General features: G+C 55.8%; 1 protein-coding gene across 3 annotated transcripts; it reads left to right on the top strand.

Annotated features, from left to right (window-relative positions):
• The first annotated feature begins 55614 nt into the window (after positions 1 to 55614).
• CPLX2 (complexin 2) lies at positions 55615 to 125857 on the top strand. 3 transcript variants are annotated; one of them, XM_038414931.2, is made up of 6 exons: positions 55615 to 55696; positions 66034 to 66132; positions 80171 to 80208; positions 114852 to 114967; positions 119247 to 119422; positions 122516 to 125857. In XM_038414931.2, the coding sequence occupies exons 4-6, from the start codon at positions 114937 to 114939 to the stop codon at positions 122711 to 122713; spliced, it is 405 nt and encodes a 134-aa protein (XP_038270859.1). In that variant the 5' UTR covers positions 55615 to 55696; positions 66034 to 66132; positions 80171 to 80208; positions 114852 to 114936; the 3' UTR covers positions 122714 to 125857. The 3 variants fall into 3 exon arrangements, with proteins under 3 accessions (XP_038270859.1, XP_038270861.1, XP_038270860.1); XM_038414933.2 differs by lacking the exons at positions 55615 to 55696; positions 66034 to 66132 and adding an exon at positions 78133 to 78298; XM_038414932.2 differs by lacking the exons at positions 55615 to 55696; positions 66034 to 66132; positions 80171 to 80208 and adding an exon at positions 106146 to 106270.
• The last annotated feature ends 11260 nt before the right edge of the window (positions 125858 to 137117 follow it).

Genomic DNA, 137117 nt, shown 5'->3' with positions numbered 1-137117 from the left:
TATGTCAGTATATCACATAGGGCATATATGGTTGGCATGGCCTTATGGTATATACAGGCTGTATGGTTGGCATGGGCAGTATGGAAAGTAAGAACTATATGGCATGTATAGGAAACTGCTCCTCCTCTGGGCATTAGGCTCAAGGCCTTTTTGTTTCCTTTTGTTAAAATAAAAATAGCAACAGAAGAAAGCTCCATGGGGGGGGGGGGATTTTTGGTTTTCAGCCCATCATGTGCCAACAGGGCATACACCTGCAAATCAGGACTGGCAACACCCAGCGTTCAAGAATCATGAGCTGAGACTGAAAAATCATGATTGCCAGAAGCTGGGAGTGGACAACAGGGGTTGGTCAGTGGATAATTGCCCTGTCCGGTTCATTCCCACTGAAGCACCTGGCCCCAGCCGCTGCTGGACAATGGGATACTGAGCTAGATGGAACACTGGGCTGACCCGGTGGGGAGGGAGCTGGTGTGGTTACCAGTCTGCCTATTGCATTTTCCACTCCATGCATCTGATGAAGTGGGCTTTAGCCCACAAAAGCTTATGCCCAACTAAATTTGTTAGTCTCTAAGGTGCCACAAGTACTCCTCATTGTTTTTTCAAGGATGAGGAGTTATTTCTTTCTTCCTTAGAATGCTAGGCAGGAGCTAAGCCGAGGTCATCGCTCGGCTCCAGCTCCGGCCTGGGACCGAGCAAACCCAAGCTCCGCTGGCCAGGTGTTTGCCATGCAGTTTGCATTTCTGACACTTCAAGCTTCGTTCAAATAGACCTTTCCCTTCCAGCGCCGGTGCGAGGCAGAGCACAGTGTGAGCCACTAGGGGGCAGAAGCGTGCAAGAAACACAACCCTTGGAACAATGAACTTTGCCTCCCCAGGGCCAGCTGGGGAGAAACCCAAGGAGAAAAGCCCCTCGCCATGTTCCGATGTCTCGGCTTCTTGCCATAGGCCGGGCTTTGGAACTGCCCCGCCTGGGCAGTTCCTGGAGAGTCCATCCTGACTCAGCACGGGCTGGACAGGCAACTAGGTCACATCCAGGCTGCCCCTGGCAAAGCTGGCCTCAGCTAGTAAACCTGCCAGCCTGAGCGTATGGACCACAGAGCCCCGGTGCCCTCGGCTTTTGCACAGGGACAGGAGCATAGTGGCTAATAGTCCAAGGCAGTCTGTATATGAAGCCTGAGCAGAGGCAGATCTCAGCAGGGAGAGGCCCGGGAGTCGTCCAGAGGAACCACAGATGGTGTTTTGGAAAGTTTTGGCTCCAGACATGTGTAGTGGGCTCTGAGCATTGTAGCGTGGAGTACGGGCTGGAACCCTCACACTGATGTTCAGAGCAAAGCAGCTGCACCAGCCTCCCCCCTCCCCCCCCACACAGCACAGAGCCCAGAACTGCAGGTCTTGGCACCTGCCCCAGCTGCAAGTCTTGGCATCAGCAACACGGCTCCTGGCAGTGGCCCTGTCAGTGCAGCTCACAGTGCCAGGCCCATCGGAACGTTTCTGGGCCCTGGCCCTGTTGGTACGGATGCCTGTGACCCTGTCCTTTATACACAAGGCAATGCCGCCATCCCTGGCATGGACAAAAAGGGGAGGAGTAGGAGGTGGGAGGTGATTTTATCTCTGTGAACTAGATCCTGGAACGCTGCGTCCAGCTCTGGTGCCCTCATTTTTTAAAGGGTGCAGAAAAGAGCCACAGACATTGCTCAAGGACTAGAGACAATGCTGGACAGCGAGTGATTCACAGAGCCCAGGCTGGTTAGTTGATCAGCTAGAGAGGTGCCTTGGCTACAGTGTACCAGGACCCTCCTGGGGAGAAAGTAGCGGGCACTGAAGGGCTGCTTAACTGCATGGGAAAAGGCGGAACGAGAGCCAGTGGCTGGGAGCGGAAGCCAGACAAATTCTGCCAAGAAATGAGGCAGGCATTTTTCAGAGTGAGGGCAGTGCTTAATTTGTAACTCTCACAACGGATGTGCCAAGCCCAGACGTGCCGGGGCTATGAACTGCCAAACCTCAAGGTGCAGCCCCGGGGCTCAGCCCTGGCACAGATTAAGCACTGGGTGAGGGTGTTTCACCATTGAACAAACTCCCCAGGGAAATGGTAGGTTCTCCGTGTCTGATAGTGCCAGATCCAGACAGGGTGCCCTGCTGGAAGGTTAAGGTGACCAGAACTCCCAGGGACAGTCCCGATATTTGGCGCTTTTTCTTATATAGGCCCTTATTACCCCTCACACCCTGTCCCAGTTTTTCACACTTGCTGTTGGGTCACCCAATGGAAGGTGCTTCAGTCAAACACAAGTTACTGGGCTCAATATGTGAGGAATGGATGGCACACAAAGGCCTGACTAGCTGGCCTGAAATGCTGTGAATGAACGGATACCCTCCCAGATAACTGACTGGCTCTAAGTGGCCCAATCCTCCACTGCCAGGAAGCAGAGACCCAGCGTTTTTAGCTGTCCCTGAGCGGGGAGCGTGGTGGGGCTGGCAAGGGATGGGCGCAGATGCACTGGAAGTTTTCCAGAGCAATCAGGGCAGCAGGGAGGTTAGTGACATACTATGCAGCCAGGGCATGTCTGCAAATGAGGGTGAGGTGAGGAGCTCTGCTTAGGAGTGAGAGGCATGGGAGAACTTGGCTGTCTCTCCCACGAGGCAGCAGCTGCTCTCCATGGCCCCAGCCTGGAAGCCAGTCGGATACTTGGGGTTGGGGGCCAGGGCCCTTTGTGCAGACTAACAGGGACCATTCACAGGCATCATCTTCCTGACCTCCAAATCCTTTCGCATCCCCTTCCCTACCCCGAAACTCTGCTCCACTCCTCCGGCCCCACTGACTCCACCAGGACTCTACCAGGCTGGCTGCAGCCAGTGGTGAAAACGGTTTGATCCTCTGGACACTAAAGATCCAGCAGCTTGCATGCCTGCCCTGCCAGCCTGGGGCTCTTTTCCTCTCCCAGACCTGGGCCTTGGGAGAACCGTTTCCAAAAGTTAATTTTAAAAAGTTCTCCTCTCCAGCATGCCGCTGGAACTTTATTAAGATCATTTTTTACAAGCAGGTTCCACACATGGCACATTCTGCAATGTAGCCGAAGCCCCGGGGTCCCCTGGGGACCAGTACGTCTGGAGCTCACCTGGACAAGGGAGGGGAGTTAATCTGGTATGTTGAAGCCACCTTGAAAGTCAAGTGGAGGAAAGCCTGCCAGGGTCTGAGCCCCGTGGTGTTTCCATTCTGCCTCGCATTCACCTCTGGGCCGCTCCATGCAATCAGAGCTTTTTCTTAGCAACAGCAAGGCCTCGTGGCAGCTGGAAGTGAATGCTTTCTGCAGCCGAATGACAATAATTCCTGGGGTGACCAAGTGGAAGGGCTTCTCCAGTCAGGTATTCGCCGCTCCAGCACCTCACTGACCCAGTAATCCAGCACTCCCAGCTCCAGAGGCCTCTACACGCAGTAACCACCCACCGCTGCGAAACTGAGCAGGGAGCAGGCCCTGGGGGATCTCAGGAGAGTGTAAGTGAGCCAAGCAGCCACTGAACAGCAGGGAGACTCCATCCTGGAGAGAGGGTGACTTCTGGGAGTTTAGAAACGTGTCTGAAAGCAGCAAAAGATCTTGATCTGAAAGCTTCAGACACTTTGTAGCCAGTGCCTCCCGAGAGCCTGTCAGCCCTCACTCTCTGTCTGTGACTGGAGGCAGCAGGGGAGGGCTGAGATGAAGGGCATATGCCATGCAAGCGAGCCACTAACTGGAGAAGACAGGAGAACTGAAGAGTTCATCTCAGGCAGTCTCACACAGAGGATTTGCTGCATGCAGAAAAGACACCATCTGGCTTTGAGCATCCCCTCTCCCCAGTATCACTCGCTCTGGCAGCCCCCGGGGGGGCCTTGCACAGACAGGTGTGCCTTCACCCAAGGCCTGGGTCTCACACAAACGTTTTGTAACTTGTGGTCCTGGCGAGACCACGCTGCCAGCTCTCCAGGGGCAGCAGGGAAGAGAGCTAGGAGGTGCTGCCAGTCCGAGCTGCCAGCTGTTGCGAGGTGCTGTGTTTCATGGTGACTTAGGCACCTGGGCTAGGATTCCATTTAACAAAGGGCGCCGGGCACCGTCCCAGCGATGCGCTGAGAGAGCAGCCCCTGCGCCCACGACAAGTCCACCATTCCATGCCCTTTGCAGTGCTGTAGCCATGTTGGCCATGCAGTGACCCTCTCTAGCTGGATGCTTTCCCCCGAGCCACTGCCGGGCTCCTGTTCCCTTCCACAACACCTGATCCACACAGAGATGAGCTAGGCTGCCCACTCCAGAGGCTGTGGACTCCTGGGGCTCCCACCACAAAAGATGGCACTTCAGGAAGTACCGCCCCATGAATGACATCACTCTGCCAGCCAATCACTGCAGGCGACATCCTTCAGAAAGGCTGCCCCGGGTTGCTGGTCTGAGGCGAAGGGCTACACGTAATGTCCATGGGCTCCGAGCGCTGTGTCACTCATGTGGTGCATGTGGGAGACGTGTCCCACTGCCCGGTCAGCTGCTCGGGCTCTGAGTCCATTGGTGGGTGGTGATCGCTCACCCAGGCCCAGCCAGGGAGATTTATGGGTAAAGCCAGGCTGGCACCCAGCACCAGCAAAAATAGGCCCAAAGCACGTCATAAATGGCATAAGGAAATATACTGTCCCCCTGCAACGAAGAGGAAAGAAGGCAAATATCAGTGATGAATCTTCTGCCTTTCAATGTGACTGATGGTTGTAATCAGCGCCAGGCAGCTGACAGGAATGCCAGGAGGATGGGACATTTGTCATCTGAAGGGTGCTAACCAGAGACACACGCAGCAAAAGGCAGAGACAGCCGGGCTGGGCAATGTTTCGCATCCCCCCCATAGGGGCATTGGCTTGTTGAAGAACTTGGGCCAGGGGAGTGAGAGAGGCACAGAGGGAATGGAGGAGAGAGAGGACCTGCCCTTTTGGAGCAGGGCAAAGTGACTCGGATTTTGGAGTCTTGATTCAATTCATCTAAAATAAGCCAGTGAGGATGGGTCCCAACCAGGTTAGGGGGGTGTTTAAAATCCACGCGCCAGGTCAGGTGAGACCCCCGGGGCACTGGCCAGCCAAATACACTGGAATCAGGATTAGCTGAAGCCACGTGTGTGTCACGGAGTGTGGGGGAGTCCGGGGCCTGCACCCCTCTTCCTGGGATTCACTGTGACTCTCAGCCAGCCAGTAAAATGGAAGGTTTATTGGACAATAGGAACACAGTCTACAACAGAGCTTGGGGATACAACCAGGACCCCTCAGTCAAGTCCTTCGGGGGGAGCAGGGAGCTTAGACCCCAGCACTGGGGTTCCCTGCGTTCCACAACCCAGCACCAAACTGAAACTAACCCCCCCCCCCCCCCCCCAGCAGGCTCTCTCCTGCAGCCTTTTGTCCACATCCCCAGGGCAGAGGTGTTACCTCCCCCTCCCCCTCCTGGCTCAGGTGACAGGCTCTCAGGTCTCCCATCCCCAGTGAAACTCCCCTGCCACATTCCCAGGTCAACGCTCCCCCCTCGCTGCTGCATCACAGTGTGAAATGTGGCCCCTTCACCTGGATCGAAGTTTCCGCAGGTGGGCCAGGGAGACAGGCTGTGGGGATGAGAGAACCCCCAGACAGGCAGGAGAATGGAGAATGGGGAGAGAAGGAGACCCAGACAGAATCCAGAGTCCCTGGGAATCCGGGGGAGTGTCCATCACACCCTGGCCACAGTGGGTGACATTGTCCCATGTCCATAACTGCACCTATCTGTCTCCCGCAGCTGGGCCGAGCCGTCACTCACCACACCCTAGTGTATTACATGGGGGAAGCCCACGTGAGCAGCTGCTGAGCCCACATCACTGGCCCAAGCTCAGACTTCCCCTCTGAGATCCAGTCTCTGCATAGGGTAGGGCAAGTCTCCAAACCATTAGGACTTCTGGGGTGCCGGGGGGGGAGGGGGATCCTGCAGCTGGCACAAGACCCGATGGCAGGCTATGTGCTGGCACAGAAGAGAGGACTGTGCCCTGGCTGGATGCAGAGGTCACTTACTGTGGGGGGTTTGCTATCTGCCTGCAGTAGCTGCTGTCTGTGGGGTCTGCGGGCACTGTCAGTTCTCAGTGCCCGGCTCCATCCCGTGATGAGTATCTCACGCACTGTGGGAGTGTAACACCCTAGCCAATGCGTGTTCTGCCTCCCTCTCTCTGCGTGATCCATTGTTCCAGCCCCTGCCGCAGAGCCTGGCTCTGCAGCGATTTACACGTAGTGCTCTGCCGGGCACCAGGGCCTCAGACAGTTTGGGTCCCAATGTGCTGGGCTGGGATGCTCCTCCCCTGCACCTTTCCCCATGTTCTGGGCAATCTGATGCACCACATGCTCATCAAAACCTCCAGATGCAACTACATGGCCAAAGCCCATTGTCCCTGGGATGCACAGAGCTGGGCTGGGCTTTGCTCCAGGCACCAGCAGGGAGAGGGGGATTTGAATCCAAAATCTTACAAGTAGCTACCGGGGGGTCAGTTTATTTCCCTATCCTTTTCTTCAGTCAGCTCCCCTCCCTTCCCGCGGCTCTGCAGCAGACCCGGCTTTGATTAAAACTCTGCCACCAGCAGCCCTCTCCATCAGGGAGAAGGATGTGAGAGGCTGCACTTCCTAAGTGCAGGCTTGTGCTCCCTCTGCCCCCTCCCGACACACACGTTCACTAGCGCCACCATGCCTTGGCACACACACCTCCCACGCACCCTTCCCAGCTCATGCTGGCCTGTCCCCCCCACCTCACTCTCACACATACTCACAGAGCCAGCAGCCTCCATCCACACTCACTCACACACACTCACACGGTGTCTCGCACAGGCTTTTCTCTTGCACTTTCCATTGGCTCAGTTCATGAGCCTTTGAGAGCATGCTGAACGGTGCCAATGTGTGTAGAAAAGGACAGCCCGGGTCCCCTGACACGCACATCGGCTCCCTCGCCCACTGGGCATTCACACTCACGCTGTACCACGGCCGGGACCCCGCCCCCACCGGTCCACCTCACGCTGCACTGGGGCCTAGACCCTGGCACTGGCTGCTCTGGACTCACTCCGGCTACGGCCTGCACTGATGTGAGCTGCCATCACACCCAATGAGAGGCCTGGGCTCCCTCTCCCTGCCCTGGGGGAAGGATGTGCTCAGAGCCCCCCCTCTGCCATTAGTGCACCCATCCCCATCATAGGATACAACAGCTCTTCCCCAGAGCATCTGTCCAGCCACTGGCCCCCAGGGTAAGGACGGTCTCCAGGGTTGAGGGGGGGCAGAAGCTCCCACACACAGAAACTTCAGCTTTGGTTCCTGACGGGACTGGCACTGGCTTTCCCCACCCCCACTTCCTTCAGGGTACTTGGAAAGCGGGTCCCAAGCTCCCCCAGAGCCACCTGCTTCTCTCCTTCCTTTGTTTTACTGCTTTGGTTGGAGCAGCACCCTCGACACAGAGTGAGAAAGCCATCGACCCAGGGGATGGCCAGGTGGGGTCACAGCTCCTGCGGGAGTCCCTGCATCTCACGAGCGCAAGGTCCCAGCCCTGGAGAGGGTCCCACCAGCTGAGGGTCCCAGCCCTGAGTGAAACCTTACCTCCCTCTCCCACGCAGCACCTGACCTTACAGGGTCCTGGGCCCAAGGACGCACTTTGACACAGCACCAGGCAGGGGAACAGAGCTGTTACATGACACTTATGCCTCTTCTGTGCTAAAACACAGGCAGGGCTAATTCAGAGTGAAATGCTGATCGTCCCCCTTGGCCATAATGCAAGCCCCAGAAATCTCTGCACAAACCTGTCTTTCGGGCCTAGCGGGCGATCAGCGGGTCAGTGGGGTGGCAGATCCGTCAGGAGCATCACACAGGCAGGGACACAGCACGCTGGCCCTGGGGCACATGGCAGGTTTGGATTCAGTCTGCTGCCATGTCATTTTGTGTCATCTGTCAGAGACTTGCTCTCCCCCACCACCATGCTAAGCCACTGCACCAGGGAAGCAAATCCACTCCTGGGGCTTGGCAAGGAAAGCAGCTCCAGGATCGGTGGGGGTGGAGGGGAGGGGTATTTGCAGTGGGGATTTTATCTGCTCCTAAATCCTGCTTTGCAAAGCAGCCCCTTGACCATTTTATGTTCAGCTCATGGCCTGGCGCTTTTAACAAGGGGTCTGAGAGCTCTGTCCACCTGCTGAGTTCAGCAATGTCCCACTCCCCAAAATACACCACGGGTCTCACTGCAATCCTCATTGATGACTTTCTGCCATCACCACAATGACCCAAAGCATCTCTGGGCGTGTCCTGGGTGACCCTCGTTCTAAAGGCTGCTCGTTTACACAGCAGGGTAAAGTGTCTCACTAAACTAGTGTAGAATGCCTATTCGGTGCCATGGAGACGCTTTGTGAATTTGTGTGGGTTTTGCCAAATTGTTTCAGGCACAGAAGAACATAAATTGTTGTGCAAAAGTCAACACAGTTTCTGTAAAGGGAGATCATGTCTTACTAATCTATTAGAATTCTTTAAGGAGGTCAACAAACATGTGGACAAGGGGGATCCAGTGGACACAAAAAGAAAAGGAGTACTTGTGGCACATTAGAGACTAACAAATTTATTAGAGCATAAGCTTTCGTGAGCTACAGCTTGAGCTCACGAAAGCTTATGCTCTAATAAATTTGTTAGTCTCTAAGGTGCCACAAGTCCTCCTTTTCTTTTTGTGAATAAAGACTAACACGGCTGCTACTCTGAAACCAGTGGACACAGTGTACTTAGATTTCCAGAAAGCTTTTGACAAGGTCCCTCACCAAAGGCTCTTATGTAAATTAAGTTGTCATGGGATAAGAGGGAAGATCCTTCCATGGATTGAGAACTGGTTAAAAGACAGGGAACAAAGGGTAGGAGTAAATGGTAAATTTTCAGAATGGAGAGGGCTAACTAGTGGTGTTACCCAAGGGTCAGTCCTAGGGCCAATCTTATTCAACTTATTCATAAATGATCTGGAGAAAGGGGTAAACAGTGAGGTGGCAAAGTTTGCAGACGATACTAAACTGCTCAAGATAGTTAAGACCAGAGCAGACTGTGAAGAACTTCAAAAAGATCTCACAAAACTAAGTGATTGAGCAACAAAATGGCAAATGAAATTTAATGTGGATAAATGTAAAGTAATGCACATGGGAAAAAATAACCCCAACTATACATACAATATGATGGAGGCTAATTTAGCTACAACCAATCAGGAGAAAGATCTTGGAGTCATCGTGGATAGTTCTCTGAAGATGTCCACGCAGTGTGCAGCGGCAGTCAAAAAAGCAAATGGGAAGTTAAGAATCATTTAAAAAGGGATAGAGAATAAGATGGAGAATATCTTATTGCCCTCATATAAATCCATGGTACACCCACATCTTGAATTCTGCAAACAGATGTGGACCCCTCATCTCAAAAAAGATATACTGGCATTGGAAAAGATTCAGAAAAAGGCAACTAAAAAAATTAGGGGTGTGACGTTATGAGTGTAATATAATATCTCATTGAAAGGTGACACAGGGCCAGAAAGAGTTAATTACCTCCCAGACTGACCTGACCCAGGGCCAAACTTTAAAGACTGGTTAGGAAGATATGTAAATGAATAGAGCTTTGAAATGCATCCTGTATTGTTAGATATAGAAGGGTAGATGTTTGTTCAGGTCTTGTGATGTAAGCAAACAAGTCTCCGTCTATTGCTATAGCTTTGATTCAAAGATCAAAAGAGGAATACTAACATTTAGGAAGACACTTGAGTGAAATAATATTATTGTCAATATGTCTCTGTGAAGGTTGTGGTAACCTGTATCTGAACTGTTTAATGGATAAATCACCCTGTGCTAATTGCCATGATGTTTGGGAGAAGGAAGGTTGAGCCTATTGTTTTCTCCAGCCAAAAGGCTGCTGGAAATGTATAAAAACCCTGGGGACACGATCCTTCTTCATCTCAGATATGCTTTGGGTTTCAAGAGGGGGAAACCTTACGCCATAAGGATTGAGATCCCCAGTCACTGACTGGAGTCACCCTGAATATGGACATTGGACTGTAACCTATGGACTATTTCTAAAAGGACTTTTGGCGACTACAAGCTCATCTCTGCCTTGTATCTGGACCTCAAGAATTGAACTCAAGTCTATCTGTATATTGATCTTTTAACCAACACTCTCTCTCTTCTTTTTTAATAAATTTTACTTTAGTTAATAAGAATTGACTATAAGCGTGTATTTGGGGTAAGATCTAAGTTATTATTTGACCTGGGTCTGGGGCTTGGTCCTTTGGGGTCAGGAGAACCTTTTCTTTTATATGATGAAAATAAGATTTTCAGAATTGAACATCCTATGTTTGACATGTGTGTCTGGATGGAGACCTATGGCTGCACTTTAAGGGAACTGCATTATTTGGACATCTGAGTACCCAGGGAGGTGCTATAGCAGCTGTTTTGGGCTGGCTGGGCAAATCTCAATATTGGAGTATCCACCAGCCTTTGGGGTTTGTCTGCCCGGTTCTGTTTGCAGTTCACCCTGATTGAGTGACCTCAGCTGGCTCCCACAGGCAGCACCATTGCAAGGGGTTTGGAATGGGTCCCATATGAGGAGAGATTAAAGAGGCTAGGACCTTTCAGCTTGGAAAAGAGGAGACTAAGGGGGGATATGATAGAGGTCTATAAAATCATGAGTGGTGTGGAGAAAGTAAATAAGGAAAAGTTATTTACTTGTTCCCATAATATAAGAACTAGGGGCCAGCAAATGAAATTAACGGACAGCAGGTTTTAAACAAATAAAAGGACGTTCTTCTTCACACAGTGCATGGTCAACCTGTGGAACTCCTTGCTTGAGGAGATTGTGAAGGCTAGGACTATAACAGAGTTTAAAAGAGAACTGGATAAATTCATGGAGGTTAAGTCCATTAATGGCTATTAGCCAGGATGGGTAAGAAATGGTGTCCCTAGCCTCTGTTTGTCAGAGGGTGGAGATGGATGGCAGGAGAGAGATCACTGATCATTACCTGTTAGGTTCACTCCCTCTGGGGCACTTGGCATTGGCCACTGTCGGTAGACAGGATACTGGGCTGGATGGACCTTTGGTCTGACCCAGTATGGCCGTTCTTATGTTCTTAATTTTAAAAAAATCTGAAAAATTGAAACATTTTGAGTCTGGGGCTCAAAGGGACGTTTTGTTTCAAACATTTTACTGGGGAAAAATATATATGCGAATAAATGTTCAACACAAGACAAGGAGTTTACAGTCAAAAGAAATGGTTCATTTGATCCCAAATGGGCTTTTGGGGGAGGGCAGGGGGTTGAGTTTTTGATTCATCAAAAGTTTCAAAAAATGAGATTTTCAGTTAGACTGGAAATGATATTTTTCCGGATTAGTCAGATTTGCCAGCAAACTGGAAAACCTATTATCTGCCCAGTGTCAGGGTGCTTGTGTCTGTCTGCCCTGCTTGGTCAGATCCCAGGTGAGAGCCCCGGCTCCTCCCAGCAGCCAACTCTTATCCCCCCTCCCCCACTCACACCTCCCCCATCATTTGTTCTCCAGCTGGGATCTGTGCCCAGCTTCCCTGCTGGAGGAGGGAGACCCATCTCCCTCTGGGGCACGGGGCACGAGGGGTCAGTGTCCTGGCGATTGGGTTTGCCATTGTGGTCTTGGATGCTCCATTGATATGGGGCCGGCTTTTTCAACACCCCACCCTGGTTCAGACAGCAGGCAACATGCCCACCTCTGTCTCTTAGCCTCCCTGAGAGCAAACTGCCCTTTCCCCACACTGAGCAGCCTTCAGAAATACAGAGGAAACTAAAAAAGAAAAGGAGGACTTGTGGCACCTTAGAGACTAACAAATTTATTTGAGCATAAGCTTTCGTGAGCTACAGCTCACTTCATCAGATGCACACATAGGATTCATATAAATAGTATAGAAAATTCTTACTTCATCACACCCAGCTCTACTCATTTAACTGCCTTAAAAGAATTGCTTTGGCCACATTCACTGCCAGCTTGGCTCTTTGCGGAGTGACTCTGGAGTTATTGCAGTTCAAACACCAATGCTCCAAGTGAGGGGGCTCGGGAAGCTGCCCTGCCAACCAGCAAATCCAGTGGGTTTGCGTCCCCTCTCACTCGCGGCACTGCTGCAGTCCCGTTGCCGTCAGGGGAGCTATTTCTGGTTTACACCCCTGGGAGAGGAGACACAGTGACCATGCAGTGTCTTAGCAGTACAGGGTGGAGGAATTTGTCAGTCAAGCTGACACCTTTCGGCAGTCCCCAGGGCCCACTGTCGCTATGTCAGTTCAGCCAGACGTCAATACAGTGGGTTAGCTAGCCACAAACACTGAGTCCTGGAGCACTTGTGGCGTGACAGCTCATGGGGAGAGACCCACTCAGCAAGGGGGAAAGGTGGCCGGAGCTGACTGATGAGTCCAATGCTCCCAGGAAGTCTCTTGTGGTGTTTGCCCAGACGTAGGAGGTGACCCCAGAGAGCGGAGAGGGGGCAGGGGAGGGCTGCAGGAGTCGAGGTGGGGTATTGCCAGGGCTTAATCTGTGCCAGGGCTTGCCAGGGCTGAGCCTAAGCTTGGCAGTTCAAAGCCCCAGCATCTCTGGGCTTGCTGCATCCATTATGAACGTAAAACAATGGCTGGAGCCCTGGCCCCTCTTTCCTTACAAATTGAGTATTGCGAGCTCATGGAATAGTGCACAGGCTGTGCAGATGAAAATGGATGACGTGGTAGGAGAAAGAAGCTGCCTGATTTGATGAGGGTGCTGGGAGGAAGCTTTTCCACCCTCACAGCCTGCTGAAGTTAGGTATGGTCCCAAAGCCAGTCCATGCTAGAACGACGGGCCCATGAAATGACACTGATACCTGGGAGCAGGGCCACCAGCAGCTCGCTGCCTTCCTGAGAGAACCACGTTCTGAATGTCCCTGGGCTCTTGGAAGGGGAGAGGAGCCTTTGGAGGGAGGGGTTCTCCTGTCGGTGCAGCTAATCCACCGCCCCGAGACTGGCAGAAGAATTCCTCCATCCACCTAGCGTTCTCTACACCGGGGCTAGGTCGGCTCAAGTACGTTGCTCAGGACCTGGGGGTTCACTCCTCTGAGCGACATAGTTAGGTCGAGCTAACTGTCAGTGTAGACCAGGCCTGAGGAGAAGGGACCTGGGGTTGTGCTAACATGGGTACATATCTCCGGTGCTTTGAACCTAACAAGCCTCCCTCCCCCCCAAAGCCTCCCTCTGCGGAGCTGCTGTTTGCCTTCCAGTGCTCTGAACCCACCAGACACCTCTTCTGACAGATCAGTGCACAGATTAACAAGCAAACAGCAGCGGGCCCCAGAGCCAGAGCGGCTGCAGAAGGGAACAGTAATCCCGTGAAGCCCAAAGGAAGTGCGGCGACTTCTGCTGACAAAGCATAGCGCCAGCGTGGGGAATTCATTTCCCCACAGGGTGAATTTACCCTTGCGTTTCCCTCGCTCTGCAGAGCTCCAGAGCAGCCAACTTCGTTCTTCCTCCCCCTCCTCTCTCCAGGGTCTTAAAGGAGATGAGCAGCTGCCTCTACTAACACCTAGATTTCTCCTTGTTCTCCCTTCCCCCAGCTGCTTTGCTTTGCCACAACCCCGCCAGCCCAGCCACAGTGATCACTTATCTGTGACACCGATCCTGTTCTCCCTCCATGCGGAAGTGACCAGCCCTGTGCTTTGCCCAGTGCTAGGCTAGGATAAATCAGTGCCCTGCCAGCTCCTACAGCCTTCAGCAGACGGTGGCTGACATGGCATCCCCTCTGTGGAGCCAGGCCAGCAACCACCAGAAAACAGGCCACCGGCCCAGATCAAGGTTCCCATGGGACGAGAGAGGCTGTGGATTGTCACTTGCTGTAACTTGACACTTATGTGCCCTGTTAGGACTTATTCCCGGGGGGGAGTATAAAGGGAAAGGAGAGGACGGAACAAAAATACCCTAGAAAAACATTCATACCCATTGCAGTGGCCTCTAATTGGCCCCCTGGTTGGCAGGCTCATTGGAGGGGCCATGGACTGCCTGGGTCCTCGAGCCAGCCTGCAGGTCAGAGCGAAGAGTGGGAAGCTTTCCCTTCCTGCTGCCGTGCCTGCTCTGTGGATAAATAGACTTTAATTTCCAGAACTGAATTCACAGGTCATCCATCCACAGGAGCCAGGAATCAGAGCAGGCCGGAGATGATGGATTTGACTTGCCCTGCCATCCCTGGAACAGCCGGGCTGGGAGCTGCTCTCCTCCAGCCCAGTGGTGTACAGAAGCAGTTGGCGTATTTCGTTCTGCTCTGGCTCCCTTCAGGTTCTCGCTCAAGTCAGCGCCGGACAAACTCACATACAGAAAAGCTCTGCGGGCAGCCTGGCTCAGCAGCCCCAGTGATGCTTAATGGGAAGTATTTTTCTGTTTCATTTCCCTTTCCCTCGGAAACTAACCCGGCCTTTCTGCAGAGAGACAAAACAAGCCCAACCAATAATTCCCCGTTTGCAGCCCATGGCCTCTCTCTACCCTTCTGCCTCCTTGGAAAGAGAATGCCCAGCACTCCCGCCTCATTTTTCCATATCCGTGCCGCGTTTCCAGAAGGAGTGACTGTTTTCCAGGGTCCAGTCTCCTCTGCGGTTCACACCAATGGCTTGTGTTGGCTCCTTGCTGCTTTATGTTCCTTTTGGGTGAGATCCTATCCTGGGCAGACCCAGGCACTATTCCTGTCCCCCTTTAGGCTGAAGGGTTCAGGAATGGGCTCGATACGAGTCCCACGGCCCAAGGACAGCACACTTTGCACAGTGAGCAGCAGCCCTGGCTTGTCATCTGCCTAGCCACACTCTCCTGGTGTGTTGTGATCCCTGCTTCCCAGCCTTGGCCTGATACACTGACCTCTCTCTACCCCGCCCTGCCTGACGGCCAGGAAGAAGGAGGAGCCGGTGGCTCTAAAGCCCCCGCAGACAGCCGCAGTGAAAGGGTGGCCCAGTGCGAGGGGTTTGTCCCTGCACAAGGCAGCAGGGGAACTGTGCGGAGGATGGAGGGGGGTGACTCGCCTCGGAACAGCAGGCTGGAGAGGAAGTGGTTGATGGGCCGTGTGCCTCTGCGTGATTACAGGGGTAGACGGTGCGCACTGTGCATCATTCGCTTATAGCTAAAGTAAACACGTCGCTTCCACAGCCGCGTTCGGCTCTCCCTCCCTCCCCTCGCCCCCCGGGTCAGGAAGGATCCTTCTAGCTCTTGGCTAATGCAGCTCTTTTATAGTGGGCTGGTTTCCCCTCTCAGTCCCGCCAGCCGCCTGTACCGTGTCAATGTCACTCGCTTTCCCCGAGTGAACCTGAGATCCATTTCGTCAGCCAGCTCCCAGCCCACACAGCCCCTCGCAGGGGGGACAAGGCGCACATTTGCTCAGCTTTGCTAACCCGCTTGATGACTAACGCAGCAGGGCACGGGAAGAAGGAGCAACTCTCTTCCCAGGAGATCAGGCCAAGATGTTTGTTCCCTCTCCCAGGCTGGCTCACTCCCACAAACCGACACAGCAGCTAAGTTGCTCTGGCTGGGCGGGGAGGTGCCGGCATTTGGTTTCCTCTGTCCCACGTATAAAGCCCATCGCACACACACAAACAGCCTCCGGCTGCACAGACAATATTGAATTCCTAAACTTATATCTCATTGACCAAGGGAGCTACCCTGGCAGGGCAAAGCCAAGGTCCAGCTACCCCTGTGTCTGGGCTCTGAGACTGGCTACCACAAGGTGAAGGTCTGGAGCCCCATAGGAGCAGCCATTGGATAATCTGTCCCCTACATTGCACTCATCCTGGTCTCTAATGGCTGGAGACTAGCATAGCCCTGAAGCAGGAGGCTGAATATCCTCGATTCCCTGCCAATAGCCCATCCCCTGGGACAGCCAGGCCCTTCACTATGGGGCAATTTGTGCAGCAACTAGGGAAGAGCAAATCTGAGATCCCTGGAACCACGTCCCATCTTCTGCACTGACCCTAAAGCAGAGGGTTCGGCACCCCAAAAAGGGGCAGGGTCTCCGGCCTGAGCTATGCAGGAGGTGGGGCTAGATGCTCAAGCTGGTCCCTTCTGGCCTGGAGTCTATGAATCCGTGCAATGTTTGGGGGCAGGTTTCTTCCATTCACTGTGTGATTTCACACTCGTCTCCACTTCCAGGTGCGGGTGGGACCGGGTCTACAGTGCCCTTTGGGGGATTCACAGGACTTCTCCAGCAGGCTAGCACTGGGTGCAGCAGAGGAAGGTGTCCATGCGAGCAGGACATCAGCCTCTCCAAGGGAACAGTGCTGGCCCCGCCGAGAAGGATGCTGTTTCCCCAAGCCAGGCTCTGCAGCCAGATGTGCAAAGCCTTGCACGGCTGCAGATGGAGCTGAACAGCTCAGCCCGGATTCCCAGACTGGAAGGCCAGAGGGAGCACAGTGCTCATTCAGTCAGAGCTTTCCCCCTGGAACCTCCTGCCCAGCTCGGGATCCCGCGGCTGAACTAGAGACCTTCAGGTGCCAGTGGAGGGACACGTCACCACAGCCCTTGGTGAGCTGCTCCAATGGCTAGTTCCCTCCCTGAACCTTATTTCCAGTTTGTATTGATCAATCTTCACCTCCCAGCCGCGGGCTCTTGGTCTGCCTTTGTCAGTGATTGTTGTTATTGATTTGTATTCTTGTAGCTCCCTGCAAGCCCCAGCCTTGGCCCAGGCCCTGCGCTGTACAAACACAGAACAAAAAGACAGACCCTGTCCCAATGAGCTTCCAACAGAAGTATATGGTGAGAGAGAACAGATGGGTGCAGACGGACAGAGGACTGCAGGGAAACAGTGTGACGTCATGTGTTGGTTTTCTTCTCCCCTGGCAGATACTCGCTAAGGGAGAAGGTATCTAGCACTCGGGGTTGTTCAATCTGGCATGCACAGCAGTTGCCTGACCCTTGTCCATTACTAGGGGGATAGGAAGGATAGCTGGTGATTAGGGAACTAGCCTAGAAGCCAGGTAACCTGGCTTGGCATCCTGGCTCTGCCACAGACTTTCTTTGTGACTTTGGGTAAGTCACTTAGCCATTGTGTGGCGCAGGTCTGCACCATGGCAGGACCTCTGCCTCCCAGGGGTGCTGTCAGGACAAATGCATCAGAGACCGTGTGGGCTCAGATACCATGGTAACAGGGAGCCATGGCTAGGCCACCAGCTAGAACAAGGCTGTTGCTGGGAATGCAGAACAGACCAAGAGGGATCACGGTGATCTCAGCACTCCAGAAACTGTTTCATCAAAACTTCCGCAATGATCTCCCCTGGGAAGGGAAGGTTGGTACCGGGGGGAACATTGGTGAGATCCCCCACAAAGCTTCAGCTAAGGGAAGCCAGTGCCCTGCTCCCCCACCCCATGCCCTGTAGGGGAGGTGTTAATATTGTCCATCAGTAGCGGCCAGCTGAGGGACTAGTGCCCTCCTCCTGAGCTGGAAAAGCGGTGCTCCAACAGCCATGCACAGGATGGGCCGTTGTCCAGGGCAGGACAAATAGAGGGAGGCAGAATGCAACTACCTGAGCTGAAATTTGGCCAGGACACCACGGTTAATCCCCCGGTGCTGGTCTGTCTGCTGAGGCTCATCCTGAACTTACAACAAACATGAGAAGCCTGCTGTCCCTGGTGACTCTGTGGGTGCTGCCCTGAGCTCTCGGAATTCATCACACATCCGCTCCCATTAGCCAGGAAGGGAGCCTTATTTTCCCCCACAACGCTCATGTTCTTTCTGAGCAGCAAAGTTCTTGGGCTGGTTTTTTTCACCTGGCGTGGCCAACAGCTGCAGCGTGGGGCTGGGAAAAGGAAGGATAGAAGCAACTTTGGCCAATCCAAGTGGAAATGCATTGTGTTTCAACTGGCAGCTGCCTCCTCTCTGAGATGTAGTGTGGGGAGCTGTCTTGTCCCTGCCAAGAAGGCTGGTGTTCTGGAACATGGCTCTGAAAAAGCACATTATGTATCCAAGCTGAAATCCAAATCCCTGCCTCTCTCTCAGAACATATTTATGAGCCTTAAGACATTTCGTGCATCTTTGTTTATGGCAAAACCCCAGTCTGGCTGCGCCTTCCCTCTAACACTGCCGCACAGCTCAGGGAAGGCTCCCGAATTGGAGTGTTTTGCACAAAGAATTGACTCAACTATTTCGTCTTTATTATTCTCCTTGTTAGTCAAACTGTTTCCGTGTGAGCGAAGGACCTGGCCATGAGGGAGGCTGTTCAAACAGGCCAGGGAGCGAGCTCAGGAGAAGACGGGTCTTGGGGAGGGTTTAGTCTCCCACCTCTGCTCCACACAGCTGTCAGAACGCTGGGCACTGAGAGGGATGTTTTCCTCTCTGATAAAGCAGGTTGAGAAGCTGCTCTTCCACTGCTTCTGCTTCCGGTGGGGAACAGAGACGCCAGCTCCTCAGGGTCTTGGTCCCATCCTCTGCCCCCTCACCCTCCCAGCTCCAGTTTCCAGGAAGGAGTTTCCCTTGCTTTCCATTCCTGTGAAATGGAGTACTTGTGGCACCTTAGAGACTAACAAATTTATTAGAGCATAAGCTTTCGTGAGCTACAGCTCACTTCATCGGATGCATCCGATGAAGTGAGCTGTAGCTCACGAAAGCTTATGCTCTAATAAATTTGTTAGTCTCTAAGGTGCCACAAGTACTCCTTTTCTTTTTGCGAAAACAGACTAACACGGCTGCTACTCTGATTCCTGTGAAATGTAAGTGACTATTGTGCTGTGGGACAGACAGCCTGTGCCTTTGTCCACCCGGCCAGTGGAGCATGACCACCCCAGGCTTCCCTAGAGGGACCCCATCTCGGGCTAGAAAGGGAGCTCAGTCTCTGTGCCCCATGCAGTGTCTGGCTCTTTGCTGAGCAATCCAGCAGAGGGGCCAGTTATAGTGGCTATTGTCACACTAGAACTCTGTGGAGACCCCAGCTCACTCTACCAGGCTCCCACAGGCAACTGGCCAATGCTGACTTTCCTTTGCTACCAGCCAGGACTGGATTTAAACCAGCATCCTAGAGAAAAACACATCCGTGGCCCATTGTCAGTGCCCCGAGCCAGCCAGTGTGACCTTCCCACCATCTCCAGCCTGTCCCAGCCTGACAGCAAAGTGAGTTCTCCCTGGACACTCAACTCCTGCCAGTTGTTCAGCATAGACGGCCCAGGCATCTGCTCTGAAGGGTACGTCTGGATTCACGTTCTGCATGGCAAAGAGCTCTGGCAAGGTGGCTTTTGCCTGTCAGCGTCACAGCCAGGGTACGGCACTGGCAGCCAAGATTTCTCCTTGGCTGACAACAGCCTTGCTGCTGCCACTTCGAATGGCTTTGTGTTTCCTTGTGGGCCACTTTCTCCGCTGGCGCCAGTCAATGAAGCTCCATCTAGGTCATTGGCTTGCAGCGGAGGGAAGGAATCGGCTGCCAGTCCAGCCCTACGTAGCAGCCTCCACCCCAGTGATTGCAAAGTCCTGATTCTGAGCCCCAGCTCAGGCGTGCAGGGTCTATTGCACTGCATGGCGCAGACGGACTGCTGGATGGGAGGGAGGAAGGAAAGAAGGAGCACACATGCCCCCTTTAATTCTCATTTGACTGCAAATCTCAGTAAGTCAGGAGCAGCTGCAGTCCCAGGTGGCTGGGAGATCCTGGCCCTGTTCTCAAAGGGAAACCAAAGTCCCAGTCTCCCCCGCTCTTGCTCTGAAGTGGGATTGGTCCCCTGCAGCAGAGGGAAGCCTCGAGAGCTGTCGTTAATGTATAGAGCTACGACAACAGCCAGTAAAACACCTGGCAACCAGCTTGCCAAGAAAGAGAACCTTCATTTTTGTATTAAACAAACAACCATTGTGATTTCCCCTTTTCCATCCAGAACCCAGAAATAATGCGATTCCCCCACGCTCCTGCTGCAACTGCAGCCCTCGCGGTCTCGCTTTGCCGCCTGCAGATTAGCCAGAGCGTGATGCTACTTTCTTTTAGTATTAGTAGTAGTAGAAGTATTAGTATCTGTGGGACTCTTTGCAGAGAGGCACTGGATGCCTGGGGAAGGAGCATGGTTAGAATGTGAGTGCGGTGCCCCCCCCCCGTCCGGTGGATTTTGCATTCCAAACACGCTGTCCAAGCACTCCCTGGAGCTTTCCCAATGTGTGTGGGCGGGGGGAGGAGATTTGCATTTTAAATAACACAGCTCCAAATGTCACCCAGTTTGATCCCCTAAACTGGATAAATGGAATTGATCCGGATCACTGGAAAGGAAAAAATCACAGATAAACACCTGCCTGGGTGTGTTTAATCTGGGATCAGTCAGGATGTGAGTAAATATTCCAGTGACCTTCTGCCTGCTCCACCCTGAGCCATGTGGAGTGCAGGGAAATAGGTGTCTGAGGCTCAAACATAAGGGATTAGGGCTTTAATGAATTTCATGTTTGAAGATTTTGTTTACGCTCTGAGACTGGAAGCTGTTGCTGTCCAAAGTGTAGGTGGATTCCTGCAGTCTGCAAAGGGATTAGTGCCTTGACAGTAGCTAAAAGGAGCTAAAATTGAAGAGATCAAAGTGCACTCTGGAGGAATCCCATGTTATTAACAAGGCAAAGGGAGAGGAACTCCAAGGATCAAACACCCTAAAGGTCTCAACAGCTGGACCTGCCAGACCCCACAGGAGCATGTGCAAAAGGGCTATTCACACTTGCAATTTGCCCTGTGGCCGGGTTCCATACACACACCTGGAATGCACACGCGCATGCTGAAAACACCTTTACCAACCTGGGCCTTGCTGTGTGTGTCTGTGGAGTCCAGTGAAACGAGTATCTAGTCCCGTCGGGGCTGGGCGAAAATTACTCACCCTTGGCCAGAAATTCCCATCCTGGCAGCATATTTTTGTCTGTTCATCCGCTGTCGGGTTTTTTTGTTTCTTTGTTTTTTGTTGGGTTTTTTTTTTCACCCAAATTAACCCCGGGCTCTTCAGATGACAATAGCTTCCATTACACCAGGACAAACGCTGTTTTGTGAGCTGAGCAAAATTGTGCAGTTGAGGATTTTCCCCCCCAGAAAATTCCCCCTTCAGTAGAATTTTACCAGAAGAATGGATTGAATTCTCACGAGTGCTCCCAGAACCCGCACACAGAAGTGAGAGAGTCTAACCCCCTCTTTCCTCTTCCCCACCTGTTCACACTACAGCAGTGACATCTTGCCTGTCAGCTGCATGGCAAGGACTACACGGGGCAGCATGATGACTGGAAAGTTTGCTAAGGAAGAGTCCTTACTTGTTAATAACTCCCGATTCGCTCATTTTCTTCCAGGGAATTTGAGGGAGTTTCACTTGATGGTAGAGCAGTTTCCTCCAGGGAGTGACTGACCCCAATCCTATTTAATTGATGCCTTTTTGATATATCTGCAGTGCAAGTGAGCTCTCTGAATCACCCCCTTTGTTCTCACTGGAGGTGTGTGCCTTCAGGGAACTCATGCCCCCAGGCTGCCATCAGCCAAAGAGTTCCAGCTGTCACAGCGATGAAGCTTGCAGCCTCAGCTCATACCGAGTGGCAGATGACTTTGCTAGTCACCGGATGGGGAGACTGCAGAGTTCCTGGTCAGGGCCATACACACCCTGGGCTCTGCAGGGCCTGGGATAGGCCTGTCGCCTGCTCCAGTCAAACCTTCTTGTCTACAAATGGGTTTACTGTCGGTGAAAGCAAATCAGCATTTTCCTCTCGACCTTAATAGAGCCCCCGTCAGGCTGCCAGGTGCTGATTCGATTGAACAGGGGGGGCACCTTGAAGGCAAAAGGGAAGAGGAGTCTTTAAAGCATCGAGTCTGTAGCACGTTAACTGCGTCCCTGCCTTTCTGTACATGACAGAGCACCTCCCGCCGGGTTCCGTGCCCACACCCTGCACGGCCTCTTGGGGGTGCTCGCCCATCCTTCTTCTCTTTCCTTTGTACAGGCCACTCAACCAGCACAAAGAAAAGGAGGACTTGTGGCACCTTAGAGACTAACAAATTTATTTGAGCATAAGCTTTCGTGAGCTACAGCTCACTTCATCCGATGAAGTGAGCTGTAGCTCACGAAAGCTTATGCTCAAATAAATTTGTTAGCAGTGAGCTGTAGCTCACGAAAGCTTATGCTCAAATAAATTTGTTAGTCTCTAAGGTGCCACAAGTCCTCCTTTTCTTTTTGTGAATACAGACTAACACGGCTGCTACTCTGAAACCTGTCAACCAGCACAGTATGGCGAGGGAGGCAAAGGTACCGAATGCCTTTAACAAGGTTCCCACAACACCAGGCCAGGCTCAGCCAGACAGAGTTCACTGGGGCTAGCGCATTTAGAGGCACAGACTTGCTCTGTTTGCCGCGGATCACTTACAGGCCCATGCCAAGCACAGTAACGTTGCCGCACACAATTAATAATCATTTGCACCTGAGGAGCCAAATTTGCAAACTTGGCTTCCCCAGTCTGCAGGGGGGTCTGTTAAAGCAGGGAGTGCTTGCTGGCCCCTGTGGGCCGATCGGAGCTGAAGTGGGCGGTCTCAGCTTGGCATCCGAGATTGAAAGCTGGGCCCACTGTCGAAGGCAGGAGTTTTAAGAGCGTGAGAAACAATACTTGACAGTACAGCTGTACATCTGTGCAAGAGGAATGAGTTATAGTTGCCATGGAAATCTTAACTTTTGAGGCCCCAACTTCCAGAGTGTATAATTTGCAGGCACGATTACCGGGAGGGCATGAAAACATACTGGGACTGCACACGCACATAATGAGCTGGACACCCAATGGCCCATTTGCACATGCAGTTGCCATGACCGCGCACATGACCTTGGGCAGATTAGTCAGACATGTACATTTTTGCATGCACAGTTCTGAAGATCTGGCCCCGTTTTTTGTGGTGTTGCTTTCTGAGTCTTAATGCTGCATGAATAACACTAATGTGTGTGTGTGTTAACAGAGCTACAGCGAGAGAGAGCTATAGGGACACATGCAAAAGCACACAAGTGTTCATTGCACCATTAGGAGCCCACATTTGCATGCACAAAGAGGTGTCCTGATTTGCTCCAGCATTCATGTCTTCCTGCTCTAAGGTGGGATTTCTGGGAGCAAGATGCACACACGCACACATTTCACAGGTGCACCTGATCTCTGGCCAGGAGCATTGCTCCTCTCCAAGCACTGCATGGGCTGGAGCTGTCCCATGAGCAGAGAAACCCCCGCTTTGCAATCTGAGCACACTTCCTCCAATGCAAATGGGTTTGAAATCTTTTGGAGAGGGAATAATTCCCTCTTTTAACGCATGGAAGCCTCCAATACCAAATCTATACTGACACAATTAGCATTATTCATATTCCATATGCTCAGCTCTCTTGTTATGAATATTAATCTGTGTCTTGCTCCCAGACACTTTAGATAACAGTCTTGCTCAGCGAGGAGCGTTAATGGCAGGGATTGTCTGAACACAGCATTACCACAGGCTGCTGGAACATCTGCCCCTCCTACTGCTCCCTGAAGACTTTGCACCGCAGCCTAGTTTCTTACACTGTGGCCCTAGAGAGGCTGAATTGAGGCAATACAATGTCCTACACACATCTCAAAGGAGACTCCCGATGGCCCTCATCCCCACACTGTAGTGACAGCAGGTTTCAGAATTACAAAGAATGAGGCTGACCACACCTCCTGGAGCTATTGTTTCAGGCTGTCTGCAGACTCAGGCAGGCATCAGGTACTGTCCGTTCATGTTTTCGAGTGTTTCTTTGGGCTTGTCTTTACGTACAGCCCTGCCGCAGCCCAGCTGCACCACTGTAGTGAAGACATTACTACGCTGATGCGAGAGATTCTCCCACCTCCCCGAGAGGCAGTTGCCCTGTCAGCGGGAGAAGCTCTCCTGTCGGCACAGTATTGTCTACACCAGGGGTTAGGTCGGTTCAACTATGTCACTCATGGGGGGTGGATTTTTCACACCCCTGAACGGTGTAGTCAGAGGTTTGTAGTGTAGACCTGGTCTTTGCCTCCTGGAGGCCTCACAGCGGAATAATTTGTTGTTGTTTAATGAGAGCTGAGTTATGGATCCTGTCACGTGACTCCAGGATGCCCCTCTCCCTGGAGAGGGCAGTCAGAGAAGCCTCCCCTCTCAGCAGATGCACGCAGCAGCCTTCCTGCTCAAGCTGTCCCCAGATTAGCGGCTGAGCCAACCTACCCCGTCTCCTCTCTCGCAGGCCTGGCTAGGAAGCTGTGGTTTCATTGCACAATGGAGCGGGACGAGAACAATCGAGTGGCACCTGCTGATGCTGCAAAACGAGAACAAAGGGGGAAGAAGCCGGGGCAGTGTAATGCAGTGTGTTTGTCTGGCTGCCATTCGCTCACTGGAGCATGGTGCAGTTTATGGAGACAGGGGAGGTGTTACTGGGAGCTGTGGAGAGAGGAGGCAGCTAAAGGGGACCTGACCCGATTCTGGGCTTGATTCTCCCTGTGGACAGAGTGGAGAGGGCAGGTGGAGGGAGCTGGTTGTGGGTCCCTGAGTCAGACCCACCTGGGCACAGAGGCAGCCCTAGCTCGCACTCCGGAGCTTGGCTCCTCACAGGCATTGCACCATAGCAGGGGCGATCTAACAGGCCCCTCGCCATCCAGCCCACACCACCGCCTGGGACACACCCTTCCCTCCCCTGCCATCGGGGTGGGAGCATCCGGTGCAACCTCACCAGTTGTCCAGCACTGACTATCTTTGCTTACCCACGGCTGAGTGGCTGTAGCGGTCAGCAGAATCCATCCCACAATCCCTTTGTCCTGTGCCCTAAATGCATCCAGCGCCTCTCCAGCTGCCGCTGAAAAATAGCTCCAGGAATATCAAGGGCGGAACATGGTCAAGTATTTTAGGCAGGGGGCCGGGGCTCTGCCTGATCCCTGGTGAGCAAGGGGTTAACCACAGCATAGGGTCCTCCTGGCTTTCCACAGGGGAAGGGTATCAGAGTAGGGGTGAAGGGGGAAGTCTTCGGGAGGGCAGGGGTCTGTGTCCAGGCTCGTGGGCCGAGCCTTTCTCTGGCTTGTGTTAACGATTGGGATTTTGGGCTCACAGCGTGATCTGTTTAGGCACAGACCCTGCTAACGCTGCCCACTGAGCCGATCCGTCCCCTCATGGGCTCAGAGCTAGGCTTTCTTATTATTTAGTAGTGATGTTCGACTCCTGCCCCGTTGGGTTTGGGGCCCCATTGTTCTGGCTGCTGTACAAATTCAAATGAAGATGCAGTCCCTGCCCTGAAGAGCCTGCAACCTCAGCCCTCTGTCCTTCAAGCCGCTTTGCAAGGGCAAGGCCCCGCCCTTGCAATGACCAGTGCTTGGTGCAGGCCCAGAGGCTGCGTGCAAGGAGCAGCTTGCAGGTTTGGGGTCTAAGAAATAAAGTGACATACGAAGGATGGGGGTGGGAGGATCCAGTCCAAGAGATACAAGTTGTACATACATTTATTTGCATTTTTAATATATGACTTGTGAGTAAAGCGTCAACTCCCCCATCTGCTCCGCAGCCTAGCATCATTAGCTGGCTGGTTTCCTGTAAGCGTCTCAGCAGAGGTGGGTGTAGAGCGGAGGAAGAGAGGTGGGTGCCAACCCATGCGGGGACGCTGGTCTCTGCGGCGTGGAAGAAGATGCAGGCGCATTTTTAGTGGCATGGAGGTTTTTGGGGCGGATCACCACCTGGTGGACCGGGCAGGGATTGAACAGGAAGCGGGCTAGAGAGATACTGGGGGACTGCCAGAGTTTAGAGTCTCTCTGAGTCCAGTACGAAATGTGGTTTCATGCAGCATATCGTTGCTATCACTGTTCAATAAAAGCTTTTCATGGGACCCGAGATCCCCTGCTTCCTTGGGCAGGCTACCAGCTTAATACCAAAGCTACAAGAGGGAGATCACAGGAATGGGAGGTTTATAACTGCAGTGAAGACAGCAGGGTGCTTTCCTCAGAGTAACCTCTCTGCTGAAGTATTGGAAACCCCATTCTGCCAGCATCAGTGCAGGGGAAGAGAGCTGGGCATATGGCAAAGGGACTGGACTGGGACTCAGAAGAGCTGGGTTGGAGGCTGCCTCTGCCACAGATGCCCTGTGGTCTGGCCTTGGGCACTTCACTCCCACTCACTTTGCCTTCGTTCCCTGGCTGTACAATGAGCAGGAGGCTACTCCCTGGCTTCACACCGGCCCGGCAGTCACTGATGGGTGGGAGGATGGAGTTCAGCTCCGGCAGGTCCATAGGCCATGATGCTGGCTGGCCTAGCCTCTCTGCACACGGCACAGCTGGATTAGGTGCCCAGGTTCTTCCCCTAGCAGGCTCACAGGAAGGGGCGCCTCCCCCTCCGCAGGACTGGCTGGCACTGCCTCAGCAGCCCCCCTTTAACATCCCTGAGCACCCAAAACAGGCTCGGACTCAGAAAAGCAAACACCAAGAAAGTGTTTTCTTTCCTTCGAAATCTTGGCCGCCTGCCCTTTCTCGCAGTGCATTCCCAGAACTCCCACACAGCCCTGGCTTGCGAGGGCAGCCCTGGCAGAGGAGTGGGGGGAAAAAAGGAAGGCCCAAAGAGCCCCTAGGTCTCTCCTGCCCCAGACATTGATAATGTCCCTTATTGCAGTGGGTCTTGCTGGGCCCTGCTTAAAGGGCAGTTTCATTATTTTATTTATCTTAGTTTTATTTTTTAGCTATCAAGAGAAGAGTTTGTCGTGAAGGCTGAAAAATGCACCCACCCCAGCCAGCCTGGAGCGCTGGTTTTAATTTTAACTGCGCTGCACATTAAACACCCCCCGCCCCCGTTAGCAGCTGGTCACCCTGCTGGGAAGGGGTTAAGTGGGTGCTGTTGACTCACTGTGATGGGTGGCTCAGGACCCCGCACTCCCGGATTCAGAGGATCTGAGCATGTCTGTGGGGAGGAGGATCTAGGTCTGGGCTGTGAAATCCTTTGGGAGGAGCAGCCCTGCCAGGGAGGAAGAGCTTCAGGGCATTGCATGGTTTGTTGTTGTCCGGTTCTTTGCTAACAAAGCCAACCCCTTGGAAGAGGGAGTTTTGGTCCTGACATGAGGGATGGGGGGGCTTTGGTTTAGAGCAGATCGAGGAACCCGCCAGCTCCCACACTCACTGAGTCCCATCATCCCCCTTAGCACTGGCGACAAGCAGAGACTCCCCCTTCCTGCTTTCGCTCACTCACTCTCCGATCCCCAGAAGGACCCCACACACACTTCACACTCTGTGCACTTCGTTCCAGGGGGAGACAGAATGGCTTTATTGATCAGAATGATTTCCTGCCTGTGCTCTGATCTCCTTCATGGCTGGGGGGTGCTAGCCGTCTCCTCCCGGAGTGCTGCTCTGGACACTAGAGACAGAACTCAGGGCTGATCACACCCTGACAGTCCCCAGGCTAGCAGAGTAAATGCTGCGTGTCTCAGAGAAGAGCATGGCGTGTCTGCGCTGTGTATTCAGCCAGGAGCCCTGGACGTCGGGGGCACCTTCTCTGCCCCTGGCACAGAGTTTACTGTCCTGAGGGCTGAAAGACTTTAGTCTAAGTAAAGTCTTCAAGCTCAATCTAGGGGTATCTGGGTGAAATTAACAGCCTGTGATATCCATGGGATCAGACCAGGTGATCATTCTAACCTCCCTTCTGGCCTTTACCTCTAGTCAACTATGAACACAATGTACACAACTGTGCATGTGATCAGTGTGTGTGTGTTCACCCTGGTAGTTATATCCGGCTGCATGTCAAACAAACCAGACCTGAACATGAGCTCCCAACACAACACAGCACAATGGCCAAAAGGGCTAATGCGATCCCTGGATGTATGAAGAGGGGAAATCTCTAACAGGAGCGGAGCGGTTCTCTTACCTCTGTATGTGGTACTGGTGTGGCCGCTGCTGGAACACTGCAATGCCCACAATTCAAGAAGGATGGTGCTAAATTGGAGAGGCTTCAGAGAAGAGTCACGAGAATGATTAAAGGATTGGCCAACACGCCTTATAGTGAGAGACTCATGGAGCTCCATCTATTTAGCTTAACAAAGAAAAGGCTCAGGGGTGACTTGATCTCTCTCTTCGTGGGGAACAACTGTTTGATCGTGGGCTCTTCATTCTAGCAGACAAAGGTCTAACACCATCGAGTAGCTGGAAGTTGAAGTTAGATAACTTCAGACTGAAAATAAGGCTCAGAGTTTTAACACTGAGGGTGACTAACCACTGGAACTGCCCCAGGGTCACTGGTGGAGTCTCCAACACTGGCTGTTTTTGAATTAAGATTGGATATTGTTCTAGGACACCTGCTCTCAATCCACCAGGAATTCATTCAGGGCAGTCCTGTGGCCTGTGCTTTGCAGGAGGTCCCACCTAGAGGCTCACCAGGGCCTTCGGGCCTTAGAAGCTATAAATCTGGAGGTATGATTGTAAACCTTAAACAATAGTCCTCTGCGGATGTTTGTGTCCCAGATTTTCCTTCATTGGTCTAGTGTCTAGGGACGCGAGTCAGGAAATCTGGGTGTTCCCCTCCCATCCAGTGTTTGTCTTGTCTACACAGACAATAAGCGGTTTGGTGCCGGGACTGTCTCTCACTGTATTGGGACCGTGTCCGGCACAAAGCGCTCTTTGGCCACTACGGCTAAGACCAATGAACCAGGTATGGAATGGATCAAGCAGGGAGAGGCTGTTTTCGGCGTCTCCTAGAAACGGGACGCTAAGCTGCTCCAGGCAATGAGCGTTCCAGAACTGTGTGGAATTATAACCATCATCAGAATTAAAGCTGTGCAAATAGCAGGGGAATAATGTTCTGACTCAATTGTTGGATTATTTTTTTAAAGGACAAAATATTCCAGAGAATAATCCTCTAGCAGTGCTCAGTTCTGGAGCCCAGACTCCCTCTAACTCCCAAGGGATCAATGGGAATTGTGCCAGCTGACACCAGAACTGAGTCTGGCCCTGAGGGGACCTTCCTGGCCCCTACTGAAACCAACGGCAAAACTCCCGAGGGTCAAAACCTCCACTGGTGTCAGCAAAAGCTGTGCTGACTTACGCCCGCTGAGGATCTGGCTGTCACTGACGAAAAGGGGGAGGCACCGGGTCATAACCCTCTGTCTGTTCTCTAGCTGGGCTATGGCTGATGCACTACAGGCCCGTGCCCGTGGCCCCAGCTCCTGGAGTCATGTGACTACAGCTGACTCTCAGCTTTCATTTAAAAAAAAAGTGTCTAGTCCTCCTGGTTGTGAAGAGAGGGTTGGAGCTGCGAACCGAGCGTAGCTGAGGCAGCAACACCTGCCTGCATCTGCAGAGAGCCTGAGACGCTAGCTCTGAGGGGGGAAACTGACCCAGGCATCTCAGAGGAGTGTGAACTCTGCGGCCCATGGCTCTGGGGGGCCCACAAACCCTACCCCAAACAGGGCACACTCTGTGAGGCACAAGCAGGCACATCCACCCTTGCAGCTGGGGCAAGTACTGCAGCCCCCCCTGCTCCTGCCTCTGCTCTCTGATGGGGGGAGACCCTGCTGCAGCTGACAGAGATGCCACCCCTCCTGGGAGGAATGGGAGGGTCCCGTGCCACTGTCATTGCTTCTCCAAGGGGGGGCAGGGTCACCACATGGCGGGAGGGGGAGTCGTGGAGGGCCCCATGTCATGGTATGCTGAGGGCACTGAATTTCCCTACCCCAGCCCTGGTAACCCCTCCCTCCCATCTGCCCAAGCCAGCTGCAGGGCTGGGATGCTGCCCCGAGGACACAGAGCTGCTGGCCTCAGCTGGAGGTGCCTGTGTGTCCGTCTGCACGGCAGTGACTGCAGCCTGTGGAGATGTACCCAAGCTAGCCTTGGCCTAGCTAGCCAGAGTATCTATAGTGGGGGGCTGCGGGTGGCCACTGCTAGACTCTGGGTATTTATGTGAGCAGTGGCCACTGGGCTGCTGCCTTGTTACGAGCTACTGTCACACCTCCCCAGTGCAGTGTGGATGAACCTTTGTCTCCTCGGGGGTCCGAGAGCAGAACAGAGCCCTCAGCCTGTCCTCAGGAAAACAGGCAACCCGGGCATGGGAGGGTGTGAGTGGGCTGCAATTCCCCCTCGGGCATCAGGACCCAGAGAGGAGAGGGCTGGTCGCCCCCAGCCCACCACTGGGGCTGGAGAGGCAGCTCTTTGTCGGCACTGCAGCCTGGTTCTCTAAGTCACTCTCCACTTCTCCTTCCCTGTTCCAGCCATGCCGGGTTTCTTCATTACTTAGCCAAGCTGTAAACTGTCTCGTTTGGAGCAGACCATTTGTTCCTAATGTGCATGTAACAGCCAGATTTTGTTTTCAGGTGTGTAATTAATTTTTTTAACACGATTACTCTCCTAGGAAACCAACGACAAACAGGGTTTGGGCTCGTTGGGAAAACATCATCAGTGCAGGCAAAACTCAGGCAACAAATGAGTCAGCTGAGTTGGGTGGCAATGAAAGGCTCGGGCGTTCTCTGCTCTCTGTGTCTCCTCCCCTCGCTCCAGAACCATGTTGTTCACACCCTCAACAGAGGGATGTGGGGCTGTCTGGCCCAGCAGGGCAGCAATGGGTTATGGAGACTCCACCTTCTGTTGGCCCATTGAAACCCAGCCCTTTGCTAGCAGCTTGGTGGCCTAGATGAAGTAAGTTTGCTGGTAGGCTTCGTCCCATCCTTCAGGGACATGTGTCTGCCTCCCTGTTGGTAAATCTGAGCCGATGAGCCCAGGAGCCAATGGGAAATCCACTCCCACGCTGAACTGGCCTTTCCCAGTCAGCACTGAGCCACGCTGGCAGGGGCAGCATCACCTTGAACCACTTCAAAGCTCCCCTCCACGGGGCCAAGCCCATTCCAGCCTGGCTCAGAGCCCGGCAGAGATCTGCCCTCTCCAGGCTAGCAAGGGAGCCGTTCTTAGCCCTGGCTCGGGAGGACCTAGCACTGACAACAGGGCAGGTCCATAGCGTGGAGTGGGCTAGTACTGCTCCGCGTGCTTGCTCATCTGCACAGAGACGACTTCCGTTTCCAGGCCTGTGCATCCAACACCCAGATTCAGCCTGTGAACGACTCATCAGCGATAACTGGAGGGGGCAGCTTTGTCGTTCCATCGAAGGCTTTGCCAGGGTCAGCCTGAGACAAGGTTCTGGGCAGTGGGGGACGATGAAGTTTAACACCAGTGGCCCAGCGCAGGCTGGTGTCTTGTCTCACCCAGTCCGCGGGCAGGAAACTCTCTGCAGAGTCAGTGCCCTGCACAGCCCAGGGATCTCACTTCGGATTAGTAACTAAATCCCCTCCCTTCCCTTTCATCCATTACAGGGGATTGGGGGGAATTATCAGGGATTCATCAGCTCCGGTCTGAGTGGCCGTGTTCGTGACAGCGCGCTCTCCTGCTGGACGGAGAAGGTTGCTCCTCTGAGGTGACACGGGACAGACGATGAGCCGCTGGAGCGCCGTGGCTGGACTAGTGCTAAGGAAGCAGCGTGCGATGCTTTGCTGCCCACCCCACTCCCCGAAGGCCTTCACATGCCCCTCTACATGGGGCGCGTGGGTGTGCCGCTTCCTTCCAAGGGGAAGCAGCCCCTTGAGCCTCAGCCCAGCACCCTGTGGCAAGCGCGCAGGAAGAGATGGAACATTCCCCTCCGGATACAAGCCCCAACAGTGGCTTGGAAATATCATTGTGATTCTGACTGGCACGTTCCAGCCGCATGCCAGTGGCAGCCGTGTTGCTGCGACCGGACGGGCGTCGTCTGTATCACATCACCATGTGATGGGAGCCTGGCAATCCAGCACCCAGCCAACCTGCAGGCCACTTGCACGGTGAGACAGGCCATTGTCCCATTGTCTAGTGGGAGCAGATAGAACTGGAGTCTGGGAGCCACTGACTTGCTGTGTGACCGCAGGGGAGTTTATTTTGCCTCTCTGTGCCCCTGTTTAACCACCTAATACGTACCCCCTCGGGAGGGGCTTTACTTAATCTCCATTTGAGAAGGGCTTTCAGTCTCTGGAAGGAAGGTGAAGCAGCAGATAACAGGAAGGTATTTCCGGCTGGAAGATGGTTTTACTTCCCCTTCCCCAGAAGGTTCCCCAGAGCAGCTGCCCCAAATGGGCACATCCCAGTAAGACGGGCAGCATCAGCAAAGGGCTCAGGGGCGCTGACTGATTCACAGCTTCCTTCTCAAAGCAGCTCCTGGGCGGGTGGGCACGATCCAGGCCAGCCGGATTTTCAGAGCGTGTCCCATGGCAAAACGAGGCCGCTGCTTTGTAAGTTTCGGGGAAGGGGAACCGGAATCTTCGTGATGGGTCCAACTTCGCCCTCAGCGCCACGCTGAGCCAGACCAAAGCACGGGCCCCAGCCCACACGCCTGCGGCTTTCACCCTCCAAAGCCAGACCCATGTGCTGCAGCGTAGGCTCAGCTGGAGTTATGGGGTTGCACTCAGGTTGCAGGCCAGTGCATGTAACCAGGAGGGTCGGAGCTGGTGTCTGGGCACAGGCCTAGGGGTTCCTAGGTTCTGGGCCCAGTGCTGACACCTGCTCCCTGGGGTTAGGAGCTACCATTGAATCTGCCTCAGTGTCCTCCTTTGTGCAATTGACGCACTACTAGTGCCGTGACCTGTGTCCCCAGGGGAGTCATGCAGACTACTTCAGAAATGCACTGAGCTTCAAAGTCCCCGATTTTAATTTCAAAAGGGACCACTCTATACTGACCACGACAGCCCCTGCCAGAGGATTCCTCCCCGTGAGCCCAGCATGGAGCTCATGACCTGCTCTCTCCATGCTAAGCGTTATTACTTCTTTCCTGCGCACTCCCGGCTCCAGCCTGCCTTCCCTCACATTCCTCACCAGAGCCCGCCGGTAGTTTCCTACCTAGATACCTCTGCTGAGACCTGGCCCTGGGAGCTCGGGTCACTTGTGACCCCCTGGCAGTTGGGAGCTGCAGGTGGTTCCCCTGGGCATGTGGCTGATGAAACAAAGGTCTTTACTTTGGGAGGGTTGTTTTTGAAGTGCCCCTGCAAATAAGTGTTTCAATCCAGCCCCTCTTTTATTGTCATATTAGTCTCAGGTGCTCCGTGGGAGGCTGCAGCCACTGTTATGTTACAGATTCAATCTGCGGGGAATTACCCCGCAGACTGAACATCTTCCTGGCTGCAGGGATTTGATTAGCTCCCGGAATGAGCTGATGATGGCCGGGCAGTGCTGTCAGCACCAGAATAAATATTTTGTTTCTCTCTTTCTCTCTCTCTCTCTCTCTCTCAAATGCTCTCTCTCAAGTCCTAGTGCTGCCCACGCTTTCGCCTGCCCTGAGCTTCTCTCCAGCAGCCCGGCCTTCTGCTCCCAGGGGAGAGGTTGGTGCCAATGTCTATCTCCGGGGAACTCCTGACCTCTGAGCCCAGGGGATGGAGGCCTGCAGCTGGGAGAGAAACGGCCCAGCTGTAAAGACCTCGTTCCTTAGGCTGTGCATCTGTGATGAAGCGGGACTGTTCTTAATGTTTCCTCTCAATACTGTAGGGGTGCCTCAGTTTCCCCTATGCAGTTCTTAAGTCTCTAGGTGGTGGGATAAGGGAGTGTAATTGTTGCAGAGCAAAGGGCCAGGTACATAAATGGCCAACACTCTGTTTCCTGGCAACTGATGGCCTGGCCCCTTCCCCCCTGCAAGGTGAGAGCTAAAGGATTGGAAAACAAAGTAATCAGGTGCCCTCCTGACCCGGGAAAGGGACAAAGCCCAGAGGATGAGGGGCTGGAGAGAGTTTCAGTTTGGGGCTGGCTGGGGACATGGAGTGAAGTGCAGATGTGGTTGTCTGGCTCACTGCCCCCCAAAATGGACCCAGCGGAGGGGTCCTGTTCTCTGCACCTATAAGTTCTGTGTTAGACCATGTTTCTGTCGTCTAATAAACCTTCTGTTTTACTGGCTGGCTGAGAGTCACGTCTGACTGCGGAGTTGGGGGGAAGGACCCTCTGGCTTCCCCAGGACCCCGCCTGGGCGGACTCGCTGTGGTAAGCGCATGGAGGGGCAGAGGATGCTGAATGCTCCGAGGTCAGACCCAGGAAGGGGGGAGCCGGGTGAACTGTGTGTCCTGGGGACAGGCTGCTCACGGAGAGGAGACTTCCCCAGAGTCCTGACTGGCTTCGTGGGGAGCAGCTCCAGAGCATTGCCCAGGGACTCCGTGACAGCATCCCTTTCTCCTTTGCCGCCCCAGGGTACCCTGGCCATAGCAGCACTATGGTGCTCAAGGTATTTCAGCAACTTTCTTCCCCTTCCCTTAATGGGCACCTACAGCAGGGACCCCCCAGGCAGCTCCACGCTCCATGTAGTGCTGCGGGAGGGTGCTGCCCAGCCCAGAGGACGTGTCTGCATTTCACATGGGCTCCCCATTAGCCATCACACCTTGAAAATGTGGGCTGGCATTTTCAAAGGAGCTAGCACTGACATTTATTAAGAGTTTGGTTCCGAAATCCCCCCGGCCCCTTTGAGACTCCACCATGGTAGCTAAGAGAGAGACGCAGGCCCCTGTCAGCAGAAGAGGGGGGCCAAGGGGCATGGGCCCCACATGAAAGGCACTGAGGAATTCTCAGAAGAGATGAACATGGGCAGTAATCTCCAGACAACGACGCGCCTCTGCCCAGAATCTGTCCCCTGCACACAGCAGGCTCCCCACACACTGGGGCTGGGGAAGGCAGCAGACAGAGATGCTGGCAGAGATGGGCCGGAGAATCTGCCGTGAGAGAGCTTCATGACTCTGCAGCCTGACCCACCAGCCCTCCCTGCCCTGCTCCAAAAAGCTGTGAGTCACATCCACAGGGGAGAAGTCGGGGTGGGGGGGGAGGGGTTGCTGACTGGGAGTCATGCTCTGCCCCCTTCTGAAGGGACAGGTCTCTGGGGGACAGGGCATGAGCACCAGGATGTAATACCCCCCCCCCGCGATTGCTGGGGGTCCTGACCCATCCGGGATCAGAGCCAGCCCTGGTGAGACTGGGAGCTGCAGGCTCCCTGCAGTGGCCAGGTCCCCGCGGTGCTCCAGGAACCCACCAGCTGAGTAACGTTACCAAGGTGAGCTCCAAGAATCAGCTAGGTGGCCCCTCCTGGCACAGGAGGGCAGTGACCATTTCCCCAAGGAGGTAGAGAAAAGCCACGGGAGGTCCCGGGGAAAGTCGCCCCAGCGGAGAGACACCATTCGGCTACTGGGAACTGATTGGATGATTTTGCTTTTGGGGCATGCAGAACGAGGTATCCTTGGTACTGGCGCAGGTATCGGGAATGTGATGGTGCCCAGAGTCCCTGGCCAGCATCAGGTGCTGTACAAATACAGCAGCCAGTTTGACTGCCTTTACCTAAACTGCGTGGAAGGTTCCTCCCCGCACTGTCCCACTGAAATCTGGGGGGCTCCTCGTGCAGTGAGACACTGCTCAGCAACAGGAAAGGTGGCAGAATCAGGCCCATCACAGGTCCCTGCCCTGGGCATTGTGCTGTCTGAGGGCCTGACCCTGCAAACGTTTATGTCCAGACATGGCCCCAGTGGAAGAGTGAAGTTACTGAGGTGCTCCAGGCTTAGGCCCTAAGGAGACAAGCGAAGGGTGCTGGTGATGGGGCGGGAGTCACTCCATCCCTTGGGCGCTGGCCAAGCCTTCTTCCTGGGAGCTGGAACTGAGCCAGGAGACCTAAGCAACCAGGAGCCATGAGCAACAGCAAGTCATGAACTGGCACCTCAGAGGCCTGGAGAGGAAGCTTCCTCAGGGCAACACAAACCCAATGTGGGGAGCAAGGCGAGGAGCTTGATCGTGCTTCAGAAGGAACATCGGGGTTCCCGGCAGCTGCCATGCTCCAAACAAGCATTAACTCGCAGCTAAGGGACGCAGGGGCACGAACACCCCACGGTGCTTCCCAGGCGACACCAGGGCCCATCATCTCCCAGCACCCTGGGTCAGTTCACCAGCCTGCAGCGTCTCAGCCTGCTGCTCCCCGACCATAGCGACTGCCGTTCTCTGAGCATGCCGAGTGGCAAAGCTGCAGGGTCGGCTGCAGCCAGGCATCCTGGGGCTTAGCACCCAGGACCAGAGTCCTGGCGCATGGTGTGAAGCAGGCTAGAGTTGCTGCAGGTGAGTGCTGAAGGATCCTGGAGCTTTGCGTATTGTCCATTTCATGCCTGGCAAGTCGGATGTTTATTATCTCCACTCACATAATGTTGCAGAGAGTATCTGCTGGGTAGGGGTCAGGATCCCGGCCCAAAGAAGCCAGAAAGCCAGTGGATCCAGCCCTCCATGGAGGAACCTTAAGGTGGCATATAGCAGCTGTAGCTGCACCTACACCACCTCCCTCCTACTGTAAGGTGTGTGGTCAAGGCATCTGGATGTCCCAGCTGTCGCCCACGGCCAGACTGGTGGTTAGGGATTTGGAGCAGGTGGTGCAGCATAGAGCAGCCCCAAGGCTGCTCCACTTTGTACCTGGGACCAGCCCAGCAGTCAGCCAGTTGCAAGATTGGGGGTGATATAAAGGTATTAAACCCCATTTGAGTTCCCAGCACCACTACACAGACACGCACCACACACACACACATGCCCTGCAGCTGGCCATTATGTGCCATCAGTAATACCGGGCATGGTGAATTCCGCCCCAGGTGATGCAGGGTATGTGACACCAATGAGAGCACCGCTGACATAGCTACTGAGGCCTTGTTACTGAAATCAGCCTCCCACTCAGGGCGGCGTCCCAGCAGACTTCTTTGTCCCCTCAGCCCATGCACCCTTCATGGCTTTCAAATCCATCCGTGGCATTTGTTCCAGTCTTGCCAGGCCCCCAAGCCCGGCAGATGCCAGCTGCACATCTGCTCAGCCTCAGCCACCTCAGCTCCCCAGCCTGGTGATAGACAGAGCACACTGCAGGCAATGACAGGTTGGAGACAGGATGTCACATTGCAGATCCTTTAGTGGCTGCTTTGCCTGGGTTTTTTTAAAGGGCTGGTGCATCCCCAAAGGGCAAATGCGATGGAAGAAGCTGAATCTCGGCTCCCAGCCCTGCACCTCATGCTGTCAAACTTCAAGGAAAGGGATGTTCCTGATCGGCCTCAGGGCCAAAATGTAGGTTTGGTTCAAAAGACTCAAATCCGGTTTTCAGTCTGACTAGCAGGGAGAAGCCGCTGGGACAGGCTGGTAAAGCCCAGGGGAAGCTGCTCGCGGGGTGGTGGCTGATTTTGTAGCTGTTTAACTCTCCCCAGCAGCGCTGGGAACCCTCACACCAAGGCACTGAGCTCAGAGGGGAAATGAACCAGAGACAGAGAAGGAAACTGACTAGCCTGCTCTCACTGGAAGTACACAGCCAGGCTCAAGAGCCAGCGTGGTTTGTACCCTGCCTTCCGCTGTGATGATCTAACATGTTATTAGTGATGAAGAAAAATTAAAGGGGCTCTGATGTCACGGAGTCCCCGGGTGATGCTCTGGAACTGCTCCCTATGAAGCCAGGCAGGACTCTGGGGGAGTCTCCTCTCTGGGAGCAGCCTGTCTGCAGGACACACAGCTCACCCGGCTCCCCACCTCCTGGGTCTGACCTCGGAGCATCCACCATCCTCTGCCCCTCCGTGCGCTTCCCACAGCGAGTCCGCCCAGCCAGAGGGTCTTGCCCCCCAACTCCACAGTCGTGACTCTCAGCCAGCCAGTAAAACAGAAGGTTTATTAGACGACAGGGACATGGTCTAACACAGAGCTTGTAGGTACAGAGAACAGGACCCCTCAGCTGGGTCCATTTTGGGGGGCAGTGAGCCAGACAACCACGTCTGCACTTCACTCCATGTCCCCAGCCAGCGCCAAACTGAAACTCTCCCCAGCTCCCCTCCTCTGGGCTTTGTCCCTCTCCCGGGCCAGGAGGGCACCGGATCCCTTTGTTCTCCAACCCTTTAGCTCTCACCTTGCAGGGGGGAAGGGCCCAGGCCATCAGTGGCCAGGAAACAGGGTGTCGGCCATTCTCTGTGTCCAGACCCCTGCCCACACCTGCCCTCTAGGGCTCTGCAAGGATCATACACCCTTATCCCACCACCTAGAGACTTAAGAACTGCCTAGGGGAAACTGAGGCACCCCCACACTATTCAGAGGAAACATTAAGAACAGTCCCGCTTCATCACACCTGATTTCTCCCCTCCGCTGCCAGGTGTGGACAGGAGCAGCATCTCAAAAGCAGGGTAGGAAGGCTCTTGAATGGGCACCAAGCGGGAGGGAGGTGCCATGGGGTTATGGTGCTAGGCCAGGCTGCCAGTGATCCAGGTTCTGTTCCCTGCTCTGCCACAGACTTGCTGGAGGATCTCAGGCAAGTCACTTAGTCTCCCCTCTGGCTCAACAACCTGAGCTGGCCAACTCGCTCCGCTCCCAGGTGGTGGTGGGGGTATGAGACTGAATCCCTAACTGCTGGGAAGATGGTCATTGTATATGGGAGATGTGTCTGGGTAGATACTATAGGCAGCCTGCCTCAGGACCCAGGGAAGCTCCTTCATTCAATCCCTGGCTAGTGGGGAGACATGCTCCCATATGAAACTGGCAATGTTTCCACCTGAGGTTAAATGTGCCCTGCTGTCCATTCCCTATTGGGGGGGTGGGGCGGGCACTGAAACGGCTTTGCTGCCGATGCTTCGCAAGCCCAGCCCTGTCTGATCCAGCGCACAAGAACCTCCCTGATGGACCAGGGGGCAGTAGTGGGGCTGGGCCAGCAGCTGGAGTCACTTCCCCAGGGTGAGATTTGTAATGATCATCCTTGAATCCACCAGGCACCTCCCGTCAGCACTGCCGTAGGAGCCTCCCAAGGATGCGCCTCGAACCAACCCACCAGACTGGCTCAAGGCCCCTCGGCTTTTCAACCCAACTGAAAAGGAGCCCCACAAGCTCTGTCTCCGGCCCAGAGGCATCCCACAGTACCGGGGCACAGCTAGAAGCACCATCCCTTCTGCTTCCTCCCCGGGGGATCTGAGCACCAAGGAGTCCAGTTTTCAGGCAGCTGTTCCTGCTCCGCTTGGTGCCTTTGTGACATTCTGGGCTTGCCCCATCCAGGCTTCCCACTCCGGACAGGCAAACGCTGCCCCTCATGGGCCAGCCAGACGTCCCAGGGTCAGACTGCAGGAGCTCTGACATTAGCTGAGGATTTGGCCCCTAGTCTAGCAGGAAGCTGCTAGGTTGATTACACATGGTGAGTGAGCCATTGTCAGGCAGAGGGAGAAGTGTCTCTTTCCCCCTCCTGCTGTGAGTAACCCTGCCTTCTCTGCCAGCGCCAGCTGCTCCCTGGGGTGGGGATAAGAGCAGTGTGTCATTAACGGCAGAGCATGCCTGAACCCACAGTGCAGAGCCAGCCCTTGGAGGCTTCCTCTGGCAGCTCCTCCTCCCCGGGCAGCATGCCCCCTTCCATTGCCCAAGCACCTGGGGGCCCTGGAGCAGAATAAATTGCCCTGAGCATAGGGAGCTGCCCTGCTCTTTGAAGCACCGCAGGTAGAGGGCACTGCTGAGCAATTTCCACTCCCACCCTGCCCTCCCATAGGGCCCACTGCTCAAGTCTTGGGAGCTGTCGCATCGTTTTGTGATTGGTCAGACTCGTGACAAACACGGTGACCTTACTGGTTCTTTTCTGAGACAGGGTGGAATCTTAGGCCACCTTCTCTCTGGACAGTGAATCAGGGCCTTCCGGTGGGTGATCACAGTGAATCGGTCGTAACAACGGCAGGACTCAATAACAATAATAACAGCTAATGACACTTTGCCCTGCTCATGTATCTGAGATCCCCAAAGCACTTTGCAAACATCCATTAACTCAGCCTCACAAACACACCTGTGGCGTAAGTAAATACTCTTAGTCCGCTTTGCAGCTGGGAAAACAGATGCACTGAGCGGTGGAGTGACCTGTCTGAGGCTACCTGACGGATCAGCGGGTGAGCCAGGAACAGAACCCAGGAGTCCTGACTGCCAGCCCCCTCCTGGAGCTTCTGGGCTCTCTCCCTTCCATCCTGGACAGCACCGCTTGCACTGCGGATCCCTGTGCTGTACTGGCCAGGAACTCACCTGCCTGTCTCACCGAAGCCACAAATTAAAAACATGAAAATCAAAGCCCTGATTTCTTTGTTTTGCTTTTTTTTCCTCCAGAGAAGTTAAACTCCACAGGTATCAACTGCAGCTCTGGTGCTAGGCTGTCGAGAATAAATGAGAGGCCGTAGGCTGTCCCTTGGAATTTCCTTATTAGCCAGGTGAGGCAGCCGAACTGCAAGGGGGGTGATAGCGAGGCAGGGAGCATGGCTAATGCTGCAGGGCCGGTGGAGGTTTTGGCTCAGAGCGGGATAGGTTAATGTGAGCTGGCAGAGGAAGGATTGCAATAAAGAGGAGAGCAGGCTGGGTTTGTAGGGCGCAGATGAGGTCTGAGCACAGCAAAGGGCAAATAAGTAAGAACCACTTTGGTGTTACCCATGTGGGTCTCCAAGGCAGAGTTTACATGCACCAGAGTCACATGCATCAGCATGCATTTTATATGCAGTGGCAGGGTCACGCTCAGTGTTGGCAGGCTAAGTTACTTGCCATGGGCCAAACTCCTTTCCATGAGGGTGAGGGGTGAGGCTAGTGCACCCAATGGCACAAACAGCTTGGGGCGTCATGCCAGTGTGGAAGGAGGAGGCCAGGCCCCTGCACTAAGAGATGCTCCGATCTCGGGCTTCGTGTTAGCCCTGGGGTTAGACTGGCCACTCTAATGGCTCGGCATGTCGAGCCCTGGCAAAGGGAGAGCTCTGCAGCCCAGCCGGGAGCCGCGGAGCCAGTCTCATCTGTCAAGGGTAATAAGGATCTATAATTCCCATACCGCGAAGTGATACTTTACTGCAGAGAGCGGCCAACCTTTGGATAATGCTATTAGGGGCCTGACTGAAACTGAATACATTACAGCCCTGTTGGGCCCACTGAAATCCCACGCCATGCCGGCGCCCTTAAGCTGCAGCCAGGACAGACGCTTCCTACCAGACGCTTTCCTGACCCCCAGAGCTCTGAGGGAGACGCTGCCGCGTTCTTTGGGGCCCGTTTGGCCCCAGCTCCTCCCACTCCCAACCATTCTGTTCCTCTTCATCCTTCTGCCCTTCCACAGCACTGGTCTATTAGTTCTTCATGGTGGGTTGATTACCTCAGTAATAATTAGCACTTATATAGCCCTTTTCACCCAGACATCTCGCCCCAAGTCATAGAAGGGGAAACCGAGGCAGGGGCAAGGGCGGGGCTCAGCGGCGGTCTCCCAGTGCAGCAGTAGCACAGCAATGCCGGGACCTTCGAGCACAGTCTAGGCTCTGGCACCGCACGGGCTCTGTGACAGTGCCAGTGCCAGACACACCTGTCTGCCCGGTGTCGGGCGGCACGCTCCTTCCATTGCACAGGTGCTAATGCAGCTACCCAGTGGATGGCAATGCCAGGAGCACCCAGGTAGCGCTTTTACCACCATGTCAGCTGGACCCCTTTGTGGTGGGTGAAGCCCCAGCACCAACCTGCTCTGGCGCCCTCGCCTCTGCTGCCAGCCCTGGAGCCGCTGTGCTGGGAAAAGCAGCGGGAGATTTTAGCAGAAGAGCCCCGCAGTGTACACAGGCGTTCAGGGTCCCAGTGCTCCAGCTAGAGCACGCCCGCTGGTGCTGGGCTCCCAGTGACAGGCAGGGCTGGGGCTTTGGCTACCACGGAGCAGCAGAAGGCAAGCTTTGTGATTCCAGGGGTGCTTTTCCCAGCAGACCCACCCTGAGCCCATGCCCCAGAGTGCTGCGGGGTGCACTGTGGAGGTCTAGTCTAAGAGGAGAGGCCTACCCCAGAGGTGCTGAGCAGCTGTACTCACTCATGGCCAATCTCCTCAGCGCCAGGCTGCTGGCCACACCATCCACACGGGTAATTACATCCTGCCTCCCTAACAGCTGGGGACGTGGCTTTTGCTGCCAGCTGTTGCTTACCAGTGCTGGGCTCCGTTCAGCAGCTGCTGCATATCAGGGGTGACTTCAGCGATCCAGACATGTCCCCGGGAGTGTGATGAGGCTTAATTAGCTAATGATATAAGCAGCTTGGAGAGCCTCCAATGAGAGCTGCTACAGAAAGGCATGGCAGAATTATCCATGGGAATGAGCAGCAGTCTGGGGAGCTGCCTGGTTAAGACTGGTGCATGCTGGAAGGGCACAACGAGTGGGGTACCGCAGGGATCAGTTCTGAGTCCGGTTCTGTTCAATATCTTCCTCAGCGATTTAGATAATGGCCTAGAGAGAACACTTCTAAAGTTTGCAGATGATACCACGCTGGGAGGGGTTGCAAGTGCTTTGGAGGATAGGATTAAAATTCAAAATGTTCTGGACAAACTGGAGAAACGGTCTGAAGTAAACAGGATGAAACTCAATAAGGACAAATGTAAAGTACTCCTCTTAGGAAGGAACAATCAGTTGCACACATACAAAATGTGAAATGACTGCCTAGGAAGGAGCACTGTGGAAAGGGATCTGGAGATCCTAGTGGATCACAAGCTAAATATGAGTCAACAGTGTAACGCTGTTGCAAAAAAAAGCGAACATAATTGTGGGCTGTATTAGCAGGAGTGTTGTAAGCAAGACATGAGAAGTAATTCTTCCCTTCTACCTCGCGCTGATTAGGCCTCAACTGGAGTATTGTATCCAGTTCTGGGCACCACATTTCAGGAAAGATGTGGACAAATTGGAGAAAGTCCAGAGAAGAGCAACAAAAAAGGATGAAAGGTATAGAAAACATGACCTATGAGGGAAGCTTGAAAAAACTGAGTTTGTTCAGTCTGGAGAAGAGAAAACTGAGAGGGGACATGGTAACAGTTTTCAAGTACATAAAAGATTGTTACAAGGAGGAGGGATAACAGCCTGCAGCCCTGAGCCTCACAGTGGCCATTCCTATGGCTGGGGTTTTACAAATTGTTTTTACAATTTTTATGAACTATTTATTGCAGTCACAGAGTTACCATTGTCATTTCCCTTTTTTTAATCAGCAAATTAATTACAATGCAAACACCAGCCTCCCTCTGAGCATTTTATTGACAAAGCCACATACAGCCAGGAGCAAGGGAAACCCACTTCTCCAAGCTCAGACACAGTCCTGGGGCTTTCTCCGGCTTAGCCTGCGAGGGCAGCTAGCAAGCCATGAACTCTTCACCTGCGACAGGGTTAACTCTGTGAGATGTCCACAACACCAGCGAAATCTCCTCCAAGCTGGAGCAGCCCAGAGAGAGGCCCCAGACATGGTGAAGGAGCTGGAGGGACTGACCCAAGAGGGAAGGGTAAAGGGTCCTTTGTTCAGAGCTTCATTTGTAAAGAAGTTGCTCCAGAGATAAGAAGCAGGAATGAAGACAGTTGAGATGATGCAGTTGTCTTTTAGAAGCCTTTATAAGCTTCACAGCACACGGCCTGGAAAAGCCATGGCATTCTGTCCATAGACAGCCCTTACATGGCTTGCTGACTCATCAGGGGCAGTCCCTGGTCTCTCAATGGGTTCACTGTACAGCTGATGTCCCTTGATGGGCCACCAAGCAGGCTAGGCAGTGTTGATGCCAATCTGTCTGGGGGTGTCACTCAGATGCACAGCACAAGTTTGGAGATACAGACATGCCCTACATATCTATAACTCATAATACAAAGGTGATACAAACATAGAAACAAGATTATCATACTTGGGAAATTATAACAGTTTTGCAGATACCTCACATGGCATATCTGGCACAACTCACTGAAATTTTACAATATTGGCATTCATAATATCCTAAAGTGTCCCCCAGATTTCATACAGCATCTCACCATGGATCTTGAAAGGCATGTTGGGTGGGGAGGGTGTGTTATTGGTCATCGTAACAGTGGAGATGTGTCTGCAGGTTTCCCATCTGTTGTTCTGGCAGCATCTGGTGCCCCTTTAAGCTGGTGTGTCCTGGTCTGTGGGGAGCTGGCATCTGATGATGAGCTTGGAAAGGTTTGGGGGTTCTTTGAACCAGAAGAGTGGGGTTGGGAAAGATTTCTTTCAGGATACAGTGCTCATCAAGTACGGTGTGATGGGGTATACATACCCCACACTGAGCAATAAAGGCTTAAGGGCTCATTTTGGGCTCAGCCAGACCCACCCTGCCACACCTGCAGCAGATGCTCCATCTGCTGGAGGAAATAAAAGGCAGCAAATTAGCTCAGTTGTGGAGCAGCGCTGAAGGTGAGCAGAGCCGAGCCGAGCCAAGCCAAGCCAAGCCGAGCCGAGCCGAACCGAACCGAACCGAACGGCTCTGACGTGAGGAAAGGGAGGCCCCTCCGCATAGACAAGCAGAGAGGGAAGTGTCCTGTGGCCCTGAACAGTGGCGACTCCCTCTCGCTTCCTTGGGATCTGGATTTTCCCACCAGGCGAAGACCTTGGACTGTGGGGACCCCGGGGGGGGGAGACGAGAGGAAGAGGCCCAGGGAGGACAGGTCTTGGTTGCCAGGTTACTGGTAGCTAAAAGGGCCCTGGGCCAGAGCCCAGTGGAGTGGGAGAGTCCGGGCTCCCCTCCCCACAACCCTCTTGGCAATCCAGGGTTTTGGCCATGACCAGTAGGTCACGCTTCCCAACCAGACCCTGAGTGGAGACCTTTACATGTGGGTTTTAGTGGATAGTGGTAGGTGACAACTCAGGGTGTGCGCTTGGCGGGGCTGGTTTTTCGGAGTTGAAGCAGGTTCTCTGGGGGCATTTGGGTGACCTGTTCCATGAGGCGATCTACTTCTCTGGTGACCTGTCCTTGTTTGGTGAAGGCGGTTTCATATGGGTTAAAGTGCGTATCCAGGTCTTTCAAAGAGCAAAACCTTCCGATATACAAGGATCTGCAACCCACTGTCCTCCCTTCTTTGTCCTATGACTTCAGAGGTTTTAATGGACCCTTAGAGTAGGTGCTAACTACTTATGTTAAACAATCTGTTCCACCTTGTATCTAGCTGTGACACTGAGGACCATTCCCAGACCTGCAGGAGAACTCTGTGTAGCTCTCTCTCACCAGCAGAAATTAGCCCAGTAGGAGATATTACCTCACCCACCTTGTCCCTGGACTACCACCATTATTTTCCCCTTGTTAGCAAGCTCTGCTGTTGGCGCAGTACAGGGATAGCACTTATTGCTGTGCTGTGAGTCTGAGCAGAAGCACCAGCCTGAAAATCAGATCAAAGCATCCTGTTAACTGCAATTGGATCCTGTCTCTGATCCCTGCCCGGGGCATGAAAAGCAGAGCTGATGGGATCCCAAGTGGGCTTTGTCCACGACTTCCCTGCCACCTCCTTCTTTCTCTTCCTCTTTTCCTTGCCTCCTCTATCCCCCTTGCCGTGGGGGACTTGTCCACATCCATGCCATGGAAATACTGGGGGGGTCCTTTCAGTGCACAGAGGGCTGGATACATGGATCCACCCCCTTAATCCACCATGTTATGAATTTTCATGTCCTGACCCGGTACCCACTTGCATGGTCAGAGTCTCTCCTGCCCGTTTCTCCAGGGACTGCAATCTGCATGGCAAAGGCATCGTGCCTGAGAAAGGAGCTACTTAAATATTATCACTGCAGCACCCAGCAGACCAGCGATCCCCCCGGGCTCCTGCTTTGTCTTCTTAGATGTTTCCCCCCCCACCACCATTCTTCCACTCTGAACAAGTCTTTTTCTCCTGCAAGGTTTTAGTGCCATGTGATTATTATAAGCTCATCTGCCTAAAGGGACTGGCTGGTTTATCTGCCTTTCCTTTTCTGATAAAGGCCCTATTGCACAAGCTCCAGGCTGCAGAGATAACATTTAAATAGCTTCTTTCTTACACTCCATTGGGTGATTTTTATTCCTTTGCTTCTTTCTCACTTTCTCCCAGCTGCTGCTGCTGGAAAAATCCAGGAGCAGGATCAATCACAAGCCATTTTAACCAACAGGGCAGTCGCATCTCCCTGTCGCCTGGACCGCACCCCACACCCCTGGCCTTGCTACACTGAGAACCTGGTGGAGATGTCCTTAGTGAGGTAGCTCTGCTCAGAGGGGCCAGTGGGGCTGGGCCAGGACTGAGGTCGGTCCCAAGCACCAAAGCGGAGGTCGGACATGATAGTTGGCTGGTCTGGGTTTTTAGGTGAATTTATTGCTGGTACTAGCCCAGCCACTGTAGTAGCAACTGAAGTCTGAGCCTTATCCACAGCATAGATATGGCATGGGCAACAGCAGGACAAGCTTCCCCATGCTGCCCAGCCCACGTGCTCCAGCCTTGCCTGGGCAATGTAGAACTCGGTCTCCATGCCCCATTCATTCCTCAACTTTCTGCCTGGACTGCCCATGAGGGGGCCAGTCAATGCCCGTTGTGGCAGTGGTTTTCAGGGATGTGGGCGCCCATCCTGGGGGAGCTAGGCTGGGACCCACCTGACGCTCCCCCCCAGATGTTGCTCACACTCACTGTCCACCTGGGCTAGAGTGGATTCGACAGCCTTTGGGTGAAACGCTCCACATCCCAATCCCCTGAGCTGCCCAGCCTGCTCCTGCCCCAGAGCCTTCTCCTAGGTACTGGCTCTCGGAGCAAGAGAGCCTGTGTACAAGTAGCATGTGCCCTGCCCATGGAGCATTTAGCCTATGACGAAGAAACTGGTTTGTTCAAGTCCTCCTCTGGCCAGTCCTGGAAAACACTCAATCATCTCCCAGCCAGTCCCTTGTAGCACTTAGATCCAGTGCTACCCATTCAAAGTTAAACAGGGGCACTTTGGCAGTAACAGACACCCTGGGCTTTCATCCCAGTTCACCTGGGGAAGGCTAAAGTTCACATCATGACACTCAGTTAGGCCAAGCCAGGACATCTAGACTTGCAAAGAGCTTCTTCATGCCAACTGGTTGACAGGAGATCAATTGCCCTGTTCTGTTCATTCCCTCTGAAGCACATGGCACCGGCTGCTGGTGGCAGACTGGACCCTGGGCTGGGGACCACTGGGGTGATCCAGCGTGGCCATGCTTATGCGATGACTGTAGCAGGGCCTGGAAGGTTCAGGAGGATGCTGAGCAGAACATTTTTTATCAGGCTCACACACAAATCAGAAACCCACCTAGCTGAGTAACACATTTCCCATAAGCCACAAACCCCACAACCTGTGCTCCCAGACCAAGATATTTCTTTACAAACAGCCACAGCTGTTCTAGTCCTGGGTCTCTGCTGAGCAGAGTCTGCCAGTCACCTTGAACTGAGCCAGAGAGTCCTGCTCGGGGTGTTTCCATGCGGTGGGGGCTAGACTATGAGCCCCACAGCCACTTCCACTGCTGCCAGAAACACGCCAGGAAAAATTCTCCTGCCTGCTGTCCCGCAGGTGATCATTATCTGGAACCCACCAGCTACTGCAGATAGTAACCTTGAGAATGAACAAGAGAGCGAGACGAGAAACCTCTCCAGACAATGAACCCGACTGACTGTTCCTGCTAATTCCACTCCACAAAGAGAAATGAAAGGGCCAGCGGCTCCCATTAGCAGGGTAAAGACTACGAAGATAGAAAGATGATTATCTATCGCCCTTCACAGGTCATCAGCAATTTGTACACAGCTCACTGCTGAGATTGGTAGCTGCAGGAGAGGTATTTTGTCTTGCCGTGTTTCTTTCTGTCACTGCCATTCCTACCTGAGCTCCCAGGACAAACCCCAGCCCAGGGGAGACCAAGCCCCAATTCAGGAATGCACTTCAGCTCCTGTTTTAGACCCCAGGGTTAAAACTAAGCACATGCTTAAGAGTCTTTGCTGGATTGGGACCCAAACATGGATGATTCAGTTGAAGAATCAGCCAGTATTTCTATGGCTTTAAAACGACTGCGGTCGAGGTGAAATGATCGCATTTATTTGTGCCAGGGCAGAGTAGAGGCAAGAGGGGAAGGGACAGAAATGCATCTGTCCCCACTAAAGACAAGACAAGACATTGATTAGTTCATAGAGTGCAGAGTTAGGAGTTAAAACCTGAACCTTACCCCCAGCTCTGTCTCCAATTCCCAGCATGACCTGGTGCAAATCATCCAGTGCATGTGCTTAAAGCAAGAAGACACTTGAGTTAGTCCAGTCCTCTCCTATAGTTAGAGAGGCCTGTATGCTTTGTTATGGCCAGCGCAGTAGTTTTGTACCATGCTAGGGAATAGTGATATAGCCTAGATTAGAACACAGATGCCACCAGCCATGGCAGAGAACCCAGCTGGCTGGCAGATGGGACTTCCTGCAGTGGGAAGACACCCTCGAACTCTCTGTGGCTCAACTGCTTCATCTGTAAAATGGAGCTAAGAAAACTCCCTTCCTTGCAAAGTGCTCTGAGCTCCTTGGATGAAAGAGGCTCTAGAAATGTGTATTGTTATGCTTCTCAGTGCTTTCACACCAGTTACAATGAAGAAGCTTGTGTGATATCATAAAGCAAGAGCAGAATCTCCCCAAAGGAGTTAGAAAAGAAAAGAAAAGAAAAGAAAAGAAAAGAAAAGAAAAGAAAAGAAAAGAAAAGCTGCCCCATTTTGCCACCCTAGAATATCCTTTCTCTCATTCGGGCACAGACAGGCAGTGGGTTGTGGAAATGATGGGTTCCCTATTTATTTTGTTAGTTGGTTTATTCACAATATGAATGAGTCTATTTACATTTAAAAAAAAACCCTGAAACATTTCATTTTCACTGGAGTTGATCAGAGACTGGTTAGAACCAACACCAAGGGTCGTGGTCATTCTTAGTGGCACGCAGCCTCTGTTTGCCACATGTTCGTAACATCATCCCACTGGTTGGATCAACATTATGGACTGTCCCTGCCAACGGCAACCTGTGGGGGAAGGGGGCTCCCGAAGGGTCACATGACTGTCTCCAAAACACCTGGGGGGGGCAAGGCCAGCAGCTGGGGAGATGAAGGGGCAGGGCCAGAGCTTGTCCTCTTCCGGCCACACTGCCTGCCTGGAACATCCCACAGAGTGCATTCGCTGTGTGCTGCACCGGGCAGTGTCCCTGGCAGGCAGTATGGCTGGAGGCTGTCTGGGACCTGCATTAGTGGTTCCACATGCCAGGGGGACTGGAGCAGAGCCCCCCCCCCACTGCCAGGTAATGTGGAATGGGGAGGAGATGGGGAGAGTGCAGGGCCCCTGGGCTGGGGGCAGGGTGGGGATGAGTCACATGGGGGGGTCACGTGGGGAGCGGGTCGGACTTACGTGAGGGGGGTCACGTGGGGGACAGGGATGAGTCACGAGGGGGGGTCATGTGCCCCCCTTTAGCTCGTGCCCCCTTGTGTCCCTCCCACTAGTCACCTGCTGAAGGACCAGGTGCTCCAGTAGTACAGTAGAAGCCCCACAGAAGTACTGAGAGGTGGACTGGCATTGATCAGAATCTGATTCCAGAGCTTTCCATGATGTAAGCGTCTTCTTCCACTTCAGAGAAAAAGGGAAATCGTCCCTCCAGCATCCTCTGCCTGTGGCAGGCATAGGAATGGCTGCTAGCCCTGGTATATTGAGTCAATCCTGTATTAAAAGACAGCACCAAAGAGTTACAAGACAGCGTTTCAGCGGAGGCGCCAGGGGCAGTTACCTACAGAACCAAAAAGGAAACTAGGCAAAGCTCTCCGTCCTTTTAGCAAAGCTTCTGTTCCCGTTTCCAGGCTGGTGAACCCCTAAGAGCGGAGAAAGTCAAACTGTATATTGAATGTCATAAATAAAACATGGTTTTAAAGAAACCAGTGCTGCCCACTTGGCTCTGGGCGGTTCTTGACGCTCGGGCTGTGCCTACACCGGGGAAATTTACAAAAAACAGTTCTACCAGCTCTAAGACCCAGGCCCTCTTGCACTGATTAGAATGTGCCTGTATTTGCATCCAGGTTTTGCTGCCTCAGCGCTGGTGAGGATTCATTTATTCAGTAGCCCGTCCATCGTGCCCCATCACTGCAGGGCTCCGAGAGCAGCTGGATGAGATGTTAGCAGGAGATTCGCAGAATGCAGGGGAATCAGAGCTGGTGACCCAGCTGCCAGTTGTTTTCCTGGCCCCATTAGCTAGGATCCTCTGATTACAATAGGGTTTTGCAAGGCCCGCCTGATGTTTGTGAAATCTGAGTAGTAAATTCTCCCACTGATAGTATCTGCTTCAGTCCCCATCGGGCTCCCAAACCCCCGTAACGCAACAGCCCCCAGCGTTAACGAATTCATCCTCACAACACCCAGTGAGGCAGGGGTAGGTTACTACCCTGGTGTACCAGAAGGGGAGCTGACCCAGGAGATCAGATGACTTTCCCAAGCAGTGCACAGCAAAGCTAGGAATTCAGAGTCCCAGGGCAGGGCCTTCACCAGAAGATCAGCATTTCTGCATGACTAGTTGTGCAGGAAACCTGAAGCTAAACCCAGGCAGGCAGCAGTGAGGAAACATCAGCAAATCCCTGTCACCAAAGATGCACAGGACAGTAGAAAAAAGAAAAGGAGTACTTGTGGCACCTTAGAGACTAACAAATTTATTAGAGCATAAGCTTTCGTGAGCTACAGCTACTAGAAAGTCACCTTGCCAGCCTGGGAGTAGTGTCTGGGAAGGGAAAATGGCTGGTTTCTGAAAGATCGTCTCCAGGAGGCAGCCTGGCTTATACTGTCCATTACCCGACCAGTGACCTCATTTGATTTAAGAGCTTCCCCCTCTTAGGAGGAAAGGCACCAAATGTGCCTTCATCTATTGGAGTAATCTAGAGCATGGTGTCTGGGAGGACCCAGAGCAGGTCTCATGCCAGCTGGGCAACAAGGATTAGTTCCATTAGCACCATTATTGTCTTATAATACATGACACCAGCACAGCCGCCTGCTAAACTGATGTTATTGCCACTGAAGAGATGCCAGTTCCGCAGTGTAATAGCCAACAGGTCACAGTCCTCTATAGTAGGATGCGGAATCCTCTTCCGGCACAGTGAGCAATGTAACCAAGCCATCGCTCTGAGGAGACAAAAGGCAGCCTCCATGTGTTGTCCTCAAGCTACTCTGTGCTCCACAGGGTTGTCCCCATGCTGTGGCTCACCTTCAGGATGTCCGATGCCCAGCTGGAGTTCCTGAGTCAAGGGGGGCTGGGCATGTCCAGTGAAGGGCCCTTTGCTGTGGCAGGATTTAGGTGCTGTCTAGGCTTGGGATTCACACACTGGATGTTACAGCATCTGGTTACTTTTCCCGGCAGCCAGCAGCATGCAAGGTGCTGCCTGTCTCAGGTGAAAAGAACATGTGCATGCCCCAAAGAGCAGACAGTCTAGTAATTGATGTGATGAGTGAACAGCTTCTTTCCCTGAAGCACAATGCCAGCCTCACTGCTTAGAGCAGGACCTCCCGCAGAGGGGGAGCCCAAGGCGTGTCTGGCACCATTCCCTCTACCCCAACTCTGATCTCCTCCTCTAGAGATGACCTGTAGGGAGAACGGCTGGCCCCAGGCTCAGGCACTGGACTAGGGCTCAAGAAACCTGGCCTTCATTCCTGGCTCTGCCACAGATGCCTTGGGTGAGTCACTTAGGCTGTGACAACACGGGAGGGCTCACAGCAGCACAGTGGCACTGATGCAGCCACACTGCTGTAAGCTGTCGAGTGTAGCCGCTCCGCGTCAGCAGGACAGAGCTGGTGTCCCATCAACTGAATCAAGCCACCACAACGAGCGCCGACATAGCGCAGCCATACCGGCGCTTGGGTCAGTGTAACGTACGTCACCTCTTATTCACACGCCTGAGCGACATACATTATACCGCCATAAGTGGCAGTGTAGACGTAGCCTTCATCTAGCTAAACTAGATTTCTTCCTCCCAGGGGTGTGCAGTTCACATAAGAGCGGCCACGCTGGGTCAGACCAAAAGTCCATCTAGCCCAGTGTCCTGTCTGCTGACAGTGGCCAGTGCCAGGTGCCCCAGAGGGAATGAACAGAACAGGGAATCTTCAAGTGATCCATCCCCTGTCCCCCATTCCCAGCTTCTGGCAAACAGAGGCTAGGGAACCAGCCCTGCCCATCCTGCTGCCTCTTAATTTAATTTGATGACCCCTAGTTCTTGTTTTATGAGGAGTAAATAACGCTTCCTTATTGACTTTCTCCACACCACTCGTGATTTTATAGACCTCGATCACATCCCCCCCAGTCTTCTCTTTTCCTAGCTGAAAAGTCCCCGTCTGATTAATCTCTCCTCATACGGAAGCTGTTCCATCCCCCTCATCATTTTTGTTGCCCTTTTCTGAACCTTTTCCAAGTCCAATGTATCTTTTTTGAGATGTGGTGACCACATCTGCACGCAGTATTCAAGATGTGGGCGTCCCATGGGATTTATATAGAGGGTGACAAAGGTCTTCCTCTGCCTTGATGGGTCCTGCACTTATTGGCAGATTTGTTCACCTCAGAGGTTCAGGGCAGCCCTGAACCACTAGCCACTTTTGCTAATGGCTCAAACCTGCTGTTCACTCAGCTAACCTCATCGCTGGCCAGCATGGGGAAAAGGAAAGAGAACAATCCCCACAGTCTCTGTTCGTCCACCTAGTGGGTCAGGGGACAGGCCAGGGACCTTCCCCTCTGGTGGGACCCACAGTCCAGGTCAACTCCTCCTGTATCTAACAGGGAGTTGAGGAGAACCCGGGCCCACCCTCTACTCCGGGTTCCAGCCCAGGGCCCTGTGGATCACAGCTGTCCACGGTGTTTCGTGTAACACCTGTGTGACAGCTACAACTCCCTGGGCTACTTCCCCATGGCTTCCTCCCAACACCTTCTGTATCCTCACCCCAGGACCTTCCTCCTGATGCCAGATAGCGTTTATACTCCTCAGTCCTCCAGCAGCAGCACGCCCTCTCACTCTCAGCTCCTTGTGTACCCCTCACTGACTGGAGTGAGGTCCTTTTTAAACCTGATGCCCTGATTAGCCTGACTGTCTTAATTGATTCTAGCAACTTCTTAATTGGCTCCAGGTGTCCTAATTAGCCTGTCAGCCGTAATTGGTTCCAGCAAGTTCTTGATTATTCTGGAACTGCCCTTTTTACCTTATCCGGGGAAAAAGGACCTGCTTAACCTGGGGCTAATATATCTGCCTTCTATCCACACTCCTGTCCCTGTTATTTCATTAGTTGTCCCCTGGAATCACTTGGCTTCCAGGTCCCTGTGGATCCTCCCCTTAGGCTTCCACCCGCCCATTACTGGATCCCAATAGGATCACTCTCCTGTGACCATCTGGCCTGACCCTGTCACAAGAGGTAATATGATGTTTTCTGTCTTATTATCTATCCCTTTCCTAATGATTCCCAACATGCTGTTTGCTTTTTTGACTGCTGCTGCACATTGAGTGGATGTTTTCAGGGAACTATCCACAATGACTCCACAATCGCTTGCTTGGTTACAGCCAATTTAGAACTGAGACTGGCACCTCAGTGCCCCATCTGTGAAATGGGGGTGACTGTCCTTTCTTTCTCCCACCTTTTGTCTATGTTATCTGCTTAACTGTGAGCCCAGGAGCAGGGACTGTCTCCCCCTCAGTGTCTATGCAGCACCTAGCACAATGGGGCTCTGATTTACTTTAATAGCGATAATGACTGAAATCAGAATCACAGCCAGTGACAGAGCAGAGGTCTCGGGAATAGTCTGACACTCCACAGCAATGGATTGGTTCTGATTCATTGTCACCTAGGAACGACAGCGATAACCTAGAGAAGATCGGGTGGGATCGGACACCATCCCGGGTTGGTACCATTGTTCTTGTTTCATGTGTTTATAACCTTGGTTCCCAACTCCCAACTTTGACCAGTCCTTGGTGTCACACTGTGGACTCCAGCAGAATAAGTAGGTAATGCAGGTCTTCTTGAAGCATCCACACTCTGCTTTGGCCCCAGGCTGACACGTGCCTGTCACTGTCCTTCCTGCTCTTCCTCTGGTGAAGTGAAAGGCTGCTGACCTGTACTGTGTTATCTGGAGGCATTCTTAGTATCTGAAGCCATGCTGGGAGCTTTGCTCCTTACTCTGGTTTAGACATTAGCAAGATCATAACCTGTAGCAAGGGAAATGCTGACTCTGATCTCCAGCCTTGACGGGTACAGAAAAGAGGATTTTGTTTTGAATATATTTCTTACTTTTAAATCTCCGCATGTAATCGCATAGGGTCGGATTCTGCCACTCCTACTCACCGTGAGTTGGGCCTTGCTCCTTGAGGAGCCCCATCCATTTCAGTGGGACTACTCACCTAGTCAAGTGCTACTCTGCATGAGTAAAGGTGGCAGCAGCTGGCTCTGAAGCAGTTTTGAGGAGAGAGCCTTTCCGCTCCCTTCTGGAGGCTCAGAACCCATCATTCCTTGAAGTCAAGACCCTCTCCCCTCCTCCCTCTGTGACAGCAGTGGCCCTTTGAAGTCTTGCCAAGGGAATCTCAGTGGTTTTCTGGGGTGGCTTCTAATCCTAGTTGAGAGTTGTATGCACAGTCCATTCCTCAGATGCCATGGAAGGGAGACCTTAGGACAGTATTCAGAGTAGCAGCCGTGTTAGTCTGTATTCGCAAAAAGAAAAGGAGTACTTGTGGCACCTTAGAGACTAACAAATTTATTAGAGCATAAGCTTTCGTGAGCTACAGCTCACTTCATCGGATGCATTAGGACAGTAGTGAAGTTAGAGTTAACAGGGCCTGGCTTAATTAAACAGTCACTGTATTGCTAGGGAGGAGGTGGGCGAGGTCACATCTTGTATTGGCCCAGCGTCTGTTGGTGGAAGGTACATGCTTTCGAGCTACACCGAGCTCTGCTTCCCATCTGGGGAAGGAAAAAGAGCTAAATACACATAGGGACAGATTGTCCAGCAGAAGGGGAACCGCATGTTGGAGGTGGTCATTTGAAATGAAGTGGTTTGAAGGCCAGAAGAAGGGGATTCATGGAAAGATTTTTTTCAGGATGTGATCCCCGTTGGCAACAACACTACAAACAGTTGTATTGCCAATCAGTCCCCCTGGAGAGAGGCCTTTTGGACACAGCTATCAACAGTCAAAAAATAACTCAACAGCAAACGATAATGGTGAGAGTAATTAACCACTGGAACAACTTTCCCAGGGTCCTGATAGATTCACCATCACTGGCCATTTTAAAATGGGGGTGGTATGTTTTGCTAAAAGCTCTGCTCTAGGAATTATTTGGGGGTGGGTCTCTGGCCTGTGCTCTGCAGGGGGTCAGCCCCGATGATCACAACGGTCCCTGCTGGCTTTGAGAGCTAGGAACCTCTTCCCAAGCTTCTTCTCCCAGCTGTTGGGCACAAACGTTCCCTTTCAGAGTCTGGATCAAACTTCCTCCTTGTCTATTGATTACTGTGCCGGTAATAAGAGGGGCTTAGCACTCCGCTCCCAGCTGCTCGGCACCGCACTTTCCCAGCCCCAGCGATGCTCCCCAAACCAGAGCTCCCCACTCTGACTGCGCCAAAGGGGGCTGTGGAGAGAGACCGGCAGGGGAAGGTCCCTGCTCAACTTGTCCGCTCAGGGGGGGAAGTGACACCCCCGCTGGCTGAGGCGGTCCGCCCGTGCTTTGGGGGGGCTGAGCCCCCGCAGTGCGCTCCGCAGGTCCCAGGGAGGGGGCGGGTCTCCAGGCAGCTCCGCGCTCAACCCATCGCGGGCGAAACTTCAGCCAGCCCCGGCGCCGCAGCCCGCCAGCGCCGTGAACCCGCGGCTCCCCCGGCCGCCTCCAGCCGCCTCCGCCTCCCGTCCCGCGCCCGGGGAGCGCTGCCCGCGGGCCGCCCGTGCCCCGCGGAGGGCGGGCGGCGGCTGTTTGCAGGCGGGGCGCGGGGTGGCTCGGACTCCGGCAGCGCGCCCTCCGCCGGCCCCGCCAGCGCAGCCTCCCCGCCCGGCGCCCAGGTTCGTACCGCTCTTTGTCCGCCCGCTTCTCCTCCTTCCCCCGGCCCGGCCTCCTGCCCGCCTAGGCCCGGCTCCGCGCCCCGGCCTGCCGCTGCAGCGGGCTTCAGCACCGCGGGCGCGGACAGCTCCCTGCGCCCCGGGCGCGCCCCGCCTCGCCTGGCCGGCAGACGGGGCGAGAGCCCCGCGGGGACCGAGCCGGGCCCCCGGCCTCTTCCCCGGAGCGGCGGCGGCGGGAAGGGGCCTGCTCGGTCCGGGTTGGGGCTCGGCTCCCCCGTGCCCCCAGCCCGCAGGGCTCCCCACGCCGGCTCGGGGCTGCTCTCCGGCTACCCCGGAGCGCAGCAGCCCCCCAGGCACGGCGCGGATCTCCCTGCCTCCACTCCCCGCGCCTCTTCAGAGCGGGGCGGGTTATTGTGTGTGAGAGCCTTGAATGATCCCATGGCTCCCGAGCCTGCAGGGCCGTGGAGCTGAAACAATGGGTAAGAGGGGCTCCCGCCCACCGCCCTCTTATGTAAGCAAGGTGAAGAATTGCAGCGAGAGGAGGACGAGCTGTGTCCTGGGGGAGGGGGGAGATGATGCGGGATTCCCCCAGGAGCCCGCCCTCCACCCCCAGGGCAGCACAGCTGCTTCCTCCCTCTGCAGCCAGGGCTTGCTTACGGGCCTGCTTCCAGCAGGATGGCAGACCCAAGAACAGGGAAAGGAGGGGAAATCCTTGTCCGCTCCATGCAAAGAGGCCTGGGGCACTGCAGAGCTGCGAGCGGAAGCGCCCCCCCAAGAAAAACCCTCCTGAAACTGCGTGTGGGGCTTTGGAGGGATGGCTCCTATTCCCCCCAATAAAGCCAGGTGTATGCACTGCAGGGTGGAAGGGGCCCAGGCAGGCAATGGGGCTGTCCCATGGCTAAGGAGAGGAAAGTGCAATTCAAATGTACCTATTGCAATTAGAAGGGGTTGCTGGCAAAGGCCATGTGATGAATGGCTCTTGCCAAGCCAAGAACAGGCAGGCCATGAATGCTGCATGCCACTCCAGCAGTGATAAGATCATGGCCTGATCGAAAGCCCATTGGGCTGAATAGACAGACTCCCACTGAAGTCAGTGTGTTTTGCATTAGGCCCTTACACACTGGGGAAGTGCAGCTGGGGACTCTCTACACACTTCCGGTGTTTCTAAAAACCAGGTCCCTCGTGAGCAGAGCAGTCAAAAGGAAGCGAGTCGTCCGTCCCCTGCTCCATCACGTCTCCCATCATTGTTCGGGTTCTTGGCACAGGCATCTACAGTTCCTTGGCCCAGCCAGGCCATCCTAAACACCCCGCTGATGGACCTCGCACCTTACAAGATGTCTCCATTGGCCCCGTTCTTAGGCGGTTCCCTGGTATGCAGACTATATTCTCCTTTTCCTTAGTTCACCCCATTTCTCTTAGTGTTATCTTGCTGATCCGCCCTCCCTCCTGGGCCTCCCATGGTATCCCTCTCCCTCCTTATTTAACATCTTCAAATACTACTAGACACTTATCCTGCCCCTCCACTGTCCGTCTCCTAGCCAAGCTGCAGCTGTTTAGCCCTTTTAAGCTTTTGTACCTCATGAACCAGTCCATCCAAGCCACTAATAATTTCCATTGCACTTATAGATTCATAGATTCATAGATACTAAGGTCAGAAGGGACCATTCTGATCATCTAATCCGACCTCCTGCACAACGCAAACCACAGAATCTCACCCACCCACTCCTACAAAAAACCTCACCTATGTCTGAGCTATTGAAGTCCTCAAATCGTGGTTTAAAGACTTCAAGGAGCAGAGAATCCTCCCTCAAGTGACCCGTGCCCATGCTACAGAGGAAGGCGAAAAACCTCCAGGGCCTCTCCAATCTGCCCTGGAGGAAAATTCCTTCCCGACCCCAAATATGGCGATCAGCTCAACCCTGAGCATATGGGCAAGATTCATCACCCAGATACTGCAGAAAATTCTTTCCTGGGTAACTCAGATCCCATCCATCTAATATCCCATCTCAGGGGATTAGGCCTATTTACCCTGAATATTTAAAGATCAATTACTTACCAAAATCACATTATCCCATCATACCATCTCCTCCATAAACTTATCGAGTAGAATCTTAAAACCAGATAGATCTTTTGCCCCCACTGCTTCCCTTGGAAGGCTATTCCAAAACTTCACTCCTCTGATGGTTAGAAGCCTTCGTCTAATTTCAAGTCTAAACTTCCTGGTGGCCAGTTTATACCCATTTGTTCTTGTGTCCACATTGGTGCTGAGCTGAAATAATTCCTCTCCCTCTCCTGTATTTATCCCTCTGATATATTTATAGACAGCAATCATATCTCCCCTCAACCTTCTTTTAGTTAGGTTAAACAAGCCAAGCTCCTTAACTCTCCTTTCATAAGACAAGTTTTCCATTCCTCGGATCATCCTAGTAACCCCTCTCTGTACCTGTTCCACTTTGAATTCATCCTTCTTAAACATGGGAGACCAGAACTGCACACAGTATTCTAGGTGAGGTCTCACCAGTGCCTTGTATAACGGTACTAAAACCTCCTTATCCCTACTGGAAATACCTCGCCTGATGCATCCGAAGACCGTACTAGGTTTTTTCACAGCCATATCACATTGGCAGCTCGTAGTCATCCTCTGTGAAATGAGGAGCGGGGTGCACATTGGGAGCCAAGTCACAGCATCTGGTCTTAGAAGCAGGTTGTGTGAACCCAAAGTGCTTTAGGCAGGTGAGCTGCCCACCTAACGCACATGAGAAGGCCCATCGGTACTGGTGGACTGACTTGCGTGAATAAGGCAACCAGGATTTGGCTCTGAGTTTCAGAATGGGTGGCCTGGGGCGGGCACCTGATGCTGGGTTTTTCACAGCTATCTGCTGGAGCTTAAGATGTAGGGTGCAGGCTGTTAACTCAGGTTAAAAGAAGGAGCTGGTTGCCCATCCTCCAGGACAGAGGTGTCAAGAATCAGTGCAAGTTCTCTGGGTTGGCAGGGCATCAGCCCATTCCTGCTTGCAGAAGAGTGCATGTCTACGAACAGAGATCAGCCCCCATACTGTACACCAGCAGTTGTGTCAGTGCTAAGCCCTGGTGTAATATTTGCACTAGTGTGTGTTGAAAGCCTGCTCAGAGTGCTGTCCCCAGTGTAGCTGGGCCAGTGCTGGAATCCAGCGGCTCATTTGCCCGTGTAGCAGAGGCCGGGGAAAGTTCATTGAAGACAGATGGACACATAACAACATGTTTCAAAGTCACCCTTGGCTGGGGCTGAGTGTTTGTTTCTTCGCTTGCCTTGCGCGATAGCATTAGTATTGAAATGATCCCAACTAGACACAGCTATCAACACCTCCCAGAGGGGAATGAGAAATGCAGTTCATGCCGTAACTACTCCTGAGGTTGATTTGGAGCCCCTGGCAGCCACACTGATTGAGCAGACCCAGTGCTCTTTGTCAAGGATCTCTACATGGGAAAGGAAAAGAAAAGGCATCAAGTTTCAAACCATGAGAAGCCTCAGCGGAGATCAGGGCTCCCGTGTGGTAGGAATGGTGGTCAGAGTAAGAGACACTCCAAAGAGCTCCCAGTTTAAACAGACAAAGGCAGGGCACAAATAGAGGTGAAGGGACTTGCCCAAGGCATGCAGCAGGTCAGTGGCAGGAATAGAGGCCAAGTCCTCTGATACCCAGGCCAGTGCCTAGCCACAAGGCCAGACTGCCTCCAGGGAAGTTTTATATTCTGTAGAAAGCAGCAAAACGTTCAGGAGGAACCAACCCCTTCAATTTCTTGTTGCAGTGCATTATGTTGTGTTACCGCTGTGAACTCCTCAAGCAGGGAGTGTGTCTAGCTTGATGTTTGTACAGCGCCTAGTGCATCCAGGTCCTTGTCCTCAGCAGGTCTCTTGGGTGCTACCATGTTATCAATATGAAATAAGAATGAAGATGACTTGGGATTCTTATCAGCCAGACGGATCACTTAGCTTCCTCCCCTCATTTCCTAGTGTATAGACAACACAAACCTTTTTAAGAAGAAAAAAAACTCTGAGAACTTCAAGTACAAGCAGGTGTTTAAAGTCAGAGTTATCAGCACAGATGAGAAGTCACGGAAATGGAATGACTGCTCCAGGAAGCGTCCTTGGGAGAGACGCAGGGAGCTCAAAGGCTATTTGTCTCTGCTGCTTCATGTCTCTTTTGTTGGCTTTTTAAAAGTGCCCAGCATTGGCCTACCTCTGTTCCCATTGAACTCAGTGGAGCTACACATATATAGTGAGTGCCAGCAGCGGGGCAGCTGGTCAGAACATCCGCATGGTTTGGAACTTTCATTAGTAATGGAAACTGCCTCTGTGCCGCCCCCTTTCCTTGATCTGTATGTTCCACGACACCCTAGAGAGAGGAAATCCTAGCCTGACTACCAGGCAGTTCATTGCCTGGGAGTCTCTCAGATGAGACCTTACCCTGTAGCTTTGGTCTGCTGTCTGTGGCCCTTCATGATCCCAGGGCACGTTTGCATATGACTTGCTGCTGGCCCATTGTCTTTGTCCAAAATTTAATCTCCCTGACGTTGTTGCACTGTGAATTTTATGGTTGCTGCTCAGCCCCAGAGGTGGCTGCATTTAAGTGGTGTTGAATGTACAAAGTTTATAAAGTGCTTTGAGATCCCTCAAGACGAAAGGGACTAGAGAAATGTGATAGGTTCATATAAACGTATGCACCCTAACACAAATGCCTGTGAGAACTATTTGACCCTCTCTCTGACACTCTCCATTCAGTTCCTTGACATCAAAGCATGGCTGTAAATGGGGGCAGATTTCAGGCCCCAGATGGGCTGGATATGGGGTGGGCAGACAGTATGTTTTAAATGGAAGCCATTTCCCCAGAACTTAGCTAATCTGTGACCCTCTTTCCCACACCTGAACGCTCCAGCTGTGGTGGAACTCACAGCTGATGCTGCCGCGCTGGGAGAGCTTTGTTCTGCCGCCAGGGGAGCGTTTTGTGGAGATGATTGGCATGAAAGACCCTGTGCAAAGTTTTCCTGCCTGTGTGGTTTGTTCGCCTCTTTTCCTCGCTCACATCTTCCTGAGCTGCAGTTTTTTTAAAAATGCAGAGGTTTTAAAAGACAAACACACCCTGTTTTGAAGAGCGGATGCCCTGGGGGCGGGAAGAGGCAGCAGCCAGCAGGTCCCTAGGGACAATGAAAGGAGCCTGGGAGGTAGGTAGCATCTTCTGTAGCATGGCTACATACACAGTAATTTGACCTCCTGCAGATAAAAGTGCAGGGAGCTGCAATGGAGTCGTCTCAGTAACCAAATCCCTGGCTGTGCCTGGCTCGTTAGTGGTGTCTTCTGCTTGTGAGAGTGTAACACCCTCTTCTCTGCTCCTTACTGCTTTTAAAAGTGTGGCCTCCTATCCATTAGAGCCATTGCTCCTCTGAAGTAGCTTTTGAGACATGTTTTCCCTCTGCTCCCTTGGGTCATTTGTTTATCTACAATTTGCTGAATCTCCCTCCTTCCCCCGTTTGGGGAGAAGACTTTGTTGCTGTATTACAGATGAATATTTCATTTCCCGGGGAACCTGGCTAACCCTGTGGAAACATCAGCTTGACCCCCGACTCTGGGCGTTTGCTGTTTCTTTGCCCTCTTTCAGCTGCTTTGAGTTGCTAAAAGCCAGTGTTTTGCCCTGGGAGATTTCTCCATAGCATTCAGGGAACCAGTTGGCGGGTGATGTCACAGTGTGTTGCCGCGGTAATGGCCGTGATGTTGCTAGGACACAGTGATGATGCGCTCTTGCAACAAAGCAATGAAGGAAGAGAGGTACCAGCTCCGGATTGGTCCTGGAGACCCACAAACTCCTTCCCTTTTCCTTAAAGGTGACTTTAGTCCTGGCTGAAGGTGGCGGATTGCCAACCCTGGCGATTGAGTCCCGGTGTCTGTCCCCAACCCAGGCAGCACCAGGGCGAGGTTCACACCCCCCCACCTCCCAGGAATCTACCTTGGCTCTGCCCTGGAAGGGCCTTTTCTGGGGTGAGAGGGGCAATGGGGGACTCCCTCACCCATTCTGTTCATGGCCTCTTGGCTGCTTCTGCCAGAGAGGGGGCCAGTCAGTGGCTCCTGCAGTGGTACCACTTCCATCCCGGAGTCCCCATCAGCCCCCCTCCTCCCCCTGAGCACCATATCTGCAGTGCCTACAGCCCTGCCACCCCAGGGTGCCTGTGAAAGCAACAGCCCACAGACATCTTGGGGCTGAAAACCCTGCTCCAGGAACCCACTATCCCATTTACGTGAAGACACCTACCACTTTCCTGTTGCTAAAAAGCCCGTCAGCGCTGGCAGGTGTTTAATGCGGCTCTGTCACCATGCAGAGCAAAGGCTGCTGTGACAGTGCAGGTCCCCGGGGCCATGCAGTCATGCTGCTCTTACCGCTCGTGGGCTGCTGCTCAGTGCTTGTGCATATTGTCACTCAGCAGAAAAGGTGCCAGTTGCTTCTGGGTCACTTACCTTAGATCATTAGGAACTCGGCCCTGGAGTGTATCTCCATGTTGGGGGCCCCCTGGGGCCTGGCGCACCACAAAGGGGTCTGATCCTCAGACAGTGCTGAGCATCTGCCGGTGGGAAATCAAGCCCCGCTAAGCAGTCTCACCGGCAATACACGAATGTGTAGGCCGAGGCTCCTAGCTTATCTTCCACAACTGGCTGCAGCTGATGGCCCCTTTGGTGTCTTGAGTCGCTCCATCCTCCCCCACCCTGCAGAGAGTTTGACCTTGCTTCTTATCCTCATGTCATAACAAATGTCACACAGATAGGAGCAGACACAAAATGATTGCCCCAAATACCTGCTCTGAGCTGCAGTGGCTGTGCCAGCAGGAGACATTGTCAACCCCCTGATTTAGTCCTTGTGCCAACAGAGCTTCCCCCCGGGCCTAGCCTCCTGCCTGTTGTCATGAAGCCACAAGATCTGTGCTATGCCCCAGCTTTTAAACAATCCCTTGGAGGAGCCCCAGCTGTGGAGCAGACCCCCAAGGGGTCCCACTCTTCAATCAGGGTAGGCCTCAAGGCCTCACCATCTCAGACTGACCCGCCTCCTGCTTCACCCCTTGAGCTCTGACCCACAAGCCCAAGTGAGACAGACCCCCAGGCAGAGATTGTTACACTCTTTGGACACCTCAACAAGTGTCTGTAGTGGCAACAGGCAGCAGCTTCAAAACAGAGGAGGGTTTATGAATCAGCTGGAAGGCAGCACTGGAAGTGTAGGTTAGCACAGAGAAATACAGGTGAGGACAGAGTCCAGCTGGCCAAACCAGAGCAACCCACCAGCCACACTGCAGGAGACTCTAATGCAGGCTCCATCCCGTTGTCAGACCAAGGTGAGAGCAGTCGAGCCTCTTCCAAAAGCCCACTCTGATGCCGGTGCCCTGACACCTCCCAGTCTGGCATCCACTCACCTTCCCTCCTGAGAGGTGGGGAAACCTCCTTCCCCTCGGTCCTTGGTCGCTAGGTGTCAGTGTTCTGCCCCTCATGGTTTTCAGTGTCTTCTCAGATTTTCGATTGCTCTGGGTGGGCCTCTGCCAGTGCTGTAATGACCCATTCGGTCCTCCCCAGACAATTAGTGACACCCCCACCCCATGTCTCTTGCACTTCCCCACAAGCAAATTCAGGCCAGGTCTACGCTCAAGTTATTGCTCCGGGGTGTGAAAAATCCCGACCGCTGAGCCATGGAGCGGTACTGACTTAACCCCCCCCCCCCCCGCCCCGGGTGGCCAGCACTGTGTCAGCAGGAGGGCTTCTCCTGTCGCCATAGCAACCGCCTCTCGGGGAGGTGCCTTAGCTACCCAGACAGGAGAGCTCCCTCCTGCTGGTATAGGAGCCTCTTCACCTAGCCACTGCAGTGTTTTCAGTGGAGACTTGCCCTGTGACACACACAGGATTCATGAAAAGTAGTACCAAAAAATTCCCATTTTGTCGCACCTGTCTCCCACTGCTTGTCATAAACTCCTCTTCTTCTTCGGCTATCCCTCGATGCGAGGATGGTGTCTGCCAAGGGGGTTCATTGGTGGGTTCTTAAGTGGCTGAGGAGCTCAATTTGTGCCCTGCAGATTTTCCCACAGAAGTGATAGGTGTAATCTTGGAGGAGACATAGTTGGTGGCTAGAGCATTGTGCCCTTTCTTTCCTCCTTTGTTGCATCTCTGTCTCATGAGCACGTCTGTTCTCCTCAAAGTGAGCTGTGGCTTGGTGTATGGTGCGGTGCCAGTATGTTCTGTTCTGCGCCAAGTCCTCCCAGAGTGTTGGGCTGATGCTTCCCTTTGTAAGATGTACTTTCTGTACGTCTTTGAAATGCTTCTGCTGCCCTCCGCGAGCCCTTCTTCCCTGACTTAATGGAGAAACGAGCACTTGCTTTGGGAGGCGAGTGTCAGGCATACGTACACAGTGGCCAGCCCAGCGGAGTTGGTGTTTCATGACCTGTACTGCTGATGTTGGCTGCAGAGAGAACGCTGGTGTTAGTGCGTCAGTCTCCCCAGCTGATCCTGAGAATCCTCCTGAAGCAACACTGCTGGAACCACTCCAACCTCTTGAGATGTCGTCCATAGGTTACCCAGGTATCACACCCACACAGAAGGGTGGGCATGACAACTGCCTTGTAAACCAGGATCTTGGTGCCTGTTTGTAGATGCCTATCAGTGAAGACTCATCTTCCTGTCACAAACACTGAAAGCCCTAAGGAAATTCAGAGACAAAAAACTGCATGAAGTTGGCATTCGAGTTGGAAGGACCTATCAGTGACATACAGGGGGTTGCTTTTATTTTTTAAAAAGCAACAACATTCTTGTTATGTTTTTAAACTAACAAGAATGTTATTATTTAAAAACCGATGTTTAGAAAGCCAGGAAAGTCAGAGTTAATATTAAATGTCAAAGAAACCCAAGTATTTGAAAGTCTGTAAATACATGGTTAAAGCACCCAAACTGATTTAACTCTGCCCTAGGGAGAACCAGAAATGAGGTGAAACCCAAGGCCATCACTAAAGATTGTTTCTCTTCATCACTGAGAGAAAAGCCAGGCTGCTTTCCGCTCAATCATAGCATGGTTGTGGTGGCTTTTTACAAATCCCTGCCCAGCCGTGTTGCTTCCTGACAGCCATCGTTCCCTACACATCAGTGAGGTCCCAGGTGCCACCAGTTAGACAAGTGTAATTGAACACTGAACTAGTAATAACAGCAAATGTAATTCTCCTAGGTCCAGGCCATTAAATTAGAGAATTTAACCAGAAAAGAGCAAAGTCCATGCAGTGATCCAGCATCATTCCTAGTGCTCACCATGGGGGATATTTTGGTCAGGGCAAGGAGATCCCCAGTTGCAATGGGAGACAGTGGGACTTACAGCCAGGCAGCTTACCTAGCTTGAAACTGGTGAAGCAAACCCAGTGCCAAGCTCCCAGTGCTGGGCACCCTTTGTAGAGTCTGGAAGCGCTCTAAGAGCTGGGGGGGAGGGGGTTGCCCCTTCTCAGTGCCCCACCCACAAGCCGTGTGATGCTGCAGCTCTTGTAACATGCAGGGCATGGCTCAGTCCTGGAGAAAGCAGAGGGTGAGCAGAGGTGAGGTTGGCAGCGGTGCCATCCCTGCAAGAGCAGCCACCCTGCCACGCTGAGGATGCGCTGCCCCTTCTTCAAGGCCTCGGAGAAAGCCCTTGGTCCAGAACTCACCTGGCCTTCCAAGGAGTCTGAAGGGGAGCAATGCGGGGAGGGGCGGCCACTGTTACTGCCGGGGCTGAGGGGGGAGGGCAACCGGCTAAACTCAGTAGCTCCAGACCTCAAAGGCTCTGCTTCCTTCGGAATAGAATCTGAACTCCAGCTTTCTCCACTTCCTGCTATTTTGTAGACCTGCCGGGCTCTAGGCTTTAACTCTGGCTTAGCAGAGTGCTCTGGGGCTGGGGACTTTCCCCCGGAGAGAGGGAGAGAGAGTGGGGTGGGAGCGGGGGCTCCTGGCAGTAGATCCCTAGCATAGGGAAAGCCCAGTTCCCATTGCTAGGAAGGCACGGATATGGACCTAGGAGAAGGAGGGGGCTCAACATAAACGGGGGGGTCCACCAAAAGTCGGGGCCCTGTGTCAGGTAGGGTGGCTGAGGCAGAGAGGCTGGAGGGGGGCAGCTTTGGGAAATAAGATGCCATCCGGAGGGAGACAGCACAAAGTGGAAGCCACATGTGCTCTGCAGCCTGCTGCTGTACCTGGGGCCGCTTTGCACACAGTGTGAGTTACACTCCTGCCATGGTGTGGGGCTGACAGATCTGTCCCAGAAATGGGGGGTCGGGAGAAGGTGCCCAGCTCCCCTTACTCTGGCCTCCCCTTCTCTCCTCTCTAGGGCGCAGGCTGCCCCTGACATGCTCTGCCCCAGCGAGGAGGAGCCGTCGTGTTAGTGCCCCGAAGACAAACGGACGCCTGGCTGGAGAGACACAGAAAGGTAGGCATGGCAGCTTCCCCAATCCTCTGTGTGCTCCCCTGCGCTGCATGCATCTCTCCGGCCTGTCGCTGGCACCTCACTCGTGTGCCCTTGGGCTCGGGGGAACCAGCCAGCTCCTGAGCCATCCTTTTCCCTGCAAACATTGTTCCCGGTAATGAACCAACAAGCACAAATGCCAGGAAGCGAGGTGCAGTTGGCTGCCAGGGCAAGCGCAGTGCCCAAGGGGCTGGCGGGAACCGCAGAGCTCAGCAAGAAAACAACAAAGCAGGGCCCCGGCCAAGATCCGTGCTCGGCCTCTGTGCCCCTAGGAATTCTGGGCTCCCTTCTCCTCTCCTGGTGATGGAACCTTACCCCAGAATTAGGCTGTTTTCTGTTCGCGCAGCACAAGGGCTGGTCAGAAAGCGGGGGAGTTCCCCTGGATATTTTTGACTGTTCATTGAAAACCCCCAAACTGAAATATTTGGGGCCCAAAACTGCTGAAAACCAAAAACGAAACAAAACTAAAGGGGGCTCTGTGCTACCTGCACTGCCCGTGGGGGAAAACGTTGGCAGGACATGGCTTCTGGTGGCATCAAAACCAAAGTGTGTCCCCACTCAAAGCTTAGCTCCCAGCGTTCAGCTCAGACGGTCACTCAGATTCAGGGACAGTTCTCTGACGGAGCAAGCGGGTTGGCCCGGGATAAAACAAGAAGGGCCTGGCAGTGACCATTCCTGGCTCTGCTGGCAATTTGCCATATGATCCCGGGCAAGTCACTGCCTGTCTTTCTGCGCTTCCATTTCCTCACCTGTAAAACAGGGACAGTTGCAGCAGCCCCTGAGGTTCCCACAAGGGTGAGACGGAAGCTGGCCAGGGCATGTGGCGGCCCCATTACCATTTGGGTGCCCACTGGCAACAAAAATTGAGTAGGAACCGTGCATCCGCCTCCCAGCAGGACAATCTCAGCCTGAGTTATGAGTAATGTTTGCAAAGCCCTTGGAGATCCTCTTGTGCAAAGCAAGGTACAGACACAAAAAGGGTGTCAAGCAACCAAACTCTGGGCCAGAGTGAGCTAGGTCAACCAGGCACTTTATCCCCATCCATACCCGAGGAGCCTTCTGGATTGTTGCTTTCCCACAAAAGCAGATCTCAAAGCCTTGATGTCGGTGGGTGTTTGAAGCATCTCAGGGCTGTTCTGGGGACCAGAGGGGTGGGACGGGGGGTGGGAGAGGAGCTTTGCAGCATGAGGTCTCCAGAGAAACTCTTTGTCTGATGCAGAGAGATAACTAAGTGGCTCCTGGTATTCTGCTCACAACTCCTTCTCTGACTCCTCTGCAAGGCTTTGTGCATGTGTGCGCCTGCCATAAATATTGATGGGCTGGCCGCAGGGTAAGTGTGCATTTATATACCGCATTAAGTTGGTAAATGCCATAAGAATCTGCTGTGTGGGTAAGGCCAGGAGAAGCCATGGCATTGGTGCTAGCATCGGGGCTGAAAGCATTACGGTTCTTTAATGGAAAACGGAATTTATACCATGGGGGGAGGAATAAAGAAAGAACCTAGAAGAAATCTGCAAAGTCAGAAACCCATTAAGAGAATCAGCCGTACCTGCAGCAATTCCAGCTACACAGCCTGAGCTTAGCAGGGACTTTCAGAGAGAAATATCTGCTCAAAGAACCTACTTCCTGTGCAGCAAAGCCCAGGCAGGAAAAATACAGAGGGGCTGCAGTATATCTGTTTAATAATGCATGGCACAGACAGGCAAGGCGCATGCTGCTCTGTAAAAACTATGAGGACAAGAAGTCTCCCCTCCAATAGAGTCCAGCCTGCATGCAGATATTCCCAGGGCAGTGCACGGCCATGCATATCACAGGGCAATCTAGGCGTGTGTGCCAGTCAAACCCAGGTAACTTCCTAGGGTCAGCACCGATATGGCTGATTCCCCTGGAGCAGTGTGCAGAGGTCCCTGGTGACATTTGCCTTTACCCCGCAAGGAAGGAGTTTGCAAAAGGGTAATACCAGGAAGACAGAAATCTCTCATTTCTATGGTGTGGGGACAGCCCAGAGCATATGCGGCAAATCTGAGGGAATCAATTACACAGCAATTACAGGTGACACAGTAATGACAGAGTTTGCTTCACTGATCACCATGGAACCTGCCCGTGGGTTTCAAGGAGAAAAAGTATTAATAATAGAGAGTATTAATGAGAATAATGATTCTTAATTCCGTATGTGTATGACAGCACCAGTCGGGGACTCCAGTCAGGGTCAGAGCTGTATTGTGCTGGGTTCTGTGCAAAAGCAAATAGAGACACGGGCTCTGCCCCACTGAGCTTACAGTCTAAGGATAACACCAATACCTTCCACCTGGGGTCCATGACATGTGTTATTAATTAGCAGCACTGTTGCAGTAGTGCCCCGCAGCCCCAGTCAGGGAGCAGGGTCCCTCAGCGCCAGGCACTGCACATCCACAGACCCAGGAGCCCCTAGCCCAAAGAGCTTCCACCTAAGGATCAAAGGTCGATCTAGTGGATTGGAGGAGCGGAAGGAGATAGTGAGACAATGAGCAGCATCAGGCACAGTGCACCAGCTGCCAAGCCAATGACTTCGGTTTGCAGGCGTCACAACAGAGCGTGTGAAAGGGTTGCCAACCCTCCAGGACTGGCCTGGAGTCCCCTGGAGTCTTAATTAAAGATTATGTCATGTGATGAAATCTCCAGGAATACATCCAGTCAAAATTGGCAGCCCTAGTGTGTGATTGCCCATGGCCGGGTATTATTCTATACATGGGGAATCAAAGGCATAGAGGTCATGTGACTCACGCCAGGTAGCAGGCGTGAGAGGGAAACTGGGAATAGAACTCAGAAGTCCTGACTTCCACTTCTCTGTTCTAATGGCATCATGGGACAAAACCTAGATCTAAAAAGCAAATGAGCGTTTGTGTCTGATCAGCCTTTCAGGGCCTCACTGCAGATAGATGGTGTCGCTGGTGACCCCAGACACTGAGTATCCCAGGGGCCAAAGCAGCTTCCTCCTGGCTGCTATCAGTGTTGCAACCTGAGGAATCGTATTCAGGGGAGCAGAACTGAGTGGCTCTGAGAAGGGGAATGAAATATGTACCCCTCCAGTGGCTGTAAATCTACACCCCATGCCTGGGATTCCCAGGAGATGTTTGGTGCTTCCTGCTTCCAGTCGGGCTGTGAATCCCCGAAGGGATCACCTTCTGACAATCCTGAAATCACACAGTGAAGGGAGGAAACCTGCCCCCAAACATTGCATGGATTCATAGACTCCAGGCCAGAAGGGACCAGCCTGAGCATCTAGCCTCACCTCCTGCATAGCTCAGGCCGGAGACCCTACCCCAGGAGTGCCGAACCCTCTGCTTTAGCATCAGTTCACAAAATGGGCCAGCAGCAGCAGGGTGACAAGTTTCTCCCAAAAGAAAGGACCTGCATGCCCATTTTGGCTGCTGCAGGATTGTCCGAATCGCCCAGGTTTACAGACAGATTCTGGAGCTGAAGAAGTATGTCGTGTATTCGCTGCTTCAGTGAGTGATCAGTTCACTGAAACAGGGCCCAGCAGAGGGTTAAATGCAAGCGCACCCCTCGTTCAGGTGCTGCCTTAACTACATTGTTACAAAGCGATTCATTATTTATCTTGTATAAACACTTTCCTGGCTAGCACTAAGATTTGTTTGCTAACCCAGTGTTTACCTGATTGGACGGTTGACCAGGTTGTTCACCTGATCAGGTCACTGGCTCAGCTTTTCACCTGGCTGTTCTCTTGCCTTGCCAGACAAATCAGGCATCTTTTCACGTGTCCCAACACCTGAAACACAGTACATAGCCGACAGCCCAGGACAGCAGAGTCTGACTAATGGCCTCTACAGGTGTCTGACATGCCCAGCACTGTGTGCAAACACAACTCGGCTCTGGCTCCAGCTGCGATGTCACTCTACAAAATCTCTATTAGAGTCAATTACGTTACTGCTGCTGCCGGGTCTCTCAATCTCTCGCTGACACATCACCGGCTCAGTTTGGAGCAGAGCAGCTGGGTGATTCTTTATGATCCCTGTCATAAATATAAAGGGAAGGCTAACCGGCTTGACCCGCCTCTCTGGTGGTCTGGGATTGCTTGTATTGATCAGCATAAGAAGCAAGACTTTCTGCTGAGTCCATTTCCTTATCCCATAAACACTGTTTTATTTCCTCCTTGGACATATTCAGGAATTGCTCCTGAGCTATCAAATCACACATTCTGTCAAAGCTAGTGACACCCCTTCCTTGGACCCATTTATCTAACAGATCCTTCATCTGGTTTAGATAGGCCACATTACTTAGTCCAGGCCCTCTCTTAAGGGTTTGAAATTTTACTCTGTACATTTCAGATGTAATTTGAAATTGCTTTAAAACCAAATCCTTGAACTTATTATAGTCAGAAGCCTCATCAATAGGCATCTTATTGAATATGTCCAGAGCTCTTCCAGTTAATTTTGTGACCAAGGTGGTCATCTTGTGAGCTTCAGGAATTTTATGGAGAGCAATATCATACTTCAGCAATATCACTGGATTCATCATACTGTGGACATAGTCACTCCCATTTGTGGATTGTTGGGGAAGGATTGTTTGGGTTATCCAGTAGATTCCGCTCAACCCTTACCTTCTCCAACTCCAGTTCATTCTTCCTCTCTTTTTCCCTCTCCTCCATTTCTTTTTCCCTTACCTCCATAGCTCTCCTGTGGGCAGCCTCTTGGGTTTTTTCTGTCTCTCGCTGCCTCCAGTTCTCTCCTGTGGGCAGCCTCTTTGGCTGTTTCTGCCTTGGGCTCTGTCATGTTTGCCTCTCTGTTTTTAACTAACTTTACACCCGAGAATTAGAAATAAAAACAAACAAAAAACTTGGCCTGTCAAAAAAAAATATATATATATATATATATATATATATATATGTTGTGCTGTAACCGGATACCTATGTTCTCTGATAGTGATTGTCAGCCTACAGAAAAATCTTTAAAAAAAAAAAAAAAAACTAACACCTTTGTCTCCAGGCAAATAGACAGAAAACCCCTCTAGTTGCTCTTAGGTAAAAAACAACTTCAAGTCTGTGAAGATTTGTGAATTTCCCTGCAGGAGGTTAACTACCCTGCCTTTAGGTAGAGAAAACTCCAGCTCACAAAAGACAATTTCCTTTTGTCTCTGCGCTCTGGCCCCCAAGCAGAGACAAAAAAAAACTCTAACTGCTTTCAGTTTAAAACCTGCTTTCCAGCAGCCCAAAGGAAAAAAAAATATTTCCTTTTAAAAAAATCTGTGCTTCTGGTTCAAAAAAAATCTCAAATTGATCTCAAAATGATTTCAAGTTAATCCCACCGCTCTGCCACCATGTCAAGGTTCCTTCCCCACTCTGAACTCTAGGGTACAGACGTGGGGACATGCATAAAAAAAACCCTAAACTTATTTTTACCAGCTTAGGTTAAAACTTCCCCAAGGTACAAACTATTTTACCTTTTGCCCTTGGACTTTATTGCTGCCACCACCAAGCATCTAACAAATATATAACAGGGAAAGAGCCCACTTGGAAACGTCTTTCCCCCCAAATCCTCCCAAACCCTACACCCCCTTTCCTGGGGAAGGCTTGATAAAAATCCTCACCAATTTGCATAGGTGAACACAGACCCAAACCCTTGGATCTTAAGAACAATGAAAAAGCAATCAGGTTCTTAAAAGAAGAATTTTAATTGAAGTAAAAGAATCACCTCTGTAAAATTAGGATGGTAAATACCTTACAGGGTAATCAGATTCAAAACATAGCGAATCCCTCTAGGCAAAACCTTAAGTTACAAAAAGACTCAAAAACAGGAATATACATTCCATTCAGCACAGCTTATTTTATCAGAATCTAAACATTTAAACAAAACAGAATCTAACGCATCTCTAACTAGATTGTTTACTAGCCCTTTACAGGAGTTCTGACCCGCATTTCTGCTCTGATCCCGGCAAAAGCAACACACAGAGAGAGAGAACCTTTATTTTTCACCCCTCCAGCTTTGAAAGTATCTTGTCTCTTCATTGGTCATTTTGGTCAGGAGCCAGCAAGGTTATCCTAGCTTCTTAACCCTTTACAGGTGAAAGGGTTTTTCCTCTGGCGAGGAGGGATTTAAAGGTGGTTAGCCTTCCCTTTATATTTATGACAACTCCTAACCAGGAATTAAGCTGGTGGTCTCCCCTGCCTGCTCACCCCTCGCAAGCATGCCCCTCCCTTCCCCAGCAAGTTCTTATATGTCTCAGAAACAGGAACCCCCCTGGAATCAGCCAAACAATTGTCCAGGCTGTTCCGACAACAATTTACAAACCATGCCTGCAAACAGCTCCTCAGGAAACACACACAGCAATAATTGAGCAGGGTGCCATATGGTGCCGCTGCTCTCCCCGTGGTCTGGTCTTCCTATTCCGTAGGCCTGGCAGCAACGAGCCAAGCAGCAGAAAACCCGAGCCAAATGCCAGCCCGGGCACCTGGGCAAGAGAAACATGACTGCAGGGAAGGAGAGCCCAGCCCAGCACCCAGGAGCATACCTCCTGCACCCTGGGAAACAGGAGCTGGCAGCAAAGCAAAGACAGAGGGTGGGTTGTGTCTTTCCATGGTGATAGACATTTGCTATTGCTGATAATTGGGGGCAGGTCTGTGGCCAATGCCGTCCGGGGGGTCAGACTCAGCACCATGCTCCCCTCTGGCCTTGGAATCTACGAAAGGGGCAACCGCCATGTTAAACACCAGCAGCCAGTTCCTGCCATCAGGCTGAGCAGCACCCAGCCCAGAGCAGCTCGCATGGCCGGGCCTGGCTCCGTATATTACACGGAAAGCAAACGTCTGTCTCACTCTCACCCTGCCGTCCTTATTAAGCCCCGGTCCTGAAGCTGGACCTGCCGGGGCAGCACCACAAGAATGCAGCAATCTGCCCAGGTGGTTGCATGGCAGGACGGGGGTCTCTGTACTGAGATCAGTGAGACCTTTGCCGGGGGGAAGGGCCCTCAGGGTTCGGCCTGGCTGGCAGAGACACCTGCATTGAGCCATTTTAAACAGTGAAGTGAGTTCCCGATTTGAGCTCTGTGCTCTTGCTGCTGCCACAGCAGGTCTGGCCCAGTCGCACCATTTTGCTTTCACCTCTCATCAACCCTCTGTGCGTACTCGCACGCACGGCCCAGCCAGCGCGGAATTTGTGCCAGGGCTTGGCAGGGCTGAGCCCCCGCATCTCCGGGCCTGGCGGTTCAAAGCCCAGCACCTCTGGGCTCAGCAGTTCAGAGCCCGGCACCTCTGGGCCTGGCAGTTCAGAACCTGACATCTCTGGACCTGGCAGTTCAGAGCCCTGGCACCTCTAGGCTCAGCAGTTCAGAGCCCAGCACCTCTGAGCCTGGCAGTTCAGAGCCCGGCACCCCCAGCCCTGGCAGGTCAGAGCCCAGCACCTCTGGGCCTGGCAGTTCACAGCCTGGCACCCCCAGTCCTGGCAGTTCAGAGCCCGGCACCCCCAGTCCTGGCAGTTCAGAGCCCTGGCACCTCTGGGCTCAGCAGTTCAGAGCCCAGCACCTCTGGGCCTGGCAGGTCAGAGCCCAGCACCTCTGGGCCTGGCAATTCACAGCCTGGCACCTCTGGGCCTGGCAGTTCAGAGCCCGGCACCCTGAGTCCTGGCAGTTCAGACCCCGGCACCTCTGGCCTTGCTGTATCAGTTATGAATATAAAAAAATCACTTGAGCCCTGGCACGTAAATGTTTGAGCCCCGGCACCTGTTTCATTACAAATGAAGCCCTGGGCTCTGCACTGGCAAACCCTGCAGGGGAAGGGCCATGCCTGTGTAGAACCGTCTGTTTCCATTTGCAGTAGGACAATGACCAAGCCTGGGAAAACGTTGCCTCTTGGGGACATTTTAGAGACCCAGGGATTAGCGTCACATGACTAGTGCCCGATGCATTTTCAGGTTGGCTGTAAGCGTTTCCCATCTACCCAGGCCCAGCAGTCTCCTGCTGGTAACAATGGTGGAGGCAGGAATGTAAAAAGAGCTTTGGTAACCGGAGCCAACAACAGGGAAGTGAAACTCCCTGAGCCCTGTCTACACTACAGCCTCCCCCACTACTACCACTGGGAAAGTGCACCAGTGCAGAGTTACTGGGATGACCGGTCCATGCATTGTCTCCTCTGGAAAGCCAAGGAAAGTCAAGCAGCAGGTTGTGACGCAGCTCATTATACAGAGGACTGCAATTCCTGGTGGCCAATGGACAATTTGTGTATTAAATAATTTGCATATGTGCCCCAGTGTATTCTGGGTAATAATAGCCACATACTTGGGAAATCTGGTGGCCCAGGTTGCCTGTGTTTACTTTGCAAGCCTGCAAACATCCCTGGGAAGGCAAAGCACGTGCTGGAACAGCTGTGGTTGGATAGAAGGCATTACGTGCTGACAACTTGCGAATTGATGTTCCCTCTGCATGAGAAGAGCTGCTCCTAGCAGCCAGCTGTCTGCATGGTTTTGGAGCTGTGATCAGGAGTTGTTGCGTAGCTACAGAAAGTTCGGATAACAAGATTCTTGGTTTCTGTGCCCAGCTTGGCCCAGGAGTTGTGTGTGAATTGGGACAAGCCACTTACACTTTTGGAATTTGTTTCCCTGTCTGCAATGTGGGGGATAGAAATCCCTTTGGGAAGCCAGGGGAGGTACTTGGGTAGCAGCTTCACCTCATTACTGCTGCTCTTTTAATTGTTTGGCAACTGTTTCAGCTTTGTCGTGCACCCAGCAATGCAGCCGGGTGCTGTTGTTGGAGCTTCGAGTCCACTAGCTTTGGGTTAATCTCAAGCATTGCAGTGGATTTGGCTTGTGCTAAGAACAGGAGAGTAAAACTTGAATGGGAACTCCTGGGGCAAAGCAAAGAGGAATAAAAAGTGCACATCTGAGATGAGCTAATGATTGCTGTGAGTGCCAGCCTTCCCTGGGTGCACAATGGCAGAGCTGTCTAGAGTGGGAAAGCTCCAGGCATCCACACGGGTGGGGACCAAGGGGCAGCCCTAGGCACTGGAATAGCAGGGGGAGGCTGCAGGTTGGGACCAAGGGGTGTCGGCAGATTTGTGTTTGGGGGTCCAGCACTGGACTAGGTGGGAGTTGTGAGCCAGGAGGGCATCGGCCGAGCTGTGTGTAGGGAGCCCAGGGCTGGGATAGCAGAGGGTCAGGGTCCAATGGAGGCAGCTTGCATGGGGGGCTAGTTCCTGACTCAGCCACCTCAGTCCCTCCCTCATATTCCAGGAACAGTAAAATCCCTTCACCACCTCCCATCCCCCTCGTGTAAAGGCTGCGCAGTGTTGCTTTTAGCAGCACTCATGGGCATTGCAAGCCCTGCTGAGCTCCCCCCAACCAGGGCCTTTCCCCAAATCTTCAGGGTGCGCAAGCCCCCCTCTCCCTGCGGCCTGCACTGCAAAGGTGTTTGCATTAGAAGACGGGCTCTTTTGGATGCTAATTCTGGAGCTTGCTCTTTTTACAGCCCCATGAAGTGCTTTGGTGTTTCAAAATAAAGTAGATGCTGCTGTTTGATGCGCTCACGTACGTGTGTGTGTGTGTGCGCACGCGCGTACAAGAGGGTAGCTGTTTGTTTCCCTGAAGATGAGCACACTGGGTGGGCGGTGCGTGCGTGAACACCTGTTCATAGGAAGGTGCTTGTGTGGTCTACACTCTTGTGCAGTTGGAAGCTTGGACAGGTGCCCTGGTTGCTGAGTGCCAGGCTGCAGGGATGGCAGAGGTGCCCTGAGGGTGTTCCCCAGATTCACCCGCTGGGGAAGGAAACACAAAGTCCCTGCAGCTGGTCTCACCCCGTCCCTTTGCTGGGGGCTGGCCTTGTTTCAATTGAAACCAATTCAAACGCAGAACAAATCAACACAAGTTACTGGGTAACTACTCCACTCGCCCGCCATGTCCCCTCTAGCTGGGGAATGGGGAGGCTATACACCTTTTCCCTAGGGAGCCTCCTCTGCCCCCTTCCCCTGTGCTTCTATAATCCCGTTCAGACCAGCTGTGGGACCAAATAACCCGTACACATACCAGAGTGCCTTGATGCCACCCAGGTAGGCCCATGGCCTGTTGCTAACCCAAGTAGCTCTGTGGATTGTGCTGGGCAGTGGTGTGACCTTGGCCCTGGGGGGTGGTTCCTGATCTGTATGGGTCAGGTACGTCCCCAGGCTGGGCCCCGACTACCCTCGCCCCTCTGTGACTGGTCCAGCCCACGTGTACAGCCCCAATTAGGAGAGTCGCCCTCAGCAACACAGCTGGCGTCTCTCGCTGGGGGCTTGGCATTTCTTGTCAGGCCTTGGTATAGAAGCAGCAGGAGACTCGCGCACATGCCCTGGCTGAGCAGCCTCGTGGACCTCAGTAGAGTTAGCATCACAATGTCCCGGCCCACTGCAATAGCAAAGTGCCAGCACGAGGAGCTGTGCTGCCAGCCATGTGCAATCAGGGCTCTGGGAGGAGTCACTGCAGCAGACAGATGGAGAGTGGCCAGTGCTCCTTACAGACCCCAAGAGTCAGACTCAGGGAGGCTCTTCCCAGCTGGGTCGTTAAGTCCCTGGGGCAGCCATGGTCTGCACTGCTCTGGGTCACTTCGTTTTCTGGGCATCCAGCTTTGGCTTCAGCAACTTCTTTAGGGTGTCCGTTACTCGTGGGGCGCACTGGCGCACACGGTGTGGGGCTGGGGAATGAAACGCACCTCCCCCTTTTGTGCTGGCAGGAGAATCGGCTGCAATGGGGGACGGGGGTGGGGGGTCAAGTCTGAGCTCTGGCCTCAAGGAGACTAAAAGCAGATCAGCCTCCGGGGAGTCGGGGGGGCAGTTAATCTCCAGGGGGCTGCCCCTGGTTTGAAGCGTGTGTGTTCTGGTGCATCGGGGGGGCATGCTGGCTTTCCTCCCCTGCTGGATGAGGGGACAGGACAATGGTGGCTTCTCTAGCGCCTGGGCTCAGAAAGGGTGGCCTACGGCAGGGCCGGCCACCAGTCACTCGCGCCGAGTGCAGGGAAAGGCTCCGACGCCCCGTGAAGAGGGCAGGGGGTTGGAGGTCGTGTATGAGTCCGCACTGGTGGTACCGGAGGCCCAGGCCTGCCCTGCCGTCCAAGGAGGGGGGACCCTCCAGGCCGGGATTGGTGCAGAGCGGCTGGGGGTGGCAGACCTGCCAATGCCGAGCCCATTTGCAGACAGAGGTCACTGCAGTCCCCGGGCCACCAGCTTGCACTGGCACCCGTACACAGGCACTGATTAGTGAAGGCCCCCCCCACACTCCCTCGCCCAGTGGGGTGCTGAGGCCAGGATAACGCCCCAAAGCAGCTCACCCACCGAACCTGGCAAAGGCTCTAAAAGACGTTGGGCTGGGCTCTGCTCCCAGCCACTCCAGCATCACTCCACTCCCCGGACGCCAAGGGAGTGACTTTGGGTTTCCAGGACTTGTCCCCTGGCATTTTCCAGGACGGGGGTAAGGTGCCTCCAGGCCCGGTGGCAAAACCCCTGGAGCTCGCAATGGCCCAGACCCACACACCTGCCAAGGGATCAGCATGGCGCTTGTCACTGGGCTTGCTAGCCATGGTGCTCCCTGCCTCTGTGTGCTGAGGAGGTATGGGCTGCCGTGTAGGCGACGGCAGGATGAGGGAATCCTCCTTTGCGGGTGCCAGTGTTTGTTCTGCTCCGCGGGTGCGGGTTTGGTTTTGTTTACTAGGCCAGGTTACGCATTTTAAACAGGCTCTTCCAAAACCCAATTACCTCCAGAAGACAACCGGATAAAAGTGGCGTAAGTGGCTGTGTGGAAATCTCCCTGCGCAGCAGCCTGGGGAAAACCGACACAACAAAGCCTCTGTAAATTGAGTTAACCGCTTTTAATCCTCTTTACAGATGAGGAGAGCTGATCATTATTTTCTGCAGCTGCTGTCAGGGCGGGGGGTGGATAAATAACTGCCCTGCACCAATGGGCTGTGGCAGGCCTGGAGTTCAGTGGCAGCGTAGCCAGGTTGAATTGTTCTCTGTTGCACGCTGCCTCCTGCTGCCTCTCCCACCACTCCGCTCTCTGGGGAAGGCCGGTTTGGACAGCTTGTGGCTTGTGCTAGCCTTGGTGATGCCAGACCGTTCCCCTGTTCCTCCACCGCAACCCTAAGTTGATCCGCAGCTTCCTGCTCCCTGGTCTTTCAGGTAACCTTCTTGAGCCTCCCCGCTCTGTGCCCTGGTGGGATGGCTGGGCACCCTGGCTCGTCTGCTGCTGTGAGCAATGCTCAGGGGGTGGGGGGATGGCTCGGGTCTCACTGTGCCCCTGGGGAGTCCTTTCAGGGCTGGGCTGTGTTACGCAGGTAACGCCTGTGTCCATGCAGCTGGGGGCTGGTGAGCGGAAGGGGACCATAAGGAAACCAAAGGAGTAACAACAGCCAGCTGCTGGTGCCTGAGCCAGAGCTCAAAGCCGTGGGCTGGGCCAGAGAGCGAGGATGAGAGCACAGCTGCGCCGGGGGGAGTCGAACACGGAGGGAGAGGGACAAGGACAGGAGCCCTGCTGGCTGGGGTCTGCCGAAGGGAAGGGGGAGGCAGGAGGGACCCCGGAGCACGGCCTGGGGGCTAGCCATGAATGTCCGCCATTGGCCGAGTCCGTGGTGCTCACTGCTCACCGAGACAGAGGAATACACAAGAGCTGAGCAGACCTGGGGAGTGTGTGGCTCTGGCTGAGGGATGCTGTGTGGGGCCGGAGTCATATCAGCGCTGTGGGGGAGCGGCCGTCATGTTCCTGTAGCAACCCGCATCCAGGGTCTGTCAGGCTGATGGCAGCGTGTCCCCACATCCATCCGCAGGGCAGGCAGCCGGGAGGGAGGGGATGTGCCGGTGGGCACGCCGCAGCCAGAACTTCCACAGCCTTTGTCCGGCAGGGGCTGCTCTGGGTTCCGTTTAAAGGGGCGAAGAGTGCTAGCTTTCAGCCTCCAGCCCTGTGCACTCTCCCCTCGGCCCCCCGGCTGTGGGGCTGGGAGTGGGGAGGAGTCCATGTTGTGAACTTGGCAGTGCTGAGAACCTTCCCCACCTGGCAGATCTGCTGCACCCGCACCCTGCCGAGCAGGGAGCCTGGTCAGTCACTCGGCCATGTGCTGCCAGGGGCTCCAGAGGGCAGGAGCAAGGTTCTGGAGGCTGCGCGGGGTCTAGTTCTCCCTTCTGCTGTCACACTGAGATGAGACGATCCATCAGTGCCAACTCCCCAGCTGGCACAGGGCCTGCAATTAAACCAGGCTGGAGCATGAATATCTTTCGGCCCTTGGCTAGAGCCCAAAAGACATACCACAGCTGGGCTGGGGAGGGAACGGAGCCTGGCCTCGGGGAAACTGGTGGGGTCCATCATCGAGGGCTGTCAGGGCTGTTACTTTGGGAAGGGGAGTAGCCAGTCAGCCGGATTGTCAGCATCAGGGCAGCTCTCCAGGGCTTGGCCATGCTCCCTAGGGACCCTGTTTGTCACTGAGCTGGGACCATGCTCGCTCCAGGGGCATGACGCTGGTTTCCCCCCCTCTTCTTCTCCCTGCTGGTGCTGGAGGAGTCTCTGTGCTTGTCGGCCTGCGTGGCCAGGGGCTGACCGCATATGAGAGACCATGTCCGTGTGGAAGCCAGGAACGGGGGGGGTGGCAGAGGGTCTCTCATCGTCCAGAACAGGGCTGAGCAAAATGTAAGAGGAAGCTCATGAATATGCATGAGAAAGTTGGCGTCATCTTGTTCTTCTAACCTGTTCTGTGTTGGGCCCATCCCCCGGGTATCTGAGCCCCCCGGTACAGTCACTTTCCCTGAACTCTCCTGCCATGGAGTGTCACAGGCGCATTCTCTAATCATTGGGGGTTGGGAGGAGTCCTTCTTGGGGCCAGATCCCCCGTCTTCCCCTGCAGGGTCCCTACACCTTCCTCTGCAGCACCCAGTGCTGCCACTGTTGGATACTCAGCCAGGAAGCCCTGTAGTCTGTCATCCCAAACCCCTTAGGAGCCCCCTTTCCCCTCCTAAGCACAGAGTTTGCCTTTGGATTTTCACTCTTTTCTGTTCTCTCCCCAGGCTCTCACTGCTGCCCCGACCCCAGGGTGGACATCAAGGTAAGCACCAAACCTCCCCTCCCTGCTTTAGAGTGCGAGGAGATAACTTTCCAGGGGCTGCACCAGCCCGTTACTGCCCATATCCCCCTTCCACCCAGGAACTCCCAGGGAAAGACTCAGGCCCTGGTTATTGTCGTATCACTGGGAGCAAACTCAGCATCCTGTGATTGACTGGGGCCGAATCGCGTTAGCCTGTGACCTGCCCCAACCCCAGGTATTCTCGTGGGATCTGTTGTATCCTGTGATGTTGCCCTGTGGCTCCCCTCAGCCTGAGATGGCCTGTGCGCTGCCGGCGCTGAACTGAAATCCGGGGGGGCTCTGGCCTGCTGCATGTTGCAGAGCGTGTCAGGTCTGGACAGCGTGTCCAGGAGGCTGTTTTGTTGGGGGCGGGGGGAGTTGAGTCCAGACGCCCGGGGCGCTTTGTGTTGCGCTGGCCTCATGTGGCTAAAAGTTGGGCAAAGCAGCGAGATGGCCGTGTTGCATTCCGGCTTTCTTTAGAACAGCTGTAGTGCCAGGCCTAGCAGGGAGCTGGAAAGAAACTGAAATAAGTCAATAAACCCGACTTTCTCCTGGGATCCGCCCGCCTAGATCCATTCTGCCGCAAGCACGGAATGGCAGCGGCTGGGGGTGTTCGGCTCAGCGTGGTTTGATTTCTGTCCTCATTGCTCATTTGATAGCAGCAGCTAAAGCACTGGGACCTTTTCTAAGTCGTTGCTATATTGAGCGGGCATTAACTCTCAGCTCTGGGGGTGTTGCTGAAAGGGTGGGGGCAGCATGCAGGGGCTCAGTCTGTCCCCTCTTCCCCCGCTCTTGTTCCATGTGCAGAATTTCGTACAATGAGCCCCCTGGTGTGCAAGGGAGACAGCCCCCTCGGAAGAGGCTCCCTGAGGTGGCTGGTGGAGTGCAGGGGATGTTGATCTGTCTCCAGAACAACTTTCCCCTCCCCCTCGCAACATGCTGCAAAGCCCAATTGGAAGATCTGGCTGGGGAAACACTTTCCTGCTCTGCTGAAGGGTTCCCCACACATGCCATCGGCTGCTCTCAGCTGGCCCTGGGTCGGGAGGAAAGCTACGCCCTGATGGGAGCTGTGCAGCAGGCACAGGGTTGGTGTATCAGGGCGGCAGTTCCTAACGCACCCGGCATCTCCTGGCGTTCGTGAGTGGTGCTTGGGGCTTCCCCTCCCCACACTGGCGGCGAGTTCCGGGGCCGAGCCTACGGGCACTGTGGGTACCAAGCTGCCCACACTCAGAGCCGAGGGAATGCGGCCTGCCTGCACTGCTGACTCACCCAGCCAGCTGAGAGGTGGCATACGGTGGATGGCGCTGCCCGGCCTGTGTCTGGTTAGACTGGCCCCAGCACCTGGCCAGGTTGGGATGCTGCCGTAGTGCCTCGGGAAAGGCTTAAGGACCCAGCCCAGGAACAAAGGGGGCACTTGTCAGGTGCTGATAGATGGGCTCTTTCATTCCCTGGCTGTCACACTGATCTGTAATGAATTTCCACTCGGCTGGATTATTTTTAATACAACAGGCAGCGATGTCTCTCTCCTGCCCACCGCCCAGCTGCTAGGGGAGCCGCACATAGGAGCCTGCAGCGGTGCTGGCAGTGAGGTCACAGAGAGAGGGCTCGCTCCCCTCCCAGCACTGCAGTGGCACCATTGAACCACACGGCTTGGGCGGCTGGGAGAGCTGGGGGCCGGGGATAGTCGGAACGATTGGTCTCTGAGGCTGTTGGGGAGGCAGTGACTGTGCGGGGCACCTGGAGAAGCCGTGCCAGGGCCAGCAAGGAGACAGGAGACTAGCCCAGCCTGGGGAGCAAGTGCGTGGGGACCTGGGCTCCAGTCCTCCTTTGCTTGTCACCATCCCAGGCAATGGCAGCTGGAACGGGGTCACACTCTGCTGCACCAGAACCCACCCTGACTCCCCTGGCTCCAGCGTGCCATGTGCGAGGCTCTTGTCTGGCAGGGAATGGAGACAAGGGCCGTGGACTTCGGCCAGCAGTGAGAGAACTGGACCTTCGGCCAGCAAAGCCTGTTGTGCTAGGTCAGAATAGAGCCGTTTCCTGGGGTCCCTGCTAACTCACAGCCCTGCAGGGAGTGAGAGGCTTGTTCTGTGTGATGGGATGACCTTGCATCTGTCCAGGGTGGATTCGCTTGTTGCTGAGTTGCCCACGCACTCGGAGTTGGTGATTCCATGTGCATAGTGCTGGCTGCAGCCCATTCGCCTGGCTGGGGAGTGGCTCTGCGGTGCAGGGCTGGTCTCTGCTCTGGCGGGACTGGATCGCGCTGCCTTGCCAGCAGACCCCGGGCTCAGCTCCCACGAGGCCACACGGCCCGCCTCTGTGTGGGCAGTGGCTGGGATTCACTTCCCCCCGGGGACCGTGCTCCAAAGAGTAAATCTGTCAGGACAGATCCCGGGGGAGGCAGCCGTCAGATCCGCCTTGATCACAGGACTGAGGCTCCACAAGCGCTGTGGGGAGGGGAGGACGTCTCAGCGAACCCGCAGAGCCCCGCATCCGGCTGCCTCCACAGCAAGGAGACACTCGGCCACCTCTGCCCCAGCAGGCGGGGTTGTGGTCAGAGAAGGACCTGGCTGGGGAGGTTATTTCCCCATGGGCTGCACCCGGCCGGCACAGCGGGGGTGAAACGCTACCACAGACAATGCTCCTCTGGCAGCATTTCACCTTCACCTCTCGGGGCGGGGGGAGGCTGCAGGTCAGGATCGAGGGGCACCGGCAGGACTGTGGAGGGAGCCCAAGAACGGTTCCAGTCCCTGACATCCCTCTCAGCCCTTTCCCTGCGGGGCAGCTCAGTGATAACGCCCTCCCACCCCACCCCGCTGTAAGAATCGCCCTGATCCTTGTTCTCTGCCTGTACCCTGTACAAACAGCCAAGTATCTGACTGGGACCTGGATCCAAATAACCCTTTATAAACTAGGCTGCCCGGCAGGGGAGAGCTGACAGCACTGTGTGGTTGTTCATGTAACGAATGGCAGCTGAGCGCCCAGCCCTTTAACTCTGGTGCTTAAATGACCCTAAAAATCTCCTTCCTGCAGCTGTTGAAGGATTACTGGTGTGCGCTGGGTTGTCGTTGTGGGGTTGCTGGTGTGCGCTGGGTTGCGTGCACTGGGTTGTCGTCGTTGTGGGGTTTCTGGTGTGCGCTGGGTTGTCGTCGTTATGGGGTTTCTGGTGTGCACTGGGTTGTGTGCGCTGGGTTGTCATCGTTGTGGGGTTTCTGGTATGCGCTGGGTTGTCGTCGTTGTGGGGTTTCTGGTGTGCGCTGGGTTGTGTGCGCTGGGTTGTCATTGTTGTGGGGTTTCTGGTGTACGCTGGGTTGTCGTGGTGGGGTTTCTGGTGTGCTCTGGGTTGTCGTTGTTGTAGGGTTGCTGGTGAACACTGGGCTGCACTGGATAGTTAGCATATCAAATGACTCTGGAAAACTGAGCCCTCCCCACGCCCTGAGCAGAGGTTCCTCCCCTGCGTGTGCCGGCACCCCATCTCCAGCGGGCAGGTGAAGCAGGTCTGCCCCCTCTCCCTGAGCCCATCCCCAGTGCTCCGGGCTGCAGCCCAGGGCTAGCCCTACTGTGTAAAGCTCTGCGAGCCCGGAACCTCCTGGCCCTGCGTGGTCTCGGCCGGCATTAGGAAGTGAAGCGTTTCAGCGCCATGTCGCGGCATGTGCTCCCCACAGCGTGTGCTCCCCACGGTGCGTGTTCCCACGGCACGTGCTCCCCACAAAGCTGGTAAGAGCTTTGCTGGGTGCTAAAGATGCAGCTAAAGCAGGTGACCTTAGCAAGAGCCCTACATTCCTAGTGTGCTCTGCATGGGCAACCCTGATCCTGCCTGCCTCCCCTAAGGCCTGAGCCATGGCCCCGCGGGAGCTAGTGCAGGACTCTCATGAGCCTCGCTGGTCATCGCTTGGTGCTGGGAGCTGCCGGCGTCCTGCCTACAGTCAGGAGGGAAGTTTGGGAAGGAAGGAAAAGCCTCAATTGCTTGAAGAGCCTCAATAATGCAGCAAAGGCCTGGCCCAGCTATGCTCCCGTATTCCAGATTTCCCAGGACTCTGCGACACCGGGGCATTTTCACATGGCTAGAGAGAGCTGAGAAATAAGTCAAGATCTGGGCACATTCCAGCTCCTCAGTCCAGACTTAATGTAGTCGCTGAAGGATGTCCCCCTCGTGGGGCTGAGCCTCCAGTAACCGGAATCTGAGCTAATCTATATTTGCCAGCAGCCTTGCTCGAGCAGAGTCCATCCCATTTGGAAAAGTTGATTATTTTGTTTTTAATATTCTCGAGTCAGATTAATTAGGAGATGTTAACGGTGTCCCTCTTCTGGGCCCTGTTAGCTTCGCCGTGACCCTTGTTAATTACACAAATGGCCCCAACTCTTTTCTCTAATTTAAGACAATGACGGGGAACGTGGCTGTCAATTTCTTATCCTCCCCGGAACAGTCATGGAAAGTGCTGCCCTCCGGCGGGGAGCTGGGGTCTGGGGGTTGGACTCTCCTGAGGGTGAATGGCTGAGAAGATCAGGTCCTATCCTCACCCTGCCGCCTTATCTACCTGCGTATTTGCTCCTCTGCACGATACTGGATGGGGCGAGTCATTTATTTTTAGCATTGGGTTTTTTGTGGCCTCCAGTGTCTGAGTGCCTGGCACCCACCCCTGGGAGATATGGAAGTATCATTCGCCCCACTTTACAAATGGGGAAACTGAGGCACAGAGGGGTGAAGTGACTAGTCTAAGGTCATAGAGGGAGTCTGTGGCACCAGCTGGGAACCGATCCAGATCTACTGAGTCCCAGCCCAATGCTTCAGCCACCTCCCCTTGTAGTCAGGCTGTGGTTTAACCTGCCCCACTGATCAGCAGAAACCCACTGGCAGGATCCCTGCAGCTGCCAGCAGGGCGGGGGCCCTTGTTTCCCCCCTGCCCCACGCAGTGCAAGGGGGTAGCTGTGCTCAAGGAGGGTGCATTGGTGGGTCCCGGGACCCTCCAGGCCAGTTTACACCCAAAGGAAGGAGATTTATTTAGCCTTCCAAGCTCCACTGATATTAGCAACGACCGTCCAACGACCCCCAAGTGGACTGGGAAGGGTATCGGCTCTGTGCTCACGTGTTCCTGCCGTGGCGCTCTCCGGGTGCCATGCCCTTTGCGGCAGAACTGGAGAAAGGGGAAGGGGGGAAACAGCCCTTTTATCTGCCGACAGAACCTTTGTTTTTCTTCCCGATGCTTTTACCGAAATAAAAGGGATCCGGTGTCTGAGCTGCCCACCGTATGCTAATGGTTTGCACTTAGAAACGGGCTCCCTTCAAAGCAACACTGTCAAGATGAAAAACCTACTTGAAAATAACTCCCATGGCTGTGTTATTAATAACCCCTCAGATTGTTAGCACTGAGCAGCTCGCAGCCTCCCTTGCTTTCCCCTGCCTCTGCTGTGGGTTTGCGTCCTACAGTTTGATCAGTTTGGTGGGCAAAGCCCGGTGAGTCACTTTCACTCCCTGGCTCTTGTGCAGGGCCCTGGAGCTGCAGGGGCAGAGCTGGGGCTGGTTCGATTCCCAGCAGGCCATTTTCTCATGACTCTCCTCTCTTACCCTGAAGTGTGAAAACGTTTCTCAGTTTCTCCAGGCCCGGGGTAGGGCACTGGGCTGGCAGGAGACCTGGCCTAGTCCTGGCTGTCTCACAAACTGGTTGCGTGAGTGGGGGAAAATCAGTTTCCCTCTCTGCCTCTGTTTCCCTCCCAGCCTCCATCTGCCATGTCTGTGTGGGGCAAGGACTGTCCCTCACTAGCTGTCTGTGCAGCACCTGGCCCAACAGGGCCTCGAAGGGCGCTGATGCTAGCAGGCAGTGTCAGTAGTAATGTAATTGACACTGTCTCTTCCAAAATCTACTTGTGACACCTTAGAGACTAACAAATTTATTTGAGCATAAACTTTCGTGAGCTACAGCTCACTTCATCTGATGAAGTGAGCTGTAGCTCATGGAAGCTTATGCTCTAATAAATATGTTAGTCTCTAAGGTGTCACAAGTCCTCCTTTTCTTTTTGCGAATACAGACTAACACGGCTGCTACTCTGAAACCTTTCAAGATCTGTTACTCCAGGAAACTGCTGCTGAAGGCAATTGTTGTCCCAAATTAGGAAAGGTCTGGAGTCAAATTCCCTGCTGCTGTGAACTCCAGTGGCACCGATTTACAGCAGGTGGGGATATGGCCCCTTGTAACCTGTGTATTTCTGTCCTGGATGGACTCAGAGGGCCCCGCTGGGCCCCATCGCGCCGGGCACTCTGCAAAGAGAGAATCCAAGGAGAGGCCAGAAGTCCCTGTCCCAAACCCTGATAGTGGAAAGCAGGGAGAGGATCTGCAGGAGAGGGCAGAACATGGAAGAGCTGTGGGGCACGTCACTGAGTGTCCCAGGCTCTCCCCACCACACTGCAGAGCGTGAACTAGAATGCTGGAGGGGTAGATGGACAGCAGGAATAGGTAGCCAGGTTCAGTCTAAAGTCCCCCACCCCCAAGGCATATGGGCTGGTCCCTGCTTCTGCCTTTGTCATCAGCAGAACAGAGTCCCTGCAGGGTGCCGGGCTGGGTCAGATACTCTGGAGACTATTCCAGAGGCTTTTACTGACGATCACCCACTCCAGAAGCTGAGCAGCTCGGGAAGACCCCCTCCCGGGAATGCATTTTCAGCCCCATTGACTCCTCTCCATGCTCTTCAAAGGGTGACTCAGCAGATCCCAGAGATGGTCACCATGATTGAATTTGGGCGAGGCAAGGGGGAGCACATCCATCTTCTCCTGCCCTGGCCTCAGCTCGGCACTAGTGTCTGCAGGTACCAGCCCAACCCTGATCCGTGGGGGCAGTGTCCTATTGGGGAAAGAAACTGGCAAATCCAGATTTGCCTGAACTGATTTCTCTCCCTTTGTTAAAGGAAGCCTTTCTAACCCCTCTCTCCTGAGCTGAGGCTGAGCTCTCCCCATTTGTTGCAGTCCCCAGTAAACAGCAGCTTTTAGAGCTTTCAGCGGTTAAAAGCCATCCAGATCTCCCAGGGTGCAGGACCTTGGGAGGAGAGCTGTGCTCAGAAGCCTGCATGAAATGGACTCAGGCCAGGCGAGGCGTGAGGTGCATTCCTGCAGCAGAGACCGGGAAATGGCTTTCAAAGGGCCTGTTGTTCTGGGACAACTCTTCTCGCTATTCTCCAGCTGCTCAGCATGGGGGGTGGTTTGATGTTGGGTTTTGCTGTTTGTTTTGTGTGGCGGGTTTTGTTTTATTTTGCTGCTATTGAGTTCGCTCCAAAACTCACCAGATTGTTCTCTGGTTTAGCCTGTTCCATGCACCTTGTCAGCACCATTTGAATCTATTAAAAAATACCCCGAGGAACCAGCACACTGAAAAACAAATCATTTGCTAAGGGAGGACGCCAAGGCTAAATCTGGCTTGTCCAGGCCCAGCTGGGCTCTGGAGCAGCTTTGAAATTCACTGTTCTACTGTCATGAAATCTGCTTAACACCACATCGGGGATGAGTGCCAGGCAGTGGGTCTGCGTCTCCCTCCCGCTGCAGCTGGAGTGAACCCAAAGTCCCCGCTCTGGCTGCAGGATGCCTTAGCTTTATGGCAGCTCTAACAGACCACTGTCCACCAGCATCCAAAGGGCCTGAAGAACCAGGGAGAGTTTAGGGGCTCAGGATTGTCCCTGCTGGGGTTTGAGGTGGAGGGGCAATCGTGAGGCAGCACAGGAGCTTGTGGGAGACAAAGACCTCCCAGCCATGGAGCTACCTGGACCAGAATCTGCAAGATGTTTGTATTTAAGAGTTACAGGGGAGATTTTCCAAAGCTCCTAGGTGAGTTAGGAGCACAGGAATTTCCCACTGACTTTCCCTGGGGTTTGGGCTCCTAACCTGGATGCTTTTGAAAATCCCTCCTGACATCAGCGTAAGGGGTGAAACTGAATTCAGCGTCTGAGCACCCCTCCAGCCTGTCTGTCTCTCACCGGCTTCCCAGGAGATACCTGCAGGATCCACCAGAAGGTGCCATGCCATGTGGCACAGGGTAAAAATTCAGATCCTGAGGGCAGGCAGGTCTGTGCGGCTGCTCAGGATCCTGGATTTCTCTCAACCTGGAGATCAGTCCTAAGCCGCACCCCCCCACACACTGGCCAGATCTGAACAGCCTCCCATCTGGAGGAAGGGGGGGAGGGATTAGTGTCCAGATGCAGAGTTTGCAAACAGCCCCTGTCTCTAGTTGGCCCGATACCCTGGATCTGAACCAGCCTGGCTGCAAAGCCTCCTCATCACCATCAGCCCCTCCCCTGGGAAGGCAGGAGCCAGCCTGGAGCAAGGGGCCGCACAGCTGAGGTGAGAGCAGTACACGCAGCCGCTGGGCTAAGGGAGGTGCCCGGTCCCCTGCAAAGAGGCTGTTGCCCTCACCCAGCTTGGCAAGAACCTGGGAAAAGGTGACCCTCTTTTTTGGGCGGGTACACAGGGGCCCTGTTCCTGGGGGCTTGTGCTTGAAGCAGGCCTGAGGATTCTTCAGGGAGCCCTTTGCATCAGCACCCTCCTCTGTGTCCTGCCAGATCTGGGCATGCTGGGAAAAGCTCCTTCCCCACACCCTCTGGAGAGGCCTTCTCTGGCGGTGACACTTGCCTTGTGCCGCATAAGAGCGGCCAGACTGGGTCAGACCAAAGGTCCATCCAGCCCCGTATCCTGTCTGCCGCCAGTGGCCAATGCCAGGTGCCCCAGAGGGAATGAACAGAACAGGTCATCGCCAAGTGATCCATCCCCTGTCACCCACTTCCAGCTTCTGGCTAACAAAGGCTAGGGACACCCTCCCTGCCCATCCTGGCTAATAGCCATTGATGGACCTCTCCTCCCTGAATTTATCTAGTTCTAGGAGCTGTGGTGGGGCATGACGCCTGGGCCCTGGACAAATGCACAAGAGATGGGCATGCTCCCCGTGCCCCTCTCTCCCCGCTGGCACGCTGGAGCTGGCTAGGCACCCTCTTGCCTTTGGTCACCCAGAGTTGGTGGCAAAGCCAGGGCACTCAGGAATTTGCAGCTTCTCACGCTCCACCCCGTAAGCAACACTGCCCCTTGCTTTCTCTGTCTCCTCTGCCCTGCAATAATTAAACCTCCTCTAAAAGCTCCTCCACGTGGCTGCTGTAAGAAGGTGCCACAGTGGAGCAGGGGGAGCTGCTGCTGTTGTCAAAGCCCAGCAGAACCCTAATTGTGTGCGCTGAAAGCAATCACGTTAATACCTTCTGAGAACACTGCTTGAGCCTTAAAATGCTCCGATAAGCTCCGGAAAGGCATAAAAGAGCCTTGAGTTTAATTTGTAGTCAGCAGGACGTTTGTGTCTTATAGTTTCTCCCTCCTGCATCCACACACACTCAAAGTGTAACATTAGCCGGGGAGGTCAAAGGCTGTTCTCTTTGCTGGCCCAGCCTGGTCTGTGCTGTGGGCTGCTAGCTTTGAGCCCCATCCTGCTTGTCCACTCAGGGGAGGAGCGTCTGGATTTCAGAGCCTGAACGGGCCTCACATTAAAGTCATGGCAGGCTGATGAGGAAGGTCCTCCAAGTTCCACTCTTGACAAGCTGCTCACCCCTGGCCAAAAAATGTTAATATGTTTTTAAAAACCTTGAGCCGCAATTTAGTGAATTGAATTTAATTGTGTAGGCTCTATATAAACACATAGGAACAATGGTGTAACTCCATTAGTTTCCCTGGAATTGTTACAAATTTGGCCCAAGATTCCCCCCTCCCCACCTGGCACTGACTCCTGATGTATAGCCATGGCACCCCCTTGGCTTTGATGGGTTCAATGCACATTCTAGCCCCTGGAGTTTATCTGACTCCTCAACAATGCTCCTGGCAGGGACAAATATTCTGGCAGAACATAAAAGTTAAAGGGACAATATCAAGAGAAAAATCCTCAATCCTCTCAGTTCCTCTTCTGGCTTTCTGATGACCCCTGAGCTCATTAAACAAGCAAGAAGATGAAAATCCGTTCATACTTTTCACCACCCGGACAGTTTGTTTGTGCTTTACACTTCACTTATCTTAGGAACATGGAACTTGGACTGGTCAGTTTCACATCCTGTTTATAGTCAATTTCACTTCCCATTCGTGGTTCACTAGTTCAGTGCTGCTGGGTTTGGGTCCCTAGTCATGCAAGTAGGGCTGAATTAAAGCATTCTGGGGTTCCCATTGGGCCTGACCCACACTGTATCCCCTCCCCCGTTTGGGTGGTAGTTTGTTTCAGAGTTAAGATGAATGTAGCTTTTTCCACCTTCTGGAGCTATTGTTTCAGGCCATGGTAGGCATCAGTTACCCTTGGGTCACCTTTTCAAGTTTTTCTTTCCATCCATGAGGGCTAGAATCTATAACGTTTTGTGTAAAACATGCGAAAAAACAAATTAAAAGATTAAGTTTACAAAGTCAAGCACTCAGAAGTTAGGAAATGCCAGCATTAAAGTTCCCTGTGCAACCTTAACACACATGTCCCCCCGGTGCATATGCATTGTGAGAGTCTTTCATTACACAATCACCTAGTGTTTTTTTCCACGGGACGGGACCCCATTTGAAGCTCTCGGTGTTTGCCAAATGGGAAAGGACGAAGCCCTAAAGCAGCCTGGCACCCATTACAAAGAGTGGCTAGAACAGACCTTGAAGCTGTTTTTCTAACAGTAGGTTGCTGGAATCATTTCATTCCCGTTAGTGAGCTGGTGGGTAGATTGCTGCTCGGGGGAGCACAGTTACTGCCGTCATTGGGCCAGATTCACACTACTTTGTAGAACTAGAGTCGAGTGACTAGCCAGTGAATCTGCCTCTTAGTTCTGGGGACCTGACCCAAAGCCCAGTGAAGTCAGTAGACAAACCCAGTGACTTCAGTGGCTTTGGATCTGGCCCCATGTCTATGCGGAAAACATGGTAATGTACGTAAGACACCCTAGTGCCAACCCTGTGTGCACACAGAGGGGAGGATGTTAGGTATGGGGAGGATGTAAAGTGCTTGACATTGCCAAATACCTGACATACTCCCTAAAGCTGTGACAGCCAGGGAAAGTCTTCACGGACTCCGAGATGTCACACCTGGGATGCACCAATGACCAGATCTGGAGGCAGACTATGAGAAAATGGAAAGCAAGGGCCAGGTTCCCCACTGGTGTCAATCACTCTCACTCCACTTAACAGAACTTCCGGGTTACACCGGCTGAGGATCTGGCCCAACGAATGTTGCGATGGCAGAAAGAAGCTCTTTGCTTCCAAGTGAAAGATCGGGACCAACGCTGGAAGCGGCTAAGGCAGGGCCCAGCCCAGTTACCAGGCAGGGTGACCTACTGGCCACCCGGGTAGGTGTTTGTCACCCTGTGGTGGTGCAAGTCTGGAGAGCGCCACGTGATCCCTGGGGAGTGTACTGGTGCACTGGTCCTGGCACGCTATCGCTTTCACAAGGGCTGGGCACGGTTTGGCCTCCCATTCCAACGGATGAAGCACTTTGTGGTTTATGCTGGGGGAGTCGGGGGGGCGTGAGTAATGTTCTGAGCAATAAAGAGGGGGATCAAAAGCAGAAAAACCCTCCTGAGTCCGTCACCCAGTTTTGAGCCCGCCTGCTCCTGTCCTTTGAGCAGTTCGGCAGATGAAATGAAGGACCCGTGCCCTGGGAGTATCGCAGCTCACTCTCACCAGCCCCTGTCTTCCCCTGAGGGCACCGGGACAAGACACCAGAGACCTGGGGCGTGGCGTGTTTGTCAGGAGGTGAAGGAGGGGTTAGTCTGTTCTCTCTTTTCCGAACTGGGGCCAGCAAAGCAAACCAGGCTCTTGCTCCAAATTGGGAGCTCTCTGCGGGGGCCTGGCAAGCTGTGCTCTCTGCCTGGCTGTCACACTGGACGGGCCTCTCCTGGCTCGTGCGCACGCAGGGACGTGTCTTCCTGCCAGGGCTCCGCTCCGCGCGCTGGAGGCATATTGAGGGCGAAGCTCCCGAGCGTCGTGCTGCTCTGCGGAGGATCTACAGCGTCCATGCGATGCCCTGGCCTTTAAACAGGCTCCCAGGAGTAACCCCTTCGGTGTGCCAGACCCCAAAGGACCCCACTTTTTCACAAGGGTGACTCCCCCTCCGGCCCGCTCCAAGACTGGACCTTCAGGCTCCAGCACCTGTCTTCTCACAGCAGCTCTCTGGAGCAAGTCCAGGGGCTGTGAGTGGGGCCCTCGGCACAGGACCAGCAGCGGGGGGGGGCTTGCGGGGTTGGGGAGCAGAGTGTGGGGCACAGGAGCCCGAGGCAGAGAGCCAGGAGCAAAGATGCAGGTGCAGAGCCAGCAGCTGGGGTGCAGGGCCAGCCTCTAAGACTCAACCCAGGGACTGGAGCCCCAGGCGTGGGGCCAGCAGCCCCATATAAAACCGGGAGGGGGCTGCAGCACCCCTGCACCCCTGTGTCGTGCGCCTCTGTGGAGCGGCTGAGATGCAGCCCCCGGGGGATACAGCCCGGCTGAGATGCAGCCCTCGTGGTCCTAGAGAAGGTGTGACACTGAAAAGAGGGAAACGGGAGAGGTAGTATGCTGCAGGTGACTTCCCAGGCGTGCTTGGCCTGGGTCATTTGGGTGCTTTCAGGCTCCAGTGCCCCTGAGAGGCTGTGCATGGGAGGGTCAGCTGCCCAGCCCGGTAAGTGCCCGACACCGCTGACCAAGCCCTCAGCCCCACAGTGCCTGCCGAGGCAGCAGCACCCCGGAGCATGCGGATGCCTTCATGCCCGTTAGCTCTTTCTCTAGGAAAGCTCCTGAAAGGGCAGCCAAGCAGTGCTGATGAGTCAGTGAAGAGGCAATGCATGAGGGCATGCGGGCTGGAGACGAGGCAGAGGCTGCTGGTGCAGCCAGGAGGTAGGTTGCCAGGGGCATGGTGCATCCGGGCATGCTACAGTGACACAGGACACAGTCCCTGGGCACCAGCAGCAGCCATCTGGTGAGAGAAGGCGGCTGCTGTGCAGGGCGAGGGACAGAGGCTGTGTATGTTGGCATCTGACTTCATCTGCTTCCTCGTGCATGGAGGAGAAGGCGCCGTTTGTCTGGCCTGGGAAGTAGGAAGGGAGCTGAGAAGAGGGCTGATGCCAGCTGCCCCCCGGCCTGCCCCAGCTGCTGGCAGAGACAGGGCATCACAGCGCCAATCCTGCTCCCTTCACACTGTGACTTGCCTTGGAGGGGGTGGAAAGGGCCCTTGGCATGGGCCCACCTGAGCCAGCAAGTCTCCAGGGGCTCAGCAAAGGGACTTGGTTTGGAGTCCATTGCAGACACCCTGGGAGCCAGCTCAGCCTTGTGCCCCGTGGTGTCAGGAAAGGCTCCCCAGGGAGGTGTGTTCTGCGTTGGGTGCCAGGAGGAGCAATCTGTGCTGTGCAGAGGACGTGGGATTGGCGCGTGCTCTGGGTCCTGCCCTGGCCTTGGGGCAGAACGGTCCAGAGGATCCCAAGAGATCCAGTGATCACACCGGCCTGGGCTGTACTGCTGTCAGTCCCAGCCATTGCCTTCCTGGGCAGGTCCGGCCCGATGCTGGGCAGGGGTTGTGGGGAGCTGGGACCAGGAGTCATCCCCATTGTCCCCTCATGCTGATCTCCTGGCCAGGGCATTGCCCCGAGGCAGCAGGGTGCCCTGCGGGGGAGGTCCCCCAATGTGTTGGGTATCAGGGCTCAGCCTGGGCCTGCAGATTCATGCTCCAAAGCTTTGGCCCAAAATAAAGCATATGGAAAACAGTGCATGATGCTCAGGTGGCGGGGGGAGAGGCCAGGGCAAGGGAGCTGGCAGACAGGTGTATTGCAGGCAGGGGGTCAGGAAGGGGCTGGCAGGCAGGTGTATGCCAGGCGGGGGAAGGGGAGCTGGCAGACAGGTGTATTGCAGGCAGGGGGTCGGGAAGGGGCTGGCAGGCAGGTGTATGCCAGGCGGGGGAAGGGGAGCTGGCAGACAGGTGTATTGCAGGCAGGGGATCAGGAAGGGGCTGCCGTTCACGTATATGCCAGGCAAAGGGGGGCAGCAGACAGGTGTATGCCAGGTGAGGGGGGAATGAAGAAACCAAAATGCTTGACTCTTCCTTCGTCCAGCCACCCAACCTGCCTTGTCGCTCTCCTTGCCCAGTGCCGGGATGGGGGGCTCCTGTCCATCCTCAGCCAATGAGTCCTCAGTGCTGAGCCCAGGGCAATGAATGGCAAAGCCTCATCGCTCCCCTCCTGGCTCCTTAGCCAGCCGAGGCCCCTGCAACACCCTGCACCCCCACTTATTCCTGCCACTCCTGGAGTGCTGGCTGCTGGAGCCACCCTCTGCCCCCCAAAGCACTCACACCTTGGTTCCCTGCCTCTGCCTTTGGAGCCCCATAAGTGCTGGGACCGGATCAGCACTGACCTAACCAGCTGTCTGCGCCCCGTGTCCCAGGAAGCGATGTGCTGGTTACGCAGTGCCATGCGGGGGCTGAGCTTGCAGCAGGAGGAGAAGCCGCTGGGGAGCAGCAGAGTGCAGTGCAAGGGGCTGAGGTGTGTCCAGGGGGTAAGAGACTCTGTGAGCAGGGGACTGGGAGCACACCTGTGTGTGCACACATAGGTGAGAGTGCCCGGGACGTGGGCGAGTGTCCGAGCATCTGCCAGGAATACCAGCTGCTCTTGGGGGCAGCTGAAGGCTGGGCCATGACTTCCCTGCTCTGGCTGGTCCCAGAGGGGCCCATCCATGGGTTCTGCCCTGCTCCTGTGCAGAGCTGAGCCTGGGGCTCTCTGGGGGCATGGCTGGTCCCTCCTGGGGCATCCTTAGCTCTGCAGCCTGCACCCCGCCCTGCCACCCTGGGCACCGCATGGAGGAAGCATTGCAGGGGGCCACGCTGGGCAGGCAAGCGAACGCCTCATTCAGCTGCTAAGTGTCAGTGCAGCGAATGGTGAGCAGCACGTGGGCGAGAAGCCAGCAGGCACTGGGGAGCAGGCACCGGGGGGGAGGAGCCCCCAGGACCAGGGAGGGGGCCAGAGATGGATCCATTTGAGGTGAAAGGGCGGGCGGGGCAGCTTCAAGCTGAAAGGATCCGGCAGCAGGAGCCAGCCCCAGGGGCACGGGAAGAGCTGGGCTGCCTCAGGCTGCCAAGCCGAGCCGTATAGGTTTCCTGGGGGTGGCTCCCACTGGGCAGCCAGGCAGGGCGGGGGGAGCCATGGAACATGGGGTCTAGGGGCTGGGTGCCTCTGTCCCATCCTCTGCTCCGCTCCAGCCCCCTTGCAGGCTGAGCTGCTGCTCTCTTCCCCCACCCCATTACGGAGCCGGGGCCTGAATTCCTCCAACCACCCCAGGTGAGTCGGCTGTAGCCTTGTCAGACACGCACACGTGGGAGAGGTGTGAGCACACTCGCTCACACATGTGGGAGAGGTGTGAGCACACTCGCTCACACATGCAGGAGAGGTGTGAGCACACATGTAAGGAGAGGCATAGGCATACATACACACACCCAGCGAGAGGAGTGTGCACACACATGTAGGAGAGGTGTGCACACACACCCAGGGAGAGGTGCACACACGTGGGAGAGGCATGCACACACACCCAGGGAGAGGTGTGCACACATGTGGAGAGGCATGTGCACACACAAGTATGGGAGAGGTGTGCACACATGAGGGAGAGGTGTGTACACACATGTACAGGAGAAGTGTGCACACACCCAGGGAGCAGTGTGCACACGTGGGAGAGGCGTGCACACACACATGTACGGGAGAGGCATGCACACATGTGGGAGAGGCATGCACACACCCAGGGAGAGGCATGTGCACAATGTGGGAGAGGTGTGCGCACATACACGTACTGGAGAGGCATGCAAACACCTGGGAGAGGCATGCACACACACAAAGCTCTCACCACACAGCAGCACAAAGGCGGCCCCATACACACCTGTCCAGCGAAGGCAGGTGGCTTTCAGGAACAACCTGCCTGTGTTGCGAAGGCCCCTTTCCAGCTGACGCACACACAGCTGCTACATGCCAATTAAATGGCCCCTTCTTTTAAATCCATTTCTCCTGCCGATTAGAATTAAAACAGGAACAGAACACTGGCTGCAGCAGGGGGTGGGGATGGCAATCAGCGGCAGCTGCTAATTGGAGCCATTGTCTAGGTAACTTCTAGCCAGGCACCATTCAGCCCTGGGCAGGCTCTGCGCCAAGACCAAACTGGACGGTTTTCTCCTTTCAGCCCTGAAGAATCAGGAGGGGGTTGAAGCAAACCCCACCTAGACTCTAAACAGAGCCTAGCCAAATGCTGACCATGCTGGGAGGAAGTGGGGGGGTCACCTGAAGACAACAGCGCTCCTCCCATGTGCTTCCAAAGGGACTTAGCCATACCCCCGTCCGACTTGGGCCATGGAGTGCCACCTAATGCGTTAGACCAGCCCCTGGCTAGTACTTGTGGGAGCACTGGCTCCCAGATCTGCTCTGATCCAGTGTGGGTGCACAGGGGCAGGGGGTTCCTTGACCTCCTTTCCTCCCGTTCTCCCACTCACAACAGACCTGAATTTCCCCCCTCGTCCAGAAGGCTGCCATTGCTGAGAACAACTCATTTGTTCAGGACCTACCCAAAAACAGCGTGCGGCACTCATGAGCTCGCTCTACTGGCAGTGCCGTGTAAAGGAAGCAAACAAGCTGGTTCCGGAAAGGTGCTGGGGGTGGCTATCAGTGTCAGGCAACCAGAAACAGAGGGAATCTAAGGGAATGCCAAGCTGCCAGGAGAGCAGAGTGAGCAGTGGAGAGGGGACACTCTAGCCATCTGTCTTGGGGCTTTATGCTGCTCCCACCACCATGGTATCTGCGGGTCTTCCATGTACAATCAGTAACCTAGTGGACTTCCTGGAGTCTCTGGCACATCTCCCTTGTCAGCTTGGGCTAGGGTTGTTGGGTTTTTTCGGTTGGCTGGTTGGTGTTTTGTTTTGGGGGTGAGCGGGGTGTAGGACTCAAAGGGGGGGTGCCTAGTGCCAGTGGTATCCATGGTAGAAAGGCATTTCCAAAGGGGAAGGTTTTTGCAACATTTCCTGAAGCTGGCCAGCTTCTGGGTTCCCCTGGCCGCGGCTGGAAGATCGTCCCCCAGCCGGCTCCCTGGGGAGAGGCAGCTTTGTCCCCGGCTCTCGCGCTCCGTCCGGCATTTGGGCTCTGCCCACTCTCAGAGGAGCGCAGGGATCCCTGTGGCCATGTGCTCACCCAGGAGGAAGGGATGGCCCTCCCTGGTGAGCTAGAGGCAAAAGACATTTTTGGGAACTGATGCAGCCTGGTCATCCAAGCTTAGCGAGGAGTCCAGCGGGTCCCCATGGCTTCGTGCCACCTGATGACCGGGGCCGTGAGCCCTGATGGAAGGCAGAGACGCGCATGCCCCCTCTCCAACCAGCACTGCTTTGGTCTTGGCTGGGTTTGGCGGGCGCCAGCTGCTCTCCCTCCAGGAGCTGCTCTCCTGCCGGCACCTGGCCGTTTGGTAGGGCCAGTGGTTGGGTTGGTTGAGACTGAGATGGGTGCGTGCCTTGGCAGCCAAGCCTGTGGTATCTCCCTCTCCCCGCAGTGGTCTCGGGTAGCTATTGAGGGGAAGAGAGGAGAGTCTGGATCCCCGCGGGACACCGCAGGCAAGGGCCTTCAGGGAGGGGGAGCCGTTACCCATCACCAGAGAACGGGGGACCAGGACTCTCTGGCTCTAGGCCTGGCCCTGGAAGGAGGCTCGACCTACTGCTCAGGGCAGTGGACCGGGGGTCAGGACTCCTGGGTCCTGTTACCTGCCCTACCACTGACTCCTCACTGCATGACCTTGAGAAAAAATCCCTCCTCCCCCGTGCCTCAGTTTCTTCATTTGTAAAATAGGGATGGTGATATCTCTCCACGTCTGGGGGGAGGGGACGGGGAGGTGCCCAGGCCTGTCTACCCATCGCTGAGATCCCTGCATGGCGGGCGGGCGGGGAAGCAGGGTGAGCAAAGTGCATTTTTCAGCAGAAAGGCAGGTAGCTGGGAGCGGTGCCAGCACCAGCAGCCCTGGTAGGGTGGAGGGGACGGTGCTGCATGGGGCTGGCCCTGCCTTTGGAGCCCTGCACACTGCACAGCCTGTAAGTTAGGGGGTGCCTGTCCCCCCCCACCGCTCATTGGCCTCCCTGGGGAGAAGGGGAAGGAAGCAGTTGGTGCGGGAAGGAAGCCTTGCAGTGTCTCTGCTGCACCAGACAAGAAGAGGCCTGTAATTTCTCACCCACAAGCAGCCGAGTGGGGAGAACAACAATAATGATCATAACCGGGAAGCCCGGCAACCGGTGCAGCCCCTGGCAGCGCGGCTGTGACATGGGGGCTGCCTGGCTGTGCCGCAGCGCCCTCTTCTGGGGAGATGGGCTGCCTGCCCTAGGGGGTGGCGAAAGCAGCAGGTGGGGATGGCACTGCTGCCCTGGGGGAAGCCATAGGCCCCTCTGCACAGAGAAAGGTGCCAGAATCCCCTGGGGGCCATTTGGAATCACTGGACAAAGGGGAGGGCCGGGCCCCCTAACCCGGGGCAGGGCGACTCAAGCCCTGAAACCAGAGAGTTCAGGTGCCACATGGTGTGACGGTGGCTGCTGCCATGCAGGCCAAGCTGGCAGCTCCCCCCTGTCCAGCAGAGCTGCGGAGAGTGCTCCCTTCCCCCGCTGGAGGCGTGTGTTGCTCACGCTAGTGTGCAGAAGAGAGCCTGGGCACAGAGTGAGGCATGGCCCAGGTTTTAGCACCTTTAGAACCTGTGAAAGTGCCCTGTAGCTCCCATGCTCCAAGGAGGAGAGGGAAACCCCCGCCTGACTGCAGGGCACGGCCCCGGGGGCAGGGCACAGAGGCATGAGGGGGCAGGGCAGAGCTGGGGGGCAGGGCACAGAGGGATGGGGAGCAGGGCAGGGTAGAGCCAGGAGCAGGGCAGAGCTGTGGGGTAGGATGTAGAGCTGGGGGGCAGGGCACAGAGGCATGAGGGGGCATGGCAGAGCTGGGGGGCAGGGCACAGAGGGATGGGGAGCAGGGCAGGGTAGAGCCAGGAGCAGGGCAGAGTGGGGGGTAGGATGTAGAGCTGGGGGGCAGGGCACAGAGGCATGAGGGGATCTGCCGTTATGCTGGGCGCGTGCGGGGAAGAGGCTGCAGTCCTGGCCCCGGACACCGGAAGCCCTGGGGCATCTCTCCTGGGCTTTCCCGCGGAGCTCGTCTATTCTGCTGGCTGCTGCATCCTTCTCTTCTCGTTGGAGTGAAACATCCCAGGGCTTCTCCTCAGACTCCTCCAGGCGGAAGCAGCCAAACTCCACCCCTTGGGGCTGCCCCCTCCTCTGCTCCCCAGGCTCAGGCTGTGTCCTTCCAGCCACAGTCATTGTGGAGCACGGCTGTCCGCGGGGCGCTCTCTGGGCGCCCTTCCCACCGGCGCATCCCTGCCTTTCCTGCGCAGTCCGAGACAAACGCCCTACGCCCATTGCCGGTTTCTACCAGGCAGCGGCAAGCGTGGAGCCAGCAGAGCTGGAGGAGAAGACAGATGTGTAGCTACCTTGGTGCCCTGGGGTCCCTGGCACCTTGCGATCTCTCTGGGCATGTAACAGTGAGAAGCTGCTACTGGCTCAGCGGCATGGGGCTGTAACTGACATACGGCTGAGCGGGCTCAGCACCCTCCTCCCAGGCTGACTGGCACGTTGGTGTGGTTTGTAGCCAGTGGATGTTGGTATTTCGATTATTCATTGTGTGGATCACAGTCTTGCCTTGGAACCAGCTGGAGACTGCAGAGCCATTGGGCTGGGTGCGGTGAGACATGGGCTGAATAAACGGCATTAGCTCTGCAGTGCCAGGCCCTGACATCTCCCTAGGCAGGACAGATCCAGGGTTGGGCAGACAGGCGAGGTCACACAAGCTCAGTGATCAGAGGGTGGGTTACAAGCATGGGGTTGGGTTGGGTTTGTCACTGGAGTGGGTCGCTGTAGAGGGGTTTTCCCCCAGGTGCTAGGAACAGAAGGTTTTTAACCTTAAACTCCTCGCTCCTTTCGAAACCCCCGCCTGGGGAGCGCTTGTGGGGCAGGAGGGGCATCTCGCCTCTTTCCATTTCACGCTTTGCTTCCTGGCTTTGCTCCGCCTGCATGGGAGACGCCGTGTTACAGCGTCCGGGCAGGAATAAAGCGATTGCATTCTCTCTTGGCAGTCCCGTGGCGCCTTACTAAAGCATGCAGCTGGCACCTACGGCGTGCCCATGACCCATTAAATAATGGGGTTAGCCCCAGGAGCACCACCCAGCTGGGCCTGAGCGTGTACCACTGCCTGGCGAGCACCTTGTACAGCATGGGGCAGAATGGAGCTGGGGAGGGAGCCGTTCTCCGCCAGAGTCAGTTAGCCGTTATGCTCCTCAGGAGGCCTGGCAGCTGGAATTAGTTCAGCATCTGAATTTACTTAATGGTATTTATTCTGTGTGTTTCTAATGAAACTGCTTCATGGGGCAGACGCTGCTGGCCCCTGAGGGGCCGTTACCCCGACACAGGGCACTGAACCCAGAAAAAGAGACAGGCAGAGACAAGCTGGTGCGCAACTCTCTGCTCTGCTGCAGCCCAGGACCTGACAAGCTAGGGACACAGGATCCCTCCCTGGCCTCGTTCTGTGGACTGCAGGGATGAATGCAGCCCAATAGCGTCAAGTTTAGGGACTCCCCTGACAGAACAGCAAGCAGGGCTGTCTGCCAGACAGGTCAGCAATCGGCCAGGAAGCTCATCCTTAAAAGCTGTCCAAGCCTGATGCTCCAGCCCGGAGACCTTCAGACGTTGGGCCCCTAAAGGTCTGGAGCTGGGTGTGAAGGACTCTTATACACCTGAATGAAAAACACACTTGGAACCAACTCAGGCCATTTGCTGTAAAGAGAGCTCCAGAGGTCAGCTCCTGGAAGGTGCAGGCAAGAGGCCAGGCCATGCACATGTACTGCGGGGAGGGGTGTTTGCCAATGCACACAGCTGTATGTGCACACGCACACACACCTTGCACACATGCGTCAAGTTTCTCAAGCCCCCACAATCCCAAGCCCTGGGATAAAGCACTGGGGTCTGTGGCTGCCGCCGAGCACCCGGGTGAAAAATGCTCCTGCAGCTCTCGCTCTATTGCAGAAGTTTCTAGTGCGCCCATCACCATAGTGTCTAGTCACTAAGATCGCCCTTCATGCACCGACAAGCCCAAAGGTGGGAATTTTGCTCCTTCTAGAAGCATTTGGGCTGAAACAAAAACTTGAGGCAGTGACTCGTCCGCCGGGCAGGAACAGGCCAACGGATGGTTGCCAAACGACTCCTGAAATGGTCACTCTTCTCAGCCCCTGCGCTGGTGAACAGTCTGTTCTGGAATTCCAGAGTCCCCAGGATCTTCCACAGGGCTTCTCTGCAGACACTAGCACACGCGTTGGTACAATCAAAGAAGTTAAAAACTATCTCCTGCTTGTATTCTAAGCCTGTCTCGATAAGTCTCCTCCAGGCAAAATTCTGGTCTGAACACGACCTACCAAATCAAAATCCAGCCTGTTCTTCCCTAGGTACTTTATCAAAAGCACTTTTCATCCTATTCAAATGCTAATGTAAAACACTTCTCCAAGTAGACAGGAGTGTCCCACCTCTGCAATTATCACAAATAACCTGGTCCCCCTTTGCAGGGATTCTGCAGATAACTCCTCTTCTCCGCTCTTCAGGACAGATCTCCCTTTCCTAGACCATTCTGTACAATGTGCCACGTCATTCACAGCCCTTCCTTGGCATTTCAGCCCCTATCGTACCAGGGCCTGTCGCTCTGCTACTCTTCAGTTGGTTTTGAGGCCTCTAAGGTCATTGCTTCTCGTGATACGGGTAAATCCACTGTTTCGTCGCATCTCTCCCTGTGCATTAGTGGCTGGCGGAGCACTGCTTAGAAATGTTCCCTCCAGCGGGCTCTCTGTCCGTCCTCTGGGGTTAAAATTGTACCAGCTCAAGCCATCACAATGGCGCAAGTAGATCAGAGGCAAACTGGGCTTTGTCCAGCCAAGGGCTCTGTTGGCAGCTTGCTATGCTTCTGCGGACCACAGCTAGCTGGCAGAAACTGCAGGTCCCAGCATGCCATGCTCTGTCTTCACTTGAGCCACTTGGCCATGTGGCCTCATGGGGCCTGAAAGTCCCCACAGGCAGTGGCTCTGTGTACCAGAGGATGGTGGGTCGGGGCCCCATTGGCCTGGGTGCTGGGCACAGCCCCTGCCCTGGAGAGCACTGCAGCAACAAGCAATGTAACACTCCCTGGTCCCTCCTGTCCTGGGCGACTGGCCACCAGCTCGCCCCTGGCATCTTCTCCGGGCAAAGCAATCGGCAGGAGGAGCCTATGGCTGGGACAGAGGAGGGAGAAGAAGCAGGAAAAGCTGGGATCCCTCCCTGCATTGGGGGTGACACTTCTGTCAAGCCCCCAAAGAGCCTGGGAATCTGCGAGGAGGCCATTGCAAGGTCAGCACCCACTCCGACCCATGACTAGCGATGCCTGGGCTCCTCCGTACCTGCAGAATGGATGCACCCCTCCCCCTACTCTCGCTCCTAGTGGCTCTGGTTCCTTTCGTGCACTCGGTGGGCTGACCCCAGTTCACTCATTCACAGGACCTGAGCCTTCGTTAGGCTGACGCTTTCCGATTGGTCAGCTGGGCTGTGCTGGGAGCCCAGGTCGTTAGCCCCGGCTCAATGACGCTCAGTGATGGCACCTCATGAAGTCCCTCCCCCGCTTTAGCGATCCTCTCATTTCCAATAGCTCTGGAGGGTACAGCTCCAGCCTGCGCCTGGGGTTTCCTGGGTGCCCCTTGGGGGGAGACGCTTGCACCAAGCTGCCGCTCGTGTGACTGCTCTGTGCATCGGGAGCTGAGCAAAAGGCCTGGCAGACTTACCCACCTCCAGCCATCCTTCGGCCCACACTGGGTACCGAGTAACTGCGACAGCCCTTCCGCCCTCACCCTCATTCCCTGCCACTGGCCCTGGGCTGAGCACCTCTGGTCCTCACACTGGCCACTGGCACTTGCACGCTGCCACACCTGGCTGGCAGGGTGAGGTAGTGGGTTGTGAGCAGTGTGTCGGTTGTTTTGCAGTGCGGGAGGGGGGTTGGCCTGGCTTGCTGGGAGCGATGGGGCCACTGCCCCAAAGCAGGTGCAGTTTAGATCCCTACAGTGACCTGGGACCTGCTGCTGGGACACAGATGTAGTGCTGCTGCCCCAAGCCAGACTCCATGGTGGGGGAGGGGGGTCCACACCTCTGTTCGCCTCCTCTAAGAAATGAAATGATGAGTAGCAGGTGCCCCACCATCTCAGCACCGTCACTCAGAGCTGCAAGGGTCAAATGCAGCCTGGAAAAAGGGGGAGCAGGTCCCAGTGGAGTCTCTGGGCTAAATTCATCGGTGACCTAACAGGGGGAGGAAACCAGGTGTACGTGGTAGTATAGTGTAACTGGCCTCGATCAGGGTGTGTCAGAGTGTGTGACAGGTCACCAGTGTCTTCAGAGTTGACCCCACTGAAGGAAACGCCGCTGGGAGGGAATTCTCTCCTTATGGTGTGTTTGTGAGGCACCTAGTACAACAAGGCCCTGGTCTGATCATAATTAATCATAGGGGCTCTACGGGGTCAGTGAGGCAGGTGGCTCAGAAAGAGGATGTTGGGTGTGGGCTGAGCAGTGCTGAGAGGAGCCCCAGCCAAGCCAGGGGAAGAGTTCCTAGGTGAACTCTGCTCTGTCCTTCACGACCGTGTTGTTAACGCTGAACAAAGACAGTTCGGACTCTGCATTGTGTGTGGATTCTAGAGCAAGCGTGGGTAGGTCACTTACACCCGCGGAGGCAGGGAGGGGAAGGGAAGCGTCACAGAAGAAGCATTTCACAAGAGGGTATCAAAGAGGGGACAACTCCCGCCCTTATTTAATTCCAGCTAGCTCAGTCTTCAACACTCCTGGGGCCAAATTTGTCCCTGGTGTAGGAAACCACAACTCCCAGTGATGTCACCCAATGACACCCTCTCACTGTCCCATGTACACTCAAGGCACCACCATCTCTCTGCCATGGATAAATCCCTGGTAATCTCTCTCTCACACACACACATCACCAACATGAGTATAGTGACACCTCCACCCCATACAGATTGATGGGCACACCTAGCACTCACTACACGATAACATTCATCCACCCCTAACACACATGCATTGCCACACTGTCTACAGAGTGTCCATACATTATGGTACAGCAATCAGCTCCACAGTTAAAGCTGCAGCCCTTTGCTAACCCTCCCTGTGAACTCCAGGGAAAGGTTACTGCAGTGCTCTAGTCACCCACTGGCTGAGTCAAGACTTTTTTCCATGGGGGAGTGAAATATCTATTTCCCCCCATTATCCTCAGTCATGACAAAGGGCAGGTGAGTAGATGTGGTGCTTGGGCTGATACATTTTCATGCCAGTTTTGCAAGGCTGGGTTACTGGGGTTTGAAAAAAGCATGTGAAGTTATTATAGTAGCAGGGAATACACACACACACAAATATATACACACACACACAAATTATAGTAGCGGGGAATACACACACACACACACACACACACACGGCTGTGCCTACGCACACATACAGACGCCTGCCAATATGCACAAATACACTCACGGAGACATGCCTTATAAACCTGCACGTATGTACACACCGAGACGTGCCCACACCCACCAGGACACACAGGTGCACAGTGGTGTGCCCCTCAGGGACAGGCACAAATGCACAGGCACACACATGCATGGTTATGCAAATGCAAACACAGATACACCCACTGCCAGGCCTTCCGCCCCCAGGCACCTGGGTTGTAGGGCCCACTTGCTTGCCTTTTGATACCGGGGCCAAAGTCACCCCCTAACCTGGGCTGCATCCCTGAAGTATTTGATCTCTTTCAATGACAGCACATTAATTAGCATATGGTGGCTCAGCCAGGCAGCGGAAAGGAAATCCCCACTTGTCAACAAATTTGCTTCCGTTGACGTTTTAATTCTTTCCACATTGTTTTTTCTAAGACCCGCGCACAAACCGCTGTCATTAGCGTTACTGATCAGCTCTTAGCCTCAGCAGCAGGGCCACGGCTCACTACAGGCGCAGAACTATGGGCCTCCCAGCCAGCCCTTCCCTCCACTAGTAAATACACAGCAAAGGGGGGGAAGTGGCTATAAATCATTTTTAAGCACAGAACATTGATCTTCCCTTGTCCGGACTCTCTGCTGGGTCTGGTGTGAGGCCGGCTCGCAGAGTAAACTCCAGGTGTGTGTTTCCAGTGGGATCAGCACAGCTGGAAATGTAAAAGAAAAGGGGAAAGGCAAAGTGGAAGGAGGGGTGGAAGCCGGGGGGGGGGCAGTTAATTCATGGGCGGGGGAGCGGGGGTTGTCTGCTTCGGTTTGGAGCAGAGGAGAAAGGAGTAGGAGCCACACAAGCTCTCCAAACCGGCAGCCCAGAATAGTTACCCAGCTGCTGTGTGTGTCTCCCTTGTGTTTACAGGGCGGTGCGCTGGGGTCAGAAATGAAAAGCGGAAACCGGCTGGTCCCGATCCTGCTGTCACCTCACCGGTGACTTCCGTGGAGTTACTCCTGATTGACAAAGTGTGAACTCGAGCACTCAGACCCCTCCCCGCCCCTTCCATCCCGCAAACCCTGCAGCCCAGCCGGCCGGAGGCCGCGCAAGATCCAGCCCCGGCCCCACCGCCGTGTTCAGGGCTCTGGCTGGGCGCTGGAGAAGGGCGCGGGGCCCCCTTGGCTACTAGCGGGCGCCGGGAGGCGGCGGATGACCCGGCTGCCGGGCAGGCAGGGCGCTAACCAGGGTGCCGAGGACGGAGCAGCCCCCTAGGGTTCCAGCCCCCTGCCCCACGGGCGGCTGCGCTGGGGCCGCTGGCTGGCGGGGCGCAGCGGAGCGAGCCGGCCCCGGGGCTGGGCAGGGGCGCCCCGGGCTGGCGGGGGGAGCCGGCAGCTGCCCACTCGCTCGGGGAGGAGAGAGGCAGGCGCGTCAGGGGCTGGGGGGAGGCACCGGCAGGCTGCGGAGCGGAGGGAGGCGGGCTCTGCGCGCGGGGCTGGGGAGCGCTCACTCCCCGCCGGCCACGGGCTGCTGGAGCGTCCCGGGTGAGTGGGTCCCGCGGGCAGCCCCGGAGCGGGAGCGGGAGCGGGAGCGGGAGGAGACGGGGCTTGGCACCGCGGCCCGGGCGCATGTGTCTGGGGCGCGCAGCACACCCGCCCCGGGCCTGCTGGGAGATGGGGGCGCATGGGGACGGGCCCCACCCAGGGCTTCGGATCCGGGGGGCAAGGAGTCCGGCGCGTCCCGCAGGCCCCCGCACCCGCCCGCCGGTTGCTGCTGGCTGGGGAAGGAACTTTTGCGCAGAGGAAGCGGGGGTTCGCGTCCCGGCGCGGGGGGAGCAAACCTGGGCGCTCCGATCCTCCCCTTTCCCCCCTCCCACAAAGCCAGAGGCTGCCCCGGGGGCCCAGTCTGTCCGGGCTCGGGCTCAGGCAGGAGCCGAGCGGCCGATGCGGGGCTCCTCGGCCCGGCAGGTGTCCCTGGTGGTGGTGGGGGTGCCGGGGTCCCTGCGCGCCCCGCTGAGTTGTGCACGGCGCTGGGCGCTGCCTCCGGGCGCATGGACCCGCCGGCAGCGCCCCGGGCTAATGGCAAAGCGAGTCCGGGATCCCACTGATCCCCCCAGCCGCTCGCCCTCCGGCGCACCGGGGTTAGCTCCGGGCCAAGTTGCGCCGGTGCAACTCCCGCTGTGTGTCCCCGGGGCGCTGCTCCGGCGCCGGCCCCTCACCGTCCCCTCCCGGCTGCGGCCAGCGGCCGGGACACACGCGAGGCGGTGGGGGCCGAGCCGGGGAACGTGCCTCTCCTGCGGGTGCGCGGCTGAGACAGGGCACGCGGGGCTCAGCCAGATCTAGGGAGCCGCAGAACCCCTCGGGGAGCCCCCATCCTGGCCTAGCGACCCGCCTCCTCTCCCTGCAGCCAGCGGGGCTCAGCTCCCAGTGCCCGGAGCCCCGCACAGCGCAGCCCGCCTGCCCGGGCTGGAGACAGATCCGGGACCCGTTCCGCAGTGGCTGCCCGCTGCCGAGCCCCGGCAGAAGGCCGCCCCAGCTTCGCCGATCGGGGGGCAGCTGGGCAGAGCCTGTCCTGGGCTGGGCTGCGTCCCCGCTAGCTCCCCTCACACACACCTGTGTTTGCACCCCGGAGCGGCGAGGGGAGCTGGGCTCCGGGCTGCAGACGCGCTGCGCTCAGCGGTACTTGCCTTGGGGGGTCTCCTCTCCCCCGCATGTGCCTGAATCACAAGAAAACCGCTGGGGGGGGGGGGCTGCCTGCTGGACCCTCTGCCCCTCAAATGCGTCCCTCCCTGGGCGGCTCGGGGCTCCCACCCCCGCCTGTCGCTTGCCTGCCCCAGGCCATGGCCGGGCTCTCCGGGCACATGCCCCAGCTCTGCTCGGATCCCCTGTCAGCACTGTCCGGGGAAAGGTGCCGGCGCCCTCTGCACCCCACATCTCCCCACAACTGGACCTTGCAGGCAGCGCAGCAAGCTGGCACCCCCACAGCTAGAGGCCCTGCACATTCCCTGCTCGGGACACCCCCCTCTGGGGTGTATTCACAGACACGCCCTGAAACAGCAAATACACACAGGGCACCTCCCCTCTGCCGACATGGCACGTACACCCCACGGCACATTGTACACACCGGACACCTTGCCCATCCGCCCACACGGCACGTACACCCATGGCACATTGTACACACCGGACACCTCGCCCATCCACCGACACGGCAGGTACACTCACGGCACATTGTACACACCGGCCATCTCGCCCATCCGCCCACACGGCACATACACCCCACGGCACACTGTACACACCAGACACCTCGCCCATCCACCAACACAGCACATACACCCACGGCACACTGTACTCACCGGCCATCTCGCCCATCCACCGACACGGCACATACACCCACGGCACACTGTACACACCAGACACCTCGCCCATCCGCTGACACGGCACATACACCCACGGCACACTGTACTCACCAGCCATCTCGCCCATCTGCCGACAGGGCAATGTACACCCCACGGCACTCTGTACACACCAGACACCTCACCCATCTGCCGACACGGCACGTACACCCACGGCACACTGTACACACCAGACACCTCGCCCATCCGCCAGCATGGCACGTACACCCATGGCACATTGTACACACCAGACACCTCGCCCATCCACCGACACAGCACGTACACCCCATGGCACATTGTACACACCAGCCATCTCGCCCATCCGCTGACATGGCACATACACTCACGGCACATTGTACACACCGGACTCCTCGCCCATCCGCCAACATGGCACGTACACCCACGGCACACTGTACACACCGTCCATCTCGCCCATCCGCCGACACGGCACATACACCCCACGGCACATTGTACACACCGTCCATCTCACCCATCCGCCGACACGGCACATACACCCATGGCACACTGTACACACCGGACAACTCGCCCATCCGCCGACACGGCACGTACACCCCACGGCACATTGTACACACTGGCCATCTCGCCCATCCGCCGACACAGCAATGTACACCCCACAGCACATTGTACACACCAGCCATCTCACCCATCCGCCAACACGGCACGTACACCCACGGCACACTGTACACACCGGACACCTCCCCCATCCGCCGACACAGCAACGTACACCCCATGACACATTGTACACACCGGACACCTCGCTTGTGCCTCCCTTCACACACAGAGACACCAGCCAGAATCGGCGTGAGTCCTGTTCCTGGGGCAGTGCTGGGAAGGGGCCCTCGGGGGGCTGGACAGCGCGTCCATCCCTCCAGATCCGTTCATCCTTGTGGGCTCACAACGCCTCACCCTCAGCAGCTGCGAACAAGGGAGACAATCAGCTGGAGCAGGTGCCCTGTCAATGGGGGGGGAGAGGGGGGCTCTATGAGACCATCATGATCCTGTTACACTGGGGGCTGTCTGTGTCTCAGAGCTCAGTGCCCACCCTGCACTCCAGGCCCCAGGCTCTCCTCCCACACTGCCCCATGGGCAGTCCCTCTGGCCAACTCCACCCGGGCACTGGCCATAGGGAGAGCATGGCCGTGCCCATCCCCACCACCTCGGGCCTGGTGCAGTGATGCAGTGACTGACTGGGCTGAGCAGAGTCTTCCTTGATGACTTTTTTCTGCAGGAGCAATGTGGGGGCAGGAGCTCCCCAAGGGGCCCAGAGCTAGAAGGGGCAGCCCGGAAGCTGTGGGTCCCCCCTGCAATCCAGCTCCTGCCCCACACCCTGCTCCCTTTGTGATCCACTGAGGCTCCAGAGCCAGGTTCCCTCCAAACCCCAAGGACCTGCAGCAGCCGGGCCAGGTGCACGGTGACTCTGTGAGCCTGGGGAGCGGGCACAGCCTCAGGCTTCGGGAAGGGTTGGGGACACAGTTCGGGCTGAGTGGATGGGTGTGATTTATGGGATTGTTCTGGGCCGGCTCTGATCCCAGACTAGGGGCTACATGCACCAGATTGGAAATAAGGTTTAACTTTTTACCCATGAGGGTGATGAACCAGTGGAAGAACTTCCCCATGGTCCTGGTGGATCCTCTGTCACTTAACATCGTTAAATCCGGAGGGGAGGTTTTTCTAACTGCTCTGCTCTAGGAATTAGCCTGGGGCAGGTCTCTGGCCTGTGTTATGCAGGAGATCAGGCTAGACAATCACAGGGATCCCTTCTGGCCTTGCAATCAGTGAGGAGCTGCAGCTTGTGTCCGTGTTTGTCTGAAACCACTTCCCTGCCCCGTCCCCCTACATGGCGCAGCGATGAAAGGGGGGCAGGGACAGGGCTGCTGAGTTCACAGCACTATGTAAATACGCCACCGTCTCATCCTCCCCAGCGCGGGCGCTGCTGGCGCAGTGACTGGCAGCGCTGGGTTAGGCAACCGAACCGTTTCCTGGGGGCCGTGGCAGACGTTCGATTGCCTGGGGGTTTTACACCTAGATTGGACTCTATTCCAGGAAATGGCCAGCCCAGATCAATCCTGCATTGGCAGGGAGACCGCCTGGGTGATGTCATAGGTCTTTCCCCTCACTAGCAGCTGTGATTCTGTTATTTATGATTATTGCTAAGATTTCTCTTCCTTGTGACTCTATGGCGATTTGCCAACAGCCTCACTTGTCCAAACCTCATTCGTTCAGAACCTCCTGCTTCCCCCAGGGAGCTGGCGTCCTGTCCCCATCCCGCCATGTGTGGGCTTTACGGAGAACAGCCCTCCCAGGTGCCCCAATCCACCCCCAAATTATGCTATTTAGTTTTCGGCTCCCCTATTCCACACCCAGAAGGCCGGGTTCGCAGGGGGGGAGTGGCACAAGACATGAGAGGGGAGAGCCACTCTCCCAAATATTAACTGCACCACTCGCAAAAGGAATCGTCTTCCTGATGATGATGCTGCATCAAAGCATTAAAGCAAAGCTGAGGGAAGGATGCAAATTGACTACAAATGCTCTGTCAGCAGCCGGGCCAGCCCAGTGGGGAGGGACAGGCTGGTGCTAAGTACTGAGTTGAGAGCCTGCCTGCATCCTACTAACCAGCCATTAGCTGCCGCCACCTCGACCGAGCAGCGTTTTTTGCCTTGCAAAAATGAACTTAATTATCAAGACCCTACAGTGCCTAATTCATATGAGGCAGGGCTAAAATCAATTGAGTGGGGAGGCTGCCTCCCTCATCCCCTCGACATGAGGCTTGCTGCGGTTTGTAGTGGCTGACCTGTGTTTGTGTTTGAAGCAATGTGGTTGGAGGGGTCTCCCCCTCTGCCCTCCAGCAGCTACAGGCCAGGGACTGATGGCAGTGAATGATGATACAGGTGCAGGGGATCTAATGCAGCAGTGCTCTGCCAGCAGGTGCCTGGCTTGGGAAGCAAGCTCCAATATAAATCCAGGCTGCGTCTCCACTAGAGACGTGAGCCGTTTGTAATTGACCGGTTTAAGCCATGCTGAGGTGGCCCACCGTCTGAATCCACTTCATTCGCACGGCCCTCTGGGTACCAATCCCCACCTGCTCCACTCACTCCCAGAAGCAGCACCGGCTGGGAGATCCTGCTGTCAGAGAGTAGGGATGGATCGAACAGTTTCTGCTTTAATCAATTATTAAATTGGCTGCAAGGACAGCAGGACTAAGCAGGGAATCGGTGTGCATAGACCCCAGGCATTCCCCAAACCTTCCAGTGGCCAGGCCCCAGGGCCCAGGCCAGGCCATGGTAAGAGTGCAAATGTGTGACTGCAAACGTAACACCCGCTCCCTCGGCTGCTGGAAGCACCGCTCGAGACAAACCTCCCTGGACACTCCCCAAAGCTGCAGGCTTCATTCCAGCGTCATAAGTTCCCATGTAGACTAGAAATTGGGTGGAACGGCAATAACCCCTGCCCCAGAGCAGCAGGGCTAATGGGGCCATGCTGCCCTCTAGTGTTTACCTCAGAGCTGGCCCTCCGGTTCAACGAGCGAGTGTAGGCATAGGGCTTGGTACCTACCGAAGGGAGTCCCTCTGTTCTCCACATGTGCTGGCCAGGACTATACTAGGAGCACTCTGCCAGGTTAGCTATCCAGGCATGTTACACCAGCAAAGCACTCCAGCCTGGATGCAGCTGATTCCATGGTTTGTGCGAGCAGGACTTGTATCAGCCCCTCAAGCAAAATACTCTGTAGTGGCAAAAATGCCATTTTGCAGCTATAGTTGTGTCTACACAAGGAGCTTTTGCCAGCAGGGATCACACCCCATCACGCACCCCTGGCTGACACGGCTAAGCTGGCAAAGGCTATCATGTAGACTTGGCCTCTGTATCCAGGGGCTCACAGGGGGACTAGGAAATGGAAAATGCTGAGCTGGCTTCCACATTATGATGGAAACAGTCTTCTGAGAACCCAGCTGAGTGCAGTCTCCTCTGCCGGCTGTCTCCTGCTGCAGAGCGGGAGGGATGAGGGGGCATTGATTCCTACACTGGGGCAAATAAGGAGCTGGGCATAAGCAGGGCACTCGCCAGGGACTCTGATAGGAGTGGTCTCCATTTATGTGAGGGCTGAATTTGGCCCATTGTCTGGCCAGGGCATGCCATGCTCCACCCCTGTCCAGGCACCCAGCAGGGTTCCCTGGCAGCTGCTCAGCCCTGGGAGGGAGTATGTGCAGTCACTCTGTGGGCACAGAGCGCGAGCAGTCCTGTTGGCATGTAGAAGCTGCAAGGGGATGGAGTATGCTCAGTGCAGACAGACTCTGCAGAGAAGTTAGCTGCTGAACCCTAAAAAGGTTTTACCAAGCTCATGTGAACAGCCATTTCCAGCAGTTCCAAACTTGGACAAATTTGGGCAGATTTTCCTGGGGAAGACAAAAGGCACATTCCTGATACGAGGGTGCTACCCCTAATCTCCTTATGAGAAGTGGCTGAACCAGTTTTGCTGAAACATTCAGAAAAGCCCCAGATGGATAAACTTTGTCAAATTTATAAGCAGCTGAATACTGGGTCTTATGATGGGACATGTCAGGCAACCTTAAGTCTAGGGACTGCCCATCATCACTGGATGGAATGGGCTGGAGCTCTTCCAGGGGTCTCCTGCATGGTCCTGGAGATACGCAAAGAGGAGTTAGGAACACGGAACCCTTCTGAAAGGGAAAGGAAGGCGCTGATCTGCATGTTAGATCTGTCATGCATGAGTCATTGGCATCACGGCCTGCTGCCTGCACTCATGTCAAATGGTTCTGGGAACATCCCGCTGGCCCACAAAGGATCAAATCCCTGCTTGTTTCCAGTCACTTAACCCCACAGCCTAGAAGGAGGTGCTCCCAGAGGGCATCTCTCCAGAAAGGCAGGGTGCAATGAGCAATCTCTGGAAGGGCCTCCAGTCAAGGTTGTGCTTTTCGCTGTTGTAAAGCCCCATCTGGAAATGCAGCCACTCCAATAGGCTGCCACCTGGCGCCTCAAGAATTCGCCCACCCAGTAGTTGCAAACTGTCGGGAATATTCTGCACTACTTCTGCAGTAGGGAGGCGTCAGAGGTTTATCGATGTCCTTGGGGGCTTTGTTTGCACAGATGGAGTTTTGGTTCAGATAGAGCAGGGACTCTGTGCTTGTACAGCACCTAGAACGATGGGGTCCTAGGCCATGACTAGGCTCCTAGGCGCTACAGCAAGGTACCCCAGGTAATACTGATGCAAAGAGCAATGTCAGGTTACTACAAGAAGAGGACAGGGGATTGACAGGAAGTGAGGATGCTCCAATGGAAACAGCGTAAGGAGAGGGGAAGCCACCTTTCAGCTGTTTGTGGGGAATCTGTCCCCAGCTGGGTTTGAGAGGCAGGATGGCCTAGTGGTCAGGGCACCGGCCTAGGACCCAGGAGACCTGGGCTCAATAACCTGCCCTGCACTTAGTGCCTCAGCTCCTCACCCATAAAAGGACCCTAATAGCACTGCCTTACCTCGCAGGGGCACCGGTGGCTCACTATGATAATGGGGCCATGTAAGTACCACGGCAGACAGGTGTGAAGCAGGAAACCTCCAGGCTGAAAGCTGCAGCTTTGCTAAGTGGTAGCTGGGCTTGTAGCTTCATTCCTGGCATCTAGCGAATCTCTTTAGCAGCACCAGAGCAGATCTGCTCCCCCGCCAGTTAGCAGAGGTTCCTGCACAGTCCGGTCAGCTCATTGTACCATGAACCCACAGCAGCCAAACACAGGGTCACTCTAGTATCCATCCCAGACCCCACGTGGGTCCCTGAGGCAGAAAAACAGCCATACATCTCTGTACAGCTGCCAACTGAAAAGAGCTTAGTTCTATCCAGGGCTCCATTGCATGGGGGGCTTTTCTACCGTGGCTGGGTGGTGGCTATGGTGTGTCATGCGGCTATTCCAGCCAGGCTGGGGCGAGCTGCCAGCTGGCTTTGTCCCCTCTGGCTGTCTGGCCAGCAGTTGGCAGACAGGAGCCCTGGATCCTTCTAGCAAGTGGGAAGCAGGATGGTTGTAAGTCTGTCTGAAGCTGCTGTGGTGTAAAGTATGTGTGTGTGTACACAATCGCACACTGAGTGTGGGGTGAGCGTGTGAGAGGTAGACTAGGTGTGCGGGAGGTGCATGACAGAGAGAAAGAGCCGGCTTGTATTTATCAGTCTAATTATTTCCCTGAGTGGATCCATGACTAATTCTGCGAAGGCAGCTGGTGAGCGGGGGCCAGGAACACAGCCCTGGGCAGCCACTTTTGGTTCTGGGTGCCAGGGATTCTGCATGTGTTGGCCCATATCCATCTGGGTCAAACTGGAGTGTCCCGGTGCAGTCCCACATGGCCTGCTGCACTTCATCCCTACAGTCAACTCCCTTTGGCCCCGGAGACAAGCACACCCCGTCATCGTGTGCGCCATAGGGTTCTGTGGGGCCTGAAAGTGATGTCAGTGGAGTTAATCCTGATTTACACCACTGCAAGTGAGAGCAGAATCTGGCCCATGATTTGCATTTCAATAGCCATTCCTTTCCCCTGCCCTATCACCGCCTCTGGTAAGTGTGACATGGTTCCCTTCGGGCTTGACTACGCCAGCGTCGGCAAAGACTAGGGCTAATCACAAGAGCAAGGTTACCCCAGCGCTCCTTGCCCCAGGCGCTGGGTAAGGCCTCTGCATTGGCTCTTGGCCCATCTCACTGTGTCTCTCCTTCCCGGCCAGGTGGCACCGGATCCTAGGAGTCCGGCCCACAGCACTGGATGAGAATTCTGCTGTGGTCTAGGGAGCACTGATCTGGCCCGGCAGCATGGACTTTGTAATGAAGCAAGCGTTAGGGGGTAAGTCTGTTCTTCATATTTGGATGTGCCCGCCTGCCTGCCCCACGCCCTCCTGGCTGGGTGTCTGAGAAAGGGCCCCACACTGAGGAGAGCTTGGCCTAGGACTGTCTCAAAGGCTGCTGCTAAAGGGGGAGACCCATGTGGATTGTTTCTCTCTGTCTACATGCCACCCGGGTGCCAGGAGCCAGGTGTAGGGAGTTCTCCCAGGGGAGCCGAGCCCAGCTGTGGTCCCATGCACCAGCCCCCCAGTCTCTCTCTAACGGCGGTGCTGCTATTCCCTCGTGTCCTGTCCCGTGAAAGAGCCAGAAGCAGCATGGATTCTGTACCCCTGGCATCAGGCTGGCGGGTCAGGAAGTGCCTGGAATACTTGGAGAGCTGACAAACCCTCAAACCCTGCTGAAGCAATAGCCCCGCTCACTCACCCTGGGGGTCCAGCAGCTCGACTGTGCTGGGAATGGAGCCCACAGCTTTGAGATCCTGGGAAGTCCCCTGTACAACTCACAGGCGAGCCCCAGGCAGGCAGACAGTGGGTGGGTTCTAGCCACACGGAAGGGCTAGATAACGACAGGCTGAGAACAGCTGTAGCAGGACAGAGGTGGCAGCTGTTTTAATCCCTGAAATGTTTCATACTCAGAGCTCTGGCATCACACACTGAGGGGAACACCCAGTAGGGTTTTGATTTTCCTGCTGTCAGGTGGGGCCGTTAGCCACAAAGGTTCCCTGGGCCACCAGCCTCACTGACTGGCTGGCGTTTTCCCTTGTCACCCTGGCTAGTGGAGTTGATTTGTGTTGGGGTCCTAGCTAAGGGACTTGCCTGGCCCCCGTGACTCTTGTATCTGAGCCCCTCCCCGTCTGTAATGGATTTACCCTCCCAGCCCCCTGGAAAGACAGGCCAGGGCTTTGATTCCCATTGAACAGACTTGCCCACAGTAGCTCAGGGTGCTTGTGGCAGAGCTGAGACTTGACCTCAATCCCACTGGGCTGCCCTCCCCTGAGCAGCCCCTGGCTGATCGGGAATCACTGTCTGGTCGAGGTCATTATAGCCTTACAGTGATGTGAAGGGCCCTGGGGAGGCAGCTCCCTTCCCCGTGGAGTCACAGGAGACACTAAACTGGGTGGTTTGCAGAGCCCAGGGGCCTGGCATGGTCAGTGATATGGGCAGCAACATGGGGACAGCCCAGCAGCTATGTAAGAATAAACCAACCCCCCTGGATTCTCCGGAAGAACAGCAGGGCACCTGGCACCGAAGGAGAGTGCGGTGACAGGGGAGGCCGGGGAAGGGCAGGGCACAGCGAGAGAGCAGCCAATGGGGCTGGGGCTGCAAGCACGGCCCAGAGCATCAGCTGAGGGGCAGAGCAAAGCCACAGGACAGGACGGTGGGCGGCAGGTGTTGGAGAGGAGATGGCCAAGCTGCTGCACTGCCCCACGGGGAAAGCCCCCTGCCGGCAGTCCAGAGACCCAGCTCCCTAGGACAGGCAGAACTGGAACACGCAGAACCCAGCACCTTCCGCCATGGCATCTCTGCCGTTCTCCCCACAGCGAGCTCAGCCCCAGCCCAGCCCCCAGGCCGCTGCCATGCGCTGCCCTCCTGGCTCTAGGCTGCACCACTGGCCTCACTGTCCTGGCCGAGGGGCCAGCCGGGAGCAGCTCCAGCTGGGAGAGCAGTTCCCTGCATGGGGAGGCTGCTAGGCAGGGACCAGCACACTGGACCAGGGATCGCTGGGCACCAGGATGGGTGCTCAGGGTGCTCCGAGGGCTCGCCCTCTCTGCGGGGGGTGCCCCAGCTCTGCTCTGTCTACTCCCCAGCCCCAGGCCTGATGCTGTATTCGTGTGGGGCAGGAGCGGGGCAGGGCAGCTCTGTATCAGCACTGGGCTGCCTAGCCTGATGTGGCCTCGTGAGACATGGTCACACCCCGGCCTTCTGCTGCTGCTTCCAGCCTGGTGCCCCCGGGCACTCCCCGGCACGGGAACTGGCTGCCCCACCTCCTGCTGGGCCCTGGGTCTGCCTTCTCCCAGATACGCCCCACGCTGCACTGTGGTGTCTGCAGCACAGCCTTGCCCCCTTGCCCAGCACTGCGGGCAGTAGCCCCGCAGCGGTCTCTGTGCTGGTCCTCTCTGGCTGGGAGCCAGGGGAGCCTGGCATCTGCAGAGGCTGGGCAGCTCCACTGTGGAAGGGGGAGCCCCTCAGCCCAGCCCCCACAGCCTGGCCCTGGCACAGTAGGTGGCAGGAAAGGGCCCAGGGGGCCTGCTCGCTCTGAGGCCGTGCTGGGCCCAAGACAGGGACCTGTCTGCCTCGGCGTCTCCCTAGCTCACGACTGATCTGCTCAGGTTCTTGCCTTTGCATTCGTGGGGGACAAAACTTCGCCAGCAGCTCCGTGGGCTTTGCAGGGAGGGTCTGGCAGTGCACCTGGGTGCCCACCCAGAAGCGCCCAAGGGGTCCAGGTTCCCATCCAGAGAGGTATGGGGGTCTCTCCCCATCTGGGGGCTCTCCACTCCTGACCTGAGGCTCTGGGGTTCCATGCTGAGTGACTTGCGCAGCTCTGTGGATCACGTCTCTGCCCAGCGCCGGGCCAGACCTGCCGCGGCGCTGAGCCGTGGGTCGCTTGTTTGCTCGCTGCTCCCATTGCTAACCTGTAAACTCACCGTCTGCCTCCGCTGTCAAAACACATCAATCTGCCTCCCATCAGAGCAGGGAGGGGCAAGGGGGCCGCTCCTTGGGCCACAGCCTGGCTGCCCCCTCCCCTCTGGCTGTCCCCTGGCCCATCTCCCTGCTTCCCCGCTCCTTTGACATTAGCTGCCACTGATGTTTGGCCACGTTATCCCTTTGCCATCACCCACGTCTGGCTGCCTCCCCGCTGGCCCTGCCCAGCTGCGAGGCTGTGGGACGCACCCCGAGGGAGCCCCTCTAGCCCTGCCCAGGGTAAGACTGTTCCCTCCTGGACATTTCCTTACCGTTTGTCCAGGCTGGATTGCCTTTGCCAGGCCCTGAGGCTCCCCACCCCCCGCCAAACAGGCTGTGTCTGCACGTGGGAACTGCTTTGCAATCGTGTCCCCAGTTCAGCCCCTTGAAGGGGAGCCCAGCTAGGAAGGAGTGGTCCCAGCTGAGGCCCACACACAGCCTCCCCTGCCCCCACCCCGTGCATGCAGACCCCAAACTGCACCAGCTGGGTGCCCTGCCAGGGCTCATTGCAACCCGGGAGCCAGCGAACCTGCTGCCCACAATCGCCCCCTGAGTCCTCTCTCCTGGCTCCTGCTCCACAGGGGAGGGGGTGTCTGTGTGGCAGGCTGCGGCCTTTGGGACGTCTCAGGGGCAGGTGCCTATGCAGAATCTCTCACGGATCTTCCCGGCCTTTCCAGGTGCCGTGTCACACTTGCCTGCCCTCCTGCCCTTGGCGGAGCCTCCCTCCCTCCATTAACCCGCCTGTAATTCCTCGGCTGAATGGCAAGGGCCAGACGCAGCCTGGCTCTGCAGCGGAGCAGGGCTCTTTGTTCAGAGCTGTGCTGCAGCCAGTTTGAAACCGAATCAGCAGGAGCTGGGTGCGGGCACTGCCCCCTGCGTAGCAGAGGGGGATTCCCCGAGACGCTGTATTGGGAGCCTCGCTGGCACCCAGCCGCCCTGCAGCTGCGCCTCAGTGACAGGAGAGAGCTGGGTTCCAAGCCCACCAGCCTGTGCTGCTGAATGCCTGGCCCCGGTGCTGGGCACGCAGCCGTAGCTGGCACTTCCCAGACTCACTCCAGGGTTAGTCTGTGCCCCAAGCCCCTCAGCTGCCAGTATATGGGGTCCTGGCAGTCCAGCTATGAATCAGGGCTCCTGCAGGTCTCCAAGCCAGGCCCCGTGAGTGCTGGGAGATCCAGCTACAGAGGCCCTGTGCAGATCCTGTTCTCCGGGCCTCCCTGCCCCAGCTGCCGGGTGGCGTACAGCCCTGCCTGGCCCAGGGGCATTGTGTGACAAATACAGCGCGGCTGCTGGGCAGACAGGAATGAGGGACAGACAGGGAAATACATCAGTCCCGCCTGTGACACACTCACTCGCACTGGTGTAAATGACTGCATGGGGGGCGGGCAGGGTAGCCCCAGGCCTCTGGTGAGCTGCAACCGCGTCTCATTCCCTAGTCGCCTTCCTGCCTCGCCCAGTTCTGCCCCTCTTTGCTGCGGCCAGGCTGGGGGCGGCAGGGGATGGCGCCAGGCAGCCATTGGAGGGGGGCATCTGCTTGGGGAGCCCCGAGCCCCGGCCGCAGCCTTGCCCCCCTTCCCATGCTGCCTGGTGTGTCCTGTGCAGGGGCCACCAAGGACATGGGGAAGATGCTGGGTGGAGAGGAAGAGAAGGATCCCGATGCTCAGAAGAAGGAGGAGGAGCGGCAAGAAGCCCTTCGCCAGCAGGAAGAGGAGCGGAAGGCCAAGCACGCCAGGATGGAAGCCGAGAGGGAGAAGGTCCGGCAACAGATCCGGGATAAGGTGGGTGAGGCGGGGCTGAAGTGTGCCGGTGTCACACAGACGGTGCCCAGCCACAGCCTGATGGGCCCGTGCGGGAGTGGGGGGAGCCCTGTGCGGAGATGGCTGGGGAGCTGGAGCTGTGTTCAAGCTGGGGCCATAGCTGGGCCGAGTAGAGAGGGATTCCCTGCTCTGGGCAGTTACGGGGCCACCCCGGCAGCTGCTGCTCCCTCCCGCTGCTGCAAACACCTGGCTCAGCACCCCTCTGCCCCCTCCCAGTGCCAGACTCTGGACAGCCCCAGGGGGCAGGGCTCAAGTGACTCCGGCTCAGCCAGACATGCAGCAGTTCTGCAGGAACCTCCCATACGACACCCCTGAACAAGGCTCACCTTGTTCGCCCCTCCTGGGCCTGTGCTGAGCATGCTGCCCACGCTGCTCCCGGCCCTGTTCTTTCTCCCCGTCCCTCCTGGGCTCTGAGACCGGTAGGCTTGAGTTGCAGAGGATGGTGGTTTAGGGCATCTGGGCTCCACCAGCGAATGGAACTGAGCCTGGAGCCAGGCAGGGGAACCGACCGGGCTTGTTTCGAAGTGCAAAAAGCAAAGGAACTGCTCCCTGAGCTCTGTGGGGTGGGGCAGAACCGGCCCCCAGGCACCTGGGGCTCAGCCCCGCCGGACGTGGTGGGAGCAATAGGCTTTTCAATGGGCACAGAGGGCAGGGCTTGTGGCTGCAGGGATTTCATCTGACCGCTCTCTGACTGCGTAGCTCCCATGCAACCGCCAGCCCTCTGCGTCCCAAGGGCCACGACTTCCACCTGTAACATGAAGGGCAGCAGGTCCCATGTCAATGAAGGAGACAGTGTGTCCTGCACACACGGCGTCAGGGAGGCCGTGGGGTGCAGAGTTCTGTGCACTGGATCACTGACTCCCTGCCCGGGGGCCTGCCTGATCCCGGCTCATCTCTTCGCCAGTGTGCTGAGCTCCAAGGGGAAGTCAGTGTCCTGTCCTGTGCTCGTTGCCATGGATCCCTGTGCCAGGCGCACTGCCCAGGTTTAGGATTGGGGTCTCTGTGCCATGGCCAATGTCCAGGCCTGGGGATTCTTGCATGGTTTCTCAGCTGGCTGCAGCCAGGGCTGCTGCGCTGGTGACAAGCCGCACATTCTCCAGCATTGCTCCGGGCGGGGGGAGCTCTGCACAGCTCCTCTTCTGGGGAGTCAGGAAGGGGGGAAGGCTGGGGACGCAGGCAGGGGAGGCCAAATGGGTCATTTCCCCTCTATGCTGCAGGTTCCAACCTGCCCCAGTGGGCAGGGAGTGTTACTCCCATGGGTGGCCCATGTATGCAATGAGCTTGGTGGGTCTTAGCCTGGTGCTTAGTACGACAGGGTCCCCATCACTAAAGAGCCACATCCCCATTGGCACTAAGTGGCAGCCTGAGCAGAGAGGGGGAGAATAGACTGGGCCATGGAGACACAGTTTCCATCTCGGGCTGGGAGAAGCGAGCCACTGATCTCCCTGGGCCTGTTCTCTGCACGGCGAGGGAGGCATTTGCTGAGCTCGCTGCGGGGAGCAGGGTGGAGCTGGGGCTCTGGCGTCCTAGAGCCCGTCAAACCCAGGCCCATGGGAGCCACATGCAGAGCATGTGCCTGGTCCAACATGCGTCTCCAAAGCACCTGAGCAGCAGTGAAACGCTGGTAAATTAATGACAATTCCCTGGGGCCAGGCACAGTGCACGTGTTACCACACCTGGTGTAACACCCCCTGCCCTCTGCGTGGAGGGGGGGACCCTGCTCCAACGCACACACCTCTTGGCACATCCAGGGTCTCACACACCCCTCGATACACATCCCCAGAGTGTCCCCCGCACCTTCTCACACCCAGAGCTGCAGTGTCTGTGACACGCCCACTGCTGCACACACAACTACACACTTGCTCCCACAGAGCCCCTCTGGCACATACAAAAGCCACCGGCCTATGGCCCCCTCCCTGGCCTGGCCAGCCCTTGGAGCAGCAGCCCTGGGCGCTGCTGCCTTTGAGCCTGGATTTGGACACAACCGAGGCTTGGCCCCTTTCTCACTGGTGACACTGTGAGAGGCAGCAAGGCCTGACTGGGGAAAAGCTGCCCCAGAGATTCTGCCCCTTCGCAACCTCTCTGAAACTCTGCCCCACTCTCGCTACGCGCCCCTCCTGCCGCTGCAGCAGGGGATTAGCTTGGAACAGGGGTGGGCTTGGGGGGGCTTTATTTCTCCCGCCTGCTGCAAGCGGCCGCATGACAGCCTGGAATTGTTGCTCGCTATCTGCCATCTTTAATAACCTGCTGAGGAGCAGATAACGTGGCCGCATCGCGCCAGGAGCTGCCTCGGCCCAGACGCTGGGGAAGCCCGACTCTAATCACAGACGCCTCCAATATCCTGTGAGCCGAGACAGATGGGAACAGGAGATTTCAGGCAGCGGGGCTCTGCCAGCCGGTTACTCCTTTAGCCGTGCAAGCTGCACCGTGTGCTGGCGCTGGCGCTGGGGACGGGGATGGGGAGCCTGGTCGCTTTGCAAGCTGGGCCTGGCCGTCTGCCCCGTTCTCGCCTGTGGGAGGAAAATGAGGAGAGGATGAGTGGCTGTGATGGGCTTTGGCCCACACCTGCCCTGGGAGCCTGGCAGGTGGCCTGCACAGCCCGGGCAACGTTCTGGGCACCGCTGCTCACGGGCTTTTTTCTTATGGAGACAGCAGCACCTAGATGCCAGGGTGGTGGGCATTAGAAACATGACAGACCAAAGAGCATCCCCCAACCTGCCCTGGAGAGACAGCCCCAGGTGGTGAAGGAACGTGGGCCTGGCCAGACACGTGCCATGGCAGTGCCAGCCCCCCTTGCTGTGCTAGGCTCTGGCTGTTACCTGCTGCGGGCTCACAGGGAGGGGCTCGCTGAGGGTATCAGCGATGGACGGGAAGGCTGGTCTCTGCTGGGCTAGCATGTGTACAGACCCGCAGAGTGGTGTGCGTGCATTTGCACACGTGTCTGCACACTCACAGCACTGCACATGCTGGGGCAGGCCCGTGGCTGCAGACCTGGCCCCAGAGGCGAGGGGCTCCCCAGGCGCTCAGAGGCCCGGTCTGTCTCTGCCCCTGCAGTACGGCCTGAAGAAGAAAGAGGAGAAGGAGGCAGAGGAAAAGGCGGCGATGGAGCAGCCATGCGAGGGCAGCCTGACGCGCCCCAAGAAAGCCATCCCGGCCGGCTGCGGGGACGAGGAGGAGGAGGAGGAGGAGAGCATCCTGGACACGGTGCTCAAGTACCTGCCCGGGCCCCTCCAGGACATGTTCAAGAAGTAACAGCCCCGCGCCACCCGCCAGCCCCGGCCCACCCCCACACACTGGGGCGCACTGGACGGGGGCGGGGGGGATTTTCATTTATTTTATTTCATTTGGTTTTTGTTCCAACTCAGTTTCGAAGGGAAGATCCCTGATGTGTCCCCTGTGCCCAGAACCCCTCACTTCTCCAGTGGGGCGGACGAGGCAACCAGACCAAAACCCAACCCCCCCCTGCTGAGCTCCAGGCAGCCGGAGCCCCAGGCCAGGCATTGCCAGGAGCCCAGGGATCCCCCTTCCTCCCTCGCCCCTCAGCCATACGGAGTCAGAGTTCTGTTGTGCCAAAGTGCCAGCCGGTTGCTTGGCAAATCCCCCCGGGCGTGGGAGGCGAACTGGGACCAAATTCACTGCAGTAACCTCATGTCGGGTGGAGGGTGGGGCAGATGGCAGGGAAAGGCAGGACTCTGCCCGCTCTCCATGCCCGCTCTCTGCCCTTCACTAACTTCAGACATTCCTCAGTCCCATGCTGCCTGCCTACTGCCAGGGGTTAGGGATGTGCTGGCATCAGGAGAGCACCCGCAGGCTGGGGGCTGTGCCCCCACAATCCCGGCCCTGCCTGCAATCAGCCCACGGAGCAAAGTAACCGTGGCCCGCTCCAGCTCTCCAGCTGGCGGCCGTAGATGTTCTGCCGGGCCAGGTTCCAGGGGCCATCCTGGGGGCTGGCGCGGAGGGGACACGGTGGGCTACAGGGCTGGCTCCCAGTGGTGCCGCCCCACAACTCTGCCCCTCCGCTGCTCTGCCCATTTCTGTTGCATTTTGTTTGGGCTTCAGGAAGAGGCTGTTGGGTCCAGCCCCTCCACTGGTGCTGGGCAGCCACACACTGCCCCTCGCCTGCTGCAGCAAGCACCGGGGAGAGCCCTGGAGCAGGGGCTGCAGTACACAGGGGGACATGTGGACTCCCCAGATAACCCTGCCCTGGGGCAGCAGGGCAGTTGGTGGGACTTGGGGGGCCAGAAGGAAAGATGAGGCCTTCTCACCATTCTGCCTCTGCCCCCAACCCCTCCGCGAGCCCAGGCGTGACCCCAGCCATGCCTGTGCCCCGGGAGTCACGTCCCTCACATGTCTCCAGCCAAGCCCAGCCCGCATGGGCGTCCCTGGCCGAGCTCAGCCCTTGGGGGGTCAAGCCAAGCACCCTTTGCCATATTCAAGACCCTGCCCATTAGGGCAAATGGTTGGGGAGGAGATATATAAAAAACCAAGGGCCAGAGCTGGGCCCAAGGAACTGGGGGTTCCTGCCTCCCCTCCAAGCCCCACTGCACAGGGAAGGGGGGGGTCTGGGTCTGATCCATGGAGCCCAGAGGGCGGACGCAGCACTTAGCCCTCCAGGTGCCCCCTACCCAGCGATTCCCATTATAGCAGGGCTGCCAGCACCTGTCTCCCCAGCACTGCCCTGAACTGGCTGCAGGCAGCCCATGGCAAGGCTGAGCAGCTTCCAGGGGGGTCCCACTCAGCACACTTCGCACCTTGGCCCTTGCCCACATTCCTGCTATGCCCATCACTGTGGTATCTGGGCACCCATGCCCACTGACATACACCAAGCTCTGGCTGGAGGGACCCGTCCTTCTGCCACGCTCAGCCCCTGCTGGTATCTCTGGCGCATGGCTCCCGCCTCTGGGTGCCAATCCGCCCCTGCATGGCTCCAGGGAGCTCCCCCCATCACCAGGGCAAACCTGCCCTGGCTCTTCCCTCCACGGCAGCACCAGCCCGCCCAGGGACACAGGCAGCCTCTCTGCCAAGCCAGGCAGAGCGAAGCGGCTGAGAGCTGCCCGCCCTAGCTCTCACCAGCAGAGACAGTCGTCCCCCCACATGCCCTGAGGCGGGTTCAGACGCCCGGGACTTGTCTCCTGTTTCCCAAAGGGGTTTCTTTGCTTGGGCTGGGAGTTCCCAATTGCATCCCAGGGTTTCCCTTTTCCAGGGGTTTTGTTTCTGCGTGCGGGTTGAGTTTGAGAGAAGCCACAAAGTTTCCCTCCGCGTCTGTGTCCTTCTCCGATAGTTAAAGCCATATCAGTTAGACTGCAATACTTCAACGCATGCCAGCGAGCCGCGCCACCACGCTCCAAGCCTGTGCAAAGGAGCAGAACCAGGCGGGATCCCCCGACCCTCAGTGTCCACGTCTCAAGCCACCATTGGCCCATGTGTGTTTCCGCATTAGTGTTTGTGTAACAGGGTAAACTCCCCCCAACCCTCTCATCTTGTCTGCTAGTCACTGCACCAGATGGTCACCACATGGCCCCAGGGACCCCAGTGCCGGAAGGGCCAATGGGGGCCAGGACTAGGAGGGGAGGGCACTGCGCGGGGTGACGGCACTGGCCCTTTGGCACCCGCATCCAGGGCTGACAAGAGCAGGGGAATGGGGGGACAATTGAGCTGGGGACCTGAGGCCAGGCGGGGGGGACACAAACAATCTGTGTGTGTAATATCTGTGTACATAAAGTGAACTGGGAGGGGGTGGGGCTGCAGTGACCATGTGGTGCCAGGATCGCACCTCTCCCTGTCGTGTGATGGGCCTGCCCATCACGCGTTGTGCAGTGAAGCACCATGCATTGCAGCACAGTTGCTGTGCATTTTCCCCACGTGCCTGCAAGGAGGGAGGGTGGGGGTCACCTGCTGTGCTGCCCAGGGCTCCCCCCAGCTCATTTCAGCTGCTTCCATTGTCTGACGCTCCCACGGCTGAATGGCTGATGTCTGCAACCTGCAATAAACACAAACTCTACCATGGGGCAAAGGGCTGATTCGCCAGACCCGGGCTCCCCCTGGGGTGGCCTGCGTTTGGTTTATACTTTTACCACTAGACCGAGAGGTCTGTGACCCTCTGCAGAGAAGGGTGGCTGGAGCCGGCAGCGCATCTGGCCTAAGCAGCTGCACTTCAGGGCCTGGTGAGACGAGGGGCCGGCCAGCAGCTCACAAGGCCAAGGCCCTTCATCTAGGGTGGGTACGTGAGGACCCCCCTGCTCCTCAAAGGAGCTGCAGGCCCAGGACACAGCAGCAGGGTTTCTCCTGGTTGTGCCACAAGGGCGTTTCAAAGGGGCTCGATTCTTGTCACAGGCTTTTCCTGTGTCCTGGAAACTAACAGGAGAGAACCGCCAATCTTGTGTGTGTGTGTGTGTGCGTGTGTGAGAGAGAGAGAGAGAGATGGCTCACATGTTTGTGGCTTTGAGTGCGTGTGCAAATGAGTGTACAAATATGGCTGTCTTGGCGCATTAGCACATGTGTGTGCACCGAACCGTGTGCTGTTTGCGCCTGAGCAAGGGGACAGTAGGCGTGACACTGTGTGTGCACCTGTGTGTGTGTACACAGCTGGATGTGCGCCTGTGGGTGGGTGTATGCATGCACACGCTTTGCTTGTGTTCCTGCTCATTCCCTGGGCACTGACGGCCAGCAGAGCGTGGCCAGAGCCTCCAGGGTCATCCCAGGGCCCCCAGCTAGCCACGTGCCTGCCCACGGCGGCTGCGGCTCTCATCTGTTAGCAGCGATACCAGCCCTGGGGCTGAGCCAAGCTCACTGGCTTGATATGGGGAATGTAAAGTCCTGCACGTTAGCCCATCAGACTGCTGGATCCATTCTTCCCTGCCCAGCCCCCTGGGCTTTCCACAGCCACAGCACTGCCCTGATAGTGCTGCCCAGCGTGCCCCGGAACCCAGCTCAGCCCCCCACCCACCCTGGGGCTGGCATCCCACATAAGCAGGGGGACAGGCCCCCCCAGATGGGGAGAGCTCTGGGGAGCACACTAGAGCACCAGGGAGAAGGGTTCCTTCAGTTGATGGATGTGTGACCCTGCAGTGAACCCCCCAACCCATAGAATACACCCCCTCTTGATCCACCAACCCCCCTCAGCCACCAGCTTCTCAGCAGAAACTCATGGGGCACAGAAGGGCCCTGACCTTTCCCTGCCCCCGATCTCCTGGTGCTCACACCCACCTGAGAAGTACTCTTGGGACAGGGGCCAGCCCAGGCAGGGGTCCCTTGCCAGCCATGCGGTGACCATCCCACTCCAACTAGTCTTCAACGAAATAATAAAATAAAGGAATTTGTACATTGCCCTCTGTCCGCCCCGAGTGCGCTGCGGCCCCCAAGCTGGGACAGCCCCCCCCCACCCAGAGTGGGTCCAGCACTGATCGGTACGGCCAGTGTCTGCACTGCCGGGGGCGCCAAGGACTCCCAGCGTTTTTGGACCTGACCCGGATCCAGAGGGGAGCTGCCTTTCCGAAGGGGCCACAAGGTAGGGCAGCAGGACAGGGAGCAAAGCAGAGCTGGGGGGCAGGGAGAGACTCCAGCCTGAGCAGCTCCAGCATGGGCGGGACTGGGGGTGAGGGACCAAGGGCCGATTACAGGGTTGAGGCGGGAGGAGGCAGGTGGTGGCTGAGGCCTGCACACTCATCACAGGGCTCCACCTAGGGAGGCCCTGGGGAAGGGGACTGCATCCCATGACACCCAGCTGGAGGGACTGGGACAGTGAAGCCGGGGCAGAGGGGCTGGCCAGAGAGTGACAAACTTTGCAGCCCTTTCTATCAACACGACCTGCTCTTTCCTGGCATAAGCTGACAGTCTGGGGAAGTGGCAGGGGGCATTGGCACTGCTGCCCAGGGCTCTGGACAGCCACCCACCGCGCCCTGCAGTGCGCCCATCGGCTGACCAGCTGCTGGGACATGCAGTCCCATCTCCTTTAAACTGATGTCGTTAGAGCTGTGAGCTATTGGCCTGCACACAGGGCAGGCAGCCAGGGACTCCAGAGCTGTGCTCCTGGCTGGGCAAACACCTCCCCTGTGACCTTGAGCAAGTCACCTTTGGCCTCCCTTTCTCCATCTGCAATACAGGGCGACTCTAGCCTGGCCCCAGCGCGCGAGGTGCAAATCACCATTGTTAGGGCTGGAGCCTTAAAAAGCAGCCCCTTGGACTGCAGCTGGCAGCTGGTGCCCTGCAGTGAATGGCCCCAGCTAGGCACAAAGGGACAGACTGTTAAAGGTGGTTAGGTGCCTAGCAGTGCAGGACAGCTAGTGCCCCGAGCTGGGTGTGTGAGTCCCGGTGATGGGGCTGTGCACCTGCCTGCACATGCAAACTGCCTTCTTAAAGGGAGCTAAAATGGCAACTAGGGGCTAGGCCCTGCTGAAAACTGTCACTAGATGTCCAGGCGCCCGACTCCCAGGAGGGAAAGAGGAGGGAAAGGAGAGGAGCTGGCAGAGTTTCCACTGGGAGTTAGGCACCCAGGCACTTCTGAAAATCCTGCCAGCTGCATCGTTAGGCACCTAAATACTCTTGCAGATCTGCCCCAAGCACTCTGCACACACCATCAGGTGCATGGGCACTCAGGCGTGGACATCAGCTGGCCTCTCCCGACTCGGCCATTACCCCTAACTCCCCGCACACGCAGCACTGCCGCCAGCGATGCCTGAGGCTCATGCAGGGCCGAATATCACAGGCCCCAAATCTGCAGCCCACGCCATGCCAGCTGCAGTGTAGACAGAGCCTCTGAGGATGGGCCCCCGGGGGGATTCCCTCCTGCCCCCACCCCGCCCTAGCACAGTCCCCCATTCGTACTCGCTCTGACGTACCAGGACCCGTTTGCCAAGTAGCGTGGTGGGGCTTGTAGCTCTGCCCAGGAGCTGCGACCTGCTACCCCCTCAGGCTCTTCGAGAGCAGATGGTTCACAGCATCCTGGGCTGCTCAGCTCAGTGAACTCGGCCAAGCGGAGCTCAACCTGCCAGCGCTCAGCACCGGCCCGGCAACGTTGTGCCAACAGCTATGGAGCAAGCTGCTCCTGGCATTCTCCATCCCTGCAAGCCATTGCCAGGCTTACCCTGCGCAGGAAGCTGTGTGGCAGCAGGACGTCGGGGTACCCTGCTGCTGCCCTGCATCCAAAGGGACCTGCATTTCTATGCCTCCTGAACTGGAGCCTGCCGGGGACAGCACTAGCTCCTCATTAAAACCGTGTCACTCCAGACACGGAGACATTCTGCACCGGGAAGCTTAGCCCGGCTCCAGGAGCACACCACCCTGGCTCCAGGATTGTCATGGAGCTCCCAGGCAAGCAGCTCCCTTCAGCATCCTTCGCTTTGCCAGCACCTCCCCCGGGGTGGCACAGCACGGAGCAGTTACCCGACCCACGGGGGTGCTCCCTGTGAGTAGGTGCTGAATGCAGCACGGCCCCGGCCACCTCCCAGCACTGTGCCCACTAACCCAGGGGTGGCCAGCCTGGGGCTCTGGAGCCATCTGCAGCTCCTCAGACGTTAATATGCAGCTCCTTGTGTAGGCACCGACTCTGGAACTGGAGCTACAGGCGCCAACTTTCCAATGTGCTGGAGGGTGCTCCCTGCTCAACCCCTGGCTCTGCCCCAGGTCCTGCCTCACTCCACCCCTTCCCGCCCCCTCCCCTGAGCCTGCAATGCCCTCGCTCCTCCCCCCTCTCCCCAGAGCCTCCTGCACACCATGTAACAGCTGATCAGGAGGTGTGGGGAGGGAAGGGGAGGTGCTGATCAGCGGGGCTGCCGGTGGGTGGGAGGTGCTGGGAGCGGGGTGGGGAGCTGACGGCGGGGGCTGCTGACCTACCCACCCCATCACCTGTGGCTCTTTGGCAATGTACACTGGTAAATTCTGGCTCCTTCTCAGGCTCAGGTTGGCCACCTCTGCACTAACCCATCACCCGGGACTTGCCCCCCAGAGGATGGAGAAGGCTGAGGCTGGCGTTGCCCCTTTATCACAGTGCAGAGAGGTAAATAGCAGAGCCTCTGAGGATCTGTACTGGGACCTGTGCTGTTCAGTGTATTCATAAATGATCTGGAAAAAGGGCTAAACGGGGAGTGGCAAAGTTTGCAGATGATACAGAATTACTCAAGACAGTTCATCACAAGGCAGACTGCAAAGAGTTACAAGGGATCTCACAAAACTGGGTGACTGGGCAACAAAATGGCAGATGAAATTCAGTGTTGATAAATGCAAAGTGATGCACATTGGAAAACATCATCCCAACTATACCTATAAAATGATGGGGTCTAAATTAGCTGTTACCACTCAAGCAAGAGATCTTGGAGTCCTTGTGGATAGTTCTCTGAAAACATCCACTCAATGTGCAGCAGCCGTCAAAACAGCGAACAGAGTATTTGGAACCATTAGAAAAGGGATAAATAGGACAGAAAATATCATTCTGCCACGATGTGAATCCATGGTTTGCCCACACCTTGAATACTGCCTGCAGTTCTTGTTGCCCCATCTAAAAACAAATAACATTCAAATTGGGAAAGCTGCAGACAAGAGCAACACAAATGATGAGGGGCGTGGAACGGCTTCCGTATGAGGAGAAATTAATCAGACGGGGACTGTTCAGCTTGGAAAAGAGCCGACTCAAGGGGAGAGGAGAGAGGTCCATAAATCATGGCTGATGTGGAGAGTGACTAGGGACATGCTATTTACCACTTCCCATAACATACGAACCCGGGGTCACCCAAGGAAATTAAGAGGCAGCAGGTTTAAAGCAAACCAAAGGAAGTGTTTCTTCACACAACACAGAGCCAACCTGAGGAACTTGTTGCCAGGGGATGTTGTGAAGACCAAAAGTATAACTGGGTTTAAACAAGAACTAGGTAAGTTCCTGGAGGACAGGTCCATCAATGGCTGTTAGCCAGGAAGGGCAGGGACACAACTCCCTGCTCCAGGTTTCCCTAAGTCTCTGACTGCCAGAAACTTGGACCAGAGGTCAGGGGACGGATCATTCGGTAACTGCCCTGTTCTGTTCACTCCCTCTGAAGCACCTGGCACTGGCCACTGGTGGCAGACAGGACACTGGGCTGGATGGGCCATTGGGCTGACCCAGTCTGGCCATTCTCATGTTCTTCCGGAAGGCCCCTGCCTGCACTGTCAGCCTGGCCACACTGGCCTCAGTTGGGTTGTTTGGACGCTGTTGTTTGCAGCACAGAGCTTGGGGGAGACTGAACTGTGGGAGCCCCAGGTTTTCCTGGCAGCATCGCAGCCCAGCCTGGCCAGACACTGAGACCTGGAGCCACGACAGGCATGAAGCATCCCCCAAACCCCAAGGGCAGGTTTGGAGCCCAGCGAGTGCACCTACCCCTGCTCCTCATACGGGTAGATGCCGACAGCCAGGCCCTTTGCTCCAGGATCTGGAGGAGACACCCGAGACATCCTGCCTTAGCATGTGGCTGCCCATCCCTGGGGCGCGCTGGCACCAGCTGGAGACAATCGCTGCTGATTGCTGCGAAAGCGAGCAAGCCCCAGGTGGCAATTAGATGGGGGTGGGGATAATAGTAGCTCTCCAGGCTGGAGGGCCTAGTCCTTCACCTAATGAAATTAACATAATAGCCATAATCAGTAACTCTGGCAGAGCTAGCCACAGAGCATCCCCGGCCTCGGCCCTTGGGAGCTGCTTGGATTCGACCACAGCCACACCCCTCGGTTCAGCCTGCCATTGCTGGGCAGCTGCCTTCCGCTCCCTCCGCCCGCTGGGCCCTGGGGTGGGTGCTGCTCTGTGTCTGCCCACTTGGCAGAGATCCCCTGGGCAGCTCCAGCTCCGGCTCTGTCTGCAGCGTTGCTGTGTTACAGAGTAGGTGCATCTCCCAGAAGTGGCAGCATTTCAGTGGTGGGTGAAGGGCTCCCTACCCGTACAGGACTGGGACACAGCTGGTACTTTGCTATACCCCACCCGGCCATCCCTCAGCAGTTAGCACAGACCCGGTGGATGGGCTGCCATGCAGCAGAGACGGGAGGGACCGTTCTCTGGATCCCACTCTGGGTCAGCCCTTACGCCCCCTTTCCAGCTCTGCAGTGCCCCGAGGCAAGCCCCTGTCCATTAGTATTTGTCTGGAGCTCCGCTAGCATCAATTAACCAGCGACTCGGGGCCATTCCCGGAGCAGCCTATGGCTAAGGTGCCCATTTAACTACATTGACTCTAATCCACGCCTGCGAAGCATGTCACAGAGCGTGTCTGTGGCCCATCAGCAGGCTCAGAAGGATTCGGTTTTTGGTGGTAAATGTCGGTAAACAGCAATTTCCCCACACGCACACAAAGCAAGGAACAAAGCCTTCCATCGCTAGCCGTGAAATGTGCAGAGGCTACGAGCGTCAGACCCAGCTTGAGAAAGGCAGCGTTAAGGAGACTTACTTGGGATGTTTTGAAACGTGATGTTAACAATTTGTGTGTCAAGTGCTATAAAGCTTTCACTTTTGAATCTCAACATCTATTGTCATTTCATAATTATTGTCTGACCCCTCCATTGTCCGACCTCCCCCTATAATCGGGGGCGACAGCCTCTTCCTAATAGTGAGGAGGGGTGCCACAGGGCCCCGCCCCCCTCTGTGGCTCCACCCCTGCCCCTCCTCTTCCCCCAAGGCCCTGCCCCCTGGCCAAGCAGGAAGCCGGAGTCAGGCTGGAAGCTGTGGAACCTCCACCTGCTGGGATGGGGGGGTCAAGAGCAGCCCCTGGCCCGTGTCCCCACCCCTTGGGCCCCCTGTGCAGAGCAGGTGGAAGGTCCCTGGCTCCCCACAACGGCCTGCGTGGCTCTTACCTGGGCCAGGCTCCAGCTTCTGCCCTGGACAGGGAGTGGGGCCTCAGGGGGGAGAGGAGGGGCATGGGCCAGGCCCCTGGCAGAAGGTGGCCAGGCTGGGCCCATCCACTTTCAAAAGTGGGAGGGCCATGACCCCTCTTCCCCCCCCACCCCCCCGCCCATAATTTCCCACAACTATGAACATTTAAAACCGGTACCAGTTAAAACAACGCTTATGAACAAACAGTGATTTTATCTGTCAAAATTACAAGAAAATAAAAATCGAATGTTCCTGAGTCCCGCCAGCCAAGCGGGTGGGACTGTAGGCGACCCGCACTGGGCCCAGGCCTTTTGTGTCTGTGCGGCCTCTTCCCCCGGATCCCTGCGTGGAGAGGGAAAAGGCCTGGGGGGGGTCTATTGGGGGGACGGCAATGCACTGGATTTGAGGGGGGGTCCAGAGAGTGAGCGCAGCCAGTCGGCATTGTGACTAGCACTGAGATGGGGCAAAGGGTCAGGCAGGGGTTCAATGAGGAGGTGCCAGGGCCCACCCGTTATAGGCTATAGACAGGGAGGGGAGGGATGAGAAGTCGCAGCAGTCAAAGTCTCTCTGGTGTGAGGGGAGATCGCAGTAATGCAAAGGGGGGGGACCCATGCACCTCTCAGCCCCTCCTTTGGAAACCTCTGGTTGTGCCCCTGGGGCTGGGGCCAAGGAGCTGGGCAGATACTCCAGGCAAGCCATAGCGACCACTCCCCTTCCCCGACTCTTGCTGTGACCAGCCCCCACGAGTTCAAGTTGGAGCCGGGCTGGGGAGGGCTCAGCACCCCAAGATCTGAACTGTCCTCCTCGGGAACCATGCCCTTCATGCGCCATATGAAGCTCCTCGGGAACTTTGCCCCCAGTAGCAGAGAGTCAGTCAAGCCCGCAGTGCACAGAGGAAGGCGAGAGCAGAGACCATGCAGGACCGGAGAAATGGGAGCTAGCCGTGACCTCTGCCCTGGGGCAGGATGAGGGGCCTGAGTCCAACCACACAGAAAGAGCCTGCTGCCCTGGTCTGGGCTCCAGGAGGGCGGCGGGCAATGGGCAACCATGGGGCTGTCTGGCCTGTCGCTGGAAGGAGGGGGTGAGCATGGGACACTCCCAAACCTCCCCCTCCCACAAGCAGGCCCCCGTCTCTGAATGCAGGGAATTCAGGCCCCTGCCCCGATCCTGGGGACCACTGGGCATAGCCCCCTTCCCATGAGTCCCACCCGCAGGGTGCTGGAGGGCAGGGGAACACTGTCACTTTAACGATGATTGGAGGCTGCCAGCCTCAAATGGGCTTCTCTGCCCGTGAGCTGACCTGAGACCTCCCATTGATCCGCCCTCCTTTCGCTGCAGAGCTCGGCTTGACAGCCAGCCAAAATCCATGCGGTAATGGCAGAGCAATCACCAAGAAAAGCCATTTGCCAGAAGAAAATATCCATCTGGGAATATGATAGAGATCCAGCCCACGAGGTCTCCATCGAACGGCCAGGGAAATGCGCTCGCCTGGCCCCTCCCTGCGCCTGCACTCGCCCCTGGGCAGAGGCTGCAGACAAGCACGGAGCTGGCTCTGCACCTGCCATGCAGCCCCCAGGAACTGGGGGCATTTGCTGGGGCTCATGCCTGTCTGCTAGCTTCTGGGCACAGCTCAGCTCAGGCCCTGCCTCGCCAGCCCCTGGGGAAGAAACTGCACCAAATCCCACCGGGGCCCAGGGCCCGGTGCAGGGGAAAGCAGGGTGCAGCTGGATACTGGCACAAATCCTGGCCCTTGCCTCGTGGATCTTGGCATGGCCCCTCTGGGAATTTCCCCGTCACCTCCTCCCAGCCCCCACCCAGCTGGCTCGGTGGCTGACCCACCCTTGGCCTCCTCTCCAAAAGAGGATGGGCCCTGTGCAGTGGGGAGGCTGCGCCCAGCACCTGTCCTCCGCTGAGGGCTCTCAATAAAGCCATGAGCATCTGGGGACCGCGTGCACAGGTGAGTGGCGGAGGCCCGGCCATGGTGCGCCCGAGTGTCCCATGCCAGGCTGCAGCACACCCCGCCGAGGGCCTGGCATGCAGCCCTCTCTCCTGTCCCTGCAGGAGCCAGAGCAGCTCATTTCCCCTTGTGACTCTTTGTCTCCCTCGCCTTGGGGAGATGGGCCCCAGCCCACTGGAGATGCGGGGCAGCGAGAGCCCCCGTGCCCGGGAGAGGGAAGGAGCCCGAGTGGCTCTGACGGTGCCCGGCAGCGCGGCTGACAGGCGCCATATGAAGCTATTTAGTGCATTAAATAGGCTGCTGTGACCTGGGGATGGGAGCTGTGATAAGGAGCCTGCTGCCTCTGCCAGCGTGTCTGGATGCAGCTCCACTGACGGCTCCCACTCCACATGGCTGATAGCCGGGCAGGAGCCCTTCCAGGCGCAAGGCCCAGGGAGGGCTCCAGCAAAAACTTACAGCCCAGTGAGTGCCAGGAAATGTCTCCAGCGGAGCTGAGGACGCCCTCCCTGACCCCCCGGGGAACTCCTCCTCCAGCCAGGCCCTGGAGCCGACTCCTGCCCCAGGCACAGGGCAGGAGCACCCTGAGGGAATGGGCCCTGAACGCAGCCACACAGGACTGGAAGGACCTCCTGGGTCGGAGTCCAGAGCCTGCTGTCACGGCACCCCCGTCGCTCCAGCCCCTTCAGAAACCCAGCAAGCTCCAGCTTAACACCAGGCAGCTTTCTAGCCCCTGCTGCTCCTGTGGGGCGGCTGGTCCTGAGCCTCACCCCTCTGCTGGCTAGACCCCTTCTCCTCATTTCCAGCCTGACCTCAGGGCCACTTTACACACATTTGGCCTGGGGCCTGCACGGACCTCTAGCTCCAACAGCTCTTCGCCCTCCCAGTGCTCAACCCCCTCCCAGCACTGACAAAACCCAGGGAAGGGAACTCAGCATCAATGTGGGGAAACACTGCAGCAACAGCTCAAAAGGAACCACCCACCCCTCAGTATCCTGGGCAGGGTCCTCTGCCTCAGTTTCCCACAGTCCAACAGACAAATGTCTTTTTAACACCCCCCCACACACCTACACCCTTTTCCTCCATGGCCCCCACTGCCCATGGTCAGCAAAGTCCCAGCGTCCAGGGTGCATTCGGGGGTTTCACCTCCAGCCCTCGCAGATGGTGGGTGGGCCTTAGGGGAGGCGAGGGCTATCCTGCCAACACCTCTGCCACTTCTGGTCACCGCTCAGTGTTAGGGCCACTCATCCAGGCTCATCCCCTGGCTGGAACTGAGCCAAAACCGGATGTGGTTATGTCCAGTATCAGATGGGGGGACACTATTTTGAAGAGTGCAACGCTCCCCCCTGATGGCGTGACCTTGCACCATGCATGGGGGTGCAGGGGGACAGGGCAGGGCTCTTCAAAGTGTCACACCCCTGTACAGCATGACCTCGCACACAGTCACACCAGTGGGGCAAGGTCAGGGCGTTCCTGGAAGTGCTGGAATATCTGGTGTTCCAGGAACATGAGTGGCCCCCCCACGTGCCGCTGTCAGTGCTGCCTCTGCACCACTCTGGGCTGGTACACACATGGCAGCAAGGGCACAGGCAGGTGTGACATGCACACGCACTGTATGTCACACGCAGGGACTCGGCGCCCAGGTGCAACACTCACAACACAAGCAAATGCAACCCAGCCCAGCTTCTAAAAACAAGCCAGCTGGCACGCCACTTGGCTAGCTGTTTCCAATTGCATTGTGCCCATCCCCACCCCCTCCATCCCAGGCAACCAAAGCACTGTACAAATCTTCAGGGGCCCCTCAATCCAATGAGCAGAGGGGAAACTGAGGCACAGAGCAGCAAAGCCACTCTTCTGAGGTCACACACTAAGTGGCAGAGCCAGGACCAAACCCCTGGTTTCCTGGCTTGCAGATCCCACTCCTCTTCCCCCCCCCCCCGACCTCTAGGCCTGCTCCCTTCCAGTTTACTATTAACTGTATAGAGAGGCCCCAGAGGGCTGCAAGCCCCTCACCTGCTCCCCGGGCCTTTAAGCATGAACCAAATTACACTCCCCTCCCCGGGGTCCAGGACAGGTACCACTGTGCAGTGAGATCCACGCCCAGCAATCCTGCTCCCACTGCAATTACCGAGCCTGCCGGGGCCCAGGGCTGTTGGCTGCTCACCAGGCCTGGGAGGCTGCTAGGGGCACGGCCCAGTGCGACTACAGACCTCAGTGGCCAGGCTGGGGTAGATACGGAGCATTGCATGCTGGAAGCTGTAGTCTTCAGGGCTTGTACTTACCCTGAAGGCAGTGGCAGGCTGCACTGTGATGGCACCATCCTACTCAGAGCCACGAGTTCCAGGCTGGCCTGGCCATGACTGCTGGGAACATGTTGCCCCCTGCACTTGCAAATCCTGCGTGGGCCTGGGGAGCAGTGGGACCACAACGAAGTGAGTGGTGTTGTGATCTTGTGCACAGGCGCTGCTGCTCCTCGCTCCTACACTGGGGCTTCCCCCCGGAGGCCTGCCTGGCCTCGCCCCACTCCCAGCAGCCTGCGTCCCCTGGCAGGGGGCACTATGGTGAGCGGGGCAGGAGTGCCGCCTGCGGGAGGTGTCCCGGCCTCACTGTCCCTGCAGTGCAAGCGTTCGCTGCCCCAGGCACAAGCTCCTGCAGCCTCACTAGCTTCCGACTTTTCTCTGGAGCAGCTGCTGCAAATAGGCGCTGGACAGAAGGCCCCACCGGCGGTGGCTGCTGGACTCTGGGCCATCCCAGCCACGCTCTCCTCGCGGGTGGAGGGCCAGAGACAAGCCACCTTCCTTGAGAACCATGACAACCAGGCAGTGCTTGTTTCCAGGACGCAGGGTGGAGTAGGGACAACTGTGGGAGCCGCGCTGCCACTCACT

Source organism: Dermochelys coriacea, chromosome 8 (genome assembly GCF_009764565.3).
Source record: "Dermochelys coriacea isolate rDerCor1 chromosome 8, rDerCor1.pri.v4, whole genome shotgun sequence".
In the NCBI taxonomy this organism is placed as follows: domain Eukaryota; kingdom Metazoa; phylum Chordata; order Testudines; family Dermochelyidae; genus Dermochelys; species Dermochelys coriacea.
This window is presented reverse-complemented; position numbering and strand designations above follow the sequence as displayed.

Coding starts and splice junctions, on each gene's coding strand:
- CPLX2 (XM_038414931.2), top strand. CDS start 114,937: ATGGACTTTGTAATGAAGCAAGCGTTAGGGG. Junction 114,968..119,246: donor AATGAAGCAAGCGTTAGGGG/GTAAGTCTGTTC, acceptor TGTCCTGTGCAG/GGGCCACCAAGGACATGGGG. Junction 119,423..122,515: donor GGCAACAGATCCGGGATAAG/GTGGGTGAGGCG, acceptor CTGCCCCTGCAG/TACGGCCTGAAGAAGAAAGA.